Below are 144,179 nucleotides of genomic sequence, written 5' to 3'. Positions count from 1 at the left end.
CTCTCTGGAAACAATTGTAAGTAACCCTCCAAGTTCCCCACAAATGAGACACAAACACACACAGCTTCACGGTCGAATACAACAGCCAAGTAACCCTGCCCCCCCGTTCCCTCTGCCCCATCCCTGAGCCTGGCCCTGTCTTCACATGAGTGCAGCCATATTTGGCCGTTCCATTAACCTACAGCCACCAGCACACACAAAAATATAAAGCTGCTTTCTGTGTGGTGGGAACTGGCCTTTTTCCCAGAAACTGGCCTTTCTCCCACGAAGATAGTTGCAATTTATAAGAATTTCAAGGTCCTACGGGCATCGTAGCGCAGGACGGACTGGCCATCTGTGCCGGGCTGGGACGATAACCAGAGAAAACAACGCACATACACAACTACTGGGCTGGGATGATAGCCAGGAGGCTCAGTGCATGTACGCCACTGATAACCATTTGTGCATGGAAACACTGAATGCTTGCTCTGTAAACTCTGTAACTGCTTATATAAACTGCTGGAAACTGAGGCCTGGTGAGAGTTCCACCTGTGGAAGGGACGCCTTGCCCAGGACGTGTGATCCCTGCCCAGCCATGTTGATTGACAGGACTCTCCCGACAATGGGGCGTGGATGTTGTAAGTAATTAATTTATTGTAAAGTAATTGATCTAATGTGTTCTCTTTTCAGTCAACCTGGTGTTTCTCTTTCCGGTTGATTTGTGTCATTTCCCTTCAGTCGATCTGGAGTTTCCCTTTCCAATCGATCTGATGTTTTTCCCTCTTATTATATGACCTATTTGAATCTGCCACTATCTCAGCAGATCCGGTGTTTCCCTTTCCGATCGAGCTGGTGTTTTTCTCTCTTAATATTTGGCCTATTTGGATCTGTTTACAGACTATTGCCTTTACTATCCTCTATATAATAAAATATACCTTCAGTCCATTTGTTTGGAGTGGAAAGTTTCTTTTACGTCTCCGATCAAATCCCCCAAACCTCTCATAACAGGCCCACACCACCTTCTCCTTTCCCAGACCAGGAGGCTCCTCTCCCAGACTGGGGATTGGCCCTCCCTGCCTTCCTGGGCAGACTCGAGGGAAGAGTGTGTTGGAGGAGCCTGAGGCTTCACAGTTCCAAGCAACTGCTTTACCTGTCAGTCTAGCAGATGCCTGCAAGGTGTCTACACAGGACAGAACAGGGGGTTTCCAGACATCACCTTGGCCAGTGCCCAGGAGATGCTCACTCCCACCCACCAGGGACTCCATTCCAGCCTCAGCTTTGATCCCTCCAGTGACAGAGTAGCCCTGAGTTTCCACCCACGGGGAGCAGCCCTAGCCCAGGATCTCCCCTTCAGGGCCAAACACAGACTGAAGCACTAAGAAGGAACCCACAGGCCATCTTCCTCTCTTTCTCTCTCTCATTAAATTGTGAATAATAATGCATTTACTTATTCTCCCAACTAAAAAGTGGTTTAATTCCTTTGAAGAACCTTGCAAGGTAGCTTGGCTAGACAGCAGGCGGGACAGTCCAGTGGCTCCGGTGGGGGAGCCAGGGTCTTCCACTTGCCTGTCTTTTGGTCCAGCAAGTATGCATTTGGATTGATGGTGTAGTCCCTTTTCTGAACATCACTGGCTCTGGTGACACCCCCACATACAAACACCCTGCCATCTCCAATGGAGCATATAGCATGAGACACATCTAGGGGGCAGTTGTTGGGCAAGAGAGGCACTGACGTGGTCATCTTGTTGGCCTTTATCTTCTGCAGGTTAATTTCCATGCTCTGCCGGTGGCTGTGCACACAGAGGATGTTGTCCTGATGGAAAGACAGCAGGGGCCGGTGGCTGAACTCAATGGGGAAGGTGATACTCTGGACCACCTCCCCAGTGTTGGTGTCAAAACAGTCCACCACCCCGACTCGAGAGATGTAGCCCTTCACCAAGCACCGCCCAGTGACAATGTACAGGTTCTGGTCACCCTTGGTGATCACGGCTGTGGCATCCATAGGGATGCTCATCTTCCCTGCCAGGCACCAGGCCTCCTTGCGCTCATCATAACAATAGATATTAGAGACATACCGCCTTGGGGCAATGCTCCCACCCACTGAGTACACTGTCCCCCCACAGGTCACCATGGTGTGGAAGACAAGCCCAATTGGCAGGTCAGGCAACTTGGTCCAGGAGTTGTCATCCATGTCATACCGCCAAGCGGTCTTCAGCCCTGTAATTTGCTCATTGGTGCCACCAGAGACATAGATGAAGCGACCAGCAGAGGTGGCACTAAGTGCTGCTGCCCGATAGGGCATCTCTGAGAGCTTCAACCACAGGTTCTCCTGGATGATATAGGCAAACACTCCACTGTTGTACTTGCCATGGGCCTTCTGGCCACCTAGGATGACCACCGAATCAAGCAAGGCCCCCTTCCGCTGGTAGCTCAGCAGGCTGGATGGCCTCTCCTGCTTTCGTTCCACAAGGACACTCTCAATCAGGGTTGCGTGGGCCGAGTTGTTCTTCATGCCCATCAACTTGTTGCTGGCAAACATCAGCGTCTTATTGGAGACGGCATTGAGATTGATGTAAGAGAAGAACTTCTTGAAATACTTCTCCCGCTCATCCTTCCGGAAGTACACCCAATTGATAAGTGCGCTGAGAGCCTGGTCCTCATTGAGCAAATGCAAGTTTTCATCTTGAAGCAGGCGGCCAAAGATGACAGGTGGGCAGCACATGAAGCTCTCAGGCTGCATGGAACCCTCAGCACTGGCCCAGTAGTGGAAGTTGTCACGAATGCCATTGTAGGCCAAGTCTGATACCTCTTTGAGCCCAAACAACTCAGCCAAGATGAGATAGTGCAAGCAGTTGGCACGGCGGATGGACTTAATCAGGAAGTCATTGCAGTGGATTTGAAGGCGCGGTGTGTTGAAATACTGGGCCCCACGAAGGAGCTCCTCCACGTTCTGCTCCGAGATCACCACCTTGCCGCTGTAGAAGTAGTCCAGGAGCTGTTCCACGGTGGCCGGACTCAGGTAGTTGGGGTCAAGGGTGATAAAGAGCTCATCGGTGGTCTTCACATCATTTGCAGAGATGATGTTCTTCACTACTGAAGAGACAGCAGCCAGCACAATGCGATGTGCAAAGAAGACATGGTGGTTCACAGTCAGGGCCATGTCCCAGTACTCTTTGCGTTTCCTCTGTTCATTCAGTTTCTGCAGCAGGAAGCTGTCGTAGTTTTTCTCAGTGAATATTAATTTCATGGTGCTTCTTGCAGGCTTTGGCAGAAGATCAGCAGCAGGTACTGGAGAAAAGACTTTCTCAGGCCGTTGGGATTCAGACTGATGGTTGTTTGCAGAGCAGCTGATCAGGGAGGAGTGAAGGGTGGGAGAGAGGATGATGTCATAGTTGATGTGGTCATCACAATGTAGGTCCCCCTAAGGCCTTTCTCAGAGGCTCAGGGCCTTTCTCCCCTCTGATGGTTCCAACCTGACAAGGCCAGATACCCTGTTAGGACCTAGTGCCCAGGGCCCAGAGTTCAGGAGGAAACTCAGAGACGGGTTGTGACTCCCACCCAGGACCTTCAAAGCTGCTTCTGGAGTGTCAGAGCCTGTTGGGCAAGGGGCGGCGTGAAGAGGGATAAGGGCAGGCTGGGGGAAGGAAAGAGATTATTAGACCATCCAGAAGAATGCTCCCATTGTACAGGAGGGAAACTGAGACCCAGACAAGAGAAGGGACTTGCCCAAGATCACACAGCCAGTTGGAAGCAGAGCAGGACCTAGAAGCCAAGCCTTCTGTAACTTAGTACTCTTTCCGCCCTTCCAGAAGCTCCTCACTACTCAGCTTTCCCCAGCCTCTGATTCTCAGGCCTGGAAGTGCCTTTCTCTGCCAAGGTTCTGGCCATCAGAGAAGAAAGGCTCTGTCCTTTGGCTTCTGACCTTTGTGGCCACAGTCACCACTCTTCTTTAACATAGAGGGAGAGGTGGAGGCCACTCTCTGGAGCAGGGATGCTGGAGGTAGCATCCAGTGAGCGGGGATGGGAGGGCCTCTAAAGCCCTGATCATTTCAATTCCATGGCAAACTGGGACATCCTCTGCACATTCCCAAGTTTCTAGCTGTAAAATGTTGGGGGCTGTGGGGGTCAGCTCTCTCCATCAAGTGTGGACTTGGACAAGTTGCTCAGCGTCTCTAAACCTCAGTTTCCTCATGTGCGACATCTGAATAATAGAACCTGCTTCAAAGGTTGTTAAGAGTTTAAGTGAGAAAATGACCAAAGAGTGTTAGCACAGTTTGGCTCGTAGCAAATGTTCAATAAATGCTAGTTATACCATTTTGTTGTTAGTGCTGTCGAGTGGATTCAGACTCCTAGAGGCCGTGTGTACAGCACAGCGGAACCCTCCCCGGTCTTTTTTGCATGATCCTCTCACCTTCCAGCGCTATATCAGACAATACTGTGCTGTTATTCACAGGGTTTTCATGGCCAATTTATTTGGAATTGGGTAGCCATGTCCTTCTTCCTAATCTGTCTTAGTCTGGAAGTTTTGCTGAAACCTGTCCACCATGGTGACCCTGCTGGTATTTGAAATCTCGATGGCATAGCTTTCAGCATCACAGCAACACGCAGCTGGCACAGTATGACAACCGACAGACGGGTGGTGTGGTTCCCTGAGAGGGAAAAGAACCCAGGCTGTGATGATGAAGCACCGAATCTTAACCACTAGACCACTAGGGCTGGCTGCGTCCTATAGAGTATAGTTTGAAAAATATTGCCCTGAGTATCTGATTTGTAGACCTTGCTCTTGGGTGAGAATCCATCCAGTGTTCTTACTACAGCATTAAGATAGCTAATGTCATATTAAAAACAAAAAACAAATAAACATAGTTCAAGACTCACTTTTTCCTTTTCCTCCAACAATACAAGACTTCTGAAGGTCTATACAGTGCATATCCATGCAGTTTTCTAAGAGTCCACTTTGTCCACATGAGCAAATTTTATAACAACCAACATCCCCTGCAGATGATGGCACCTCAATTAGTGTCCCTTAACGGACGATAAAATCAGAGGCTTCTGCCAATTTGCAACTGTACAAACAAAAATTACCTGAGATGATATTGTTTTATGCCCTTAGATATCCCTCACATAAGTCTTACAGGTTCTGTGTGGCTACTAAAGATTATGAAACAGAATTTTCACCGAACTAAGGAGTTGCTTTGGTTCACTGGTCAAAAACATACCCTTTCAAATGAAAATTCCATGTTCTATGAGATGCTGGTGATTATGGACCTATACTCCAAAGTTAGCTCTAGTTCAGTATAAAAATGCTATAAGATATGTAGTTTTTTATTTCTTTGGGCTTAGTGAAGACACTTAAAAATCACAGATATTTTTAAAATGGTGTATTGAAACTGACTTAGTTTTAGAATAATCTTGGCCAGGAAAACTTTTAGTGATAGAATACAAGCATACCTTAAATTCAAAGAAAAGTTGAATACTTGATTGGGCTTAAGGAAAATCCATTCATTTCCGATTTTCTTTTTTCCTCCCCAGAGCCCCAGTGCGTAGTTGTATATTCTAGTTCTTCTGTGTGAGCTGCCACCACAGCATGGCTACTGACAGATGAGTGGCATGGTTCCACGACCAGGAACTGAACCCGGGCTGCCAAAGCAGAGTGCATCGAACTTTAACCACTAGGCCATCAGGGCTGGCTCTCATTTCTGATTTTAACAAGATTTATCATGACTCTATAGCTGATATATTATGTTATTACAGAAATATTATAGAAGATCCTTTGAGATATCGTGCTTATTTAATTTAATCTTTTGTTCCTTTTTACTTCACACATATTTAAAAATGTTGATTCTAACATGATAAAGAAACACTTTCAATTGGGAAACAGATATAAGGAAGCAAAATGTTGCCACGACTATATTCTAAAAGGACCTACAAAGAGATAAAGACTTCGAAATTCTATGGGATAAAAATTTCTCAGCCTTAAAATCATATGCATTTCAGCACAACATTAATCTCTATGGAGATAATTACACTTTGCATTGAGTATGCCATTTCTCCATATACTAAAGGAAAGAAAAGAAAAAACACGAGCAATGTGCAGGATATTTTCTCAAACCTTACACCCCGGAAGACAAAGTACAAAAAGCTGGCCCAGGGTTTTCTTTTCTTTTGTTGTCAAGAGCCCTGTAACTCACTAAGAGAGTCTGAGTTTGGATTGATATTAGTTTATAATCTAAATGACTATCAAAAATTACATTTGTGTTTTTCTGCTTATATAAATAATACATGTTTATTGGGAAAACCTCAAACATTACAGAAAAACATAATTTAGAAAATAAAGTCCCTTGCAATCTCATTCCAAAGATAACCCCTGTAAAGAAACATGAGCAGCACATATCCACACTCATCCCACAGCCACACCCATCCCCCTCTTACCTTGAACACAAGAGTATGGCAGGCAGGGATCTCCGGACGGACACCCTCTCCGGTTTACCACACAGAGCTCACTAGTGGGGCAAGGACTTGGGTTACAGGGATGAGTCACCTCTTCTACAGTGTTACCTAAAGTACTTGGCCCTGCAAAACCAAAACCAAACCAGTTTAACCAACCCAAAAGAGTAACAGAGGCCTGTAAGTGATCTGAATTAATCACGTCTGGAATAAATGGAGAGCTCACGAGCATAAAGCGAGAACTGAGTCTAGCGAGCCATTAAAACACTCAGATTCTCTGATCACTTGTGAATTTAGCATAAACATACATACATTCACTCACTTGTTTATTTATTGGGTACCGACAATACACTGGTCAATGTTCCAGATACTGGAGATACAGTAATGAACAAAACAGACAAATCTCTAACACAGAGTTTACATTCTTGTCAGGAAATGGACAATAAATAGACTGTGTGTGTGTAAATAAAAGTCAGACAATGAAAAGTAGTAAGTAGTATAAAGGGATAGAAAGTGACAGGTATATTTTGGATAGGGTGATCAAAGAGGTGCTTATGTCTAAGAGGGATAATTTAGCACATTTTACCATAAGTGATCATAACTTATTACAGTAAGAAGGATCCTGTCCCATGATTATATTTGTTAACTTGTGAAATAATGACCAAGGAAGAGTCTCACTTAATATAAAGCATATGTGATCTTTAAAGAGAGTATTGAAATTCAAATAAAAGCATTTCTTTCCTTTTTCTCCCGTTGAAGTAGTTTCCTTCTACATATATATTTTACAGCTCTGATAGAGTCTAGGATTGTGAATATATTAGTTTTGCTTACTTGATTTTAGGCCAGACTCAGACTTAAGGCTAATAGAAGTAGGAGGCTTCTTAGAGTTCATCTCATCCAGCCCAGTCATTTTACAAATAGGGAACCTCAGGCTCAAAGAAGCGGTCTGCTCAGAGTCACAGAGCTCTATATTCTAGTCTCACGCTCTCTTTTTCTCTATGCTGGTCACAAAGGCTAAGGGACATGGTCTGTTGGTCTTGATAAAATGCGGCAGATGTTACTAGCTGCAAATCTAGCATCTACTCTTCTCTTCCTGCTTACTACTAGAACTCCAATTTTACTTAGGGTGGCAATGGGCCCACAGCTAACAAGATAATCTTTCCCAGTTTCCCTTACAGCTAGGGGGGTTTTCCCTTACACTAGGATATGGTGGCTAGAATTCCAGCAGCCACGCTGTGATGATAAAGTACACACAGTCACCCTGATGATGAGGAAGCCAAGCACTGAGGATGGTGGAGAAAGAAAAAGGAGCCTGGATTCCTGATGATGGAGCCACCATAACAGCCCTGGACTGTTTATTTCTGGGCTTTCTTTTACTTCTATCTGTTGTCCTGTTATTTGCAGTCAGACTTAACCCTGTCTGACACAGGAAGACAAAGCAAGTAGGAGCTGAATTCACTGTCTGCCTTTCCAGCCAGCTCAGGGCACTAGCACCCCCTGGTGGCAGCCTAAATTCTTCCTTTAGCCTAACTGCTGCATGTGCAGCGGTTCTACTTGTTATCCCCTGGTTTCCACCACACAGTCACCTCGCTGCCAGAAAGCTCAGCTTCAGGATCCCTCAGTGAGATCCCAACGTTTTCTTCTAGCTCTTGGCAGGAGTATTTCACAGACAGAAAAGTTCCATTTCATGTACTAACCCAGACCGTCATTCCTTACTCCCTATTTGGTGGGTGAGTCCAAGCCAGTGCCTCGCTCAGGTCCACTGATGTTCTGATGACAAACAGCTGAAGACTCCCTGAGGAAATTCTACTTCCGGGTCAAATCATGGCGAGGAGACGGCAACGATACGGAGCTGGTCATGAGAAGCCTGGCCCCTGGTTCACTGCTTAGAATTCCTGACTGACAAGAGTTCACTGCCTCCTCAGACTGATACGATAATCACTCCCACTTACATACCTCAGGACGACAATTCTTTCCTGGGCAGAAAAGGCCAAGCAAATAAGAGCCTGCAATTGAGACAGTATCCTTAAACCACATGTTCTCAAGGAGATGCTCAACCAAAGCAAACAAGAAGGGCAGAGATGGAAGGGAGACGTATTTAAAATCTAAACAAACAAAGAACTTACTGAGGTATGTATCCAAAGGTATACAACTCTCCAGGTCATCTGTAGGTGACAGCAGCTCACAAATACTTTCAGCTGTGTGGTCTTCAGGGAATTTGTTCTGGTCCCCACATTTCTCGAGAATCTCCATACAATCTGATCTTGAAAAGAAAAATACAAATTTAGGGTTCGAGAAACCTCCTCACATTGTCTAGTCAATATCCATTCTGTTTCTGAAGCTTTCCAGAAAGTGAGTTCTCAGAACTTAACAATGTTTCACAATTGGTTAGGCCAAGGACAGCACAAGAGAACATGAGTTATGTGGACCTCAGGCTGAACAGTAAGTAACATATTATGTTATCAAAACATCCCTAACCTTCTCTTTCCTGAGATCCAAAGGCCTTGCTCAAATGTTATGCTCATACTTACTGATACTACCATCAAGGTGGCTTTTCACTGTCTTTGAAAGGAAATGAAACCAGGCTAGTCTGATTTGCTCTTTGCAAAATCATACATCCTTTCCTTCAGGACCTTATGCATACTTGCTTCTCCTCCTTCCCTCCCTCCCTTTCTCACTCCCTTCCTTTCTCTTTTTAAGTATCTTTTTAGTTATCAGCACTAAAGTGTTTGGTCTACAACAATCGGAAAGTCCACTACTTTAAAATTTTGTCAGTCTTCAGTAGGGATTTGACTCCTCTTCTGTAAGTCTTCTGAGCTAAGAGTCTATAAATTTCCCACTCGTTGCCTCTTGCTTATCACCCAGTAGTTACCCCTCATCTGTCCCCTACTCAGGTCATCTCCAAGTCATGTCAGAGAATAGATGGGGACCCTGTTTAAGGTGGAACTAATCTGCAATCAGTCATGGAGTGCCCAGCAGCACCGAGCCACACACCAACAACTTAGGGGCTGGATATTAACTTGGTTTTGGAAAAGCTTTGTGGGAAAAAAGATGCCTGAAGAGCAGTTGACATAGATTACTATGGAGTCGACACTTTTGGTTTCACCCACCACAGCGGCTTTCATCTCTCCTTTATCCTAGGTCTCCTGAGCAAACCACTCACAAAATGTTTGCTAGGAACAGGCCCTAAGGACTGTATTCACTACCTCCTTCACTCATCAAACATTTATAGAATACCTCTTGTGTGTCAGGATTACGCTACCCTGCAGAGGAGAAAAAGGAGGATACAAGGAAAAAAGGCACAAAGAAGAATGAGCTCCTCGAGGAGAGCAAAGTCTAACAGAATATAAGACAAATACACAAATTAAAATATAAAAATAGAATTGTGCATTGAGGGTACTCAATAAATGTTTCTTGGACTAAGTTCCGTAAGAGAAGTACAAATAAAGGTCTATAGAAATTCATAGTATGGATAATTACTATCAGCTAGAGCAGTCTGGGAAGATTCCGTAGGAATGACTGCTATCTGAGAGGGCTAAGAAGCACAGGCAGTGGGCAAGTGGAGGTGGGGGGAAGAGTATTTCAAGCAGAGGAGGAAAAAGTGGGAAAGCATTTGACATGTGGGGATGATGAGCAAAGGGAAGTGGTGGGAGGGAAAACTCTAAAGATAGGCTGTGAGTGGAGATCACAGAGGGTCTGACCCAAAACTGGAGAGTCACTATCACGAAAGAAACTTACTTGCAAATAACACTTCCCCGGAATTTACTATGACAAGGTTTAATCTGCAGTGAACAAGCTATTGCTTTCCACATTTCTGGCTGGCACTTTTTAATGTCAAGAACAGGCATGGCATCTTTATGTTTCCTTTTTCCCATAGTTTCATGTCATTCATGGCTCCCTGATCTGACTGAGCATTACAACTCCGGAAAAGTTCTGTTGGCCTAAAGAGAAAAGAGGCCAGAAGGAATCAAGAGGCAATTATTTTCTAGAGAGAAGCAGTGCATAAAATTCTCACACACTAATGCATCAGGAAAATCTGATTTTCTTAAAGAAGAAAGTACTTAACAACCCATCAATGTAGACACTACCAATAAGATTCTGATTGCATGTTTTCTTTTCTTTCTTTTTTTTTTTTTGAGGAAGATTAGCCCTGAGCTAACATCTGTGCCAATCTTCCTCCACTTTATATGTGGGTCACCGCCACAGCATGGCTGATGAGTGGTGGAGGTCCCCTGTGGGATCCAAACCAGTGAACCCAACCTCCTGAAGCGGAGCCCACGAACTCAACCACTACGCCCCTCATGTTTTCTTTTTAACACAGATTTTTGTGAGGCAGTTAAAAACTTCAAAATGCTGTGGACAGGACTATCATCTCCACCCGTACCATTGCTTTCATCTCACAAAATAAATATTGTTAAGTCCAAGTTTTTAAAATTGAGGTACAATTTATAAAAATAAAATGTACACATTTTTTGGGTACAGTTTGATGTGATTTGACAAATGTGTACATCCGTGTAAGCACACCCAAATCAATTAAGGAGCATTTCCATCACCTCAGAAAGTTCTCTTGTGTCCCTGTCCAGTCAATGCCCTCTCTGCTGACTGCACTCCAGAGGCCACCACCATTCGTACTCCTATCACCCTAGATTAATCTTACCTGTTCTAGAACTTCATATAAATGGAATCCTATTGTATGTACCCTTTGGGGTCTGGTGTCTTCAGCTAAACAATCTTTTTGAGATTCACCCATGTTGTGTATATAAATTGTTTGTTCTTTTTTATTGTAGAGTAGTATTCCATTAATAAATGTACCACAAGTTGTTTATCCTAGTGGTTCTCAAACTTATTGATCTCAGGACCCATTTACACTCTTAAAATTATTGGGTTCTCAAAAAACTTTTGTTTATGAGGGTTATATCCACCAATATCTATCACATATAAATCAAAGCTGAGAGATTTTTTAAGTAGTTATTAATTCATTTAAAATGATAATAAACCTATTACATGTTAATATAAATAATATTTTTATGAAAAATAACTATATTTTTCAAAACAAAAATCAGTGAAAAGTGTAGGACTGTGTTATAGTTCTGAAAATCTCTTTAATGTCTGTCTTCGTAGAAGACAGCTAGATTTTCATACCTGCTACTGCATTCAATCTGTTGCTATATCACATCTGGAAAACTCCACCTCTTTTGTGAGAATGAGAGTGAAAAAGGCAAATAACATTTTAGTGTTATTATAAAAATAATTTTGATCTCATGGGGTTTTGGGGACCATGGACCACACTTTGAGAAAGGCCAGTTTAGGGCCAGCCCTGTGGTGCAAGTGGTTAAGTGTGTGCTTTCTGCTGCGGCGGCCCGGGGTTCGCCGGTTCGGATCCCGGGTAAGCACTGATGCATCGCTTGGCAAGCCATGCTGTGGCGGCATCCTGTATAAAGTGGAGGAAGATGGGCATGGATGTTAGCCCAGGGCCAGTCTTCCTCAGCTAAAAAAAAAAAAAAGAGGAGGATTGGCTTTGGATGTTAGCTCAGGGCTGGTCCTCCTCACAAAAAAAAAAAAAAAAAGAGAGAAAGGCCGGTTTATTCACTCACCTGTTTATAGACATTGAGGTTGTTTCCAGTTTTCCTGTCTCTTTTCATGGCTACAAATGGGCATTGCTGTGTCATAACTTTCGAAGAAACTGCCAAACTGTTCTCCAAAGTGGTTATACCATTTTACGCTCTCACCAGCAATGTAAGAAAGTTCCGGTTGCTTTACATGCTGGTCAGTCTTTTTAGTTGTAGCCACTCTATTAGTGTGGGTGGTATCTTTTTGGTTTTAATTTGCATTTTGCTAATAACTAATTATGTTGTGCACTTTTCCGTGCACTTAACTGGATTCAAATATCTTCTTTTGTGAAGAGTCTTTCCAGCCTTTTGACTTTTTTAAAAAAGTTGTCTTTTTACTATTGAGTTGTAAGAATTCTTTATATATTCTGAATATAAGTCCTTCATCAAATATATGTATTACAAATATTTTCTGCCAGTTTGTGGTTTGTCTTTTCATCTTGGTAATAGTCTCTTTTGATGAACAAAATTTTTTAATTTGTAAAACATTTATTTGAAGCATTTTATTGGGGTATAATTTACATACAATATAATCCACAGATCTTGACAGTTCAGTTCAATAAGTCTTGAAAATTGTATTCATCCATGTAATCAAAACTCCAAACAAGACACGGAGTATTTCTATCACTCCATAAAGTTTCCTTATGCCCTCCTGAGTCAATTTGCCCTTCCACCAAAGGCAGTGACTTTCTTTCTTTTTTTTTTTTTTTTGTGAGGAAGATCAGCCCTGAGCTAACATCCATGCTAATCCTCCTCTTTTTGCTGAGGAAGACCGGCTCTGAGCTAACATCCACTGCCAATCCTCCTCCTTTTTTTCCCCAAAGCCCCACTAGATAGTTGTATGTCATAGCTGCACATCCTTCTAGTTGCTGTATGTGGGACGCGGCCTCAGCATGGCTGGAGAAGCAGTGCATTGGTGCACGCCTGGGATCCGAACCCGGGCCGCCAGTAGCGGAGCATGTGCACTTAACCGCTAAGCCACGGGGCCGGCCCGGCAATGACTTTCTGATCTTTACCCTCAACGATTACTTTTGCCTGTTCTTGGACCTCATATATATATGGAATTATAAAGAATGTATTTTGTCAGGCTTCTTTCACTCAACACAAGATTCATCCATGTTTTGGGGATTATCAGTAGATTGGCCTTTTTTTCTTGCTGTGCACTATTCCATTGTTTGGACACACCACAATATGTTTTTCCATTCCCTTCTTGATGGATGTTTTATTTATTTTTCCCCCCAATTTTGGGTTCCTATGAATAAGGCTTTTTTTGGACATATGTTTTCATGTCTCTTGGGTAAATGCTTCAGAATAGAATTGCTGGGTCATAGATAAAACTTTTTGAGAGACTGCAAGAAAACTCTCCACAGTGCTTAAACCATCATATACTCCCAGCAGCAAAGTATGAGAGTTCCACTTGCTTCACATGCTTGTCAGTCTTTTAATTCTAGCCATTCTAGTGGGTGTGACCAGGTATCTCATTGAGGTTTTAATTTGCATTTTGCATGGCTAATGATAATGAACTTTTTCATATATTTAAATGGCTATTTTGAGGTCATCTTTGGTTAGGGTCCTTGAAAGTTTTTTGCCCATTTTTTTACTTGGCTTATTTGACTTTTTATTATAAGGTTGTAGGAATTATTTATATATTCTGGATATAAGTTCTTTGTCAAATGTGCATGTGTGTGCACGTGTGATATATTGAATATTTTCTTTCAGATCATGGCTTGCCTTTTCCAGTTTTAAAGTGTATTTTGGTGAACAAAAGTATTTACTGTTGAACTATAATTCATTAATGTTTTTCTTTTTTAGTTAGTGCATTTTGTGTCCTCTCTACAAAATCTTCCCTACACCAAGTTTGCCAAGACACTCCTATGTTTTCTTCTAGAAGCTTTATATTTTTAGCTTTTATGTTTAGTTCTATGATCCATCTTGAATGAATTTTTGTGTATGATATGATATCTCACAGTTTTTGTGAAATAGAGGTTGAGGTTCTTTGTTTTTCATACAGATATTCAATCATTCCAGCATCATTTGTTGAAAATATGTTTCTTTTTGCATTGAACTGCCTTGCTACCTTGTTGAAAATCATTCTTGCCTCTCTATTTTGCCTATTGATTTATTTGTCTAAACTTATGCCAATATTACATTGTTTTAATTTCTGTTGCTTTATAATAAGTCTTGAAATCAGGTACTGTAAGTTCTCTAAATTTGTTCTTTTTAAAAAATTGCTTTAGCTATTATAGGTCCTTTGTACTTTCACAGAAATTTTGGAATTAGCCTGGCAATGTCTATTTTTTAAAGCCTGTTGGGATTTTGATTGGGATTGTACTGAATCTGGAGATCAGTTTCGGGAGAATTAACGTCTTAACGGTTTTGGGTCCTCTAATCCATGAACATGGTACCTCTCTCCATTGTCACCTCACAACTGATATGACTTGCTTCAATACTGAAGAGTAAAACTCACATTTGAAATAAATATGATTCTGGACTTACGTATTTTTATAAATCAAGGGGGACCATTTAAGGTATCTGGGCAGAGCTAGATGAATGTCTAGGGGTGCAGATGTGGGATTTATAATGGAGAGAGACCCTCACAGGAGAGGCTAAGGGGTCTGCAGGAGGCTGAAGGGAGCCAAGGTAGAGGTATGGCAGGAAAAGGTTAAGAGAAAGGCAGGTAGGAAATCTCTGAAAATTATTAGAGATGGTTGTGGAGGAACCAGAATCAGGTTTCTGGTGAATTCCACAGACCAGGAATGAGCAGGGAATTCAGGCAACTTCCACAAATAATGATAATGATAAAATCTTATACAAATTAACGAAACTAAGACTAAACTGATGCACGACAAACCTCAGTTTCCTGGACCAGGAAACTTTCATACCTACTGTGCCACCTAAGTTTTTGACTTGTAATTACTACCAAACCTACTGTGTGCATTGCTGAATTCTTCATTTTCAGCACAAAGAACAATTATTAATGGCTACATTTATCACTGTCAACCTCACTGAGGATAAACTGGGGGTTGGGGAGGGGATGCTGAGGACAGAAGAGGTACAAGGGAGAACAGGAAGGATGCCTATCTTCTGATTCCCCCATTATGCTGGCTTCTTCACCAGTGTGGGGGGACATAAGATTACATGCCAGAGACTATCTGGGAAATCCTGAACTAAGCCCCAGTTAGAAAGGGTAGAAGACAAAGTACAGACAGCCAATGTTTCTCATCACTTTGATACACCCCACTGCCAAGCTAATCTAAACAACTCCTTGTTCCTTGTTCCTCAGATGTGTTTCCCCATCTCTAACCATTCTCATTATTCCCTTCACCCGGAATGTCCTTCCTCCAATCTCCACTGTTCACATCTTGTCCATCCTTCCTGGCCCAGCTCGGCTACCAAGTCCTCGATGTCACCTTTAGCACCCCTGCAGGGTGTGATCCCTACTTCCTCTGAACCTCCAAAGCACTTTATCAGTGACACTATCCCACATCCACCATGTCCCAGCGTTTTTTGTGCACAGGTTGTGTCCCCCACAGATGTGCGTCTGCCCTGCACAGAGCAGGTAGTCAATGAACGTCTGCTGAATGAACTGAGAGGCAGGCCTCAGCAAGCGCTACGCTGTGTCATGTGGGAGTGCTCACCTCCTGAAAGTGATCCTATTTATTCAAGTGGGGCATGCTCTCCTCTAGCACATCTAGCACTAGTAGCTGCTTTGTAAATCTGCAGTTAGGACATGGGAATTGCTATAATTCAAGAATGAACACTCCAGAGGAAAGAGCCTATCAGAATCCTGCTGTGTACATTACTTCCGATGGCTTACTGACAGCCTAAGTTATATCACCAGGGTCTTGCCAACATTTATAACAGCTAAATCACATTTTTTAAATTGTGTTTTGCTCTTTGGACTGCTTATATAACCATCAACAATATACTTACTTTCATTTCTGCTAATGCAACTGAAAAGAGCATTAGGTAAATTAAAAAAAAACAAATAAACAGAAATTAACAACCACACTGAATTTCTAATTTTATTCCACTTTATTGTTATATGGAAATCAGGATATCAAACTATTTAGTTCTTCTCTAAATCCAAGACTGAAAACGAAGACGCTATGAGATGGCATACTGGTGAAAAGGGATATCATCTTTCAACATATACTGGAGATCACGATTATCTCTCGAGCCATAAGCTGACTACGTTAGAGCAACAAAGTTTATGTAAAGCTGTACCAATGTGTGTATCTGGGGGAATTTACAACGTATTAATCTCAATGATTCCTTGTAGTATATAATAAAGGACATTTAGGGAAATATGTATTTCACATAACCACTGCATTTTAGAGCTGAAGGGACCTTAGAGATCATCTCTATTTGTTCTCAAGCATGCCCATGCACTAGAATCACTTGGGCTTCCTAGGCCTTACCCTAGACTACACAATCAGAACCTGGGAGTGGAGCACAGAAATCTAAATTTTAAACAAGGCTTCAAAGATGATTCTTATGTAGCCACCCTGGGGCCAGAGATGGGGAATCTCTCTACCATTTTACAGATGAAGAAACCATTTCCTCAGCAGGGGAGAGACTGCCCCAGGTCACAGAGCAAGTCAAAAGCAGAGACTGAGACTAGAATTAGTGTTTCTAGTGCTCTTAGATCACTGTTCAGAAAACATCATATTGTGTTCAAGTCATTGTAGGAAAATAAGAAGCAAAACAAGACAAAAACAAAAAATTCCTTGTACAAAGCCATTTGGATATTCAGAGTTTGTTGACTATGATTGATTAATATTACTCACAATTGGAAGAGAATGAATTCTTCAACGAAATACTATGGGCATATATAAAAGGCAGATGGAAATCAAGTGCACCGTTATTGTTGAATACAGATGATTTTGGCTTTTAATTGTAGCTAACCCACAAGCCAGCTATGTGATCTGGATTTGTTAAAGGACCAGCTTCACCGACATTTAAAACCTAGCTTCAAGTATCCCTCTATGTAGTTGTATGAAGCTGTACTGCATTCATTTTCTCCACTAAGTAATATTCCACTGTAGGAATAAACCACACTTGATTTATCTATTTAAAGCAAAACAAAACAAAACAAAAACCCCAGGCCTCATAGATAAGGGCTAGTGTATTCACCCAGTATGAATTCTTTCTGCTAGAGAGCTCCTCAAACAATATACAAGTAGTGAACAGTAAATATTCTTGGTGTTCTCTAACAATGATCTCTCTTCATCCATGTTTGTGACTTTTCAGCTACTGGTATAGATAGCCCTCCATTTCAGTTCAATGGTTTCAGGAACACTTTCCATAAAATGACCTAAATCAATATTATAAAGCAATCTGCGACCAACTTTCCAGCCTCCTCTGATTGGGTGAATACAGTTCTCATTGCCCTTCTCTTTATAATAAGCTGGTTTATTCCTTTGGGTTTTGGCTTTTTTACTTGTACCTGAAGAAATGTGCTTATTATCTTGGCGGCTGTCCTGGGTTGCATTCCTGGTCTGACTTCCATTTTTGGTATTCTTCAATTTACGCTTAAAGTCTCTAGAGCAGTGGTTCTCAACAGGGGTGATTTTGCTTCCCGGGGGACATCTGGCAATGTCTGGAGACATTTTTGGTTGTCATAACTGTGGGGTGGAGTAGGAGGGGGAGTATATGTGCTACTGGCATCTAGTGTGTAAGAGGAGTTCAGAGATGCTGCTCAACAGCCTACAACGCACAGGACAGCTCCCCACAATAAAGGATTATTCAGCCCCAAACGTCAACAGTGCCAAGGCTGAGAAACTCTGCTCTAGAGACTTACAAATTTGTCCAAGCTGGCTTTTTAAAAATTTGACCTTACAAATAAAAGAAGTATCACTCTGGGTCAGCCTTGTGGATCACGTAGCTTCAGAGAGAAGTACTAAAAGACACAAAACCTGAAAAATGTCAGAGCTCATCTAAACCAACTCCTTATTTGACAGGAGCCAGAGACTGAGGCCTAGAAAGGAGAAATACTTAGGGACCCTAGCTTTCACCCACAAACAGGTAGGCAAACTATGGCACACAGGCCAAATCTTGCCTGCTGCCTGTGTTTGTAAATAAAGTTTTATTGGAACACAGTCACACCCATTCATTTACACAGTGTATATGGCTACTTCACACTATGATGGTAGGTTGAGTAGACAGAGACCATATGGCCTGCAAGCTGTCTGACCCTCTACAGAAAAAGTTTGCCAACTCCTGATGTAGAAGAAGGGCACAGCTCTCTCCCTTGATGTCACTTCCAGAGTTCAGAGATATTTTTTAAGCATATCTCATTTCTCTTAATGTTCATTGATAAACCTTTCATGCACAGGTTTACCCTCATTTGTTGAACAAAAACTTTTATATTTCCACATGGCAGCACCTCTAGTGTTAATAAACACTGTTTTTACATCTCTATCTTCATCTTAACCAATTTTAAGGTTTAAAAGAATGGTCCTTCATTCAAGTACACCAGTATTTGATGAATTCATCAACTCTCTGTTGCTTACTCTATACTCATCATGATTTCATAGACTCTAATCATATCCCCCTATTTGATAAAAGATTCCTAACCTTAGGTAAGTATACCTAGGTATAAACTATACCTTAGATAGTGATACCTAAAGTATAACTTATAGGTAACTCTACATTTTCACTGCTTAAATGATTGCTGATTCGTTTGACACGGCTTAAGACATGCATGTAATGAGTTACAGCATTAACTTAAAGTGTCTTCATTTCTTAAGACAGCCAATCTTGTGGTCTTAGTAAAGTCAATTCTTGTCTTTCAAATGTCTGATCACCTTCTGGTGGCAAAAGCGGGACGTAGCCGAGGGTTTATACTCACTTGTATGGAGCCTCTTTGGACCTTCTGCCACCAATACTACCCCCTTGTGCCTCCAATATCAGTTCCCTCACTCCACTCATCTTACTCTAGAAAGATCAAAATTACGGTGTTACTGAGGTCAGGATCTACCACAACCTCAGAGACCCAAAGAACATGTCAGGGTACTGGAGTTGAGAGGGTCCCAAGAGATCTTCCAATCCAAAAGCCTTCACCACACAGCTGGAGAGACAGACGTACACAGAAAGCGGAGGGCAGAGTGGGGCTAGACCCCGGACTGCTTGGCCAGTGCTCTCCCAAGACGCTACACTATAAGACGACTTTGGATTATTCTTCTGAAAGCAGCCAATGCAAGGATGAATTTATGTCCATAGAGTAACTATTTGAACAGTCTCCCCCCTTTTTTTTTTTTGGTGTGGAAAATCAGCCCTGTGCTAACATCTGCCAATCCTCCTCTTTTTTTTGATGAGGAAGACTGGCCCTGGGCTAACATCCATGCCCATCTTCCTCCACTTTATATGGGACGCCTGCCACAGCATGGCCTGACAAGTGGTGCATCAGTGTGCGCCCGGGATCTGAACCGGTGAACGCCGGGCCCCGCAGCGGAGTGCGCACACTTAACCACTTGCACCACTGGGCCGGCCCCACAGTCCCCTATTTTTAAAACCAGCACCTTAAATTGTGAAAAAAAATCATATTCTTGAGATTAATCTTATTTCCCTTTAAAAAATTTGATGGCGAAGTCTTTCCTCAGGCAGCTGCTTTCATTAACCAGTTCCCTGCCCCCCGCCCCTCCCCACTCCTGCTGGTTTCATAGAACTGCACCAAGCCCTTCCACCTCGTGCTGGAAGCAGGTATCTGTGGGCAAACCTGGCAGAAACACTAAGATACAGAGTGACATCGAGGTCAAGGGTACCTATGTGATCCTTCATGCTACACTGATTTTCCTTTCAGGGAAAAGAGCCGTTGGGGTGCATCTGGGCGGTGGACTCCGCTGGTCCAAACTCTTGCTCAGAAGTTGGCTCTGCAGATGTACTTTCTGTCCCGGCCACACACTTTTCCACTCCAGGGATCCCTTTTGAACATTTCTCCATTCGTCCACTTGTCTCAATCCTTTATCTGTCCACTGCCCTTCTACTACTGGCCCCTCCAGCTCCCTTTCCCATTCTCACCAATGATGAGGACGATGAAAACTGAGCAAACACTGATCACATGAATCTTGTAAAAACAACAACAATGACAGGTTTGAATTTTGGATATTTTGTCACTTCTAGACAAAGACCCAAAGGAGCACATTTTATGAACTGTTATTTAATGTTTCCTACCCCTAAGGTCACTACTTAAAAGTAAAGGAGTTGCTTTGTTTCTTAGGCCTCACTAAATAAAATCTGTTTGCTTTTCACAAATGGACTGAAATTTCTCCCAGTTTGAAGTCTTGCATTCATATGAGAAATCTAGCTTATCAAATGGTAAGTCGGAGAGATTAAATAGTTGACCTTTAAAACAGACATGTTTTTAAACCTCTCCAAGATGTTTTCTCCTTCTTGTGGACGCCACGGCTTTTAAGTCAAAAAGTCTAAGTGACTAGAATATGTAAAGGAGTTTAAGATCATGACATGGAGGGGCCGGCCCAGTGGCGCAAGTGGTTGGGTGCGTGTGCTCCGCTGCGGCGGCCAGGGGTTTGCCGGTTTGGATCCCGGGCGCGCACCGACGCACCGCTTGGCAAGCAGTGCTGTGGCGGCGTCCCATATAAAGTGGAGGAAGATGGACACGGATGTTAGCCCAGGGCCGGTCTTCCTCAGCAAAAAGAGGAGGATTGGCAGATGTTAGCTCAGGGCTGATCTTCCTCACACACACACACACACACAAAAATTAAAATCATGACATGGATATCACTAAACAAGTGATTCTTCAATTTCTTCAGCCTCCCAAATAATACATGTTATTTCAATAGTTGGATAAAAATGAATACCCAAAACTGAAATAAGATTAATAGGTCTAGACTGCTCAGAGAAGTTTGTTCATTATCACGACAGAGCATCCAACCAGCTGGAAGCAAATTCCCTGGCAAGTAACATCTGCAGAGTAACACAAGGTCTAGACCAGAGCTTAGCATGGAGGATGTGTTTGTGGTGGAGTGACTGCAGTAATGGACCCAACTGTTCACATTTCCCTGCATGTATTTCTCTCACACTAACTCTGGACTCCGCCATGCGATTTGCTTTGGTCAAGTGGACAGCGGCAGGCTTGAAGCAAGCAGAAACCTGCACACACACTTGCATGTTTCCACTTCCTCTCTTGAGCCCCTGCTACCACCATGGGACACGCGTGAGCTAGCCTGCTAGAGGGCTGGGAGAGACACATGGCGGAGAGCTGAGCTGACCTAGCCAAGGGCATCCTAACCAGCCAGGCCCAGGCTGACCTGCCAAATGATGGCAGATGCATGAGTGAGCCCAGCCAGAATCAGCTAAGCCTGGCCAGATCAGAACTGCCTAGCTGGCCCTTAGATTCGTGGGAAATAATAAATTGTTATTGTTTTAGGCTATGGAGTTTTGGGATGGTTTGCTATACAACATTATAGTGTAACAGAAACAGTAGTCAGTGCTTTCTCTACTTATTCAAAAAATGCCTAATTCATAGACACTTACACAAGGTTTCCACAGAAAACTGCTATTTACTGCGCAACAAAGAACCTTGTGTAATTCAGATGTCCAGAGAGGAAAAAATTTCTATTAAAAAATTCTATTTATAAAAATACTAACTGTAGCACCTATTTACAGGCAACAAGGTTTTGTTCATTCTTTAAGTCTTACCTGCTCTGTGAAGACTTCCCATTACCCTGAGCAGGGTTTTTCCCTCCAGGCTCCAATGTGTCTTGTACAGACTTCTAGCAAAGTACTTGTCTCATTGCATTGTAATGGACTATTTGAATTTCTTTCTTCCCATAGACTAGACTATGAGCTTCCTGCAGACAGTGGCTAAATCCTTTCATCTTTGTACCCTGACAATAGTGCCTGATTCACATTAAATGTATCAGCTCGGTGTATATCAGTTCAATGAATGCTGAGTGAATGAATGAATGACAGCTGCCAAGACAATTGAGACACGGACTCTCCCCCCAGGAACTGAGTTTAGTATTAAAAAGTGACATGTAAACAAAGAGTTACTCTATAAGGGGACAAATGCTATAATAATCATGTGAAATATTTAGAAGTAGCAATCAATTTTATGTGTGTGGAGGGAAGAGGGCTGGGAAGGAAAGGTTTTAAAGAGGAACCATCTAAGCCAGAATTTGGGCCAAGGCTGCCAGTGGGATAGGCGTACTCATGCGCTGGGCCCAGCTTTCGCAGGGGTGGTGATGGGGGTAGCCCTGATTTGTAATATTTGCTGATGTTTGTGGTGTAAATACGCCCATCATGGCTGCTTCCAAGTTAAAAGCTGGTTTGCACAATCCCTGAATATGTAACAGATCGGCTCTCCCCAGCTGGTGGGAGCTGGCTCCAGCACACAACCGGACAGGGTGATCGGGTGGATCCAGGGAGAGGGAATTCCAGGGAGAGGAAACAGGTCGTACAACTACAGCTAATAAATAAAACACATGGCCCATCCGGGAAGTTACGAGTAGCAAGCTGCGAAAGGTAAAGGAGTCGGGCTAGATCGAGACAAGCTTGGTACAGCAGGCTGAGGAACGTGAATGTACCTGCAGGTGAGCCACTGAAGAGTTTAAGGAAGGGAGTGACATGACCACATCTGGTCTCCAAAGAGATCACCCCAGGAGAAGTGGAGACAGTGAATAAGAGGAGAAATAAGAGACAGGAAAGCTAGTCGGGCAGCTATCACAGCAGTCCAGAAAAGGGGGATAAAGGCCTGAGCTAAGGCAGTAAGTGAGGATCTGGAATGGAGACTGACTTAAGACATATTTTGCAGGCAAATTTTTAGGGCTTGATAGCCAGTTATTTGTGGGAGATGGTGAGAAGAGGGAAAAGTAGACAATACCTCTTAGGCTTTTAATTTATGTGCCTGGGAGGACTGTACTGGAACAACTAACCAAGAAATGTAAAAGAAATAAGTTTTTGTTTGGGGATGTGTACGTGTGTGGTGGTATGTAGCAGTAAGGTGGAGGGAAGAGGAGGTAGGGAGGGAACAATCAGCTTGGCTGATTTGAAATGATGGTTGAACATTCAAAGTACACAGATCCAGTAGTGATTCAGGAGCTCAGAAAAAGATGTTAGCAAAGAAGATTCTGGAGTTGTCATCACATAGGGGCAATTAAAGCTATGGGAGTAGATGAGATGGCCTAGGGGGAAACCTGGCCATTTAGATTAGACTGGGTCACGATCCAATCAGACTCGATCAGATTTCCCTTTTGGGATCATCTCATTCAGGTGACTTCTGAGAAGAATAGACTAGAGAGTAAATACACCAGCACAAGGAGACTAAATAGGAGTTATTCCTTTCCCAAATACAACATATGACAAAAGAAAACAACATACAAATGGAACAGAATCAAGGTTTTACACTCTCTTAAGCCAGTACTACAGGACCTAATAGGTTTCGCTCTTTTTGGAGCTCATCAGCTGCAGGTAACGGCTCAAGTCCACTCTGATGCAGCATAACTCTGTAGCATTTTACCATTTGTAAAGCCTCCCATTCACAGTCTTCTATTTATTATATCCTGACAATTTTCAGTTTCCTTAGCATTAACTAAAAGAAGCTTTACGTTTAGGTCCTGAAGGCTTTGCTAGGGCGAAGTATCACAAGATTCTTTTTGCTAAAATCCCCCAAAGCTGACTGTCCACAGCCTAAAAGAGGGTCTACTCTATTCTTGGAACCAGTGCAGCACAGACCCCATCACACTGGGGCATAGGAGGCTCTAGCTGTCCAGAGAATCCTGCTGGTCCTGACACCCCTACTCTCCTCTCTCTGTTTTTAGGGCTATTTTTTCATCCCTTTTCCTTTATGCCTCTGGTAGTAAATGTAGAATTGAAGGTTAATTTGAGAAAAAATGAACAAAATAAAATTAATACATGGAAATCTGTAAAGCAGAACATTTTATCGTGACATTTCCTGAGGATACACTGTACAGCCAGTGTAGGCACACATAAACACGCACCAAACACAGCATCCAGGGCGAGGACCAAGCGCAGGAAAAGCCACCATCTGTGTTACAGGGGGCGGAGGAGGCTATACATACATATTTACACATATTTACTTTTATATGCATAAAATATCTCTGGTGACTTTAAAAACTGGGTGGCTGTAGTACAGAGGTGGGAAAGAGACTTTTTATCGTATACCACTTTTAATTTTGAACATGTGAATATTCAAAAACTAAAGTTTAACACATACCTGCACCTTCTCTTATGCACTTAGCTGTGTGTTGATAGGATGGTGCTGACAGAACCGATCCTGGAACTCACAAAGCCGACATCTTTGTTTTTGTGGTTCTTAGAGCCTATTTTTTAATATCCTCAGAGTCTTAATTTTATCTTAGCATTCTCACAGAACCAGAGCCCCAGGACAGAACCTTATTTTAGTTTTGTCTGGCAACTGTTGAGTTTAAAACTTATAAATGCCTTAAGATTTAAAAAAAAAGTGAGTCCTCACAAAAATATCTCCTACTGACTTTCCTTCATAGTTTCTCACCTCCCTTAATGAAATAACATCAAATAACTGGACTGAAGAAAGCTAGGAAAGAAAGTGTTACCGCACAAAGCGCACAATTTGCTCACTGTGAGACAAAAGCCAATCGTCAAGAGGCAAGATGGTGGCAGAGAGAAAGGGCAGTTTATTACAGCTTGCAAGCAAGGGGGAAGATGGCCGATTAATGTCTGAAAGAACCATCTTACAGAACAAAGACTACAGGCCAGTTATATAGAGGTTTGGTCTCCGGGTGGGGGAAGCATCTGGCCCCAGGGTGGGGGCATCCATCTGATTACTGGGTGGAGGCATCTGGCCCCAGGGTGGAGGCATCCATCTGGTCTCAGTTCCTGGCAGTCTTTTGTTTTACTTGATATGCATCAGAGACCGGAGCAACGCCCTCTACCCTGATCTTTCAGTTGTGTCATTGATGATGGCTATCAGCATAGACTCTCTGCCTGGGAGTCATCACATTCCTAAAGAACTCACGAGAACAAAATTATCAACTTATAGCAGCTGGGAGGGGTCATAAAATCTACAGAGCATGTCTAGGTTAGTTAAACAGAGGTCATTCAAAGTTACAGTATGGTTTCTTCTCTACAACATGGCTTCCCTTACATCAACCTTGTGTTGAGCTGGTATCCTTGGCATAGTATTCTTTTTTTTTTTTCTGAGGAAGATTCACTCTGAGCTAACATCCATTGCCAATCTTCCTCTTTTTTGCTGAGGAAGATTTGCCCTGAGTTAACATCCATGGCCAATCTTCCTCTATTTTGTATGTGGGCTGCTGCCACACGGCCGCTAAGGCATGGTGTAGATCAGCTCCCAGGAACTGAACACGGGCTGCCAAAGTGGAGCGTGCTGAACTTAACCACTAGGCCACCGGGGCTGGCCCTATAGTATTCTTTATTTTCATCAAGGAAAACCTTATGCTCAAATATCTAAAAGTTCCTAAATTACAACGACCAAATTTCATGCAATTAATTTAAAACAAACATCAGCCCCAGAACCTACCCGATTTGCTAGAACTTCACTCTAATGGCTTTAATCTCACATAATAACGCAGTCCTTCTCTTATTTCAGAAACTAGATGACTCTGAAGGAAATCTAAATCAGAGGACTTTTTCTTTTAGCTGAATTCCACTCTGTAGCAAATTTTCTTGTGAAGCTCTGCCAGGGCATTTCTATTTTGCTTTTTCTTTAACCCTCCATATTCTAAATTCTCATACTGACTTTTGAGCCAATTTCCTCAGAAAAAATCCATACATAATGGAGGGGGAAGTCTGGCAGTGATGGGAGGGAAACAGAGAGTAGTAGGTACCGCAGGATGCAGGATCAAGGGAAGATTTTTTCCCCCTTTTTTCAGAGTGGCTTTTGTCCCTGGTTCCTGGGAGGGAGACTCTAAATCCTTGGAATTTCCTCAGTAATAGGAGTGCCTTTGTTATGCTAATGAGGCGACCCATTGTCCCATTCAGATAGTTTCAGGATGGGGACTGGCCATGTCAGAAAGACCGGCCATGTGATCAGAGAGTTGGGGCTTTGAGCCACATGATATCAGCCTGACCCCCACCTCCAGTGGGACAGGGGGACTGGAGATTGAGTTCAACCACATGGCCAATAATTCAATCAATCATGCCTGTGTGATAAATCCCAATAAAAACTCTAGATACTGAAGCTCAGTGGACCTTTCCTGGTTGGTGAAGACACTGATGTGCCAGGAGGGGAATGCACGCTGATTCCATGAGGAGAGGGTGTAACTGCGGGCCCTCCAGGACCAGTTCCACTGACCCCATCTTATCAACAGAGTGATTAAGAATTGCCTTTCAGAAAATTTGTGAAGTCACACAGCCAGAGCATGCACAGAAGAAGAAATCTTGACCTGAAATGACCTCAGAACCAAAGACTTCTCCCCCCAGGGAACCAAAGGACCAGGACATGACCAGAACTTAAAAATCAGACTCTTATCAGAAGTGAGAAGTCCATCATTCCTGAAGAATTTTCTGTTAAAATTCCTTCCCCACCTTACCATAAATGTTTAGAACCCCATCATAAATGTTTAGAACTTTAACATAAATATTTAGAATCTTACCATAAATGCTTGAAGCAAATCAATCAAAACCTGTCCCACCAGCATTTGATGTGCCAGCCTGTTCTCCCCAACCTCTTAAATTTCACCCGGAATCCTGAATCGGGGAGACAGATCTGAGGGCACATGCCCCGTCTCCCTGCAGATCCATCTCACAGAATAAAGCTGGTTTCTTTTCCCAAAGGCTGATGCTGTAATTAATTGTCTTGTTTATGCACATCGAGCAAGAGAACCCCAATTTTGTGCAGTAACAAGGGCACAAAAGCTGTGCATTTCCTCCCAGACCTTGCCCTGTGTGTTTCTTCATTTGGCTGGTCCTCCTGATTTATATCCTTTACAATAAAACTGTAATTATACCCTGAGTGCTAAGTCATTCCAGTGAATTACCAATTCAGGGCGGTCATGCAAAGCCTGGATTTACAGCCAGTTGGTCAGAATTGTGGGTGGCCTAGCGACCCCCACAGGGTGGCTGATGTCTGGAGTAAGAGCAGTCTTGTTGGGGACCATGCTCTTCAACTCAGTTTTAACTCTGGGTGGTTAGTGCCAGAACTGAATTGCCATACACTGAGGTGTAGTTGAAACAAAATTTGGAGAAATGAGGCCATTGCTGGAAAGGGATGTGGGTTCAAGAAGCCGCATTGTGTTTGGATTTTTCTCAGTGAAACAAGGATTAGGTGTGAAAACAAAAAGCATTGAGATGGGGTTGGGGGCTTGAGTTGAAATTGTAGAGTTGTGGAACAGCCGCTTTTGTGAACAGAGAAAGGGGGCAACGATAGATATGTTTCTCACACTTGTGTTCTATGAAACACTGTTTCATGAGTTGTTAACATCTATCCCTCAAGAGAAAATGTTTCCTGTTCAAATAAATTGGGAAGTGAAGGATTAAAAAAAGTTAAAGAGAATTCTTTATTGCAGGATTTCATGAAGACGTCAATATGTTAACATGTATTATTAATCTCCTAAAAAGGGATCCAAGTAGACAAATTTCTCAGAGCACAGAATACTTTCTTCATGCCACTTACTAACATTTCAGAACACCAGGTTGAGAAACATCAAATTATAGAAAAGGAAAAATGTTGCCAAGCAGCATTATGGGCCCAGAGAAATTCATCACTTGCCTATAGAGATAATCAGGAGGGGCATGTTACTATACTAGAGCGTAGCTGACTGGAAAAGATATACAGCTGGATTTATCAGGGGCTGTCTAGACTGGCAAGTCAAAAGAGACAAGGAGATGAAAATATTACATTTCAGGCAGCTAGGTTGATACAATGGTTTAAAATATATATTTGCAACATAATCTTATCTTCAAATAAATTATAGACAATTTCAATATACACATTAGAAGACAACAGAGCTTTTTTCATTGAAGGTAGGATTGGCATTGGGGAGAAATGAATAAATAAATAAATAAAAGAAATCCTCTTTAGATCTCACCAACAAGCCTTCTAAGTTCGAAACTGGAAATTGTTTCTCCAGAAAACAATGACAGGGTTTACGATATTATTGGCATAAAAGTTTGGTTTCATAAAAGACTATTGTGGAGCTGGCTTTCTAATATTATTTCTATGGGAAAAGGTGTCTTGAAGCTCTAAAAATTAGACTTAAAAATTCAGAAGAATATATAAAAATTTCACTAAATTGCAGAAGAAAAAACAAAAGGTCCTTGCTTGTAATGCTGTAGTTACTTTCTGAGAAGCTCTAATCCGAGGGAGGGCCCAATCACTCATGAGGCTTTCTCACGACACTCCCTAGCCCCTGCCATGCCACACCATGTTACCCCCATTTGTAAGATTCTGTTACGTCCCCAGCCTCGTCAGAATGGGGAGAGCAGGTCCCCTTTCACTTCAGTCTTCCTTTTTGACAGTGATCACCACGTGGGCAGGGCGCAATCGCGTCCTGGTCACTGATGAAGCTCAGTGCTGGGCACAGAGCAGGGACAGGTGGACAGATGTATGGATATACGGACGGGTGGAGGGAAGGACGGACGGATGAACAGAGGAGTCCATACGAAATGAGCCTTTACTGGGGTGAGTGGAGGGTGTCACGAGTACAGGCCCTGGACAGTGCGCACGGAGCTCTTCCAGGTGTCCTTCCAGCGCTGAGCCTCCTTCACCTGCGACGTGTGGTCGTCCTGGATCTTCTTCAGCTCCTCTTCAAATAACGCTAAATATTTCTGGGAGCAAGGCAGCAGGAGGAGGCCCCATGAGGAGGGATTTCTGGACTCTGTGCCCTGGAGGAATGCTGTAACCTGCTGGCAGGTAGCCTTTAATCTACTGCAGGCACGGGCAAGAGTTCCACAAGTCATTTCTCACGGAATTTGCCCAAGACCTGATCAGGCAGGTCCGATTGTTTGCTTATTTTATAGATGGAGAAACTGAGGCTCAGAGCCTTGCCTGGGGTCACCCAGCTAGAAAGAGACTGAGCAGGGACTAGGACCCTGGTCTACTGGACTCTGGACTCTGCACTCCTCCCTAATCGCCGTCCCGCATTGTGGGCTCCCGGAGCTCAGAGCTCCTGGCTTGCTGGGAGGCTGAGCCCTCCAGGCCTCGAGCCCTCACTGAACTCAGCAGGCAGAGCCGCCCCCTCTGCCTGGGGCTGGGCATGGTGGCCGGGGAAGGGCTGGCCCTGGGCACTGTGGTTTCTCCTGATACCACGGTCAGCCTACCTCCGGGCAGGACAAGGTTTCTCTCTGGGCACCAGGACCAAAGGTCCACATATCTTCAGAGCTGCGAGGTCCCACAGGCGGCACCTGGGTGCAGGCTTCTCTTCAGGCGGGCCCCATGGGGGTCTAACAGGCACCGGGTTCAAATCTTGCCTCTGCCACTCTGTAGTGGCATAGAGGAGGGCACATTTCTTTAAACCTCAGCGTCCTCATCAGTGACACGGGGACAACTCTATCTTCCTCATGGGGTTGTCAGGAGGATTCAGTGGGATGCCTCATGTTGAGAAGAGAAGCAGCAGTAGGTGCTCATAACTGTCAACTGTTCCACCGACTGCTCCCATGGCCTCTGCCCTCTGACTACTCTGTCCCCTCAGTCTGACTCAGCTATTCCTCCAGAAAGCTTACCTTCACCCCCAGCCTCAGTGGGGTGTCCCTCAGGTGGGTTCCCCCAGCACTGGGGCTCACGCCATCAGCCCCACGCTATCACTGGGACTGGACATGACCCTGGGCTCACGTCCTTGTGCCCGAGAACACTGACTGTCCTGAGTGTGACACTGTGCCCTGGGGCACCCTGACGTGTGTCGTCTGCTCCATGGGCCAAACATCAGGGCACCCTGTGATGGGAAGTCCCTTCCTCCCCAAGGCAGCCAAACCGAGCGGCCCTGCGCTCCCCGGAACGCACCCACCCTGCCTGTCTCTCCACTCACCAGGTAGATAGCGTCTCGGGCTTCCACGGCTGCCTGGTGGCCCAGGGTGGTTCTGATGGTGGTGACCGATGACGTTTCCTGGAGGAGAAGCTTGTTTTGGATGGTGACTTTGGTGGGTTTGACTCCAGGCCACTTCCTACCAACAAACATCTGTGTAAAAGTCCGACAGGCTTGGGACAGCCCCAGTGCTGGCCATGCTCTGCTTGGGCGGCCCGGGTTTGCTTCCTGGGTGCAGACCTACACCATTTGTCTGTCAGTGGCCACGCTGTGGGGACGGCTCACATAGAAAAAGAGGAAAATTGCAATGGATGCAATCTTCGTCACCAAAAAAAAAAAAAAAAGTCCTACAGGCTTGTCCCCATCATTCACAGTCACCCTCCAAGCCTGGTGGAAAAGCTCAGCATTTCTTTAAAAAACAGATCACGCTTTAAGCGTCTTCATTAAAGAGAAACCCTGGTGCGCATTAGCAATAAGCTTCTTCAGGTTCCTTTTCGCGTGTTCACACTGTTCAAACCCACGCGCATACACGGTCTCGGGCTCTGCGTGGGGAGGGGAGGCCACAGCTCTGGTCGCTTCCCTCCTCTGGCCTCAGTTTCCTCATCGGTCGGCCAGTCAGGCGGCAGTCACCGGTCCCGGCCCGTTTTTCCTGCTGTGCCATAAAAGCCACGGCTGAGAACTCAGCCGGGCAAATCCCGGCCTTGCATCTTCCCCCAGTCACACTTGGGGCAGGCACAGGGGACAGGCACTTTGATGGCTCTCCTTACACGTGACGGACGCTGGTGGTTCACAGTGCCACCGGCGACCTGAGAACGTGCCCCCCTTTCTTTGTGGGCCCCTTCATGAGTCCTCACCACGTGCACTGATGCCTGCTGAGTTCTTAGTTTGTGCCAGGGGCACACCAACTACAGTGTCATCTAACTTTCTCTTCATAACACCGTGGAAGGTAAGCAGCCATGCCCATTTCACAGATGAGGAAACTGAGGCTTAGAACATCATGCCTTTCCAAGGCTCCCTCGTCTGTCTGACTTCAGAGCCCGTGCCCCTAACCATTGCACTGCACAGCCCCCAAGCAAATACAGCCATTCATGGTCTTCCTCGCTGCTCCCGGCTCGCACCTGCTCCCCCGTTCAATCAGGGGCGTCTCACTCTCTTCCTCCGGGGAGAGCCCGGAGAGTTTTCTCCGGATGAGGATTGACGTTTTCTGTCTGGGGGGCTCCATCCCTGGCAGGCGAGAGACAGGTTACTGACCGTGGCCTCACCCGCAGCCTGAGATCAAGGGGACCTTCCCCTGACCTTACGTTGAGAGAAATGAGGGCTCGCTCCCCTAATCTCCACTTGGAGTCTCCACTGGGAGGCAGGGCCCCATCCCCCATGTAACTGAAAATCCTCAAGAGGATGATGGACTGGTGTGGCCAACGTCCACCCAGGGGTAAATCAGGTTATAAAAGAGCACACGCCCTATAACTGCCCCCTCAGACACACACACGGCCCTGAGTCCAAAGCGAACAGACTGGGAGGATGGACAGTAAATGCTAAGGGCACTTATTTCTGGGTAGAAGAACTGTGTTCCTCACTTTCTTCATAATTTATATTGAATTTCTTGTTTTACTATAATAAATATTTACTGCCTTGTAATAAAACTTTTAAAAATAAAACTAATATATTTTAATTACTTAATAGATTAGCAACAAATGGATAACATTTAATACATGATTGGAATCTTTGTATAGTTTTAAAAGTAATGTGCACATTATAAAAAGTTTAAACATCACCTACCAGGGGAAAAGAAAAGATTTTAGAATCTCTCACAATCCCACCCGCCAGAGGGGAGCATCGTCAAGTCTGATCCTTGTCTCTCAGGCTCTGTCTCTCTCATTCTCTCTGTCTCTCTCTGTCTGTCTCTCACACAGATTCATTTACATATATGTGAGTACACATGTTTATACATGGGTTTTAAAACAATGCTGTCATGGATAAGCACTGACTATGGACTTGTTTCTTCACGTAGTGGTATTCCCTCACGCCTCTCCATGTTGGCACATGTGGACCTACTTCTCCCACTTCAACAGCTGCGCAGAGTTCACCTGTACCCCTGGATCATAATCTATTTATCCAATCCCCAACACATGGATATTACAGTTGTTTCCAATTCTTTGCAAATTCCAACAGTGCTGTGAATATGCTTGAAAATCGATCTGTGAAAAATGGTGCAGGTATTTCTGTCTGATACACTCTAGGTTAGAACCCAGGTGAGAGGTGCACACACTCAGGATCCTGACAGGTCCTGACAGCGGGGTCTCCAGGAGACGCTATCATGGGCACTTCTCCAAGGGTCTCCGTGGCATTGGGCCTCCTCACCAGTGCTGCTTGTCACTAAACTTAGAAGCCTTGCAAGGCTGTTGGTGAAAAACTACATCTGAGCGTTTACCTTCGCCTTTTCCACCATCAGTGAAGTGGAGCATCTTTGACATCTGCTGGCCACGTGCACGGCTTCTCTTTTGTGTGCGTTTGTCCTCTGTCTCCTTTTACAAATCTGACCTGTTAGAGTTCTCTGTACCACAGGGACCTTAGGCCTTTCTCTGACCTAGAGGTTATTAGGAATATTGTTCCACTTTGTGGTTTGACTCTCCATCTTTTAACACGTTTCCTTGTTTTTGTTTTGGCCACAGAGAAGCGCCAGCTGTTTCCTTTACGGCTTCTGGCTCTCATCTCATAATTGGGAAAGCTGTCCCTCCCCCACGATTATGAAAACATGTAGTAATAAGGTTCATTTTTTACATATAGTCTCTGACCCATTTGGGATTTGCTTTTTCACTAAAAAAAAAAAAAAAAAAAAGTTACTATTAATGAAAACAAGAACTCATCAGTCCTGTCGATGGAGAATTTGTTCTCACTCCGGTGGAGTTGGGCAGTTGGGGAAAAGCAGACCCCCCCAGGCCCATCACCCTGTGCCTCACCAACCCCCTGGGGCCAGGGCACAAGGCCACTGGTGCCACTTACTTGCAGCCTGGACATCGTCGATGGTCAGCACTTCATCCAACTGCAGCAGGAACTTCTCGGTGAAGGTGGCCAGGCTGGCTATGAAATACTGGCTGGACTTCCTGGTGAACTCCTGGAGGAAACAGGAGGAGCCTGGTGCTGGAAGGGGAGGAAGCGGCCTCCGAAGGCAGGCTGAGGGAGGATCTGCGGAGCCAGCGGGGGAGAGAGGACCAAAGCCGTGTGCCAAGTGTGTCCCAGTTAACTGGCATCTGGTGCTCGGCCGGAGGCCTCTCCCAAGAGGTAACTTGGCCTGAAGGAAATGATTCAGAAATGGCCAAGGGATGCACCTAGACAACTCACTCAAGAGGAAATAAAACCACTGTGGATCTTAAAAAAAAAAGCTCTCATTAGTAATTCTGTAATCAATTCATTTAGAAATGAAAAACTGCAAGTTAAGACAGCCAATAATGACCATCTCCACTATAAAGCCTGCCTGCTTTCCTGCCCTGCTTTGGGCAGGGTGCCGGCAGAGGGCGTGCTCAGCGCTGCTGGTGGGCTGTCAATGGGGGCATCTCCCTGGCGGGCAGTGCAGCCCTCAGCACCTGCACGTGGGGGTCAATGGCGCCACTGACCTCCAGCTTCTCCCTGGCTGTTGTGATCACGGTGTCCAAATCTTCCTGCCTTTCCTCTTCCCCCTGACATAGAGACTCCATTTCTTGGACATGTGCAGGGTGTCCGAGATTTGGATGAAGCTTCTGGGCATTTTCATCCTTCAATCAAACAATCCAGAAATCAGTGTGGATTTTGACCTGGTCTTGAATTCAGGACCAGAAAGTCACTGGCCTATGATATCCTCTGCTAATTACGGCCATGGCCAGACTGATGTGTGCTCTGACCTGGGTGTGTGAAGGGCCATGGATGGGCAGAGGAGTGGCAGAGAAGGCAAGAGAGGGGCCTGACTGGAGCCGACTCTGAGGGTTAGGAGAGGGCGAGCTGAGCATCTGCCCCAGCACAATCAGGGCTTTAGTCCAATAAAATCAACAGCACCCACATCGCACGTCTCCAAGGACCAGGTGGAGAATCACTGTTCATCGCAATGACCACGGCCCCACGGAAACCAGCCGACCCACCCATTAAATCCAACGAGGAGTTTACTGAACGCCTTCTATGAAGGAGCAGATGGCTCCGTTCTCATTTCTCCAATGCTTTCTGTCCCTCAGCCCCCATCCAATAACCACAAGCCTGGCCCACCTCCTTCCCTGGGACTCAGTTCTCCCTATGCCCTGCTCCCACTTCTGAACTTCCAAGGCCCCCGGTCCTGGAGAGGAAGGGGGTCTGGGGGCCCCACCTTCCTTTTCTCCAGCTGCTTCTGATGCTCCCAGAACTGTCCCTGGATCTCTTTGGTGGAGTCAAAAAGTCATCTGTAGGGCCGGCCCCGTGGCTTAGCAGTTAAGTGTGCGCGCTCCGCTGCTGGCAGCCCCGGTTCGGACCCCGGGTGCGCACCGTCGCACGGCTTCTCTGGCCATGCTGAGGCCGTGTCCCACATACAGCAACTGAAGGATGTGCAACTGTGATATACAACTGTCTACTGGGGCTTTGGGGGAAAAATAAATAAATTAAAAAAAAAAAAAGTCATCTGTAGTGGTGCTCCTTGAAATTCTCCATCACCAGCCAACACACCTGGGGCAGCAGCTCCTCAAATCTCATCTGGGCTCATAATTCTCTAGGAATTGGGGGTTGGGGCCCAGGGGAGAAGACAGAGCAGAGCCACGTTGTTGAGGTGATCTCTCTAACAAAGGCCCAAAGCAGTTTCCCAAAGAGAAAGACTTGGTCTACAAGGTGCTAATAGCTATTTCATCTAAAGTGGTCCCGTGGTCAAACCAGTATAGGAAATACCAGATTAAACAAGTTCAAAGGACTTCTCTTCTATACTCTGCAGGACTTTTCAGCCCCTTTAAAATGCATGTGTCTTTCAGCAGTTCTGTCTCATCCATTATCTCTTCAAACATTGCCTTGACTCTAGTCTCCTTCCTCTCCCTCTGACCCTCTAAAGAGCTATGTGTTAGACCCACTCTTTCATCCATGTCTCTTCACCTCTCTCCCATGTTTTCATCTCTTTGTTTTTCTGTGTTACATTTTGGATAATTGTTTTGGATCTACCTTCCAGTGCACTGATTTCACCTCCAGCTGTGAATAATCTGGTAGTAAAGCCAGTCATAATTTTTAAATTTCAACTATTTATTTTCCCAATATAGAAGTTCTTTTATTTTTTGTGTGTGTGTGTGAGGAAGATCAGCCCTGAGCTAACATCTGCTGCCAATCCTCCTCTTTTTGCTGAGGAAGAGTGGCCCTGGGCTAACATCTGTGCCCATCTCCTTTATATGGGACGCCACCACAGTATGGCTTGACAAGCGGTGCATCGGTGCATGCCTGGGATTCGAACCTGTGAACCCCAGGCCACTGAAGCGGAGCACATGCACTTAACCTCTATGCCACCAGGCCAACCCCCAACATAGAAGTTCTATTTGGTTCTCTTTCATATCTACTTGGTGATTTTAATAGTCCCTTGCTCCTTACTCATGTTTCCAATTTCCTCTTTTATTTAACTCTAACAAATACAGCATTTTATATTCTGTGTCTCATTCACTCAATATCTGAAGTATTTACTGGTCTCATTCTGCTGCCTCATGCTCAAGGTGCCTTTTTTCCTGGTGTTTGTGTGTGTATTTTGTTTGTTGTTTTGTACCGGAAGCACTTATTCTGGGCATTTGTGGGAATCCTTGGAGGCCTGAATTGAAGGTGGGTTTTTCTAGAAAGAATCTGTACTGTCTCTACTAAACACGCATCTGGGCATAACTAACTCAAGATCATTTTAAGCCAAAGTATCAGCTAGAGGTCTTTTGGAGGATCTGCAAAACCAAAGGTGATTTCAGGTTTATTTAAGCATGACTTCAGGTTTAAAACCCACATAAAGGATGGAGATGTCAGCATCACGGCAGAGTGAGCTCTTCCCTTAGATTCTCTCCCCTAAGATACAATGAAAAGGACATTCACAAACCAAAAGAGGACATTCACACAACACAAAAGATGTCTGAGAGACCCAGGCAGCCATACGTCTGAAGGTGTAGGTGGTGGACCCCCAGGAGGAAGTGTCAGGAGGAAGGGGATCTCCTCTCCCTCTTGGCAGCGACTTAGGGTGTGGGACTGTGCGTGGCTCTGAGAAAAGAGGGGGGAAGGGTGGCTGCCCACGGGAATGCCTTCACTCTCCGAGCTGTCTCCCAGCCATGGTAAACCCCACACAGAGGAGGCTAAGCTATTGCAGGGGTGTCTTCATCAAGTGAGCACCCCAGGAGAGCAGATAGCCCCTGGGATCGCACACGTGAAAGAAGGCGCCTCTCCCCCTCCCCTGGCACTCCAGCTCAATTGGTCGGCCAGAGAGTCCGTGCATATGTTAGAAATGCAGAAGCTGCAAGTGAGTGAGTGAGCTGCCAATCGCATACAGGCCCTGTCAGCATAGATTCCACAGGACAGGCAAAGACACCGGGGATCGTGGTGGGCTCAGAATACACAGCTCGTTACCACCACGACCCCGCCAGTGGCGGCAGGTAGAATCTGTGACCAAATACTATCACTATGCAAAGCCACAAATCCATGCTATAAAATAGTATGAAGGAATATATTAATACTCCAGACCTGAAGGAAAATGACAAGCACCCAGAAATCAGTCCCAAAGGCACAGAAATTACAATCTAAATGACAGAGAATTCAAAATAGATATCATAAAAAAACTCAACAAGTTGTAGGGAAATACAAATAGTTCAATGAAATCAGGAACAAAATTAATGAATAGAGGAAATTCTTCACAAAAGAGATTGAAACTATAAAGAAAAACCAATCAGAAATGTTGGACATGAAAAACACAGTGGATGAGACAAAGAAAAACCTGGAGTTCCTGAATAACTGATATTATGGAGGACAGAATTAGCAATCTGGAGGACAGAAATATAGAAATGCTTCAGATGGAGGAGGAGAGAGAACTAAGACTGAAAAGAAAGGAAGAAATTCTCCAAGAAATAACCAACTCAATTAGGAAATGCAACATATGGATTATAGGTATTCCAGAGGGAGAAGCGAGGGAGAATGCAGCAGAAAGCTTGTTCAAATAAATAACAGCTGAGAACTTCCCAAACCTGGGGAAGGAGCTGGAAATACAAGCAAAAGAAGCTAATAGAATTTCTAATTATATCAATGTAAAAAGACCTTCTCCAAGGCATATAGTAGTATACTTGGAAAAAGCCAATGACAAAGAAAAAATATTAAGGGCAGTAAGGCAGAAGAAAATAACTTACAAAGGAACCCCTATCAGGCTTTTGGTGGATTTCTCAGCAAAAACTTTACAGCTAGGAGAGTGGAATGGTATATTCAAAATTCTGAAAGACCAAAACTTTCAGCCAAGAATACTCTATCCAGCAAAAATATCCTTCAGATATGATGGAGAAATTAAAACTTTCCCAGATAAACAAAAGCAAAGGGAGTTTATCGCCACAAGAGCCCCCCGCACCAGACATGATCAAGAAGGCCCTCATACGTGAAAAAAAAAGAAAGAGATTACAAAGCCTTGAGCAAGGAAATAAAGAGGCAGAAAAAATCAGAAAATTGTAGCTCTCTAGCAGAACAGGTTAGAAAATAGTTAATTATTAAAGATAAAAGGAAGAAAAACATCAAAAATAAATATAATCTTGTCATTTTAACCACAAACTCACAACACAAGATGGAATAAGTTGTGACAACAATATCTTACAAGGGGAAGAGGAAATGGATGGAATCTGCTTAGACTAAGGAACTAAGAGGCTATCAGAAAATGGACTATCTCATTTATGGGATCTTTTATACAAACCTTATGGTAACCACTAAACAAAAAAGCAGAATAGAGACACAAATGATAAATAATGAGAAAACCATCATAGAGAAGTACCAAACTGAATTGGCAGTCTAAAATACATGGGACAAGAAATGAGGAAAAAACAGAACAACTGGAAAACCAGTGATAAAAGGGCAGCATTAACCCTCATATATCAATAATCACTCTGAATGTAAATAGATTGAATACTCCAATCAAAAGACACAGAGTGGCAGGATGGATTAAAAAACAAGACCCAACAATATGCTGTCTCCAGGAAACACATCTCAGCTCTAAAGACAAACATAGGCTTAGAGTGAAGGGATGTAAGACGATACTCCAAGCTAACGGCAAACAAAAGAAAGCAGGTGTTGTCATACTTATACGAGACAAAGTAGACTTCAAGATAAAACAGGCAATGAGAGACAAAGAGGGGCAGTATATAATGATAAAAGGGACACTCCACCAAGAAGACAAATCACTTATAAATATATATGCACCCAACACAGGAGCACCAAAGTACATAAAGCAACTACTAACAAACCTAAAAGCAGATATTAAGAACAACACAATAATAGTAGGGGACCTCAACACCCCTCTTACATCAATGGATAGATCATCCAGACAGAAAGTCAATAAGAAAATAGTGGAATTAAATGAAAAATTATACCAGATGGACTTGATAGATATACACAGAACACTCCATCCAAAAAGGGCAGAATACATTCTTCTCAAGTGCACATGGAACATTATCAAGGAAAGACCACATGTTGGGGAACAAGGCAAGATTCAATAAATTTAAGAAGACTGAAATCATATCAAGCATTTTTTCTGACCATAATGCTATGACAGTAGAAATCAGCTATAAGAAAAAAGCTGAGAAAGTGATAAATATGTGGAGACTAAACAACATGCTACTGAACAACCAACAGATCATTGAAGAAATTAAAGAAGAAATCAAAAAATAGCTGGAGACAGATGAGAATGAAAATATGCCATACCAAATCATATGGGATGCAGCAAAAGCATTCCTAGGAGGGAAATTCATAGCCTTACAGGCCCAGCTCAACAAACAAGAAAAATCTCAAATAAGTAATCTTAAACTACACCTAACAGAATTAGAAAAAGAACAAACAAAGCCCAAAGTTAACAGAAGGAGGAAAAGAATAAAAATTAGAGCAGAAATAAATGAAATTGAAACAAACAAACAAACAAAAAAATAGTAGAAAAGATCAATGAAACTAAGAGCTGGTTCCTTGAGAAGATCAACAAACTGACAAACCCTTAGCCAGACTCACTAAGAAAAAAAGAGAGAAGGCTCAAATAAATAAAATTAGAATAGAAAGAGGAGAAATTACAACAGATACCACAGAAATACAAAGGATTATAAGAGAATACTATGAAAAACTATATGTCAACAAATTGGATAACCCAGAAGAAATGGATAAATTCTTAGATTCATACAACCTCCCAAAACTGAATCAAGAAGAAATAGAGAATCTGAATAGAGCAATCACAAGTGAAGAAATTGAAACGGGAATCAAAAACCTCCCAAAAGATAAAAGTCCAGGACCAGATGGATTCTCTGGAGAATTCTACCAATCATTCAAAGAAGATTTAATACCTATTCTTCTCAAACTATTCCAAAAAATTGAAGAAGATGGAATGCTTCCTAACTCATTCCATGAGGCCAACATCACCCTGATACCCAAACCAGACAAGGACAACACAAAGAAGGAAAATTACAAGCCAATAGCATTGATGATCATAGATACAAAAATCCTCACCAAAATATTGGCAAACTGAATACAGTAATATATTAAAGAGATCATACACCATGATCAAGCGGCATTTATACCAGGGACACAGTGATGGTTCAACATCCTCAAATCAATCAATGTGATACACAACATTAACAAAATGAGGAATAAAAATCATATGATCATCTCAATAGATGCAGAGAAAGCATTTGACAAGATCCAACATCCATTTATTATAAAAACTCTCAATAAAATGTCTATAGAAGGAAAGTACCTCAATAGGGAAAAACTGACAGCCATTCCTCTGAGAATAGGAACAAGACAAGGGTGCCCACTGTCACCACTCTTATCCAACATAGTACTGGAGGTTCTGGCCAGAGCAGTCAGGCAAGAAAAAGAAATAAAGGAAATCCAAATAGGCAATGAAGAAGTGAAACTGTCACTGTTTGTAGATGACATGATTTTATATACAGAAAACCCTAAAGAACCCATTGGAAAACTATTAGAAATAACAAATAATTACAGCAAGTTGTGGGGTACAAAATCAACCTACAAAAATCAGTTGCATCTCTATACTCTAATAATGAACTAACAGAAAGAGAACTCGAGAATACAACCCCATTTACAATTGCAACAAAAAGAATAAAATATCTAGGAATATATTTAACCAAGCAAGTAAAAGACCTATACAATGAAAAGATTAAGACATTGAAAGAAGTCAATGATGATATAAAGAAATGGAAAGATATTCCACGCACATGGATTGGAAGAATACATATAGCTAAAATGTCCATACTACCTAAGCAATCTACAGATTCAATGCAATCCCAATCAGAATCCCGATAACATTCTTTTGTTTTTTGAGGAAGACCAGCTCTGAGCTAACATCCATTGCCAATCCTCCTCCTTTTTTTTTTTTCCCCAAAGCCCCAGTATATAATTGTATGTCATAGTTGCACATCCTTATAGTTGCTGTATGTGGGACACGGCCTCAGCACAGTTGGAGAAGCAGTGCGTTGGTGCGCGCCCAGGATCTGAACCCGGGCCCCCAGCAGCCGAGCGCGAGCACTTAACCACTAAGCCACGGGACCGGCCCCCCGATGACATTCTTCATGGAAATAGAACAAAGAATACTAAAATTTATATGCGGCAACAAAAGACCCTGAATAGATAAAGCAACCCTGAGAGAAAAGAACAAAGCTGGAGGCATCACAATCCCTCACTTCAAAATATACTACAAAGCCACGGTAATCACATCAGCATGGTACTGGTATAAAAACAGACACACAGATCAACGGAATACAATTGAAGGCACAGAAATAAAACCTCTCATCTATGGACAGCTAATCTTCAACAAAGGAGCTCGGAACATACAATGGAGAAAGGAAAGTCTCCAATAATTGGTGCTGGGAAAACTGGACAGCCCCATGCAAAAGAATGAAAGTAGACCATTATCTTCTGCCATACACAGAAATTAACTCAAAATGGATAAAAGACTTGAAGGTAAGACCTGAAACCATAAAACTCCTAGAAGAAAATGTAGGCAGTACACTCTTTGACATCTGTCTGAGAAGGATCTTTTCGAATACCATGTCTACCTGGGCAAAGGAAACAAAAGAAAAAATAAACAAGTGGGACTTCATCAGACTAGAGAGTTTCTGTAAGGCAAAGGAAACCAGGAACAAAACAAAAAGACAACCCACGGACTGGGAGAAAATATTTGCAAATCATATATCCAACAAGGCATTAATCTCCAAAATATATAAAGAACTCACACAACTCATCAAAAAAACAAACAACCTGATCAAAAAATTGGCAGAGGATATGAACAGACATTTTTCTAAAGAAGACATACAGACGGCCAAGAGGCACATGAAAAGATGTTCAACATCACTAATCATCAGGGAAATGCAAATCAAAACTACAATGAGATTTCACCTTACACCTTTTAGAATGGCTATAATCACCAAGACAAAAACCAACAAATGTTGGAGAGGATGTGGAGAAAAGGGAACTCTCATTCACTGCTGGTGGGAATGCAAACTCGTGCAGCCACTATGGAAAACAGTATGCAGATTTCTCAAAAAATTAAAAACAGAAATACCATATGGCACAGCTATCCCACTGCTGGGTCTTTATACAAAGAACTTGAAACCAACAAATCAAAGACACTTATGCCCACCTGTTCATTGCAGCATTATTTACTATAACCAAGATGTGGAAGCAACCCACGTGCCCATCAACTGATGAATGGATAAAGAAGATGTACACACACACACACACACACACACACACACACACACACACACACAATGGAATACTATGCAGCCATAAAAAAGATGAAATCGTCCCATTCGCAACAACATGGATGGATCTTGAGGGTATTACGTTAAGCAAAATAAGCAAGACAGAGAAATATAAATGCCACATGATTTCATTCGTATGTGGAAGATAAACAAACAGACAGACACAGAGGAAAGATAAGTGGTTATCAGAGGGGAGGAGGTTGGGGAGTGGGCATAACGGGTAAAGGGGCACATATATATTTGGCAACTGACAAATAATAATGTACAACAGAAATTTCACAATGTTATAAACTATTATGACCTCAATAAGAAAATAAAAATAAAAAGTCTAAGTTCTTAGGAGAGCACAGAGCATTGGTGAGGAGAAGGCATTTGTGAGAGTGGGCTGAGCCCTGGGGAGGAGGGGGATGCTGGGGCCAGGGCTTTCCCCTCACTCAGCAGACAGAGGCTGGGGACAGAGCAGGATGGCAGGTGCCTGGCAGTGGCAGCCTGGGTCCTGCTTCCTGGTGCCATCGTGGGAGGAGCTGGAAGACCCAGGGCCCTGGAGGGAAACGGCTGCCTGGCCCTGAGGACGCAGGGGCTCAGAGCAGCCTCCTCAAGATGCCCGCGGCCAGTGTCTGGAGGCAGCAGTTGCCCAGCGGCATCTGGGTGGACTAAACACCAACGACCAGACTCCCACCACCAGGCCTGGCGTTGGGTGAGACTCCGTAACTTTCCCTCAACGGATGGGACCCCAAGAAAGGCTGAGTTTTGCCCAGCTTAACGAACAGGGGCTCAGAGTCAGAAATAGGCGGAGTTACAGAAAACAACAAAGCACTTCTCCTGGGGCTGAGGTTTTTATCCACCTTGTTAATTTGACGCCTGCATGAAAATGTGGCTGCACACAGGGCAGGAGGTGCCCGCCCTGGGGGAGACCGTGTGAGGTTCTAATTGTCATTTATATCCTAGGAGAACTCAGGCTCTGTGGTGGGGAGACAAGAGACCCTGCACCCCAGGGTTAGCAGGTGGGAGGGACCACCGAGGGCACAGGAGGAGGAGGATTTCCCAGCACGTGCAATGTCTCCACTTCGCAGGACCACGCAGGCTCCGCCCTGCTGCTCAGAGTGCATGCTACAGGCTCCCCGGGCAGTGGGCTTCCAGGCCTAGAACACTCAGTGTGCCCCCCACCAAACAGCTTATTATGGCATCAGAGCTGGGCGGACCGAGGTCTGAGGGGAGTGTCCAGAGCCTCCAACGGGTCCCCTGTCTGATGGCAGTGGCCTCCTCACTGACCTCCAGCCTCCAGCCTCAGACTCAACTCACCCTCCACACTGCACAGCTGGTGGAGCCCCTCTGTTGCCCTCAGGAAGAAGTCCACCCCCTAACCTGGCCCATCCCTCCCCTCCTCCCCCACCCCACCCCTTGCCATCGCCTCCTTCCCAGCTCTTTGGCACAGTCACACCAAACTTCTTTCTATAGCAAACGTGTCACGTTCTTTGTTGTCACTGGGGCTGGAACATCCCAGAACGTGGGCCCAGGCAGCCAGTCCAGGACCAGAGAGCCAGGAGATGGCCTGGTCGGGGGACACCTCGGGAGAAAGGTCAACGCTGAGGACTGTGCTGCCCCCAGGGGCCCCCAGAGCTGCCCTCCCCAGCGACCCCTCCCGCTGTATCGGATGGTGCAGAGATGCCCCAGCCGCTGTTGCTGCAGGGCTCTCTGCTTCTCCAGCATGCTCTCCAGCTCCTTCTTCACGACTGGCGGAGCCTGGACCCTCTCACTGGCCATGAACTCACTGGGCAGCCAGACACGTTGGCACCATGGAGACGAGAGGAGGGGCAGGGCGGGTGGGAGAGAGGGGATGAGACCCGTGTAGGAGCACTCAGACCCCAGCACTCTCACACCACTCCCAGCCCCCCTCCCCATCCTGGGCCTCTGGGACTCTGAGGAAAGGGGGGAAGAGAGAGAAGGAGGGAGGGGCAGGGAGAGAAGAACGGAGGGACCACCAGTGAGGCTCTGGCGCTAAGAGCATGGGACCTGCAGGCACAGATCCAGGTGTGGGTCCTGACTGCCCCCTGCCAGCTCTGTGACCTTGGGCGAGTCACTCCCTCCTCTGAATCTCAGTTTCCTCTTTTGTAATGGAGCTAAGGATAGTACCTTCCTCACTCAGTACCTGTGAGGACCCAGCAAGATATTACAAGCAAAACCCCGAGCACCGTGCCTGGCTCGTGGGAAACGCCCAGTAAATGCGGCTCCTGCCATCACCGTCGATGATTCCTGACATCTGTGACAACCCCAGGCCCAGGCCCAGACCAGGCACTCTCCATATGGCATCCTGCGGACAATCGCTGAATCCCTATCACGTGTCCATCACGGTGCCTGCTTTGCATTGGGAGAGAAAGGCTCCGAACGTTCAAGCGCTTGATCAGGGTCACAGGGAAAGTACAGGTGGAGCCAGGTCTCCGGACTTTGCCTTCGTCCCCAGTGTCAGTGGGGCTCCCTGTCTGGAAACGCAGATGTACAGGTGGGCCTCCACCCCCAGACCCGCAGCACAGACGGACAGACACTCTTTAGTGTCCTCAGACATCTTGGCCCAAGGCATCCATTTCTTAGCAAAGAAAAGTCTTACTTGGGCCAGCCTGGTGGCGTAGTGGTTAAGTTTGCACACTCTGCTTCGGCGGCCCAGGGTTCGCAGGTTCGGATTCCAGGCGAGGACCTACCCACCACTTATCAAGCCATGGTGTGGCAGCATCCTGCATATAAAGTAGAGGAAGATGGGCACAGATGTTAGCCCAGGGCCAATCTTCCTCTGCAAAAAGAGGAGGATTGGCAACAGATGTTAGCTCAGGGCTAAGCCTCTTCACCAAAAAAAAAAAAAGAAAGAAAGAAAGTCTTGCTTATTGGCCAAAAGCTGCAGGACCCTTGTGTCAGTATTAACAAAAGTGCCCCCGGCCAGGAAGCATGAAGACCGGCATTCCCTTCACCGTCCCTCCTGTGGGTGAAAGTTGCTACCAGAGGGTGGGAAGTATCCACGCCTGAGGGACGGCCATGCTCCTCGGGCCAGCAACACAGGGTTACATGTAATAGTCAAGAGTGGAAAGTGGGCAGGTAATCAGACTAATGTTTTTATACAATTTGCACTGTGCTCAGAAAATGCTTCCAATTCCGCAGCCCTAATGTGAAGATAATGCTGTTTACAGCACAGGGATTTTGTGAAATGAAATGAGATTAATGCACATGGAGCAAGTAGCAAGTGCCAGTTGTCACGACGAGTCAAATAAGCACAGGAATGTCAAACACTGACTCACAACTGGTCACCGACTAACTCTACCCCCCAGAGGGATCAAATGGATAAAAGTTAGCAACTCTCGCTGGTCTCAAAACAAGAGCTCCCACTGCTGAGCCCTCTTATCACCCTCCCAACAAGTCCTGGCATAGGTATCCTTAGCCCCATTTCCTGGATAGGGAGTCCAGGTGCAGGGGCCGAGTTATCTTAGGAGCTGCCTGTCAGGGCAGGGCAGAGGGAGTCTGTGCCCACTCCCCGTCTGTGCTCTGTCCAGGAGCCCCAGGCACACACCGGGGCTGGAGCCCATCTCTGGTTCTGAACGCCGGACTCCTCTCATTCTGTGTGCTGCCGGGGGGCCCGCTGCCTGGCAAGCCCAGCTTTCTGCACAGGACCTGGAAGCCCACGCGAGACAATGCACGTCTGAGGAGCAAAAGAAGCATCCTTTCACATGGCAGAGGCGTCAGGCTTAACTCTGACTTTGGAGACATCATAAATAACCTTGAATTTCTTGCTCTTTATCCCAAAGGAAGCAGCTCGGGGAGGCTAGGGAGGATAGGGAAGCAGTGAGGACAGAGCTAGGGGCAGGCATGGTTCAGCAACACTGACAGCCAGCAGGAGCCGAGACAAGAACCACCAGGAAAACTAGATAAACAGACCAGGCAGGGGTCACTTATGAGGGCACAAACCACCCCGGCTCCACGACAGCTGGCAGACGCCGCCTCCACCGTGTAGCACCTATTGCATTGCACACGGCAGCTGAGACGCGGCCCAGCAGGCGCTCGTAAAACCATCAGTGCTCCAAACAAGGGCGCTGTGTTAGGTTTACTGGGATTAAGAGGGCAGGGAAGCATGGAATGTACTTTAGAAGGATTTCTGTTGAAGATACTTAACCAAGACTCTGGTTCTGAACCTAAGTGGGCAACCTGAGTCACTTGGAAATGTTATGTATGAAGAGCTCATCATTCCTGAGTCGCCAGGCTCCTCCTGTGGGCTGACCCCCTGCACGTGAAAACTGCTCACCATGGCTTCTTTATTTATCAGCCTGTACACGTCGGGCTGCATGAGATAGGAAGTTTTCTCCATGATGTCCACATATTTCTTCAACACGCTTTTTAGCTGGAAACAACAAAGCGCCATAGTTAGTGACTCTCTCTTTTCCTGGAGAACTAAAAGGAAACAGGGGAGGCCTCATAAACCCTACAAGTGACCATCACCAAGAAGCCATCTGCAGGCCAACTCACCTTGTCTGCCCGGGAGGACTCGAGCAAGAGCAGGGTCTCATCCAGCTTCTGAATCTCCTGCTTCTGGAGCAGGAATCTCTCGGCCACCTGATCCCACAGCTGCAGCAGGGTCTGTGCCAGAATCCGGGTCAGGCTGGGAGGACAGATGGCAGGGAGGGAAGGAGCAGGACCCGGGAGGGGCAGGCCCGGCCACGAGGGGTCCCCTACTTGGATGGTGCAGTCTTCGAGGTTGTTGTCATTTTCCGCCTTTCTGAAGAGACTGTCGATGTCTTCGTCAGACTCAGCCAGCTCTTTTAAAAGAAGTTCCCCTGGCTCCAAGACGAGAGGTTCCATTTCCTAAAACAGGACAGGAGGGCGAGGGCTATGGTGTGACAGGCCGGGGCAGGAGGGAGCCCCCCTGTAACGGGGAAGTGCCGGCCGTGGTCCTGTCTCAGAAATAACAACCGTTATTATTTAAGATTTACTAATTAGTTCACAGTTAAGATTTACTAATTAGTTCACAGTTAAGATTCATTAATTAGCTCACAAGCAGAGCACAAAAGCAGCCACCAGTTGGAGCTCGCGCCACATGCTGGCGCTCACTCTCTGCTGAGCCCTCGTCCTGACTGGCTTGGTCCTCATCACAGCCTGTGACGGCGGTGCTGCCATTAGGCCTGGCCCAAGGTTGGGGCTCGACAATATTCATTAAAGAAACGGCCAGTGAAAGAACGCCAAGTTTACTGCAGAAGAGGAGACTGAGGCTCTGTTAGGCCGTGTGGCTGGAGCCCCAGAGCTCACGGGTGAAAGCAGAGCTCACGTCCAGCTGGGACGCGTCAGGAAAGCGATGCGCTGGTAGGGCAGATGCTGTGAGTACAGAGCCAGCTCCAAGAATCTAGAGGAACGATGTGAGTCAGGGAAGACTCCGGAGAAAGTGGCGAGTGCAATCTGGGGCTCAGAGAGGACCCGGAAGGGCAAGAAGGGTCTCATTTAGGGAACATTCCGGCACCAGTGGGGTTAGAGATGAGGTCTCTGGAGAGGAACAGGGAGCCAAGTGAGGGTGATGCCTTAGGGCCGGGCCATTTGGCCCCTCACGAGTCGGACTGAGCAGGGAGATCAAAGGCTGGGCTTTGGCGTCAGACCTGGAGGCCAGTTCCCACTGGGCCCCTTATGTACCAAGTCAGGCAAGACTTTCTGGGTCTCCCCTGTAAGATGGGGGTGATAACAGTACCTGACTTACAGGGCTATGCTCATAACAAGCACTCATAACAAGCCACTCAAACGTGGCTGCTACAGTTCCATCTACACCGTGGTGAGCCACTGGACCTCTGAGCTGGGGGGAAAGGCAGGCTGGATGCAGTGACGAGCCCACCTTCGGAATGGCCCAGAACAGAAGGGGAGAGAGAGGGAGGGTTCTCACCATCCCAATCTGAGCGATCTCCTCCTTAAGGCTCCCCAGAGCGCTCTCGTAGCCCCTCCTCTTGTAGTCTCTTCGCCCCTGAAGGGTGACGGTGCTGGTCCTCTCAGGAACTGGGGGAGAACCACAGAGGTGATGAGGTTGCCCTCAGAGCTCCAAGGCAAGGGGAGGCCCCCGGGGAAGGGCAGCACAGGTGGAAAATGCCAGCAGTGTCAGGGGCTCAAGGAAAAGAAGAGACGAAGGCGATCCATAAATGCTATATGGAAGGAAGTCTTGCACATACAGTTAAATGCCGGGAAAAAGTTCCCATATGGCAATGTATAGAATGGGGCCATTTATGGTTGTTAAAAAGCTTTATAGAAGCAAATCCATACGCAAACAAGAGTAAACAACACTTATATAGCACCAACCACGTACCAGGTGTTGCTCTAACTCGATTACGCCTCAGGACGGGGCCAAGAGGCAGGTTCTGTTCTCAGCCCCATTTTACAGGTGAGGACACGCAGGCATGGGGCTTAAGGAACAAAGGCAGTCAGCTGAGTGGAGCTCTGGACGAGGGCCCTCTGCTCTGGGGTCTGAGATCTCACCTTGTGCACCGCTGTCCCCTAAATCTATGTGAGAAGGTGGACACTGCCTGGTTTCACGGGGCAGAGGGGCGCTCCTGGGAGGAGGGTGCTATCGTGGAGGGGGAGTTTTTACTTTCTGCTTATTGCCTACCTTGGTTTTTTCACAGTGAGCATGTACTACTTTTTTATCATGAAGGAAAAAAGCCTCCATATTGGGACAAAGTCAAACTAGGACAATGTAGCATGAGGGAACAAAACATAGACTGAGAAATCCTCTATCCTTTACCAACTGGTTTTCATCAGTAAATGCCAACTGTTTGGGCAGTCCCCTCCTCTGCCTCCAGCTCCCTGCACTGAGGAGCAGGCCGAGAGGAGAAGGCCCAGGGGAGAAGGCCGAGGGGAAAAAACCGAAGGGAGAAGGCCCAGGAGAGAAGGTGAGGGGAGAGGGCTCAGGGGAGAAGGCCCAGGGGAGAAGGCCGAGAGGAGAAGGCCCAGGGGAGAAAACCGAAGGGAGAAGGCCCAGGAGAGAAGGTGAGGGGAGAGGGCTCAGGGGAGAAGGCCCTCTACGTGGCTGAGCAGAAGAACACAGTGGGAGCTTCAGGTGCTTCTACATTAGAGCTCCCAGGAGATGCCCACAGGGCTCTCCTTCTGGCCCAGGCCAGGCCTGCCCTCATGGACGAATGGAGGCTCACCGATGGTGTCCACGAGGCCCCGGACTTCTCGGGCAGCGATGGTGCTCTCACCCTCTTGGGCTTTTTCCTCCTTGGTTGTTTCCTTTTCCCTGAGGCACAAGCAGAGGAGAACAATAAGCCTCCAGCCCCCTCACCTCCCCAGGACAGCTCTGGCACATCGAGGAGTCTCCAGAGGGACCCTGGGCATTGGCGACAGCCCAGGCCCACCCGATTCTAGAGCCCCAAGGCTGTGCCAGTCTCCCAACAAACACTCCCTGGGTGTCTGCTGCCAACAGACACCACAGTCCCTAGACGAGAAGTCGGGCCTGCCCTCAGGAACCTTGCTTCTGCTCAGGCTGCAAACCAAGTGTGGGGAGTGAGCAGGAGCCATTTTCCACGTGTGGAAACTGAGGACCGGAAAGGGTGTGAGCAGCCTGGGGAAAGCCAGCCTGGCACTAAGCATTCAGTATGCTCCTCATTTGTTCCTTCAGCCACCCATCCTATGAGGCAGTTGGGGTGACCCCATTGTTCAGGACAGGGGAAGGGGGCTTAGAAAAGTCACTGTACAAAGCAAAGCAGGGACTCCCAGACCCACACATGTGACGCCAAGGTGCACGGTCCCGGGGTTTGGGTGTGGGAGGAGAGAGCTGGGACCCCAGATAAACTGTCTCAGCAGGGAGGAACAGGGTGGGTGAGCACGACCCTAACTCTGGAATAAAAGCCCCTGAAAGCACCGTCCACAGAGCAAGCACCACAGAAATGCAGCCGTTCTCAGGGACGCCTGCGATCCCTCGGGGCCCCGACGTGCACAGCACTTTCCAGACATTTCCTTATGTAGTGCTCACTGCAGACCTAGGGCGAGGAAGACTGCAGGGCCTGGGCCGCAGCTGACGGGCCCAGGCTGACCCTCCAGAGGTGGGGCTTTCGGCCTGTCAACCAAATGCCCCTGGACTAAGGCGGCCCCAGGGGAGCCCAGGTGCCCCAACCGCGGGAGCTGCCGGTGGCTCTGGCTGATCGGCCACTTGCTCTGGGGACATGGGGGCTTGGTTTACGCCAGTGGTGATCCATCCCTACCCTGGGCTCCTCTTTCACCACCCAGAGGCCCCGCCCTGCGTGGATGAACGCACAAGTTGACTGGCTTTGGCTGGCCGAATTCAAGAAGGAGATAAGACACCCCAGAGAGACACTGGTGCTGAGTTAGACACCTCAGTCATTTTGAGGGTGGCAGGGCCTGGCAGGTTACAAACACATCTCTGTTCCTGCCACAGGCCATGGGGAGCTGTGCTCTGGATCTGCATCCAAGGCAGAGTGGCCTTGTCTGTCTGTCCCAGGAAGCCAGCACAGTGCCACTGCCCTCCACGAGAAGTGCCTTTCCCAAAACAGTGTCCTGTGGGTGCCAAGAGCTCCTGACTGATGCTATATCCGGTTATCAGATGATGGGTGGTCCTAGGCTAAACCCTGGGAGACAGAGGACTCTTGGGAGGCACAGGGAGATGTCAGGAGACCCGGGGCCTGGATGAGAACAGGTCAGCTGAGAGGGGACTGGGACATGCTCAAGAGTCTCAAATTCAACTTCTGAACTTGGAAGTTCAGAAGGAACTCCTATTCTCCCTGCCCCACTCCATCTGCCCCATCTCAGGTAATGGTGCCTCCACTGTCCATCCAAGCACTCGCGCCAGAGACCTAGGACCCTCAGGAGCCCTCTCCTCACATCCAATCCATCACCTGGTCCTGTGGGTTCTGCCTCTAAAATACACCTGAATACACCTGGGTTCTGCCTCCAAAATACACCTGAAGCCCCTACTCTCCCTCCGCAGCCCCCTCATGCTTACATGGACTGTGGTGGCTCCGCCCTGGCCTCCCTGCGTCTTCTTGCAGCTCCCACATTCTGCACACGGCAGCCGGAAGGCCTTCAACATGCAGATCAGCTGCTCACTTCACTAAAGTCTAAACTACTGACCGTGGCCGGCAAGCCTCTCCTCGCCTCATCTCCCATCCCTCTCCCCAAGCCCGGTGACTCTTCAGCCTTCTGGAGTGGACCAAGCCTGTCCTGCCTCAGAGCCTTCTCTCATCCTCCGATCTCAGCTGAGGCCCCTCCTCAGAGAGCTTCCCAGACTTCTGTCCCACCGCCCCGCCCTTCGTGTCAGAGCCTTCCTACCTCTGGGGGGACCTGCTTACTTATTAACTGTCCAGGCCTCGAGTTCCAGGAGGGTGGGGGCCCCACGCCCAGTGCTGGCCCCAGGCACTCAGTCAGTAATTATGGAGGGTGGGGGACGGGGAGGAAGGGACGGAGAAGCAAACAGGCCTGCACAGGAGGTGTCATGACCTCCCTCTTCCAGGGGAGGCAACTGGGACTTCATTCCTACCTGGCCCTCACCTTGGGTGAGCTCTGTTTGAGCTTCTGAAGACTCTGACACCCCCCAGTGTGTGGGGGTGCGGCCTGGACAGCAGGACCTATCTGTAGAGAACAGGGTTTTCCGTGACCCAGTCATTGGGTAGGCTGTGCACCCACTTCTGCTGCCGCGGAGACATCATCTCCCCCTCAGGAATATCCACCCTCTTCATCAACGGCTTCCTGCCATTCTTCGGGGACAGGGAACACTCCACAGCCCGCTGCCTGGTGGCCGCCAGGGAGCGGACCAGCTGCACCTGAATCCACGGAGGAAGCTCTGGGCTGGGGGTCGGAGCTGCAGACTCCCTGCACCCTCAGGCTGACTGCGCAGTCTCAGAAGGTCATGTGGGACCCTGCCAGCAGGAAGGCGCTACGCAGGGGGCCTTCAACCCCAGGGCACACCCCTCCTGGGCACACACACTCCCCAGAACAGTCATTCAGCCACTCCTAGGAAGGCATCTCAGAAATTTTAATGAGGACCAAGATGCTCATCCCAGCATTTTTTATAATCACAAGGAATTGGAAAAATGGGAACTGTCCAAAACAAGGGATTGTTGAGTAAACATGTATGTCTCTTCAATGGAATGTTAGGCATTTATTAAACATGAGACTTGGAAAGGATTTTTTAGGACAAAGGAAAATGCTTATGATAACGACACATCATCAAGCATATCAACTAAAAGCATAAATTAAAAATTATAACTAAAATTATAAAGTATGATCTCAAAATTTAATGTATAGAAAAATGACTGGGAGAAAATATGCCCAATGTTAAGAACATTGTGTTGCTTCCAGGGAGCAGGATCATGTGAGTAATCAGTTTCTTTTGTCTTTTTACACTTTTGTAATTTCCAAGCCTTCCACAGAGAGCATTACTTAGGACTCGAAGTAGGAATGAAAGTCGCTTTCAAAGAAGCAGTACAGAACTTCAAAGGAAGGGTGTGAGTGTGTCTTTAAGATATCATTTTGTCTGTGCAGTTTTTTATAGGCGACAAGGCAATTCCAACAACATATATGGTTGTCAAGAGGGCGTTACCTTAACACATACGGGAAGCCCCAGGCAGCCACATTCACGAACTACATGAATGCCCGGGGACATGAGACACTGTGAACAGGTAAAGCAGGTTTCAGATGAACACTAGTATAGAATCAAACCCAGTTTTTAAGTAAAAAAATCAGAAATGCCTTAATGCACAGGAAAAACACCCAGGGCATCCAATGGTTAATTCCGTCTATTTCTGAGTAATTTAAATTTAAATTTAAAAATTTTAAATTTTAATTCTCTAACTTTCAAGAATAGACATTCTAATTTTGTATTCCTACATTTTAAGAATCAATAAGAATTATTTTTAAAATCAAAGCAATTTCAAAGCCCTATTTCATTAGATTTCCAGGTAAGGAAGCCTTGAGAGGGAGGGAAGTTTGGGGAGCAGAGGGAAGGGGGAGCAGGAGAAGGGGGGACAGAGGGTCAGGCCTACCTCAGCCTCGAAGATCTGCTGGTAGACATTCCCGCTCGGGACCTGGGTCACCTTCCCCACTGGGGACATCTTGGCCGCAGGCTGGACGCCCCTGCTGGGAAGCCACTGTCCAGGAATCATCTCTGGGGTTTGGCCTCTATTCCCATCCGGAGGTTGAGAAACCAGGCCGAGACTCCTCTGCTCTGGGACAAAGCATCGGGGCCTCTCTCTGGCCTCAGGGTTTTTATTTTAAACAAAAAGAAGAACAACGGAGGGGGCGAAGAAGCAGAAAGGAAACAAACCTCAAGCAAGAACCGAAGTCGCGGAGAAGGCGGGCTCTCAGCCGCGCAGGGCGCAAACCCGAGAGGGACTTTGGAGGTGAAGAATAATAAATGGTTATTGTTTTGTGCTTCACTCTCCCAGGCTCTTCTGGGAAAAGTCCACCCGCCCAAGGTGTCAGCTGGGATTTTAACCCCGGGGATTTTGGACCCCCGACCTGGCGCTGAACACAGTTCAAGGACCCCCGACGCCCTCCCCGCCCCAGCGGACACAAGGAGAGGGAAGTGGAGGGAGGGACCAGACTGACTTTGGCCACGCTAATTAGGCACCTACTGTGTGCTGAGAAGACCTGCAGGTTCCTCTCATGCACCCCCTCCCCCAGCCCACCAAGGAGGAGGCAGCGCCTGGACATCCCCTCTAAGCCCCGCCAAGTGGAGGGAGGGCCTGCGCGCAGGGGCCCGGCCGCGCCCCCACCTGCAGAAAGCACCACGCAAGTCAGCCAGGGCCTGTCCAGTCTCAACTGCAACAGGACACGCTTGGTCTCCAAGGCGACGCGGAGGGGAGGGAGCCCCGCGGGCCCCGCCCCCACCTCCTTTACGCGGAGGGAGGGTCGTTGCCCTTAGCAACCGGAGCGCCCCAAGTGGAGCAGCGAAACTCTTACTAGTCAACCCCTTCCCTGGATGGCAGTGTCTCCTCTCTGCAGGGGGAGGCCTCAGGGCTGTCAGGAGCGTCCAGAGCAGCGCAGTAAATGTTCCGAAAACTAGTAGGAGGCAGGAGACGTAGCTCTAAGCCAGTGTGGTCAAGAAAATCCACCCTATCTTTGCCTTGGTTAAAACCAACCTCTGCTGGGGAGTAGCAGAGAGCAGCGCCTGGCTGTAAGAAGCGGAAAGCATCTCTAGAAGAGACCACCTCTTTCTCAGATTAAAAGAGGCTGAAGGGCTCAGAATTCAGCTTCAAGGCTCGAATGGAATTATAATCAAAAGGCTAATTTATGTGACTCTTTGAGTTCCAATCATCCAACCCACCACCGCCACATGACCCTCCCAAAATACAACTCTGACCTACCCACTCTCCTGCTCACAAGCCCCTCCCCAACTCTGCGGCCCCTACCAAGTCCAACCCACAGTCCCCTCCCCACATGACCCCAGAGGCCCCGCATCTGGTTCCCTCCTGACTCGCCCTGCTTCAGCCAACTCTCCACTCTTCTCGCATATGCCTCCTGGCCCCCTGCCCTTCCTCATCCTGCTGCTCTGCTGGGACCCTTCTGTCTCCACACATCCCACACTTGCCCATACCTCCAGTCCCTACCAGTGACAAGGGTCCCATTCACCCAGCCTGACCCCTCATCTCACCCTGCTCACCCCGTCAGCTCTCCTCTCTGAACGTGCTTGTACATTGGTTGCTGTCAAATGCAGGAGTTCAGAGCACCCACAGAAGGTGTTTCCAGAAGGCCAAGTACGCCTTACTAACTTTTATTCAACTCCGCTTGCCCTTAGCACAGTGTCTTGCACAACATTCAGACACAGTGAGTGCTCCCTGGGCAAATGCGTGACAACCTGGAGTCTCCTGGTCTGACTCTCCCAGAGTTTGGCTCTTTCCCACACACCCAGCCAGAGTCCCCATGGCCAGAGCTGAAAATGCTTGTGGTTGACACTGAACCTGGCTGAGCGTTTCCTGTATATGTGGGGTACCCGACTCCTCAGAGAATCCCTGCCCTCGGCAAGGATCCCTGTTCCAATTGCTAGTAAATGCTCCCTATGACAACTTCCTCCAGGAAGTGATCATTCTGTCCAGACTACATTCAGAAATTAGGAAGAACCCTTTTATTCTCCTTCTTTGGTCCTGGGTTTTATTAACAAAGTGAAATATTGTAACAAAAGATTGGACTAATTTTATCTGCAAAAAGAGAAAGTGTAGATAACTGAGGGAAAATACAATAAAAAATAGGAAATGTCCAGGAATTATTTGCAGTCATTGATATGTCTGTCTTGTCCCAGGATGCCATGCTGGCTTGGCCCTTGTGCATCAGAAACAGTGTTTTCCCTGCCCAGATGCTTGGTGGGTTCTAGTTTCTGGCACATCTATAATTTTGGAGTTTTTATTTTTTAAATATATGCATATAAATATGTAGGCATGGATATATCATGTATGGTGTTTTGTTCTCAGTAAGCAACACACTTATTATATAAAATAGAAAGAAAATTCAATGGAGAAAATGAAAATAACCCATAATCTCACCACTGAGAATTTCCCTTGCTTAGCTCCCAAGTTTCTGAGTCTTTGTGTTTGAGTTTTAATCAAATGTGGAAATTTGTGTTTGGCTTTTGCATGACATTTGCATTGCCCTCCCGACTCCAGAGTGTTATAGCTGGAAAGACGAAGCAGCTAGAGGTCACCTGGTCCGTCCCCCTCTCCTGTTAGAGATGGGCAGCGAGCAGGAGACAGGGAATGGAAGGAGTGAAGCCAAGCCTTTGAACGCTTTTTCCTGCACCTCAACATCATATCTTCCCCCTCAGTCTTCACCTTGAAAATGTCTCTTAACTTGAACCTCATCCTTCTCCTTCCCCTTCCACAGGCCATCGTCCATCTCCTCCATGTTAAGGACCGACCCAAGAGCTAATACATGAGAGAGGTACCGTAATTGGTCCATTTTCCAGATGAAGAAACTGAAGCTCAGAGAGTTAGTAACTTGGCCAAGACCTCTGAGATAAGAAGTGATTAGATCGAGGATATGAATTTAGACCCTGTAATTCCAGACTCTTGAACCAAACGCTATGCCATCTGGCCTTGGGACTAACTAGGAAAAAAGTTCTGGATCCAAGTGATTGGATTTGCATGTTGAAGCATATATACCAAAAGGTATGGAAATCATGAGTGTATCACTCAATGAATTATCCAAAGGGAACACACCTGGTAACCAGTACCCACAGAAATAGAACATCACCAACTCTGCAGGAGCCCCCCCTTATGTACCCATCCCATGTCACTGCCCTCTCTTCCCCAAGGATAACAAATATTCTAACTTATGAATTAGTTTTGCTTAATTTGTATTTTATTTAAATGGGATCATACAGAATATACTCTTTTATGTCAGCCTTCTTTCATTATATTTGTAAGTTTCAAACATATTTTTGAATGTGGCTGTAGTTCATTTTTATTTCTGTATAGCATCACATTATAAAAAATATAACCCATTTTATTTATCCTTTCTATTACTAATGCACATTTGGGTTGTTCCCAGTTAGAGAATTACCAAATAATGCTGCTCTGAACATTCATTTGTGTGGTGAACACATGTAGCCATTTCTATTGGATATTTACCTAAGAGTGGAATTTTTGCATCATAGAGTATGTGTAAGTCCATCTTTAGGAGATGCTATCAAAGAGTTTTTGAAAGTGGCTGTAGGAGTTTACACTCACAGCAGTGTATGAGAGTTTCCTTTGCTCGACATCCTCATCAACACTTGGTATTGTCAGTGGTTTTTATTTTAGCCATTCTGGTGTATGTGTAGTGGCGTTTCATTGTGGTTTTAATTTTTATTTTCCTGATGAGTAATGATTTTTGTGCACCTTTTCATACACTTGTTGGCCATTTGGTTATCTGTGAAATGCCTAGTCAAATTTTTTGCTGTTTTTTCTGGTAGATTGTCTCTTTTCTCTTATTACTTCATGCGAATTAGTTACATATCCTATATGAAGCTTTTTCCAGGTAAATATATGACAAGTGTTTATTCCTATTCTACTCTTGCCTTCTTACTTTCTTGAAAATGCCTTTTGATGAAGAGAAGTTCTTAATTTTAATAAGGTCCAGTTTATTAATTTTTGTCTTTATGGTTAGTATAAGTTGTGTCCTATGTAAGAAATCTTTGCCTGCCCCAAGTCATGAAAATATTCTCCTATGTTGTCTACCTCAAATTTTATTGTTTTAAACATCTACATTTAGATTTAAAATCCACCTGCCATTGATTTTTGTTTATGGTGTGAGGTAGGAGTCGAGATTAATTTCTTTCCCATATGGATAACCAGTGTCCCCGGGCCGTTTACTGAGCAGACTATCTTCTCACCATTGCTCTGCCATGCCTCTTTGTCATGACCAAGTGTTCATGTGTGTGGGTCTGAGTTGGACTCTATTTCTCCTTGTGTCTATCCTTGCACTATGACAGCACACTGCCCTGATGACTGTAGCTATATCCTAAGGCTTAATATCTGGTAGTGTAAGCCCTCCAAGTTTGTTCTTCTTGAAGATGGTCTTAACTATTCTTATTTCCACATGACTGTAAGCGTAAAACTGCTCTCTCTCCCTTTGCCCTTGATCCAATCAGTTATCAACTTGTTCCTAAATATCTCTAATTCTATTTCCATGGTATCAAATAGACTCAGTGTCATTCCTGCTGCCATCATTTCAGTTTAAACCCTCTACCTCTCGCCTGGAATACTACAGTAGCAATTGGCCCTCACCTCTCCTCCTACCCTCTGTCACCTTTTCCCCCAAACAAACTAAGGATGACTTCCTTCCCGTCCTTCAAGGTCCACTTTGACTCCAGTAGCGTGGTCTCACCTCCCTTCAGGCACCTCCAGCACCTTGTCCTACTCTTCTTTGAGTTCTGACTTAAGTACTTAAGTAGCTTGAGTGGTGAGACTCCGTTCTCCTGGCTTCTGTTTCCTATGACGAGTAGTCAGTGCCTTGCACAGAGTGCTGTTCAATAAGCCTTGATTATGATGGCGTGAGAGCAAAGCTAAAACGGACTCTCTGCTCCACTTCATTAGACAAGCACTCCTCAGCTAAACTCCACTAAGACTCTTCAGCTAGGAAATGGCAGACCAGCTCTGCAATGTGCCGTGTCCTTTCAGGCTATTTAGATCCTGAAGAAGTTTTTCTGTTTTTTTTGATGCTTATGACTTTCTCTCTCAAATTTGAATTGTAAATGCAGACATCTTATCTTCTTTATGAAATTACAGACCGCTTGAGAGCAGAATCATCATCTAATTCTACTTTGCACCTTTAGAATTTCTGGAACTGAGATGATAAAAGAATAGACTTGACATGTAAATGGAGAAGAATTTCAAGGAATGTGGACGGAAGGGAAGAAGGAATCAATAAGAAATTGGCCAGGTAAATACGTCTTAATAGGTTTTAAGTAGACATTTAGTATCATTCAGATATTAGTTATTCCTCGGGGCTGGCCCTGTGGCCTAGTGGTTAAGTTCGGCATGCTCCACTCCGGCGGCCCGGGTTCAATTCCTGGACACAGACCTATACCACTCATTGGCGGTCATGCGTGGCAGTGACCCACATACAAAATAGAGGAAGACTGGCAGAGATGTTAGCTCAGGGTGAATCTTCCTCAGCAAAAAAAAAGATATTAGTTATTCCTAAGTTAATTTATAGAGACGATCCCAATTAAAATACCAGCAGTTTTGGGTTTTCATTTTTGTTTTGGCGAGTGGTGCAGTGCTTAAGTCAAGCCAGTTCTAAAGTTCACATGGAAAAATAAACAAAAAAAACTTAGTAAAACTCTGAATGAAAGAGGAACAGAGACAACTCCTACCAGGTAGTAAACCTTCACATCCTTCCCACGTGCAAAATTCATTCATCCCATCCCAACATCCTCAACAGTCTAAACCTATTCTAGCATCAACTCTCAACTCCAAAATCTTGTCTAAATATCATCAACTCAAAAAGTCCCAAATCTCATCATCTAAATCATCTAAATCAGGCATGGGTGAGACTCTGGGTATGGCCCATACCCAGGAAAACTTTCTTTCCATCTGTGCACCTGTGAAGCTAAAAAACAACCTGTCTCCTTCCAGAATGGAATGGTGGGACAGGCACAAGATAGACATTCCCACTTCCGTAGAAGGAAATTGGAAGGAATAAAGGGGTCACCAAGCAAGTCTAAACACAGTAGGGCAAATCCCGTTGGGTTTCCAGGCTAGGAAGATCTTCTGAGGCTTGATGCCCCGTCCTCTGGACTCTGGGTGGTTGGTCCTGTTGGCCCTTGGCTATGAGCCTGTCTCTCTGGCCTCTGCCTCTATGTCCACAGCTCTGTCTTTGGAGATGTTCTTTCTTTTTCTTGAACGGCAGCTCATGTTTGTAGCTGAATAGTTCTATCAGCCCACTTCCTGCTTGGAGAATCCCAGAAGTTTGATGGCCTTCCTTCATTTCTTCCTGTCTCTGTCCCTTCCATCCAAGCTGGCAGTGCTTTTCCTCTGATGTAACATTCTCAAAAAGCTCATTGGTCTTTGGTGTATGTCAAGGGAACCTACACGTTTAGACAAAGTGTTCTTCACAGATCCTTCCTGCAAAACCCCATCTCTATTCCTGGCTTCTGCTGAGATGGTTGAGTGGATCCATGAGTCACCTACCTAATATTTTCAGGAGAAAGGTTGTCCAGGCGCATCCTTGGCCCTCTCTCCCAAGCACACTTTCCCAACAGTGTATTTCCTCATTTTTTCATCCCTTGTATCTGGATTGGCTCGGAACCTTCCAAATAATCAAGTGCTGGTCCCTTTTTGCCTAGCAATTTGTTCCTCAATTTATGTCTTTCCTCATACATTTTACTATAAGCAGAAAGGAGCTTTGCTTGGAAATCTCCTCAGCTAAATATCCAAGTTCATCGTTTCTAAGTTCTGTTTTCCACCGAACAAAAGAACACAATTCAGCCAAGTTTTCTGCCACTTTATAATGAAGACTACCTTCTCTCCAATTTCCAGGAATATGTTCCTCATTTCCTCTTAAGGCCTCACCAGAAGCACCTTTAACATGTACATTTATACCAAGATTCTGTGCATGAATAACAGGATGATCATGATGAGAAACTTTCTCTACAGCGCTTCTCACTTCTTTCTGAGCTCTCACCAGAATCACCTTTAACATCCATATTTCTACCTTCTCATCAAGACACTCTGGGCCTTTCCTATCACCAGCCTCAAAACTCTTCCAGCCTTGACTCATGACTCAGCTCCAAAGCCACGTGCACATTTTTAGGCATCTGGTATAGTGGCACCCCAGTTCCCAGGACCAGAATCTGCATTAGTTTCCTAGGGCTGCCGTAAGAAATTATCAGAAGCTCGGTGGCTTAAAACCATAGAAATGTATTCTCTCCACAATTTTGGAGGCCAGAAGTCCAAAATCAAGGTTTTGGCAGGGCTAGGGCAGGGTTAGTTCCTTCTGGAAGCTCTGAGGTAATCATCTCTTCACCTCTCTCCTGGTTTCTGGTGGTTGCCAGCAGTCCGTGGCATTTCTTGGATCGTAGATGCGTCGCTCCAATCTCTGCCTCCGTCTTCACCTGGCGTTCTCCTGTGTGTCCTCTTCTGCTTCTTAGAAGGACAGTCTCATTTGACTTAGAGCCCATGTTAATCCAGTAGGATCTCATCTCGATCCTCACGTTAATTACATCTTCAAAGACCCTGCTGTCAAATAAGGTCACATTCTGAGGTTCTGGGAGGACATGAATTTCGGGGGGACACTATTCAACCCACTACAGTTAGTTATACTTCAGGAAAACTACTACTAAAAACAAACAAACAAACAGAACTTGCCCCGAGCTTGCCCATACAAGATAACATTAAGGCATCTTTCTCCTGCTGAAATTTTTGATTGAGCTCATCTAGCCTGTTTTGGCCTGTTTTAAAGTCGTGTTATCCACACAGTGATGTAAACTAATCTTTCTTTCTGTCAAGTAAATTAGAATTTTTGTCTCCTTATGCTCCCAGCATTGAATTTTCTTTTTGATTTGGTTGACTTCTAAAGTAACCTCACAGTTTGTTTTGGTACTTTGAACATATAGATGTTGTTTCATACATCAGGGCTTATGGCCCCTGAGGGGTTTCTATGATTTTCCCAGGAATCTTAGCAGCAACTTTCATTCATATTTTCACACCATATTTACTATTATTTCCTAGACTCTGGCTCATTTGACCAATTTGTTGCATTTTCATTGATGTATAAACGCTAATTTCTCCTCTCTCAGTCTTCAGTCTCTCTGTGGAGCACAGCATGACCGTACCCCGCTTCTCACTTTCACAGGGCTGATGCGACTGGACCGGTCCCTACAGCAGACTTCCGGCCTTTCCTGCCTGTTTCCCCTCAGATTCGTCAATTATAAAAATGTTCACCTTATGGTAGACTTGATGATGAAGTCTAACATAACACTTGTAGCCTCAATAAAGCTGTTTAAAAAATCCCTGTAATTTCCCAACATTTCATGAAATAAGCAGCTAAACAGTTTTTAAAAATGCTTTCAGTATCATAGGTTGCATCTTGCTTTATTGTGCTACCTGACCATTACCAGTGTTAGTGTTGTTGTGGTTGTTGTTTTCTGATACAAGATCAGTTTCAAGAGACTTTTTATGATCAAGAGTATGTAAGCAACTTATGGGACCAAGTTCTTTCACTCTCCCTTTTAGCATTTAATCTGGCCATGTACATACACGTAAGAAAATGCAGTCACAAATGTTATATAACACACTGATCTGCTTCGAAATTCACAGAGCTCTGTTCTTTTATCCCATAACAGGGCTGTTACCGTCTTGTCCAGAACCAAGTGTTACTTGATAATACACATTACTATCAACGCAGCATCTACGTGGAAATCCCTGAGGATGAAGGCTGGTATAAACCTTCCCAATCCCATGAAAGCAGTATCCACGGTGTTTGATTCATGAACAGAGAGTGTGTGCGGTCGATTGTGATGGAAGCTAGGAGAAGATGTGAAACAGAGTGCAATGGATGGAGCAGCAAATGAAACAAAATGTGACAGTTTAATGTAACTACTAGTAGGATCCCGATCTGTGACAGCTGTAGATCAAGGATATCCGAGAATTATAACAAAAATGAGTGGTTGTGTTAAGTTCTGTCTTTGAGCCGGTGCAGGAGTTGTCAGGAAGACTCCTGTAATTCCATCATGGAGGCGCCATCCCCACCATGTGGCGCCCACCTCTGTCTTTTCATGTGAGAGAAAAAATAAACCTCTAATAAAAAACACCCTAATTGTTTTGAGGCTAATATTTCTTGCAGTTGAATGCAGTTTCTAATTAATTCACTCCCATTCTTGCTTCCCTTCCAAGAATAGTTCTTAAGCTTACATAGCAGTTACCGAAAATCTCAATGTAATTTCGCTATTATTCTTCTTGAGAAATGTATAGATAAAACCAATCAGCATTACATTGTATAACTGTGTGGCGATGAAATGCAATTTTACTTAAAATAGTCATGTGAAGTCATATATTCTATATTCTCACATAAAACATCAATAAAACAAGTTCCACGTAGTTAAAAGTAAAAATATATATATATAAAAACTAAATATTCATTGGGGGGTGGGAAGGTGGAAGAAATGGGTAAACGTTTTTTTCTTACTTTAAATAAATTGAACAAAAAAAAGAAAGAGGAAAATTTTTTATTCCTATAACTTTTAAATAGCTTTAGTTGTGCTAAATTAGAATATTTTAAAAACTTGGGAATGTCTTGATTAAAGTGTTTTGTTGTTTGATTGTAAATAAGTATCCATTTGCTTGTGATTTCCATATCGTGGCAGGTGTGAATTCATTAACTGCAAAAATGCTATTGACTGGGTGTAACCTGAAAATGTTCAAGGAAGAAACACAGCACCTAAGAAAAAGGACTTTTCCAAGCAATAGGCTTCATTTTGACCCTTCAAAAGACAATCACTGTGTTGGAGTTTTTTCCCATTATGTGTGGTGATATAATATCAGTTGGGAAGATATTTTGCAATAAAGATGACAATCTACTCCAATATGCATGACTGAAATAGCAACACACAATGTGGGAAATACGTTTCACAATGGAAAAGCTAAGCTTGTTTTACTTTTTTTTTTTTGTTTTTATTGTCACTGCATGGAGTAGAAGGACATTTCAGCACATCTGGCCAAATTCTTTACAATGGAAACGCGAATTAAATTATTTTCAGAATAGTCAGATCACTTAAAATATGGACTGTATACATATTACAGCTTGCAGAAAGAACATGCATCACCTTTAACAATTATACCAATTAGTGTAAGTGAAGGAGCATGGGGCAGAATTACAGCGGATGAAAGATCAGATTTCTTTTTTCTGCCTTTCTCATCCCGCCCTCTCCCCCCCAATAGACTTTAATGCACAAAAATCTTTCTATGGATAAAGGGGATTACTACATAACGACAAAGGTTCAATGCACCAGGAAGATCCAACAAGGAACACGTATGCACCTAATATTGTCTCAATATATGCAAGGCAAAAATTAACAGAAGTACAGGACAAACGGACAAACAAGGATACCCCCTCCTCCCCCCCAAAATGGACAGAGGGTAAACTCCGAATTCTGACAACTCTAAATGAAATACTGTGGGAAAGAAACGCTCTCAGAGAAGAAAAGATTTTTGAAAGCCACAAAGGAAAACCTGTAAAAGGACGCAGAGAAGGTGGCAGAGCAGAGGGGAAGGCCAAGGAATGGTTATAGGAAGAACAGAGTATTAGCAGGGAAACCTTCCTGAGAAGAGGGTGCACTTCAGGATGTGCACAAAGAAAACACCTTAGAGGGGCTGCGGGGAGTTGATCCGGGAGGAGGTGGGCGTGTCCTGCAGGGCGTCTCGCCTAAACGCGCTCAATAAAGGTCACGCTCAAACTCCAGGGCAGGAGGGGCGGCGCTTCCCAGGAGAGCGCCACCAGCAGGAGAAACTCAGCAACACACTCTGAAGGATTCAAAACCAAACAGAGCTGGAATTGGTTGACTAGGATTATGGAGGACAAAGACGGAGTGGGGAGAGTTAAGAAGAGGCTTGTGACCCTGAGAATTATAAGAATGAGGACGAGCAAATTCTATCTTGGGAATTAAGACTCTCTGGAAGAGAGGAAACATGAAAGTCTACAAATATGTAAAGAAAAATAAAATACACAGCTGGAAAAAAATACATAGAAAATATAACAGTGAACTGAGTGAAGTGAGAACAATGACAACTTGAGTATTTTATAAGAAATGGATGTTCAATATGTGTGGAAATTTAGTTGGCATCAGATTCTTAAGAAATTCTGAAAATGTTAGGGGAAAACACTCCCTGAGAAATTTATTTCATTCAACAAACATTTATTAAGGTTCTACTGTGTAGTCTGACTTAGTTTTGAGTATAAACCAACGAATAAGGCTGCCTCTCTGTCCAAGGTGGAAGTCAGATATGTAAACATTTCAGGACAATAAAATATTTCACACTCTGTGGAAAAAAAACATTTATGCCACTGAAGAGAGGTAAGGTCGTGCTGCGGTACGAAAACTCCAAAAATCTTAGCAGTTAAACAACAAAAGTTATTTCTTATTCACATTGTATGTCAAATGCAGGTTGGCAAGTGTAGGAGGCAAGACTTCATTCAACTGAGAAGAAAAAAAAAAGATTTGATGTCCAGTGATTTTTTTTATGTTATCTGTCATTGAGAAGGGTGGCATTTGTCTACAAATAATTCTCTGAGAGCTTTGCCCTTCAATATATGAAGTCGTGTAACATCGAATAGGAGTAAAGAAAAGTGCGAGCCTCAACATGAAATTGGCTTGAATATTGAAATAAAGAGGGCACAGCTGAAGCTTTAAACCTCAAGTGAACACTTCTATCTACAAGAAGAGGAGCGAGCCCCATGGACATTTACTACAGTTATCATCTTGGTGTTAGAAATGTGTCAGGTAATAATCTTTTCAAAAAAAGTTGTAGAAACCCAACTTGAATGTGCTGAAACAAACAAATAAAAAGAGATTGTTTTCTCTTTTCTCTGCTTCCCTCTGTGAGTGTGCCTTATTCTTATCCCTCTGGGTGGCTTTCTTGTTCCTTCAGTGAAGGTGGCCACCTAATTTTATATTTTTTGTTCAGGAGATGAATCAGATGGGAACGGGGAAGTGAGGCATTTTAGTCCCATTTCGAATTCCTAGGGAATAATTGTGATCAGCCCACCTTGTGTCAGACACTCATCCCTGGATTAATCAAGCCAGGGATGTGTCAGCTAAGAACATGTCACCTTCAGTGGAGATCATGTGGATGGAAGGGGCTGCAGAGAGTGAACAGGAAATTCAGAGATGGACGGGGTGGGAAGTTTCTCCCCAAAAGGAAACACTGAACAGACAGAACAATAAATGTCCAGGAAAAACAAAAAACGAATAAACAAGACAGCACCACCCCCAGAAGAGACGGTGAGTTACATGTCCTTACAGAGTCAGCCAGCAGGACAGTTCCTTGGAAGCTTCCTTGCAATAGGCCTGTGGGTGGAGAGCAGCAGTCGAAGGATGTTGTTAGACCCAGGGTCTCCTCTTCTCTCCCAGAAGAGCTTTAGACCTAACTCACGAGTGCTCCTGGTGTCAGCAGGAAGTGGACACCACTTCCCCCATACCCACTCTCCTCTTCCTCCTGCTCCTAAATGGCCAGATTGGTCTAAATTTTGCCCAGTGCCTCCCACTGTGTAGTGTATGTTCTTGTTGCTTTAACTTTCTTAATTTGTTATATTTGGAGTATATTTTCTTGTCTCTTAAAATCACAGATTATCTCAGAGTTTATCTAAGTAAAACAGAAAGAAGATTTTCAGCAACTTGAGGATTTTCTTGTCTACACCCAACACCATCATGGCTTATTCTGAAATCTGAAGAACATGATGATTTCCAGCCTTCGTCTAACAAGGAGCTAAGTAAATCTGCAATAAAACAAAATTCTAGCTGTTTAGCATTACTTTTCTTGTTAAAATTGTTTTCAAAAATTTGGTTTTCTTGGGGCTGGCCCGATGGAGTGGTGGTTAAGTTTGCGTGCTCTGCTTTGGCGACCTGGGGTTCTTGGGTTCGGATCCCGGGTACGGACTGACACGCTGCTTGTCAAGCCATGCTGTGGCGGTGTCCCATATAAAGTAGAGGAAGATGGGCACACTGTTAACCAAGGGCCAATCTTCCTCAGCAAAAAGAGGAGAACTGGCAACAGATGTTAGCTCAGGGCTAATCTTCCTCACACACACAAAATTGGGGTTTCTTGGTGTTTTCTTACTGCTTTCCTCCACTGTAGCAGAGAGTGGCCCACTAACAATGACAAGAAGCAGGCAGAAAGCTTGGAAGAGGCGCTCGAGAACACATAAAGCAAAGCAAAATATTTGCATTATTGGTGGAATTTTTCCCATTTTGGTTTTTATATTCACTATTTATTTATTTCCTTTGCTGAGGAAGATTCACCCTGAGCTAACATCTGTGGCCAATCTTCCCCTATTGTGTATGTGGGTCACCACCACAGCATGGCTGACGAGTGGTGTAGGTCCACACCAGTGAACTGAACCTGGACTGCCAAAGCAGAGCACGACAAACTTAACTACTATACCACTGGATGGCCCTACATTCACCATTTAAAGTATGCTTCTTACAGATAGAAGGGCAGCAAAATGCAATCGTTTTAACAGCTAATTTGCAAACGTAAAGTGTTAATTAAAATTTGAGGCTCTCAAAGTTTCTTTTTTTTTTTATATATAATTTTATTTATTTATTTTTCCCCCAAAGCCCCAGTAGATAGTTGTATGTCACAGCTGCACATCCTTCTAGTTGCTGTATGTGGGACACGGCCTCAGCATGGCCGGAGAAGCAGTGCGTCAGTGCGCTCCCGGGATCCGAACCCGGGCCGCCAGCAGTGGAGCGCACGCACTTAACCACTAAGCCACGGGGCCGGCCCTCAAAGTTTCTAATTAGCCTGTAAAATTCATCCTGCCATTGGGATTTCAGTTCTTATTCTCTTTTCCTGGTTGTATCTCTAATTATAGACTGTAAGCTAAAAGGATTTTTTAACATATATATATTTCATGAGAGCATTATAAAATAAAACTACCAAGGTTTTAAAAATATAAACGGCTTCCTAAGATTCAGTTGGTGCAAATACTGTTAAATAACTTGGTTTCACTGTGATGCGAAAACTTCTAATAGAAATTATTGAGCTTTTACCTTCTGGATTAGAATTCAGGGAGAATAACTTCAAATGTTGATAAGGCCTAGCTAAATCATGGACATAATTCCATCTGTATGATGATTTCATATCTTCTTCATATTCATTTTTTATCTAAATGGCACAAGAATATGGGAAAAAAAGAAGCGTTATTACTCCACTTTTTTAGTATACATACAAGATTGGTCTCCTAGGATAATAATCTTGCATAGTAGTTAAGAAGTTGAAATGATGACGAAGAAGAATCAGAAATCAAGTCAACAGCAGTACTGACGGCTGCCATTCCTTGACCAGCTCCCGTACACTACACTCAAACTCCACTTCTTCCAGCAACCCCGAAAGTTACTATTTTACTTTATTTATCTAAATACATATATACATCTCAATAAATCTGGTTTATTATATGTATTTATATACCACAAAGCCACCCAATTTTAAGTGTACAATTCAATGATTTCTAGTAAATATGTAGTATTGTGCCACTATTTCCACAACCCTATTTTAGAACATTTCCATCACCATGTAAAGATCCCTCAGTTCATACGCAGTCACTCTTCATTCCCACTCCAGCCCTAAGTGATGACTGATGTACTTTCTGACTCTATAGATTTGCCTTTTATGGGCATTTCGTTTAAATGGGATTTAACAATCTGTGCTTTTTTTAACTACTTAGCATAATCTAGTTGAGGTTCCTCTATGTTGTAGCATGGATGGGCATCTGGATTATTTCTATCTTTTGGCTATTATAAATCATGCTGCTACAAACACTCATGTACAAGACACATATTTTCATTTCTCTTGGGTGGATACTTAAGAGAGTAATTACTGGATCAAATAATAAATTTGTTTTAATTTTCAAATGTGACAGATTGTTTTCCACAGTGGTTGCCTCATTTTATATTCCCATGAGCGTGAATGATTCCAATTTCCCCGCATCCTCTCCAGCTCTTGTCATTGTCCATCTATTTATTATAGTCATCCTCGGGATTGTGAGGTGGCATCTCATTGTGATTTTGATTTGCTTTTCTCTGATGGCTAATAATATTGAGACTCATGTCATGTGCTTATTGGCCATTCCTATATATATTTTCTTTGATGAAATGTCTACTCAAAATTTTTGCTTATTTTTTGTTGCATTTGTGTCTTCTGGTAATTGAGTTGTAAGCTTTTAAAATATATTTTGGATACAAATCATTTATCATATATATGCTTTGAAAATTCTTTCTCCCAGTGTATGCCTTGTGTTTTCATTTATTAACAGTGTCTTTTGAAGTTCAATATGTTTGAATTTTGGTGAAGACCAACTGATCTTTATTTATCCACTTGTGCCTTGGGTGTTGCATCTGAGACTTTGCCTTACTCAAGGTCACTATTTGACTTCATTTTTACTAAAGACGAGACTGAGGCTTGGAGAGGCCGAGGAGACCCTTGAGTGCGGGCATGTTCACACGCAGGATATCGTCCCTACACCACCTCCTCTCCCCTCACTGCTACCTGTGTAGAGCTCAAGTGAGCTCAGAGAGTGAAGTCTGACACAGGCCGAGTTTTCCCGAGCTCAAAGGTTTTTATAGACAGCAGAGCCACCTGAGTGAAGTACACGCAGAAGGAACAGATGTGTCTTCCCGGAAAACTCTCTGCAAGCTTCTGCATACCTTTGGGATGAAGGTAAGAAGCAAAAATACCTAAAATATAGCTCTTTGCTAGGGAGTTCGAATGAGATAAGGCAGCTGCACTTTTAGAGCAGGAACTCGTGGGCCAGCCCCATCTGCAGCCACGGAGCCGCGGTCCCCCTGGGAGGGAGAAACACCCTCTTGACTCCCCAGTCTCAGGTGGGCCCTGCGGGTTTATGAAGTGTGAGGTCCATGCCAGGTACCGATGAGATGGTATTCTATGTGAATTTGTCCAAATTAACCATTTCACTTCTGCCAAATTAGTATTTGAAAGTTCAACTGCGTACTCAAACTTGAAAGAAAGGTTTCATAAGCAAACACATGGTATGAATAAGTTTCTGATGATCATTTAAACATCCTAAAATAGAAAATGCTTTTTCAAAATTTTAAGATCTATAAAAGTATACATTTAAGTACAAATTTGGCCTCTAAACTTTTAAAAATCTTCTATAGAAAAAACTTCTATAGGAAAAAGAGGGGACAAATGATTAAATTTGGAGTGATCAAAAATTTCAACTGCATTACCCAACTTAGAAAAATTGACTATTGTGTTAGGCCAGTAATGAAGGCTCATCACAGTGTACGCTGGTTTAACGTTAAAACTAACCAGAGACATTTTATGAAGAATAAATTGTGGATACTGGCTCATCTTTTGAATTTAGAAAGCATTTCAAAAATGCTTATAGCAGGCAGCCTCTAAAATGACCCCCGATGACCCCTATCTGCTTGTATTCCCGCCCTTGTGTAATCCCCCTCTCCTTAAAGGGGGCTAGACTTACTGGCTTGCTTCTAGCAAACAGCATATAACAGAAGCATGTTTAGAGATATCACTTCCAAAATTAGATGACAAAGTGACTGTGGCATCACCTTGCTCTCCCTCTCTTCCTCACTTGTGGAAGAAGCCGGCTGCCATGTTGCAAGCTGCCTTATGGACAGGCCCACGTGGTAAGGCACTGGTGTCCCTTGCGAACAGCTGGCAAGGACCTGGGGCTGGGGAATGTCACACTGGCCCTGGGAGCGGTCATATCTCTCAAGGGATCCTCACCGATGAGAATTTTCAAAGCTTGGAAAAGCATAAATATCTTTTAAATCAACGTGACGTTTGGATAAACTAAATACTCAAATTAAACAGAGATTGGTCACACCAGGAGAGGGTGAGCTCATCTTTGGTATCCCTCTGTTGTCCGAGCCTGTTACAGGTAAGGGCTAATGAGAGAAAGGCTACCAGCAGCCAGCGTTGCTGCACTGACCTCTGTGGGGGTGAGGGCGCTGACTCTGCCGTGACAACATCACCATCAACACAGTCCCTGCATTTTCTTTACTTGAGGGCTGCACTGAAGTACCAAGACTATCTTGTTCATTCAAACTGCCCATTCTTAATTCTTGATGTTCTATTAGAATTAAGGGGTTTATTTTCTATTCTTGTGACCAGGAGTAGTTTAGCCAAGGATGTAATTCAAAAGCAATTAAAGGGAGAAAAATTTCTTACAACTTACCTCTCTTTAGTTATATCTTCATGAGTGATTCTGATGACCAGGTATGGAAGGCATAACAGTAAGGAAGGTGGAAATAAACAGGGATCTTAGAAAGCAGCGCTGCTCCAAGTGTAGTCTGACGGACTGCAGCATCCACAGCATCTTTTGTTAGAAAAGCAAATTCTCGGCCCCTGCCCCAAACCACCAGACCAGAATCTCTTGGGCTGAGGGCCCCCACTGATTCTCATGTCCTCGAAAGTTTGAGAAATACTGCTCTAAAGCTTTTGTTTTTATTTTTTTCATTTTTATTTATTTTATTTTATTTATTTATTTTTTTCCCCCAAAGCCCCAGTGGACAGTTGTATGTCATAGCTGCACATCCTTCCAGCTGCTACATGTGGGACGCGGCCCCAGCATGGCTGGAGAAGCGGTGCATCGGTGTGCGCCCGGGATCCGAACCTCAGGCCGGCAGCAACGGAGCGCGCGCACCCAATGGCCAAGCCACGGGGCCGGCCCAGCTTTTGTTTTTAAAATGTGGCCTTGTCCTAGAACCAAGACAGTCTTCAAGACTGGCTAAAAATTGATACCAAAATGTAATATGCAATTCTGTATTCTTAGTTTTTACATACTGCTGAGGATTAGATATTAGTAAACTAAACTGGACTAATTAATGGCTATTCGTAATTTGATTTCATAACCCAAGATCAATTATTAGAGTTTACTGATGAAACCAATTTCACCACGTATTTTAGAAATCTGGTTGCAAAACTCCGGTGCTAGAAAATAATTGAAAATCTACATTTTTTCGAGAATGACCCTTGGTTGTCAGTGCATCACCAGGATGCATCACGGGGCTGGTGAAATGTGTTGCTGACTGAGAGGCCGGATGTGGAGGGAAGAATTCAGCCTTAGTAGGAATAGCTCAACAATGAGGTCATGCAGAGAAAACAATAAATCAGGTTTTTAAAATGTATTCTTTTCACATCATTAAGAAAGATTTTCTGAAAGAAGAAATTGAAGGAGTTTGGATGGGAGGTTTACAACTCATATACTTTTCTTTTCATTTTTTTTTTTAACAGTGGGTTCAATACCATTTATAACAACCCATTGCTCTATGATTAGGTGTGACCAAAAATAAACTTCTTTGCCCCTGTTGAGAGAAGTGGTACTGTCTGGGAGTTTTCCTGGTCCCCAGGTTTTAGAGGATTTGAGGTGGGAGGGAATGAGAAGGAGGGTTGGTACCTCCCCAGCCTGAGTTCAAGGACCTGGAGCCTTGTATGGGGCAGGGCGGGGGCACGAGGGGAGTTCTGATGGTTCAGGACTCCGAGAAGACTGTGTGAGGAATTCCTGGAAAGAAAGGGGAAAGACTGAAAGAAATTTTCCCATCTGCCCCCAATGAGGTTGTGAATCGCTCTGAAATATTCTTCACATTACTGAAAACATTTTGTGTTGTTTTTTGTTTGTTTTTAATCTGTGCGGTGACGGTGCTCAGGGCAAGCTACCCCAGGAGGCACCACTCTGGTATGCGGATTATTTCGAGCTGAAGACAATAAGGACTCAGAGAACTCAGGAAGAATATTTGAGTTTCCCCTCCCAAACTGCCTAAAGAATTTAAAACAAAAGATCTGTTTCAGGAAGGAGTTATTATCATGATGGCTGTAAAGATAATGTAGGATAGAGGTTACAATAGGAAAGACACCAAGCCCCTTTTATCAAAAACTCTATCTCTCCCTGACCACGTTATCTATAGATGACCCTGAAAAGAATTGTCAGACAAACATTTGCATTTCTATCTCCACGTGAGTTGTCTTCTTGCCCTCTGAAGTCCCAGACCACTACCCACCCCCAACACCTTCCTCACCTTTAGCTGCAATACTTAAGCAAGCAGCTTAGACAGAGGGACGAGTTGTTCATTTCTGAGTTTCTCCCATGTATACATGTTGTTAAACTTGGTATTATTTTGTCCTGCTAACCTGTCTTGTTGATTATTTGGCCAGCCAGAAGAACCTTAAGGGAAAGGGCAGAGGGAGTTCTCCCTCTCTCCCGACAGCAGCAAGAGCAACTTTTTTCGTCAAATACAAATGTGAAATGAAAAAACAAATAAAGGAGGAAGGGTTAGGTGGGCAGGGGATTTGCCCAGATTGATCTGCCTGGGGTCCGCCCTACCTGCCCATCTTAACATCTTTCAGTTCAGTCACGAGGAGTTTCCGTGGCTTCTGAGGTGGAGGCTCCATATGCTCTACCCTGGGCGTTTTACTCTCCCCTCCAACTCGAGACATCTCTAATCCATCTCTCTCTTCTCCTCATGTTTCAATCCTCCCTGTGTTATGGTCAGAGACGGTCCCTTTCCCCTGGGTTTCTAGGATAGAAACATCTGGCTCCTTCCTCAGTCTCATCCCCTTTATTCAAATGTCCTAAAGATGATGGCTGTGTTTATCCTTAACTCGCCATTCCCGGCTCACCACAGAAGCAGAGGCCGTGGGGGAGGATGTGAGGAGGAGCTCTGTGAGGACAGGCCTGAGGAAGGAGGATTGAGGAAGGAGGCTTCAGGTAACATTTCAGAGAAGAACCTCTGGAAAGGGCCTGCTTCCTGCCTCCTCCTCAGCTTCATTTCCAGGTGCCATCTGTCTCCTCCTTCGAGAGTCTTCTACTGAACTTAAATCTCATCTACCGCTTTTCTAGTATCTGGATTCACTTTTATTTCCAATACTGATCTCTTGCCTTTTCCCCATTTCAATAGTTAGAACAGCTTCCTTCACCTTTAGAATCCCCTTGAAATGCTGATGTCTGGCTCCTGAAACCTGCCCTGTTCTTGCCTACCTCCATTTATTCAAATGTTTGCCTCCTGCTCCCACACACACCATTTCCACCACAGACGGGGAGGCCCCATCCCTCGCTCATGCCACGCTCTTTGCCTCCTTCACATCTGCTCATGTTATTCTCCAATGTGGAATGTCGTCCCTCCTTCTCTACATTTATGTAATTCCTACACGTGCTTAAAAGCTAGTGATTTATTTTCTAGTCTTTCAAGTCTCTCCAGTGACTTCTGCCCAGTTGAATCCTTCTTTTTCCCAAATACTTTCTGCATTTCTAGTGAATTACAAATGGTTTGAGATACGTGAGGTTGTAGCCATGATTTGTGTACATTTGCTGTTGGTCACTGGGCTGTCAACAAATGACATATTGCTGATTGAGATAGCAACACTTGGAAGATATACTGTATAATGGTTTTTAGTATCTGATAAATAGAAATTGCCCCCAAAATATGTGTTAAGTGGTGAAAAATAGGTGGTGGGCATGCAGAATAAACCTGCTTTACTCAGAGTAAATATTTCTGTGTTAAAAATCATTGCCAAGGGGCCGGCCTGGTGGCATAGCAGTTAAGTTCGCACGCTCCGCTTCGGCGGCCCGGGGTTTGCAGGTTTGGATCCTGGGTGCTGACCGATGCACACTGATTGTCAAGCCTGCTGTGGCATCCCATATAAAGCAGAGGAAGACGGGCATGTATGTTAGCCCAGGGCCAATCTTCCTCAACAAAAAGAGGAGGATTGGCATCAGATGTTAGCTCAGGGTTAATCTTCCTCACAAAATAAAAGAAAAAAAAAAATCATTGTGAAAAGCAAGTACTATTTGGGTCACATTCTCTTGGGATTGGTAAAGTGCCAGAATTTTATAGGGACAGTGAGTTCCCTGGGTTTTCTCTTTTTCCCTCTAATATTCTAGACTTGGTGCTATAGAAGTCAGCACCCATAAATGCCAATTGGTGCAGGAAAAAAAATCCCAATAAAAGCCTGATCTCTCTGCCAAAGGACCAGAAAAGGGGAGGCCTAAAGAGACAGAAAACTTTTAGACAATAACTGCTCTACTCTAGGCAAATACCACAGAAAAACTGCAGCCCCATACCCAAGCCCATCAGCAAAAGCCAAGTGGGAGCCTAGACTTCCACCCGCACCAGACTGTAATGAGGCAGCCCAACACGGACCGCCCCCCTAGCCCCTGGGTGGCAGAGAAGGCTTGAGGAGGAGCCAGGATGTTCATCCTCAGCAGGTGGTAAGGCAGGTGGAAATGAGTGACCCTCCTGGCAGTGTCCCTGAAGACCACAGAGACCCTGGACTTCTACACCCACCCAGCAGGAACAGAGCACCCAGACCCCTCCCTACTGAGGTGGTTTCAGAGTAAGGACTCTCACGCCATCCAGAGGTAATGAGGCTTCCCGGTGGTGTCAGGGTAGGCCACATGGGGAGCAGGAACAAGGCACTCCTGCCCTTCCCTTCAGGGTGGAATCAATGAAGGCCTAGGGGGCCAGGACTCTCAACCCCACAGGGCACTAACAAGGAGCCCCCAGCCCCCAGGTGTCAACAGAAACAAAACCAAGACCCAGAGACCAAGACCTGGACTCCTTCTTCCACCAGACAGTAATGAGGTGGCTTGCTCGTCCCCTGCTGGAGTGGTGTCAGAAGAGGCCAGTTAAACAGAAGGTTTAAATAAGATCCAGAGTCTCATAAAGTAATACCCCAAACATCCAGGTTTTTATTGAAAATCACTCATCATAGTAAGAACCAAGACAATCACAACATATATGAGAAAAGACATTCAGTGGATGCTAACACCAAGATGTCAGAGACACTGGAATTATCTGATTCCAACACTCTTGCATAGCTTCGATATTTCACAGCAAAATGAAGGGATCTGATTTATTTGCAGCAAGAGCAATCAATAAGTAGCAAATGGGAGGACACGAAAGCACGCACTGCAGATCTTGCTAAGCCGTCTTAATTTACTGAAATCTTTACGTTGTTTTCTAAACTGCTGTGCAGACCCTTGCATTAAGAATATGAAATTTAAGGCTGTAGGGAATCCAACAGGGCCACTGCAGTCCAATACCAATAAATAATACCAAATACAATACCAATACTAAAATACCAATACCGATAAATCGTAAGAATTTCTTTGTTCCGGAACACGTCACACTGCCTGGGATGTCTACCTCTACAGTCCAGGGTTTGGGGAAGATTCTTAGTTTACCCTCCTGTGGGTTTGGGCAAGTGACATAGAGGCATGCAACGACTGCGGGAAATTGCGTCCTGGACCCTTGAGTAAGCTTCATAAGTAGGAGTGTTGATCACAAAGGACAAGGCAATGACACACAGTGTGTGGTACTGTCGTGGGTCCTGAACCTCTGCAGACAGGCCGTACAGTGAAGAGGAGGGAACAGCACTGAGTCAGAAGGATCCGGGTTCTGGTCCTGGCTCAGTGTCCGACTGACAGGAAATTACCTGATCTCTCTGACCATGTTTCTCCATCCAGTGTGTGAGGTGGGGAGTGTGAATGCCAGCTGTAAAATGCAATCATTCTGTTTATTCTATATAAACACCTGCGATCTTCATAGTTTTTTACAAAAAGGAACACGTTATACATATGTATATTCAGGATTATTTTATTACAACTACACTATCAAAACAACCTGTATGTACAAAAATCACATTTAAATTTCTATGAGGATAGTTATGCATTTTAGTTTTTATTCTTTTCAGTAATGTGTATTTTCTCTCTTAAAAGTGTCTTTTCTGGCCACTGCATAGATGCCCCCCAGGTTGGTTAACCTAGGGAGCCGCTGGCCTGAAGTCACACACATTTGATCAGACGTGTCATTGCCTCTCAGCTACGGTGGATTCAGTGTTGTGTCTTTGTGAGGGTCACCTGATCCCAAGAGGCCCCGCAGTGGCACACCAGGGACCAGGTGTGGTCACGTCATGGCATGAGACCATATCTATAGAAACAAGCACAGTCCCACTCCAAAACAAAGAAGCAAGAGGCATGTGTCAAAGAAGAAACAGAATTCCGTATTGTGTTTTAGGTTTAGAAACTGTCAGAAGTACCTTTATTTGTATCTAGCTTGTTGTAAACAGGGCAGCAGGGAGGCAACAGAGAACCACTGCTTCAAAAGCTAGACATCTCACTGAAATCGTGAAGATGTTGTGAAACAAAGCTTTGGCTCTGGTGCACAAAGTGGCCATTTGAATGTGTTGTCTGTATCCTATGTAATACTTTCTAGCAGATAGGGCTCACTTCTTGTTGAGCAAACAAATATTTGCTATATTCTGTTTTCCCAATTCTTTGTTGACATTGTTATTTTGCTTTTTTTTTGTGAGGAAGACTGGCTCTGAGCTAACATCCACTGCCAATCCTCCTCCTTTTTTTCCCCAAAGCCCCAGCTGATAGTTGTATGTCATAGTTGCACATCCTTCTAGTTGCTGTATGTGGGACGCCGCCTCAGCATGGCCGGAGAGGCGGTGCGTGGGTGCGCGCCCAGGATCGGAATCCAGGCCGCCAGCACGGAGCTCGCGCACTTAACCGCTAAGCCACGGGCCGGCCCTATTTTGCTTTATCTTTTAAAACTTGCAAAATAATGTGAGTTACACAGAAAATGTAAGGAATAAAAGCAAATCAACACCCATGTGTAACCACTCAGCCTAAGAAAGAAAACTAACCCATATCTTTGAAGGCCTCTGTTGTTCCTTCTCTAATCCTATCCTGTTTATTATTTCCATTGTTTTTCTTTACAGTTTCATCAATATGAATATACTGCCAAATAAGATATTGCTTTGATTTGCATACTTTTCAACTTCAAATAAATGAATTATACTGTTTATGTTCTGCAATTTGGCTTTTTGCTTAATATTGTTTGTTATATTCATTCTTATGAAAGTTTCACTGTGGCCTATTGTCATTGCTCTATTTTAAAATCCCATCATAAAATTATATTAAGCAAATGTATTCATTCTGGTTGATTGGATTGTGTTTTTTCCCCATTTTTGATATTACAATAAAAACAGCTATGAATATTCTGAGATAGGTTTTCTGGTACAGGGGCTGGAATTTCTCTAGAGCATATACAGTGGAATTGCTGTGTCAAAAGGTTCACACATCTTCACATCTACTAGGTTCTGACAAACTGTTTACTAAAGTAGTTGTATCCGTTTACATCCTCTGAGCCATTAAAAGATTCAGGAGCTCCATGTCATCACGTAGTTAACAGTGTCACCCTTTTTAAATGTGTCCACTTTGGTGGTTGGGAAATGGTATCTCACTGTGTTTTAGTTTGCATTTCCATAATTACTAAGGCAGCAAACAAAGAAACGGGATTTTATTTTTTTTATTATTTTTTATTATTTTTTTTTGTGTGAGGAAGATCAGCCCTGAGCTAACATCCGTGCTAATCCTCCTCTTTTTGCTGAGGAAGACCGGCTCTGAGCTAACATCTATTGCCAATGTTCCTCCTTTTTTTCCCTTTTTCTCCCGAAAGCCCCAGTAGATAGTTGTATGTCATAGTTGCACATCCTTCTAGTTGCTGTATGTGGGAGGCGGCCTCAGCATGGCGGGAGAAGCGGTGCGTAGGTGCGCGCCTGGGATCAGAACCCGGGCCGCCAGTAGTGGAGCCTCGCACTTAACCGCTAAGCTGTGGGGCGCAAAAAGGGATTTTAGTTAGTAATAAATGCCATGAAAAATAAACAGGCCAAGGAGGAAAAGATGGGAAGGGGCTACTTCAGACAAAGGATCAGGAGAGGCTCCCTGTGGAGAAACGTTTGTGCTGAGACACGAGGGACAAGACGGGGTGAGACAGGCAGTGAGCTGGGGAGGGGTTGCAGGCAGAGGAGTGGTTTCTGGTTCCAGGAAGAGGCAAAATAATTTCCTTATAAGTGGTAAAACTAAGTATTTTCAGTTGATGATTTAGAGAGCAGGCCAGAAGGTCCTCAGCTAGACTGGGAGATGTCAACAGATGGTGTTGGAGAGGAAACAGTGCTTGGGTATGAAAGGGGGGTGTGTAGGGAGCCATAGATGGCGCCTGTTCATTCTCTCAATTAGGATCTGAATTACTTTGCATTATAAAAAAAATCACATGTAAAAAAAAATTTTAAATCCTTGAGAAGAATTACCCTGGCATGAATCATGCAAATATTTTAAGCTAAAAAGAACAATTAAGATTTTTCTAGATCTGTGGAATTTAAACAATTTTGATCTACTGAATTTAAGATCTATGTGGTTTTGCAGAACAACGCCTGCCTGTGTTAAATCAATATGAAGCGTTTGCAGCCTTTGGCGATGCCTCCTATTATCCCCAAGTTTTATTACATGTAGCCACCATGGGTCATTCATTTTCTGGAGTGAAAAAGAATCCTTGCTTTTCTGCCTTGTATGTTAAGCTGACTTGAATGTCACCATTCATTCCAGAAAAATGACCCACTTGCTATAGATCAATGGAGTCTAGAGGAGCCCAAGGGGAAGCTTTCTTGTTTTTCTTAGTGGGTCATTTTGAGTTCTCTGGGAAGCAGATGCCAAGATGAAATCAGACACGCAACTGATTTGTCAGGAAAATGCCTGTGGAGAATAAGGAAGCACCAAGCAGGAGAAGGAGCTGAAAGCATTTGAACTGTGAAGCAGGTCTGACATCTAAGAAAGGAGACAGGGAAGGAGAGACAACTGTGGAGGAAAGCTTTAGCCTTCAGTGCAGCTCTGAGAACATCTCAGCCAGGCGATGGGGAGCCCCAGAGCAGAGGCTGCCAGCTACGGCAATCCCACATGGGGCAGGGTGGGCCATGCTCCATCATCCAGGCATTGGCTGGGAGTAGCCTGGAGAGAGCATGGCCTTAGCAGGAAGGCTGCAGAGGGTCCCCAAGGTCCCAGAGGCGGTACAGCTGGAGGCTGTCACCTCCCCACAGCCCTCACAATAGGTTCTTTTGAACAGAGAGCTGAAAAATGTACCTCCCTAGCTGCCTCACTTAGAAATATAAATCTATTAAACTTGCTATGTCAAGATGCAATGTCTGCATAAGGATGAAATATGATGAATACATCTTGGCTTCTAATCAATCTGCTGACCCATCAATTATGATGTATAAAAATATCTCACTGGTTTTCCTAATGATATTGAAAGGAAATAAAAAATTATTTGTCTGGCTCAAGGAATAATTTTAAAGGACTTTGCTTTGTCTCTAAACAAATTAAAAACTTCACAACAGTTTGTAAAATTTACAAATGAAACCAATGGAGGCGTATATAGTATTGTAGTCTCCTTTTTCTATTTCTGTCTAAGTCCAGTGATTCTCTTTTGTGTTTCTATCCTCAGGCACTGTTAATTGGTTTACTGTGACTAGGGTTTCTTCTGCATGAAAACATACTAATTATTTGGACACTTCACACACAATGATTGCTATTCCTGACCCAGTAGTCCCCAACCACTCATGTGTCTCTAGAATGGTCTGTGCCTAGTGATGGTGACACACAATTGTGGAAACCAGTCCTTCTTCAACGTTTCTTATGTGATGTTCAGACCTCTCAGACTTGTTTGCCTCATTGACTTTATGCCTATTAACACCACATCCCATTAAAGCAGAAACATAGCCACTGGATCCAGATAGAAGAAGCCAAGTTTAACTAAGAGCCTGGTTGTTTATCCCTCCCTTTGTTTCTAATGTTCAGTTTATCTAACTTACAAAAGGAAAAGGGGTGACCACAGTGAAGCTTCTGGGAGGAGAGTAACTTTCCATTTGGACATCAGTATTCTTTGCCCTCCTGACAGCCTCACCCTCCAGGCCACTGACTCCTGCCTACGCGCCTTTGGCCTTGAGTGGCTCTCACTGACCACCTGACTTTTCTTGCTCCTGTCAAGACCCCTGACCCCCTTAATGGGAACAAACAGCATTCAATGACAGCTGCAGAAATGCCCAGCAAAAATGAAACCCAATTCACTAACCTAGTAGAAGACTTACTACAAACCAAAGAATCAACTATTCTCAAAATCAAAACTCGCACTAAAAGCCAGACCTCCTGAAGCCAAGGAAACTCCCCAACGGACAAAGATGCTGAGAGCCACTTCCCAAGAAAACTCTCCCCCTACCACCCACATACTTCCCCTTGCTCCACCTCCTTTAGAGACAGAAACCCTGCTTAACTAACCTGAGGCACAAGGACGGCTAGCACCTGAGCCTGAAAACGCTCACTGGAAACCAGCTGGATGTTTTGCCACACCCAGATGGGTGTGGTTTTGGAGACACCCAGATGGCCAGTTGGTCTCTCCTCGCCCAAAACTTAGTCCACAGCCTCCATAAGATGACACATCAGGGCAAGGAAACCCTGAAGATCTCCTCCACAAGTATCCGTGGGGCAAGGATGAGAACTGGCTCTTCTATATGACCCGGGGAATTTGTATCTCTGTGCTTCTGTCTGAACCATGGCTGAAGTTTTACAACTGAAGTGTCTGTCTGTATGTCTTTGTGTCAGTGAGTGTGTAATATCTTCCTACTTTTGGATGACATTATGAAATCAGACCATAAAATTTCTTAAAGGGACTTCTATTCTGATTGGCTTAAAGATAAGTAAAGGCTTATATAAACTGAATAGTTCTAAAATTCCCAGAAATTACAGAAACTGAACTTCCAATATTTTCAAATGCTTAAAAAAGGTATTCTTATAGAAACTAACTCAAAGGTTTTAAAAATTCAGGTTTACATACTTTAGGTAAATCTGTGGCAAACAAGACTAGTTTAATATTGTTGGTTTAATAAAAACAGCTATGTTTTCTGTGGCAAGTACGATACAGGAATACAGTCTTACTCTACTTGGGTATGTTCTTTCTAAACGTACAAAGGTTTTCTGATGGAATAAACTAGCATTGTATCTACCAGATGTTTCAGATTATGAAAAATGTAAATCTGTGTTCAACCAAATGGAATCATTATTCAGACCAACCTTATTTCAACAGTACTTATGATTTATAGTATGAAGATAGTTTCCAAGTTCTTTAGGTAACTTAAAACCTTAGACTTATGCTAAATTGACTTAATTAATAGATGTTCATTAGGTACCTAGATCATTATAAATAAGACAAAATACTGAAAATTAATTACAAAGCATAATTTTAAGTTTATATGCTTTTTGCCTCTAATTTTTACATGGTACAGAGGCTACAGTCTCTTTAATTACTACAACATTTTATATTAATATTTCTCTTTTTCATTTCTGACATCCCTCTTTTAAGATGCCTGATTTCCAGGATTCTAAAACAACTGATCTTTTTCAGTGCCTCTCAACAGAAAGTTCAAATGATTTTGCAGGAACAACATTAAACTAGAGTCCTCAAGAGACCATTCCTTAGACCCCACTTTGCCGCCCTCAGGTTTATAGTCGCCTCTGAGTTGTTCAGCAATGAATGATATTACGTGGTCTTCACCAAAACTGGGGCCTGACAACGTTGAATTTTACCTGTGTCCTGTGATCCCAGAACACAGCAACAGTTAAGAAATCACCCCATCCCTCTGTTTTCTGAAATTCCTCCACCCTTTGTGTTCCCAGGAACAGCCCACCACAGAGGACCACCCTCTCCGTGTGGCTTAGAGCAGACTTGCTGTCCCTGCTTTCTCAGGACTCCCTGAAGACCCTGTTTACCTGTGACCAGGAAAAACACCTGCCTTTCCCATTCTGCCTAAACCTGCTAAGAAGGCCAGGCACTGACCTCTCAACTTCCCTTTCTTTGTCTCATGAATAGTTGGCCGAGCTTAGAACTGTGTGTCCTTCTGAAACTAGCCAGACACAGAGCTAAACATTTCTGTTCATCTAACTGAGACTTCCCCCAACTGCAGGACAATCCCAACTGTAAATCAGACCACCTGTGACTTTTCTCCTGCTCCCTGTGAGAGCCTAAGGCAAAGCCACCAGGCTGAGATGCTCGGATCTTTGGGTCTGGGGTGCTCTTCTTATTGCAAAAGCTTGAATAAAATCCGTCTCCTTACTTGTGTCCGGGGGTACGTGATAGCAACATGACTTACCATCGAGGATGTTATCTTGATCACCTGGTTTGGGGTGCCTGCCAGGTTTCTCTACTGTAAAGTTACTGTTTTTCTCTCTCAGACCTCTATTAGTTAGAAGCCAATCACCGAGTCCGGGACACTCAAGGGGAAGGGCATTAAACTCCACCTCTTGGAGGCAGGAATATCCATATCTATATATATTATTTATAGTTTTTCTGTAATTTATTTTTAGGGTCAATAATTTATTTATATTAGTATGGACTCATGGATATTCATGTTATTCTTTGGGTTATAATCCAGTACTTGGCGGTTTGTTTTGTTGTTCAATTTGTTAAAATTTTCTAGTTTAATCTTTTTGGGGGCTCATAACTTATTCAGAGTGTCTGTTCTAAGTAAGCAAATGCTGAGTTCCTGTTTCCCCCTGTGGAGGCCTGTCTCTCTCTAGAGTTCATGTTGGTTGTTCGTCCTCTAGCCTCAGTTCTCTGACAGGTTCAAGACAAGTCATTAATTTCCAGGATGCTCTTTCCAGCTCTGTACATCTCTGAAGTCAATTGTTAAACTTTTGATATCTGTCAGAAACACCTTTCCATTTATTCATAAAAATGTCTCAGAAAAATTCCTGGTAAAACATGATCTAACAGCTCACATGAGAATAATGGATGTATAACTACAATATAATTTCTGACTCATTGGTTCTGTGTCCTTTGAAGTCTTCTGATCCAGGCTGGTGCCATTAAAGAAAACAAAAACAGATTATTTCTTAGCGCCATCTCCATTCTCTCTCTTTGCCTCACTTCTACGTGTCCCTCACTTGAGGGAACCCATAACACATACGAGGACCACGACTCTCGGCTTGTTCTGCATCCCCCCTCTCTATCATGCTTGTTTGCCTTGCAGCAATACGCTCACTCTCTGCTTTGTCCTCAGTGAAGAACAGAGTCAATTACTTAAAAAAGAAAACTCAAATTACTCCCATAAAGTGTAGAAAACAAGCAGGGGGAATGTTCATCTAACACCCCCATCAACCAGCCCCACACAGAGATATAACGGTCAATATCAATGGCAATGAAAAACGAAGGTTTATCAAGTGGGCACACCTCCCAGGATCTTAGAAAGAAATGCAACATGCATTTAGGACTTGAAGATGTTTAAAGGTTGAAACAGGTCAGAGAGAGTAAACCTAATACCATATTGTAGATTTGAGCAATTACCTGAGGAAAAATCCATTACCTAATGCACCTGACAGATGCTGAGGAAGTGGTATGGAAATGTACCACCACATATGATAAAACACTATCCAACTGGATTCTGACAGGAGATAAATGACATTTAAACTGTAGAAAGCTCTTTTCCTCTTCCTCTCCAGAGAACATTAATTACAAAGAGATCCACACCTATGGAGCGTATCACCTGAATGAACCAGTGACCTATTGGCCACTGGAATTAATAAGAAACTTACGGTTGCTGAGGACTCAAACTATCTGATAAAGAACAGAGAACTTAAGTTTTTCAATTGAATATTAGCACAACATTAAATGATGATATCAGAAACACTAGACTTGGAAAAGGAAGCAATAAAATCTGCTATATATTTATGGCCTTCCTATGGCTTCTCCAGATCCTACTGAAATAAGTAATAATTCAATAAGAGAGAAAAGAGACTCTTTCTGAAACTTGCCTTAATATCTGAGCGGCAGGCACATTCCATATTTATGTTTTCTTTTATTATAGAGACAGAAATCGTCATATAAGTCAGGGAAATAATCCAATGTAATATGGCTAATTTGGGGGGGGGGCTTTTATTTAATACCAGACATTTCTCTCCACTTTACACACTATTCTAGTTGGATTAGGCTTTCTGGAAGAGTTTTCTTATTGATTTACGTTTTAAAACACATGCCTCACCAAACTTTTTCTGATGTAGGCCAGCCAATTCAGCAAACGTGCATGTGGACTGAGTCATGTCAGTGCCTGCCTGAGAAGCGGGCTGTGAGGGCCTGGCAGTCCCAGAACTCTGGTGGGGGAGAGCCTGAAGCCAGGACTCCCTGATCACAGTCATCGCTCCTACCCTAGGGTCCCCATTCGGAGGAAAGTCTCCCCCGCTGGCCTGCAAACCCCCAAAGGCAGCTGCTTCTTTGTATGCAGCTCCAGGCCTGGGGGACGAGCCCACAGGGCAGTCAGGAGAGCTGACCCTGCCTCTGAGCAGCTGCCAGCTACCAGAGTGGTGTTCCTTTAGTTTCTGCTTTCCTTAGTGGTAACGTGAGGCCCCATGCCGCGTCTGAGAGAAATACCAACAGCTGGCATCCCTGGTAATGCCCTGACTTGAGGACCCATGTCCTTAAACCCTCCCCTGGAAAACGGTGACTTACCTGGAGTCACCACTAGACTCTGCAGGGAGTCAGTCTCTCATGGGGTGTCTTTAAAAAGAGGCCCAACGTCTTCACAGGAAATGGACATGTAGGCCTAGAACAAGTACCGAACAGGATTAGGTTATCAAGTTTGTTAAATATAAGAAAGCCAAATTAGGATTGTCAAGAATATGATGGCAATAGGAAAATAAGTCATTTAACATATTGAATTGTACCAAATTCTTTTTCTGCGCCTACTAAGGTGATCATTGGATTTTTCTCCTTTATTCTGTTAAAGTGATGTGTAATAATGATTGATTTTTTTGAATGTGAAAACATTGCCTTCATGAAATAAACTCTTTTAATAGTTTTTGTGTCCATTCCCATTTCCCCAAGACTTTTCATTTCTTTATTTGTAGCAGTGGTGGATTTCTCTCATCCTTTCATTCCTTCCACTTTGGTGGAATTTACCATGTGTTACAATCTAGACATCAGCGTTGCACTTCACAGCAGAGAATGCTGAGACCAAAGAAATGTGCAACATGGAAGACTGGGGTGGAGGTCATAGCACAGCTGTTAATGAGACCAGGAAACTTTCAGTCTCCCTCATGAATATAGATGCACAATTCGTAAACAAACCATAAGCAAAATACAGCACAGTGAAGATGAGAAGATCTGTGATACTACAATGAACACATACGTTGTTTTCAGACCCAGTGACAATCCATATCATTTGCAGTTCATAAACGAGAAAAGGTAGTAGGATATGTCCTCAAAATGGTCCTCTATTATATGGATAAAGGGTAATTTGTCTATTTGTTGGCATATTAATAAATACATGATGGTTCTTTTTAGTTTTCCCTTATTTCCTCCTTAGTCCCATGTTGCTATGCGAGGCATATTTTAGTACCCAATATCTACTTATTGGCTTTTTGGAAGGCCACCTTTATGATATAAAGACAATCAGGTTAAAATTGTGTTGAGCTGTGTGGTGTAAAGAATGGAGAACTAACGGTCATGGGACTGTATCATAGGCCTACCGCTGCCAGAGACTAGACATGTGAACTTGGGCAAGTCACCTGGCTCAAACCTTACCTAGGCCTTGCCTAGAAGAGGTATGACTGGGCCCCCAGAATCTCAAGGTTCCTCCATGTTGCTTGAACCTGTCCTAAATAGTTCCTGCTGTCCAGAAATTTGCTATCTAGGAGAAAAGCCAGACATATCCATACACAATTCTGCTACCAAGCAAATGCTAAGAAGTGGTTTAATGGAAGTAGAACGATGCATGTGGGGAAATTTACTTTGCAAGCTTCTCTGAGATTTTTTTCTTTTTGCTGAGGAAGATTCTCCGTGAGCTAACATCTGTTGCCAATCTTCCTCCATTTTGTACGTGGGTCACCACTACAGTATGGCTTCTGACCAGTGGTGTAGGTCTGCATCCAGGAACTGAACCCGGGCCACCAAAGCAGAGTACACCAAAGTTAACCACTACACCACCAGGCCAGCCCCTGAGATTCTCTTAAAGGTTTTTATGGAACTGGACTTTGAATCATGGTCAAGATGTTATAGAACTGTCGGGAAGGTGCAGAGAGAAGGAAAACCTTGATCAAAACAGCAAAGCAGGGTCAAGATGCATAGCATCTTCAGAAGTAGTGAACCCACAAACTGTTTTGGTGAGAAGTGATGCACTGGGAATTCGCTAGTAAGGATGCCTGGACAAAATGCAGAACTATGGGTTGACCCACTGCTAATAGTAATTCTACTTTCAGACATGTTCGAGATGCTCTTTTTTGCACCAGATCCCACAGATACACATTATTTATGCCACACTTGAACTACTAAACTATGTGATGGTCACTATTTTAAATGGAGCCAAGCCTGACACTTCATAAATAAAGTGCTATATGAGTGTTTTTAAATATAAAGTAAACAAAGTAACTACCCAGTGTGCCCAATACCTTTCTTAATATGCTTCTATGTGCTTCTTAATTTGTCCCTACATCATTTGATCATATGAGGCAACAGAGTGGCAGACGTGAACTTCAGTCCCAGCTCCAGGAAAAAGTCCTTGTTTGAATTATTAAGAATAAAGTTGTTTTATCTGTTGAGAAAGACATTAAACATGATTCTGGTGACTGCTAAAAGAGTTAACTATGCAGCAAATTACACTGTGATCAAAAATATGCATAAATTGAAGTCAATTTACCAGCTGAAGGTAATAAGAACAACTATTACAAAACCTCTTTTGAAATCAACAAGATTATCTTTTAATCAAGTACAAGATTATCTTTCCATAATTTACAAGTTAGTGTATGTATAATAGTGTAATAGCTATAAAATTGGATATCTAAGCACTTATGTGTACGAAAGGGTTCACAGAATCAATTTGTACTCAGGAGATGGTACCTCTGTTCTCCTGGTGGATTTCTAGAATATTAAATCCAAAGGAGGCTTCTTGCCCACTGAATCCATGCTGCCAGCATTCTCCTACCAGCCCACATTCCCCCACTTACCTTCCTTTGATAGGAATTAGGAAAGGAGGATGAGCAGGGGCTTCACAAAGGCTGATGATCAACATGTGCTGTGAAATGAACTGAGCTCTCTAATGACACAGACACACATTTACCATGAGAAGGCTGTGCTGCCGAGGGTGTGTGAATTTCTTGTGTATGCAATGTGAGGGTCATTTGCAGGAACTCAAACTTCATAATGTGAAATGTCTGTGTGGGTATATCTGTTTGTTTTATATACTGAAGGATGATCAAAGAATACAGAAAAAAAGTGCTATACTGCCAAATGGAAATTCACTCTCCTTTTCTGAGGCTGTGTTTCTTTCCTCTCCTTCTCAGCAATGGAAACATGTGGGAGAGCAAAGCTGTGACTCAAGCCCACACCAGAGACCAGGAAAATTTCCAAGACCCTAGGGATGCCCAAGGACCAGTTAAAGGGCTTGTTAAACGCAGGAAGAAGGGTCTTACCTGCACTATGAGTGTTAGCAATGAACTATAGTAAAATCCCGACTGTCAAGAGCAAGGAAGCCAAAAGAAGGCCCCCAGGTCTGCCCGCCTAGGATGAGATGCACAGCTCTCCCAGAGAGGGTGTCACAGCCTGCAACAGCCCCCGGGGATCTATTATGGGCCCAGCAGTGTGGGGAAGTGTGGGGGGCTCAGGAAAGGCCTTAAGTCCATCTCATCTGCAGCAGCAAGGTGATGGAGGAGGGGCTCACACAGGATAGAGTCACTGTCTGTGTAGCAGACACACGAGATGAGCTGTTGGATGGACAGCAGTTAAGACTTGTGTCAGCAAAGTAAAGACTGTGGTGGAGACATACACTGATGAAACCATGCACACGTAAACCATGCGGTTCTCTTGTTTATCCAGGAAAGGGAGCACAGGTTTTGAAGAGGCATGGGTCCTGAGATAAATCTTTTACCTAAATGTGGAGCTAATGTGGCAAGCTCTCTCTGCTCTCCAGCTCCTGTTCCCTCACACACAGCTCACCCGCTGGCATAGCAGTGGCCTGGCGGGAGTCGGTCTTAGAAAACCCAGTCTTTCCCTCTTGACTTGGGAAACCCCAGTTCTCCACCTGCTGTGGGTCTCCTTTACTTTTACACAGAAGACTTCACCTCTGACACTTCCAGCCACCAAATGTATGGTTTTTTCCCCTACACCAAGCAATTCTCCACGACACCAGCTGGGTATCCTACAATTTAACTCAATTCTGACACAATCTACCTGGAGATAGTGTCGGATCCCACAGGTTAAGGGCTCGGTCCCACAAGACTGCTCCCACCCCACTTCAGGCACCAATCACAAGAAGTAGGTCCCCAGGTTACCTACAACTTCTGTCTGACTTGGCTACAAATTGGAGGTTCACATGACCCCCTCCTCAGGTTCCTTTAATTTGCTAGAGTGGCTCACAGAATTCAGGGAAACACTTACGTTTACCAGTTTATTAAGGATATGATAAAGGATACAGATGAACATCCAGATGAAGAGATACGTAGGGTGAAGTCTGGGAAGGTCCCAAGCACAGGAGCTTCTATCCCCATAGTGTAGGGTGTGTCACCCTCGTGGAATGTCACTGTGTTCACCCGCCTGGAAGCTCCCCGAACCCCGTACTTGTCAGATTTTTATGGAGGCTTCCTCACGTGGGCATGATCAACCATTAACTCCATTTTCAGCCCTTCTTTCTTCTCAAGAGGATGAGGAACAGGTCTGAAAATTCCAAGCTTCTATCATGGCTTGGTCTTTCCAGTGACCAGGTCTCATCCAGGAGTTCACCTAGAGTCATTAGAACAAATTCATTAGAACAGGAGACACTGCTATCACCCAGGAAATTCCAAGGGTTTCAGGAGCCCTCTGTCAGGAATTGGGGTCAAAAAACAAATATTAGAACAAAAGATGCTCCTAGTGCTGTTATCACTGAGGAAATTACAAGAGTTTCAGGAGTTGTGTGCCAGGAACTGGGGGCAGAGACCGATATACATTTTCTCTTCTCTTTCTCTTATCTCATAGAAGGTGATTCCTTGCGTACCCAAGCCTGATTTTCTAGGTCAAGACGAGACCCACATCTCAGCCACAAGTCTCCCTGCAAATGAAGCAGAAGTCAGGACCCCCCCATGCTCCCCACTGACCCTAGGTGTCCAGATTGGGACCCTCCATGCTCCCAAGGTACCCTCGTTGTTCACACTTGGGACTGCCATGCCCCAGTGACAAGATCATAAAGGGTGAAGAGACTGCAGGCAGATCAAAGCAACAGTAGATGTCACAGACGTGCTCTTGAACACGTGCTTTCACGACAGTCCAGGCAAATGAACTCAAATGCTCTCGTTCCCATGAAAGCTGTATGAGACTCTATGACCAACGCAGAATGTACATTATTTTCAAGCCTGTATTTCAAGTATTATGAAAAATTAACCATGCAGTGATCAAAAAATACAATCCCTAAGGGAATCCCCAGTTCCCACTGCCAGAAGGGATGTCCAATGATGTCACGAGGGAATTTCCTACAGGACTCAAAGTGCCCTCTCTATAGGGCACAGGCACAACGTGAGGCTCCAGAGGTCTGGAAGGAGCAGGAGGGGGAAGGCAAAGCGGAAGCCAAGAGAGAGAAGACGTGTAGAACACACTCGGGATATCAGAAGGGCTGCTTAAGACTAGACTCAAACCCAGGCCTTGCCCCGCCAGTCCCAGTGTCCTCTCTACAGACCGGGACTTTAGCTCACCTAACCCACGCCTGGCTTCTGGGTGTGCCACACATGTTCTCAATTCTGGAGAATGAGACTGTCTATTTTGGGCAGAGTAAGAAGAAATGGGGTCAAGACAACATATAATAGATATAAAGAAAATGAAGAAATGCTTAATTCTTGGATTTCAAAATAATAAATGGGTCTGTCAAAACAAGTATGTATATGTGTGTATATGTGTGTGTGTGTGTGTGTGCGCATGTGTATCTGTGTATGTGTAGGTATGCATGTATGTATGTAAGTGTTTTTTTGTATCTGTGTATGCGTGTGTGTACGTGTGTGTCTGTGTGTGTGTACATGTCCCATAAATCTTTGTGAAGCTTTTCTAACTTCATAAATATAAATGCTACTAACATAAAATATACTATCTGGAGGTTAATTATTTATATTCTTATTATACTTAGTTATTTTTGTGAATTTTAAATAATAAATCATTAGTTTGAATTTTTGCATCAGTCGTTCTGAGTAAAACAGCAAAAGTTGATGGAAATAGTAACAACTTAAATATTCAAAATTAAACAAGTATATAAAATTCTACTTCTGGGATAAAAGTGAAAAACATATGTGGGAAAAATGGAGTTGAGATTTGCGACAACATAGACGAACCTGGAGGGCGTTACACTAAGTGAAATAAGCCACAAAGGGAAAGACAAATACTGCATGGTATCACTTATGTGTGGAATCTAAAAAAAAAAAAAAACATGAACTCTAGAAACAGAGAAGAAAAGTGACTGCCAGAGGCTGGGGTTGGGGGAAGTAGGGAGAGGCTGGTAAGAGGGTACAAACTTCCAGCTGTAAGATGAAGAAGGTCTGAGGATCTAATGTGTAACATACTGACTATAGTTGATAACACTGCATCGTACAACTGAAATGTGCTAAAAAATGGAATTGAGGACAGAAGAGATTCTGAAAGTCCCATGAAATACCCAAAATTGTTGGGAAAACTTCAGACTTTCAAAGAATATGAAATTGGTGGGTTCAAGCCAAGCTCTCCAAGAGATACAAGGAACCAAGTATTAATCTGAGTTCCAGGTGGAACGAATAGAAAATTGACTAAGGTTTGTCTCTAACAGGGTGAGATGTGCTATTGGATGGCTCAGAGAAGGGTGGAGGGATCTGCGGGGCTGGATGGTTGGGGAGGGGCTATGGTCCAGCCCCCTCCTCTTATGGCCCCCTCCCTGCCCTCAGGACCCTTTGTGACCAGACCTCAGCCCTGTGATGTGGGCCTGGGGCTCTAGTCCCCAAGTACACTCCCAGTGCTCAGTTGCCTGGTGGCAGCAGTGCGATTCAGATGATGGAGAATCCTCTCCTTAATCTGAAAAGTGTAACTGATACCTGGCTGAGCTCCAGTTCCACTTGCTGGGCAATTGATACCATCCTCGCCGTCCTGTGTGCACTGGGATTCTTCCTTGTGCTACGTCCCTACCTCCAGAGTAATCCATCCTTACCACCACCTAGGAAACATGGAAGCATCAGGAAGGTAAGGAATCCTTGGTGCAGACCCAACAGAATATGATTCTCTCTTCCTTTCTATTGTTATTTCCACTTTCATGAATCAACTAGAGAGACTCCTGGGATGGGAAAGAAGAGAACACCTATTCTCAGGAAAGAAGAGAACACCATCCTTCTAGGGACAAGCCAGGCTGGGCGGGGGTTAGAGTGGGCACTAGGATTTCCATCTGAAGATCTCAGACCAGGAGTCCAGGTGTGCTCCAGGGCTCCAGGACAAAGTCCCAAACTCAGTGACCAGTGGCCGAGGACTGCATTACTAAGAGCTGGATCTCTGCGGGAGGACAGACCCCTGAGCACTGGGTCACCAGCCGCCTTCCCGGGGCAGGTGTCTCGGGCTGGTCTGAGGGCAGTGCTGAGCCCGAGAGACTCTGGGCTGGGGCTGGAGTGGGGCTCTGGCCTCGGGCAGCAGAGTCCTCTCTGATGGGGCTCAGATACGCACCTGTAGGTCTGAGAGTGTGTGTTTCTGGAGCAGAGGAACAGTGAGGGAAGAGATCCATGGTGGGTCTCACACAGAAACACCTTCTTTGCGTTCTTGAAAAAAGGAAAACAGAATATTTCTATTCACTTTAAAAATGAGTAAAAGGAAAGAAACCCCACAGCGCTCCAGCAGTTACGTGTAGAAAGTCACATGGTTCATGGACACTGAGCGTCCCCAGCTTGTCCAGAGAGAGGACGGTGAGAACTGGCTCCCAGCCCCTTGTTTTGTCTCCTCTCGTCTCAGCGTCACGGGGAGCCGCGGGGGAGGAGCAGCAGAACGAGGAAGAAAAGTGGAGCTGTGAGAGGTAAGTGGCTGCCATTCAGCCCTGCCCCCGAGCTAGCCTCCATCCCACCCGTCCCTGAGGGCTCCACGGTCTCCAGGACGACAGTGGTAGAAAGAGATTCCTGTTTCCCTCAGGAAACAGAGCCCTCGAGGAGGCTCCTGGGAAGGAGATCAGAACCCAGATACTTCCCAGATTCTGTGCCCGGAACGAAGCCATGAGGGGCCTGGAGTGGGCGTTGCCCAGCAGGGGCCAGTGGGCTGTAGTGGATCAATAGTGCCTGGATTGGGAGGTGGGACCTCCAGGTCCAACTGTGGACAAGTTGTTTAACTTGGCTCAGATTCCACTGTGAGGTGACTCCTGCCCTTTCTCCCCCACAGGGCGGTGGCGAGGGCTGTAGGGGGTAATGGATGTGGAAGTACTTTGTACGCGACAAAGTGCTCCCTAGTATGAGCCTTGCCATCCCCGTCAGGGGTCACGTGGCCTTGGACACCATCTTGGGCTCCAGAGTCTCATCTCCCCACTGTCTCCCCTAGAGGGACTTTGCCCTCAGCCTCCTGTAACACCCCTAGGCCCTTGCCTTCACCACCCTGACCCATCTCCTCATTTCCAGCTTGCAGAGATTGCCTGAAGGAACCAGAGAAGGCTCGGGGCCTGGTTTTACTTGTGCAGAGGTAAAGAATCTTCCCCTTCTCTCTCGGGTCCTTCCTCCTCCCAGAGCCTATGACGTGACCCCTGCAGCCTGGGGCTGATCTGGGAGGGGGAGCCACAGGGACAGGGTGTGGCTAAAGCCCTGGGGAGACAGACAGCAGGAGCACTGTGAAGTTGATGTGGGGGCTGTGGGGGGTCGCGGGTGCCCACCCCTGCCCGACCTGCCTGGCCCTCCTGGCCCATCTGCTCCTGGCAGCAGCCTGTGCCTCCTGTCTCCTGCAGCCACCTGGGGAGGCTCCCTGACAAGGGCAGTTTCCATCAGCTCTCACGTCAGGACCCCCCCGGTGAGGTGTGCGAGGCAGCGCCTGCTGGGGCCCAGCAGCCACACGGGGAGTGGATGGAGGATGCTGCTCCCGCCACATCCCTGTCGGCTTCCTCGGCTCTGCTGACCAAGCGCCCTCCACCTCTGGCCTGCACCCTGTCAGCAGACCCTCAAGAAGACCGACCTGACTTGCAGAGAATCCCTCCGGGCACGGTTGCCGGGAGCTCACCTCCAGGTAACTCCGGTTTGGCATCCCCCATCTCAGGCCTTGTCCGCACAAGTTGTCCCATTTCGTTCCTCTGCCAGTGGTGGAAGATTACCAAGGCCTTGTTCTTCCCCACCTCATCACAGCACGAGTCCCACCACGAGCACCTGTCCCACCACCCACCGGAGGCCTCCTTCTCGGGAGCCCCCCCAGACAGGGAGGTAGAGGCTGGTAGCCCCTCATTTGTCAACGCTGAGGTCCAGAAGATGCTGAACATACAGATCACCCAAAGAGTAGAACTGATGATTGGGAAGAAGAAAGAAAAGGATGTGTCATTTTTGAAACAGCTGAGCTCAGACTACCACCTGAACTCTTCAGGGAATATGTGGAAATCACTGGGTGCTGAGCGGGACACCACAACCTCCCAATCCCTCTGGACCCTGAAAGACAAACCAGAGCAGCTGCCCGGTTCTCAGCAGCTCTCCTATCCCAAGGCCTTGGGGGACCATTTACAGCAGAAATGCAGCCAGCTCTACTGGGGTCTCCCCTCTCTGCACAGCGAGTCCCTGGTGGCTACTGCCTTGGTCTCTAGGAGCTCTTCTCAACTACAGGCCCCCTCCGTTTTATTCAATGGCATCTCTAATCGCTTTCCAGTTCCCATCTGGCCTGAAATACCTTCACGGCTTTCCCAGGCCCCACCCTTGCCCTATCCTGGGGCCCAACCTCAACCTTTGACTCCAAACTTGCCCCAGTTCCAGCCCCTACCTCTGCCCCAGACCCAGACCCAGGCCCATCTGGCATCCTCTCCCCCAACCCAAACACCTTCTTCTCCACTTCTGATGAGGACCTGTGGGGTATCTTGCCCGACACACCAGAATAAGACACAATCTTTCATCCCAACTAAAATACACCTGGAATTGTTCTTGCTGCAGAAGCAACTGAAAAGGGAGAGGGCTTTACCCTCTGTGGTAAAAAGATCTGAAGAAGTCTTTAGCCAGCTGATTCCCAATCTTCCCCAAGACAGTGGGGCCTCCCATGCCCACAAGTCAGTTTCCACCCTTCATGGGGACTTGATCAGCCCTAATCTCCAAAAGCAACATCTTCAAAAGAGGCTCATCAAAGATGAACACCAGGATGTCCTGCCCCACAGGATCCAAGTGTCTCTGGAACTGATGCAGCCTCAGAATGAATTCCCAGAGGCTTATCAGGCACAGGGCAAGCAGGAGCCCTCACAGCCCTCTGCATTTGTAGACGAAAGCAGCCAGGACACACAGAAAATGGGGTCCAGGTGCCCTAGAAAGTCCCCTGGGAGGGGTGAAGTAAAGTTCCAGCTAGGGAAGGCCATTAGCAGGGGTCTGGGGCAATGTCTGAAGGGGATCCCAGATCTCTCCAGGGGCTCAGCCAGCTTCCCAGCGAAGGTTCCAGGAACGAACTCTGAGGAGTCTGCAAGACACTTGATGAGGCCCTTAAAGACAGAGTCAGGAAATTGCTTACCCAGGGGCCCAGATAAGAAACATCTAGAAAAAATCTTGAAAGTCCATTTGGGCATGAAGTCAGTGCAGATCAAGGAGGGTTTGATCCCTGTGAGAGTGCGTCAGTCCTGGCTTGCTGCCAATTATGTTGGTCCCAAGTCCCACACTCACATGGAAACAGGAAATCTGGCATCCTCGAAGGGTCCGGAACCCCGTGTGAACACCTCCTGTGAGCATTCCATCCTCAGTCCACGCACCCGACAGGTGCTGGTAGCACATATTATAAAGCTTCAAGTGAAACATCGGTGGGGCCTACCCCTCAAGGTCCTCAAGTCCATCAAAGTCTTTAAGTTGAAAAAGATTCAACCCTCACCCCTTCTACGGTCTGCCTTTTCCCCCTCAGCCACTTGTGTATCTGGGGCCCACTCAAAATCCAACTTCACCAAGGTCTTAGGAAAACCTCTTCAGCCCCGCCCAACAGAGAAACTTATAACAAAAGAGTCCATTCCCACCCTGGCGAGTCCCCTCCCTGCCCCCTCACCTGTGTGTGAAGAAATCCAGAAGGCCCTAGGAGGGACACCACCTGGTGATGGGCCCTCAGAGGCCCCTCTTACTGGACAACCGGACAGGCCACCTTCTCAGTCCCTCACATGCAGCCTTGTGGGCAGAAACTGGCACAGTGAGATTGTCATGGGGGCCGAGAAAGGCAGCCTGGAGCCACGTCCAAGTTCAGCAACGGCCAGGAATGAGCCAAGGTTGGAAAGTGGGGATCAGGCCTCACGAGACCCCTGCCGTAGTTCCAGTCCCCAGAAGGAATGCACCAGTGGGGACACCCCAGCTTCCCAGGTGCCATATGACTTCACATCGAGTGCACAGACAAGCCAGGGGCAGCAGGAGCTCAGGACACCAAAAGTTAAGGACTCATGTGAGAGCCAGAGCAAGATATTTGCCCAAACTGACGAGAGGGATGACTGTAGGAGGCCCAAACCAGGAGAGTATGAAGACACGTTTGCAGGACCGAGGGCTTCCCAAGCCAGTGAGATGAGCCACCCTTCCCAAGTCAGGGGAATAGGAGACACTGTTGGGAGCAAATGCCTCCAGCTCCTGCTAGAGAAGGCACACTCTAGCCACTTCAGAAAACAGATGAAGCACTCTCTGCAGCATCTTGACCCCAGTAAAAAAGATGAAGGACTAGAAGATCTCCCTCAAAAAGGCAAGCCTGCATCAGCCACTGCCCAGAGCCCTGGACCAGTCAAAAGCAGATCTCTTACGGATGGCAGGGCTGTTGAAGCTCAGATGATTGTGACATCTGTTGGACAGATCCTGGCAGAGAAATTGGGGCTTCACCAAGGACTCTGTGCCTCAAGAAAAGTCAGCACAAAGAGCAATTCCAGGCCCCAGGAGGTGGGCATTCCTGCTACCAGGAGGTTCTCTCCTCCCCAGAGCAGAGAAGACTGATAACAGATACGGTCTATAGTCACCAAGCCACCCCCAGGGGCCCCAGCTGTCCAAACAAGAGCAGGTGGGCCAGAGAACGGGATGGCAAGTGGGCCTTCCCACCCAGGGAGCCAGGGTCCCCAGGCAGACCCTGCCAGCAGGGGCCGAGGGTGGCAGGTGCCTCAGCCCACCATCACCCAACACGCTGTCTTTGAGAGTGCGTCTCCCGTCGTCAGCTAGAGTGTGCTTCTCACACCTTTCCTGGAAGGGAAACTTTCCACCAATAAAAAATATAGTTTATGTGGAGAAAACCTGGTTTTTCTCATGTTAGCACATCTTCTATATGCTAATGGCTTCTTCCTACCACAATTTTTATTGTTTCACAAAATATGTCTTCTCACAAGAGGTGGTGGCCTCTGTCTGTGTCCTGCTAGGGGGAAGGGAAGGACTCAGGGTCCGTGCTTCCCGAGTGCCTGCTTTGGCTTCCAGAAGGGATGGGGCCATGGAGGAAGGGTAACCACAGCGTGGTATACCCACCCTCACCGCCATTCCCTCACTGCACCTTAAGTTTCCATAATTCCATCACTAAAACAACAAACGAAAGCATTCAGGACTTGCCAAGATGAGCAAAACCTGTAAGACCCCACCCCAGGATCGGGCTCAGCCTGTCCTCTCCCGCTTTCTCTCTACCTTGAACTTGTGCAGCTGTAGGGAGGAGGCTGCAGAGGCTGAAATTCCCCTCAGGCTCCAGGAAGTACTGGAGACAAGTTCTCGTGTCACAGAGTGGGGAGGGGAGTTTGGGGGCAGTGCTGGCCCGGAGTCCAGAGGTGGGAAAATCTTGCCTCCCAGACCTCTTGGTGGGAACAGATGGTGCCTGCCCTGGGAGCCCTTCCCTCCCTGATGAAGCCGGGATGGAGATGGGCCGGCGAACCCCCTTAGCTCAGCATCACCCTCCCTCTGCCCTTCTCACACTCTGGAGCAGCAGCAAGGATGAGGAGGATGTGCAGGATGTGCAGTGCGGGGCACGGAGGCTGCCGAGGGCCAATCCACCTCCGCCCGAGAGGAGAGAATGGCCCTGCTCATGGGTGTCCACCTTCCCTTTCTGCAGGACGGAGGAGAGCTATGACTGTGCAGTGCTCACCATCTGACAGTGGGACACTGTGCACCTAGAGCAGGATGTGGGGGAAGGAGGCACACTGGCAGGGGTGCCCATGAATGGTGCGGTGACCGAGGAGGCCCTGGCGTCCCACCGCCACCTGCAGGCCCAGCAGGGAGGAGAAGTTAGGGGCCCGGGGGCTCCACCCAGCGTCTCCAGCCCACGTCAGCTCCCAGAGCCCAGACCCAGAGCAGCCGCCAGTAGCTCCTCCACAGAGGGCCAGGCTCACAGAGGCGGCACGGCCTTCAAGCAGAGGGTTAACTTCTTCACAGTACATTTAATAAGCTCGCACAGGACTGGGGACCTCAGGACTCACGGTCTGTGACCTTTACTTACACATGTGGTCCTAGGATGGCTCCCCAGGACAAGTGGTACTTCAAGGGCTGAAGGACTGGCCTGGGGTCACATAGCAAGTCTCGCCTGGCTGCCATTCTCGCTTACCCCAGAGCCCAGAGTGAGGAGAGGCCATCAGACAGGATCTGTCACACAACCGGCCGGGAGTGACCCGCTCAGAATGAGGGTGTGGTCCAGGAGGTCCCGCTGAGTGCTCTGCTCTGAGCCCAGCTTTCCTCCTCCCCAGACCCCCGTCCACACAGGAAAGCTGGGAGACAGGAGCAATTTCTCTAGAGTGATTCCAAGCTCTGTGCCACACGCAGGGCGCACACTGGGCCCAGCTCCAGGGGGCGTCACTCCTGTGGTGGAAAGTTCTGCTCTAGGAGGTGCCCCTGATCCAGGTGACAGCAGGAATGGGCCCTGCCCCCTTGCCTGTCAGATGCCACCATGTGGGACCGGGACCCGGGGTGGAGGGGTGGAGTGGGCACAGGCCTGCTTGTGCTGTGGTTTATCCCTGGAGCAAGGTCCTGCCTCTGGGCCCTCCCCATCGGCACAGCAGGGAACATCCTGCTGAAAATGCAGTGATTCTTGATCTACAGATAAAAGGCTCTCTACATGATATTCAGGATATAGTACACGTTCAGTTTTGACATCTGTTTATGTTTAAAATGGTTCTCACAATAAACAAGCATTCTGTAACAAAATGCAGAGGGCGGCAATTATGTGATGACTTCTTAACACTCCAAGGGATAAAGACCTTTCCCAAATAGGAAAAAGAAAAAAAAATAGTAGTCAGTGCACAATGTTAACCCTGAGAGTGATTCCCCTTTTAACTTACAATATTATTTTCAGTTTCATATACTTTATATCGAACTCCCACAGGAATAAACTTCTGGAAGTGTTTCCACATATACCCAGCTACACTTTCTGTGGTGCTCACACACGGGCACAGTAGGGAACACCCAGATCCGGATGATCCAGGGGCTGCATAACTGCCGCAGCCTCTCTGAGGTCGGTCAGATTCACAATCATTCCTGGAGCAGGGTCGGTCTTGATAACTGCGCCCCAGCCATGTGGATGGTCGCACTTCCAGACAGGCGCCAGTCCCCTAGCTCACGGGTGGCGCCCTCCCTGGCCTGTGTCAGGCTGGCGTCCACGCGCTCTGGGCACCAGAAGAGCTCTTTCCCCAGGGACATGCACTCTGTGCTCTCCACAGCAACGAACCACCACAGAGCCACACGTGGCGCCAATGCAGCTAAACTCCAGGTGGCTGTAAACCAGCGCTGTGCCAGACCCAGTAGAGGAGGATGCAGAACACGCTCACACCCTTCGTAGCCAACGTGGCTGACACAGCTCTCCGGTTCTGAGTGCTTTTGTGCACTCGAGTTTCACCCCCTCGGTCACTGTAATGACGTCCGCAGTTCTCCCTCCCTCCTGAGTCCAGAAGCTGGACTCGCCACCACCTGCCCCCTGTGGCTTCACAATCTGCCACTAGTTTCCAGGGACCACTTCAACCAGACAGACCTCTCTCAGCTCACACACCACCCTGAAACTTCAGAAGCAAGACCACCATCCTTCCTGTTTACCCCCGCCATAATTTTACACTGGCAACACTTCCCCTGCCTATTTCAACGTCAGTAAGTATTTTGTAGAGTGTGTAGATTTGTTTTGCAGAGTGTGGTCCCCTGACTGAGATAAACTTTCCACCTACCAGGGCTGAGACTTGGGCAAGTCACCCAGTGCCTCCAAACTTCATTTCCTTGACCTGGAAAACGAGGGTTAAAGTTAGTAGTGTTGCAGTGAAGGGGAAATGAGTTAAAGGGTAAACACTTTGCATAGCAAGTAATGAGCGACTTTGCTATTGTCATTGCTTTCATTTTTCATTTTATTAGTATCAAGGTAGTTTTTATTTGTTAAATAAAGTACACACTGCTTATTTTGTACAGAATTAAGCAAAATTTTCTAGGACAAAAGCTAGTATTTTGTATGTATTAAAAATTAAAAATCTCTGAGAAAATAAACTGAATATTCTTTCAAGTAATTTTCAAACCATTTTTCGCCACACAGTGTTTAGTAGGTCTCTACTAGCTTACTTCGATTTTAAAGGATTCTTTTTGCCATCCCAAAGCTACTATTTCTTTGCCTTTGAACAAGCTGGACTCGTGGAACTTCAAAACCAACTCTGTTCTCTCCACCTGCCTGTTCACACCTGCTTCCCGGTGCCGCCCCCCAAGCCCTTGGGTAGCATCGGGGTCCTCTGGTTATCTCCAGTAACCAGAGGTCTGACTTCAGTAATGAGTTGTGCAGTCCAGAGTAACAGTCAAACGCCACATTGCATTTCAACGCAACGCTTCTCTCCTCCAAGAGAACAGCCCGCTTTAGATGGGAACGCTGCCCTGGGAGCCGGGGAGGAACACGTGGACTCCTCCACTGGCACTTGGTGCTGCTTCCTCTTCTTCCAAGCCCTGTCCACTACCCTCACCTGCCCACCCAGCTTACTGACCTTGAGTTCTGACCTCTCATCGCCCAGCAGGGGACTGGAGCGATGGGGATTAAAAAAGCAAGAAATGCTCACGCGACTGGCTGCACTGCTGCGAGCCCACAGTGGTGCCACCTGAACTTGGTGGGTTCGGAGTGGACTTTCTCTCGTGGGCATCTGCTGCCATTTCCAGGGGCCTCGCACCTGCAGTTCCTTGTCATGGGCAAGCACCTCCTCTGGCGGTCCCCACAGTCCCCCCATCACGGGGCAGTACTCTTGCTGTACCATCTCCTCCCCTCTCAGTGCAGCTCCCTCTCAAGCTGGGCCACATTCTGTCAGCGTGGACACCTTCAACTGGCGGCTGGGAGAGCACTTCTCCCAAATGCAGCCCCTCCTATCCTGTTCCAGCATCTCAGCCCACCCCTTCCCCCGATGTCTCCGGGATGGTCAGACAGTCTGCCCTGGGTTCCCCAGAAGCCAAGGAGGCACAGGCAGGTTCTTAAAGTTGGTTCCTGGATGCCCCCTGTGGGGACAGGTGTGAGGGTATACTCACATCCCTGAAAACTCTCTCTAAAAAATCCTACTCCATCTCCACCTCTCTCAGCCTTCCCCCAGTCCCTGGAGGGCTGCAGGGGTGAGCTAAGGCCTCCTTCTTCATCCAGGAGCCCTCACCTCCTAGGGCTGGTGTTAGGCCTTTGAGCGGCTGTAAAGGGATCTTAATTTATAAGAGTTTTCTGTACATTTTCAAACAACTTTGTTACCAACTTTTACCAGTTCATTTAAAAGAGCATTTCTCATCTCACGAAAAAGAATTAAGATATAAGTGTCTAAAATTTTGATACTGAGCCTCTTAATCTCAAGTTCGTGTGCCCGATGTGCACTAAGACAAACACTGAGGCATCAGTACTTGGAGATGGAGAAAGGTTTATTCAAATTGGCCAAAATGAGAAGGTGGGAGCTTGGGTTCACCCAAATCTGCCTTAACAAGAGCAGAAAGCACGGGTTTTATAGCTCTAAGGGGTTTGGCAGGAGGAGCTTCAGAGAAACAAGGGGGTCGCTCCGATAAGCTCCTGGGCAATATGACTTCTAGGTGTCAAGGGTAGCTGGGGGCCGGCCATCCAGTGACGGCAACCTCCCCAAAGGCGTTCTCTTCCTTCTGCAAACCAAGCTCACAAAGCTTCTGCAAAACTAGCTCGCATATCCTCCAGACCCCTGAGTCACCCCTCAAGTTAAACAGGAAAACAGCAAATTGCTTACTGAATGTCTACAGTAACCTCCCTCTACCCAGCTTCAATTTTATATAATCTGGAAATTTGGGGATTTGGGCTTGGCTATTATTATTTATTTATGTAATATTACCTATAAAGATATTTACCAATTTTTCTTCTTTCTTTACAAAAAACAGAAAATATGTTAAGAATTAGCTGTGAAAACGCCAATATGGGGTTGGGGGGGATTCACTTGTGTATTTCTTTTTGTGCTAAAATCTCTATTTTGCCTAGCAAGGAAGAGAGTGAGTTCCGTGGGGGGAAAAAATGAGCCTTAAGGACAGACCAGGTTGAAGCCTTTAGATTTGAAGGTTACCTGACCTTTCCAAGATGTTTCTCATGGGTTGGTGAAAAGCTCTAAAAGCTTAGGAACAGAAAGAAATTGAGAATTAGAAGCCAAGTCATTGAAATGAAGAGCCATCTGACAAGTGTGTGAGGCTCCCACACCTCGGTGAGTGGGAAAGATTCCTGTGTGAAGAGCACTGCTCGAGGGGCTTCAGAGAAACCAGCAGGAGGACAGCGCATCCCCAGAAGTGAGGCTGGCCCGCCCCCAGGGCTTCTCACCAAGAGGCTTTACTGCTGAGAGGTGACGACTTCACAGGGAGGCCACGGAGAAAAGGCAGAGCCCCCAGTGCCTGTCATCAGGCACTTTGCCGTATTTCCCTTCAGATAATAAATGTGACCAAGTGTGGTCACATGGGAATTAAATCACATTCAAGCACCTGTTTACCTGCTGGTGAGTTCCTCAATATTGTGGGCCAGATGACATTTGGGGGACACAGGTCCAGGGGCGGTGTTGGCAGGATGAACTCTTTTCTGAGTGACTTTGCCATGGTGAAAGTTCATCCAAAGGAGATGGTAGGAAAATGAATTTTCTACTAATTTCCTAGTAGGGAAAGCATCCAGCACTATATTTATTTGGGGATAAAAATATGTATGTGTTTAAAAATTTTCACAAAAGAGCAGTGACTGGAGGAAATGATGCATCTGGGCCTGTCTAATAATATTCCTCCTTCACAATTTTCTTGTGGGCTCCCAGGCATTGCGTGGCTGCTGCCGTCCTGGTCTGCAGGCCATGGGTCTCTTTGTGAGGCTCGAGGCAACCCAGGGAGCCCAGATGGACACATGAGATCATCCCCAGCTGAGAGTATTTATTTTATTAACTAGCTCTGTTTCATAGGACACAGTACACACACCCTGTAGCCATGTTTATCACTGCCTTTTACAATCTCCAGGTAGGAGTAGATAACCAATGTTAAAATCATCCTATTTGAATAACAAAGTAGGTGAAATTTTTTTTCTGAAACAGTGGTCTTAGTTTTTTAGACAACTGAGTCTGATCAGAGGTCACAGGGGCCCAAGGATGACGCAATGACAGCCGGTGGCTAACGTTTCACCAAAGCCCCTAAGCTCGGTAAGGTGCACAGGTGGCCCCTCATAGATTCAAGCCGTCTCACAGAACCACAGAATTTAAGACCATTTTTCCAGTCTGAGGGAGCCCCGAAAGGAAAGTGAGCTGAGAGCAGAGAGCTGGCAATAATGCACTAATGTCATTGATGTCCTTTAACTGCATCTGCTTGCTGACAAATGTCTCATCCAAAAATGACTTAAAAGTACAATCGTTTTTTTGAAAGCAGAAAGGGGGTTTGATATGCTTATTCAGCTCTAATATAACTTGGAAACTGTCTCTAATGCAAAAAATAAACCTTCTAATATTTTCATTCATTCTGTTTGCTCTGAATCTTCCATTTTATGACCACCTTCTAGTGGGCCAGCCACACTAACTCAGTGATGCCATGCCATGCATTGTAGAGCAATATCTCTCAAAGCAGATAATAAAGAATACTGTTTTATAAAAAGATTCTGTGGCCAAAGCAGCTGGAAGTTTGGGTTAAAGAAAGCAGAGTTTGTGGCCATTCTTTCACTGTATGCGTGTGTGTGTGTGTACGTGTGTGTGTCTGTGCGCGCGTGTCTGTGCATGTGCATGTGTATGTGCGCGCACATCTGTGGTTATGTGTGGATATTCTCAGAGACGTGACTATGCTGCAAGGAGGACACATGAGTCAGAATATTTCCCAAATCCATGGAAGTTTCAAAACTTGTCTTTCTTTGGTTTTTCATGGAAATATTTCAGGAACTTTGAGGTCACTGTTTAAGAAAGGTTTGAAAGTTTCTAAGGAAGACAACCAATACTAACTATATACACTAAACTGAACGAGGTTTAAGTCAAAATTAAATGGAAGGACCTTCCAGTGTTTTTTGGTGACATTAATTAGACCCAAGTAAATTTAGATTTTAATGAGTGTAAAATCCTTTTCTCCTCAGTAACAAGATGTAAGTGATCGATCTCCATTTGGGGAAACTCAGAAAGAAGTCATTTCCATGCCCAGTGTCAGCCTCAACTTTTTGGTGAAGGAGAAAGTACCTAGTATGTTCTTGGGAATAAAGTGAAATTGAAAAAAATTTATCTTTATTTTTTTGGAGCAGTTTAAGATTCACAGCAAAATAGAGGAGAAAGTACCCATACACTCTCTGCCCCCTCACACACACAGCCTGCCCCACTGTCAACACCCCTCCACCAGGTTGGTATGTTTGTTACAGTTGATGAAGCTCCATGGACATGTCACCACCCAAAGTGCACAGGTCACGTTACAGTTCTGGGTGTGGACATTCTGTGGTTTGGACAAATGTATAGTAACATGTGTCCCTCACTGTGGTATCACACAGAGTATTTTCACTGCCCCAAAAATCCTCTGTGCTCCACCCATTTATCCCTCCCTTCCCCGCAACCCTGGCAACCACTGATCTCTTTACTGTCTCCATAGTTTTGCCTTCTCCAGAATGTCATACAGGTGGAATCATATAGTACGTAGCCTTTCAGATTGGCTTCCTTCACTTAGTAAATACGCACTTAAGGTTCTTCCATGTCTTTTTTGTCTTGATAGCTCATTTCTTTTTAGGAATGAATAATATTCCACTGTCTGGATGTACCACAGCTGATTTACCATTCCCCTACTGAAGGATATCTCGGTTGCTTCCAATTTTTGGCGATTATGAATAAAGCTACTATAAACATCTGTGTGTAGGTTTTGGTATGGATCTAAGTTTTCAACTCCTCTGTGTACACATCAAGGAAAGACATTGCTGGACGGTAAGGTAAGAGTATGTTTACATTTCTAAGAAACTGCCAAATGGTTTCCCAAGTCAATGTGCCATTTTGCCTTCCCACCAGCAATGAAGCAGAGTTCCTGCCGCTCCACCATCACCACCATCTGCTGTTGTCAGTGTTCTGGACTTTGGCCATTCTAATAGGTGTGTAGTGGTACCCCATGTTGTTTTAATCTGCAGTTCTCTAATGACGCACGATGGTGAGAATCTTTTCATACGCTTATTTGCCATTTGTATACCTTCACTGGTGCAGTATCTGTTCAGATCTTTTGCTCATTTTTAAATTTGGTTGCCTGTTTTCTTATTGTTAAGTTCTTTGTATATTTTGGTTAACAGACCTTTATCAGATGTGTCTTTTGCAAATATTTTCTAACAGTCTGTGGCTCGTCTTCTCATTCTCTTCACATTTTCTTTTGTAGAGCAGAGGTTTTTAATTTTAATGAAGTCCAGCTTATCAATTATTTATTTTGTGGATTGTGCCTTTGATGTTGTATCTAACAAGTCATCACCATACTCACGGTCATTTAGGTTTTCTCCTATGTTATCTTCCAGGACTTTTATAGCTTGCATTTTACATTTAGGTCTGTGATCCACTCTGAGTTAATTTTTGCGAAGGGGTAAGGTCTGTGCCCGGGTTCATTTGTTTGCCTGTGTATGTCCAGTTGTTCCAGCACCATTTGTTGACAAGACAAGCTTTGTTCATTGTATTGCTTTTGCTCATCTGTCAAAGATCAACTGACTACATTCATGTGTGTCTATTTCTGAACTCTCTGTTCTGTTCCATCGATCTACTTGTCAATTCTTTTACCAATACCACCCTGTCTTGACTACCATAGCTTTATAGTAAAACCTGAAGTAAGGTAATGTCAGTCCTCAAACTTTGTTTTCCTGCCTCAATATTGTGTTGACTATTCTGGGTCTTTTGTCTCTCCATCTAAACTTTCAAATCAGTTGTTGATATCCACAAAATAACTTGAGATTTGGATTGGGATTGGGATGAATCTACAGGTAAAGTTGAGAAAAACTGACATTGACAATACTGAGTCTTCCTATCCATGAATATGAAATATTTCTCCATTTATTTAGTTCTTGTTTGATTTCATTCAACAGAGTTTTGTAGTTTTCTTCATATACATCTTATACATATTTTGTTAGATTTATACCTATGTATTTCTTTTTTTTTTGGTGCTAATGTAAATAGTATTGGGTTTTAATTTCAAATTCTACTTGTTCTTTGCTGGTATATAGGAAAACAATTAACTTCTGTAATAAACTGTAATTTTAAAAGTACTGAAATTCTTTTAGAGAAATTCTCACTTTCTGTGGATTAAGTTAAACAGCTTAACTTAAGAGAAGCTGAGTCCCTGTGTCAGCAGTGACGTGCCCCCATTGTCATCATTACTCCATCGCCAAAATGCCATTGGGCTGAATGCTTGAGAGACAGAACCATGAAAAGTGGCTTCTGCCCTTATAATTCATAGTCCCAAAGTGTCAAACTACTAATTTTTATTTATTGTCCACTTTGCATAAGTAATAAGTTCTGATGCTTTTCCAAAATATAGAAAGAATAAGAAAATTATTTACTAACTATAGTACTAGAATTGATGGTAAGACACTTACATTTTTCCTGAAAAGAATTCTCATTCTTTATGGTTGTAAGGAAAAGATCATTACAGAGAAGATAAAAGAGGAGAAGTTACAGAGGTAAAAGTCTAAAGTAAGAAAATAGGCAGGAACACAGAAAAAGCACCCAATCTCTTTCTATCTGCAGTGTTCTCTCTCTCTCTCTCTCACTAATACACAGACATGAACACACCACAATTTGAGGAACTGCTATGTGTCAGGCATTGTGGTAAAACTGAGGATATAGCGGTGATTTAAAACAAATAATTTTCTCCTTCCATGAAGCATATAGTTCAGCGTAAAAAGCAGATACAGAGTAAATAACCCCACAGCCATAAAACTGCAACTACAACTAACGACCATAACCATGAGGTTAAGTGAAGCTATTTCAGATTCTTTTGTGCTGAGACATCAACTTGTTCTCTCTCAACACTCAGAAAAGTGTGTTGCAGGTAAAGGCCTGGATTAATCCTAGTCTGTTGGGGAGATGGAGGAAATTGCTCAATCTCCCACATCTGAAGTTGTGCAGTTTGGAAGGCCAAGAACAAAAGTGAGGAAAAGAGCCCATCCAGAACCTCAACTCAGCATCTCTCTCTCTTGGCAGCTGCAATAATCTCGTAATCAACCACTCTGTGTCCACTCTTGTTCCCCTGGCCTGTTCACAGAGTCGTCAAAGTGACGCCCTCAAACGTGAGCCTGACTGTGCCATCACTACTCATAGCATCCAAGGGTGATCCATCTGATTAGAATAAACCCAGAGTTCTGGCCTGTGCCTCCGAGTCCTGCTTGGTCGGGCCCCAGGCCTCTTGTGGCCTCACCCTCATCTTCCTCCCTTCACTCACTCATTGCATCATAGCCATCCTAGGCTCTGCGCTTTTCCTCAAACACCCTGGATACTCCCCTTGCCCTGAAACGCTGCACTTGGAATGTTCTTCCTACCCACAGCACATGCCTCCATTGCCCACCTCAGTGGGTCTCTTGAGTACCCATCCAAAACAGCTTCCTGTCTCTGTTGTCCTCGCTAGCACGCATTCCTGCCTGATACAACATTATACACAGTATTTATGTCTTCATAGTGCGCCCTTCTTCATGAATCCCAGCTGCTCTGCACTGACACGCCCCCACCCACAGGCCCTCCCCTGTCTTCATTGCCTTTTTCCCATGTCTGGGTCCTTGGAGATTGCTGGCACCATCTGTTGATTGTGTGTGCCCAGGGAACCCACAGCAGAGCCCAGAGCCTCCCACAGGGCCCTGGCATCTGGACAGGGGATCTCTGTCATGGCCGTCCATGTGCAGCACGGAGTGGCTGGCCAGGCAAGCACCTGGGACATGGGTGGGATGCGGGACCATGGTTGGCGGAACAGGAATGGGGGGTGGGGAGACTTGGGGAGGTCCAGGGTCTGGCAGAGTCCAGGTCATCCCAGTTGGATCAGCCCCTGCCCTGAAGCCTTAGACACATCCCTGAGAGCACATGGTCTTGATGCCCTTGGGCTGGGGCCCAGAAGGTCCAGGCACACCATGCCCAGACTCCTTCCTGCATGCCCTGGCACCTGCTCCACCTGGGGTCAGCAAATGGGACAGCAGACTCCCTGACAAAGATCCTCTCCTTGAATAAATTTTGGTCAGCGTCTCCTCAGCAATCGTTTTTACTAAGCCCAGGCTTTGACTCCCATGTCCTTCCTTGTAGAGTCCAGTTCTGGCAAGAATCCTGCTAAGTCAGTTTAGCCAGAATCCCCCATCCCCCGATCACCCTCAACATCTGATCAGGTTCCTCATCCTCCATCATCCCCCAGGTGATGTCTCATCACTCCAGCCTGCCTTCAGCAGGAATCCTGTTAGGTTGCTTTACCCAGAATCTCCCTTATCACTGATGTTTCGTCCTAGTGATTTTCCATTCACTAATGCTCACCCTGTGCCTTACCCATAAATCTCACCTTTCCTTACTGTATTCAAAGTGGAGCCCGATCTCTCTCCCCCACTACAAAACCCCATTGTAGTAGCCCCCATGAATAAAGTCAGCCTCACAAGCGTCATGAATAACTTTTTCTTCAATACCTTAGGGTCCCAGCACAGGCTTTCTGCCCTTGTCACAAGGCCTGCTCAGGCCTAAGGTCGAGTCCATGCGTGTGTGGCACTGTTTCTGGCTGCACTGTTCTTTCTACAGGCTCTAGGATCACTTTATTATTCAGCTGGGGAGCTAGCCACACAGGGAGTATGAGTGCAGGGCCAGCCCCAAGAGAGGGGCGCTCCTGCCGCATCATTTGCACCTGGCCACGGCCAAGCGCTTGTTCAGAATCCTCCTGTGGGCGAGGGTTTGGTTTCATTGGTTTTTTTCCTAGTTCACTCTACAGAGCTCCTGGTTTCTTAAGGGGTTTTTGATACACTCCTGAAACCTATGCAGTGAATAGAGTGTTTCTTCATCTTACTCATTAACATCATTTCACGTTGCACTTTGGTTCCCAATTACTGTTTATCATTACAGAAGCCCAGTGTCTTCAAAGATTCATTCTCAAGGACTCTTGTTAACACTTCTCTAGAGAAATGCTGATCTCTTCCAATCATTGTTTTCTCCATCGTTTTCTCAGTGTCCTCCCCAGACTCTGTCCTTGCCTCCTGGGTCACGGTCAGTGATGTCTCTGCGCATATGTCATGAGTGTGTGACTCTGGCTTAAGGGTTCTGCTGGCCCAGGCCCACCACCGGGCTGAGCCGAGCCTCTGAGTTAGGAGCACCTGAGGCCCCAGAAGCAGAGGCCTCTTATCATTTGCCTGGGTTGCAGAACTCAGAGGCCTCAAGTAGATCAGCATGACATAGTAAAATTAAATAACTACCATCAGCAACCTGTGCTCCATTAAACGTGTGTTTCCTATTATCTTTCCCATTAAAATAAGTATTCTCTGAGGAAAGAATTTCAAAGTCATAGCACAACATATGCCGACGTTCAGTGCAAAGGAAACATCAAACGAAGGTACTGGGCATCGAGGTTAGTTCTGAAGTAGATTAACTGCACAGATACTTTAAAAAATCAGTACAACTGCTTACTGATATTGAGTACACCTATCATGTGATTGGAATTCTATTTTGCAGGTTATTCTTTTGGTTTTTAGCAATCAAACTATATGCATGGTTTAACATCTATACTTAATTGAAAACATCCAAAGGCATGTACAGTATCTTTGCATTTAATGTCAAAAGATAAATATGGTACCCATTCTTATTTCCTCCTCACCATCATTTCTACTATAAAGGAGGGTAAAGTCAATTTCCAAGGAATTACTAACAATTATAAGGAAGTTTAAACAATTAGTCAAGAAGTGACTTAACACAATGATGTCAGCATCATGCCGCGTGAGATGGTCACTTTGTCTCTCCTCTTCAGTCTATAATGAGTAAAACCTCCATAACTCAGCAAAGGTTCCTTTGCCCAACACACCAGAGAGATCCACACATCAGTACAGACAAAGTGGGTGGACTGGAGCACACAGAGGAGGCGAAGAAGAGGAACAGTGGAGGCAGTGCGCATGACCCAGGACCCAAGCCATGGTGGCTAAGCCAGCCACCTGTAGCCCCAGAGAACCTGGTGTGCACACAACTCCGGTCTCCTCACCACAGCAGCACCTGCAGCCACAGGGGAGAGGACAACAACAGAGGCAGAGCCCCACAATCCCAACCCCTGACTGTGGCTCAGACCCCAGTATCAGCATCAGAGGTGCATACACAACCCCAATCTTCCAACCACAGCAGTGCCTGCAGTCACAGGGAACAGGACAACAGCAGAAGTGAAGCCCCACAATCCTGACCCGCTAGCTATGGCTCAGAACCTAGTAGCAGCAGTAGAGGCACACACACGACCCTGACCTCCCAACCACAGCATCACCTGTGGCCACAGGGAACCAGGAAATAGCAAAATCAGTGCCCTGCAATCCCCTGGCTGTGGCTCAGAACCCAGTAGCAGCAGCTGAAGTGGTGCACATGACATCAGACTCCCGACCTCAGTGGTACCTGGAGCCACAAGGAATGAGGCAACAATGGTGGCAGTGCCCCACAAACCCTACTCTCTCCTCCTCCTCCCCCTCCCCTCACCATTGCGGTGGTGCTTGCAACCTGGGACCCTGGACCCTGGACAAGGTGGAGGTGCCCACCATCCCTGTGCGCCTGGTGGCAAAGACAGAAATTGCAGCAACAATGGCAACAGCAAGGCATTGGTGACCCCTGGAGGTGCAGGTGGCAACAGCAAGGGCATTGAAATTCCAATTCTCAAAGAGGGCCAGAGGCAGCTCAGGAGAGAAAAACTAAAAACTGGTGTTACAGCCCCACCATCTTAAAACAAAAGAAAGGCCTCAAATTACACACTGATTGAATAGTTAGAATCACAGCAAACAAAACTGTACCTAAATAACAAAAGTATTGCTACAGCAAATGCACCAACAGAGGAATAACTAATCAAGCCCTGCAAAAATACATGGTAACATGGCATCACAAAATGAAAATGATGAATCTCCAAAAATTAGACTTAAAGTCATGGAAGATTATGATCTAATTGATAAAGAATTCAAAATAGCTGCCATGAACAAACTCAATGAGCTACAAGAAAACTCAGAAAAACAGTTCGATGAGCTCAGGAATAAAATCAATGAAGAGACAAAACACTTTACCAAAACGATTGAAACTCTAAAAAAGAACCAAACAGAAATTTTGGAGCTGAAAACTCAATAAATGAGATGAAGAATGCATTAGAAAGCATTGGAAATAGAGCTGACCACGTGGAAGAGAGAATCAGTGAACTGGAAGACAGAAACATAGAAATGATTCAGCTAGAAGAGAGGAGAACTAACATTTAAAAAGAACAAAAAATTCTACAGGAACTATTCAACTCCCTTAGAAATGGCAACATAAGAATAATGGGTAGCTCAGAAAGAGATAACGAGAGAGAGAAAGCAGTAAGTGATTATTTAAAGAAATAATAAGTTAGAATTCCCCTACCTGGGGAAGGAACTGGATATACAAATCCATGAAGTTAATAAAACACACAGTTATCTCAATGCAAAAAAACCTTCTCCAAGAAACATGATGATAAAATTGTCAAAAATAAATGACAAGAAAGAATACTAAAGACAGTCAGTGGAAAAAAATTAACCTGTAAGGGAACCCCCTTTGGCTATCAGCACATTTCTCAGCAGAAACTCTACAGGCCAGGAGACACTGGAATGATACATTCAAAATATTCAAAGACAAAAACCGTCACCCAAGAATACTCTACCCAGCAAAGCTATCCTTCAGATATGAAGGAGAAATACAGGCTTTCCCAGACAAACGAAAACCGAGGGAGGTTCACTGCCACTACACCTGCCTAACAAGAAATGTTGAAAGGAGCTCTTCTACCTGAAACAAAAAGGCAAAGGTATACAAAACTTTGAGCAAGGTGATAAATTGACAGACAGAATCAGAAAATTGCAACTCTACATCAGAATAGGTTGGTAGTAAACACTTACCTATAACATAAAGGTTAAAGGGAAAGAAAGCCACTCCAATTTCATAATGAATTCACAACATAAAATGGGATAATTTGCAACAACAAAAACATAGAAAAGGAATAGGAAAAGGGACAGAACTTGTATAGATAAACAAAGATAAGATGCTATCAGCAGAAAAAGGACTATTTCACCTATGATACCTTATATACAAACCTCACGGAAACCAGAAGAGAAAAATTCAGAGCTGAGACAAGAAACATGAAAAAAGAATAAACTGGCGGCCAGCCCAGTCGTGTAGTGGTTAAGTTCGCGAGCTCCACTTCAGTGGCCCGGGGTTCGAAGGTTCAGATCCTGGGCATAGAACGACACACCGCTTATGAAGCCATGCTGTGGCAGGCGTCCCACATACAAAGTAGACGAAGATGGGCAGGAATGATAGCCCAGGGCCAATCTTGCTCACCAACGAAGGAAAAAAAAGAGGAAACTGAGAAAAACATCACAAAAAAACAACAAACTGAAATGGCGGACAGAAGCACATGGCAGAAGAAACAACAGAGACATAGAACAATCAGAAAACAAAACATAAATTGGCAGTACTAATTGCTCATGTATCAATAATAATCCTAAATGAAAATGAGTGGAATTTACCAATCAAGACACAGAGTGGCTGGATGGACTAAAAAGGAAGACCCATCGATATGCTGCCTCGAGGAGATTCATCTCATCTTTAAAAACAAACATAGGCTCAAAGTGAAGGGATGGAAAATGATACTCCAAGCAAACAGCAAACAAAAGAAAGGGGGTTTAGTCATACTTATATCAGACAAATTACACTTCAAGCCAAAACGATAACAAGAGATGACAAAGATGGACATTATAGAATGATAAATGGGACAACCCATCAAAAAGATTTAACATTTATTAATATATATGCACCTACCACAGAATCACCAAAATATATAAACCAACTATTAACAGACCGAGGGGAAAACTGATAGCAACACAATAATAGTAGGGGAGTTTAATGCCCTGCTTACATCAATGGATAGATCATCCAGACAGAAAGTCAACAAGGAAACATCAGCCTTAAATGAAACATTAGACCGGATGGAATTAATAGATATATATAGAACATTCCATCCAAAAGCAGCAGAATAAACATTCTTCTCAAGTGCACATGCAACATTCTAAAGAACAGACCATATGTTGGGACACAAAACAGTCTCAACAAATTTAAGAAGACTGAAATAATACCACACATCTTTCAAATCACAATGGTATGAAACTAGAAATCAACTAAGAGAAGAAAGCTGGGAATTTCACAAACACGTAGAGACTAAACAACATGCTACTGAACAACTACTGGATCAAAGAAGAAATCAAAGGAGAAATAAAAAATACCCGGAGACAAACGAAAATGAAAAAATAAACACACCAAATCTATGGGATGCAGCAAAAGCAGTACTAAGAGGGAAGTTTAGAGTAATACAGGCCTGTCTCAAAAAAACAAGAAAAATATCAAGTAACCAATTTAACACTACAACTAAAGGAACTAGAAAAAGAAGAACAAACAAAGTCACAAATCCATAGAAAAGAGGAAATACTAAAAATCAGAGTAAAAATAAATGAAATAGACAAAAAGACAATAGAAAGGATCAATGGAACTCAGAGCTGGTTCTTCGAACAGATAAACAAAATGGACAAACCTTTAGCTAGATTCACTAAGAAAAAAAAGAAAAGGTTCAAATAAAATCAGAAACAAAAGAGGAGAAATTAAGATGGATAACAAAGGATTAAGAGACTACTACAAAAAGCTATATGCCAACAAACTGGATAATATACAAGAAATGGATAAATCCTTAGAATCATACAACCTTCCAAAACTGAATCAAGAAGAAAGAGAATCTGAATAGACTGGTCACTGGTAAAGAGATCAAAACAGTAATCAAAAACCTCCCAAAAGACAAAAGTCCAGGACCAGTTGGCTTCCCTGGTGAATTCTACCAAACATTCAAAGAAGGCTTAATTCCTATCCTTCTCAAACTCTTCTGAAAAGCTGAAGAGGAGAGGATGCTTCCTAACTCATTCTACAAGGCCAACATAACCCTGATACCAAAACAAAAAGAAAATTACAGGCCAATGTCACTGACGAAAATAGATGAAAAAATCTTCAACAAAATACCAGCAAACTGAATACAACAATACATAAAAAAGATGATACACCATGATCAAGTGGGATTTATTCCAGGGATGCAAGGATGGTTCCACATCCGCAAATCAATCAATGTGATGCCTCACATTAACAAAATGAAGAACAAAAATCACATGATAATCTCAATAGAAGCAAAAAAGCATCAACAAGATGCAGCATCCACTTATGATAAAAACTTTGACTAAAATAGGGTATAGAAGGAAAGTATCTCAGCATAATAAAGGCCATATATGACAAACCCACAGCAAACATACTCAATGGTGAAAAACTGAAAGCTTTCCCTTTAAGAACAGGAACAAGACAAAGATGCCCATTTTCACCACTCTTATTTAACACAGCATTGGAAGTCCTAGCCAGAGCAATCAGGCAAGAAAAAGAAATAAAAGGGATCCAAATTGGAAAGGAAGAAATAAAACTGTCACTATTTGCAGATGACATTATTTTATATAGAGAAAACCCTAAGGAATCCACCAAAAACTACTAGAAATAATAAATGAATACAATAAAGTTGCAGAGTACAAAATCAACATACAAAAATCAGTTGTGTTTCTATACACTAACAAAGAAATAGCAGAAAGAGAAATTAAGAATACAATCCCATTTAAATTCACAACAAAAACAACAAAATGCCTAGGAATAAATTTAACGAAAGACTTGAAAGACTTGTACACTGAAAACTATAAAACATTGTCGAAAGAAATCAAAGAAGACACAAAGAAATAGAAAGATACTCTGTGCTCATGGATTGGAAGAATTAACATAGTTAAATGTCTATACTCCCTAAAAAAATGTACGGATTCAATGCAATTCCTATCAAAGTATCAATGACATTTTTCACAGAAATAGAACAAAGAATCCTAAAATTTATACACAACAACAAAAGACCCTGAGTAGCCAAAACAATCCTGAGAAAAAACAACAAAGCTGGAGGTATCACACTCCCTGATTTCAAAATATGCTACAAGCTACAATAATCAAAACGGCACAGTACTGGCACAAAAACAGACACAGATCAATGGAACAGAATCAAGAGCCCAGAAATAAACCCACACATCTGTGGACAGCTAATTTTCAACAAAGGAGCCAAGAACATACAATGGAGAAAGGAAAGTCTCTTCAATAAACAGTGTCGGGAAAACTGTACAACTACACACAATAGAATCAAAGTAGACTATTATCTTACACCACACACAAACGTTAACTCAAAATGGATTAACGACTTGAATGTAAGACCTGAAACAATAAAACTACTAGAAGAAAACAGAGGTAGTATGCTCCTCGACATTGGTCTTAGCAGCATCTTTCTGAATACCATGTCCCCTCAGGCAAGGGAAACAAACAAACAAAAAAATAAACAAATGGGACTACCTCAAACTAAGAAGCTTCTGAACAGGAAAGGAAACCACTAACAAAATGAAAAGACAATCTACCCACTGGGAGAAGATATCTGCAAATCATATACCTGATAAGGGATTAATTTCCAAAATATATAAAGAACTCATACAACTCAACAACAAAAAAAACAAAAAAAATGGGCAATGGATATAAACAGACATTTTTCCAAAGAAGCTATACAGATGGCCAACAGGCACATGAAAGATGTTCAACATCACTAATTATTAGGGAAATGCAAACCAAAAACACAATGAGATATCACCTCATGCCCGTCAGAATGACTGTAATTAACAAGACAAGAAATAACAAGTGTTGGAGAGGATGAACAGAAAAGGGAACCCTCATACACTACTGGTGGCAATGTAAACTGGTGCAGCCATTATGGAAAAGAGTGTAAAGATTCCTCAAAAAATTAAGAATAGAACTACCATACGATCCAGCCATTCCACTTCTGAGTATTTATCCGAAGATCACGAAAACACGAATGTGAAAAGATGCCTGCACCCCTATGGTCACTGCAGCATTATTCACAATAGCCAAGACTCTGAAACAACCTAAGTGCCCATCGCTGGATGAACGGATAAAGAAGATGTGATAAGGCCAGCCCTGTGGCTTAGCAGTTAAGTGCACGTGCTCTGCTACTGGCGGCCTGGGTTCGGATCCCGGGCACGCACCGACGCACTGCTTCTCCAGCCATGCTGAGGCCGTGTCCCACGTACAGCAACTAGAAGGATGTGCAGCTATAACACACAACAATCTACTGGGGCTTTGGGGGAAAAATTAATTTAAAAAAAAATTAAAAGAAGATGTGGTATATACACAACGGAATACTACTCAGCCATGAAAGAGATGAAATCTTGACATCTGCCACAGCATGGATGGACCTTGAGGCTATTATGCTAAGCAAAATAAGTCAGACGGAGAAAGTCAACTACCATATGCTTCCACTCACAATGGAAAGATAACAAGAACAAACAAACACATAAAGAAAGAACATCTACAAAAAAACTACTACTAACACCATACTTAATGGTGAGAAACTTGAAGCTTTCCCATTAAGGTCAGGAACCAGATAAGGATATCCTTTCTCACCATTCCTTTTCACATCATAGTGCAAGTCCTAGCTAATGTAATAAGAAAAGGAAATAAAAGGTATACAGATCAGGAAGGAGGAAATAAAACTGGCTTTCTTTGTAGATGACATGATTTTCTATGTAGAAAACTGAAAGAATTGGCAAAACAACTCCTGGAACTAATAAGAAATTATAGCAAGTTTGCAGGATACAAGGTTAATATATACAAGTCAATCACTTTTCTGTGCACTAGCAATGAACAAGTAGAATTTGAAATTAAAACACAATACTATTTACATCAGTACTAAAAAAAGAAATATAATGTAACAAAATATGTATAAGATCTACACGAGGAAAACTACAATACTCTGATGAAAAAAATTAAAAAGAATAAATGGAGAGATAGTTCATGCTCATGGACAGGAAGATTCAATATTGTCAAGACGTCAATTCTTCTCAAATTGATCTACAGATTCAACACAATCCCAAGGTATTTTGTGGATGTCAACAAACTGATTTTAAAGTTTATATGGAGAGAAAAAAGATCCAGAATAGCCAACTCAATATGGAAAAAGAAGAACGAAGTTGGAGGACTGACACTTCCTGACTACAAGACTTACTATAAAGCTACAGAAATCAAGACAGGGTGGTATTGGTGAAAAATAGACAGATCAATGGAACAGAATAGAAAGCCCTAAAATAGACACACATAAAGACAACTGATCTTTGACAAAAGAGCAAAAGGCAATACAATGAAGCAAAGATATTTCCTTTCAACAAATGGTGCTGAAACAACAGAACATCCATATCTAAGAAAAATGAATCCAGACACAGACATTACACTCTACACAAAAATTAGCTCAAAATGGATCACAGACCTAAATGTAAAACACAGAACCGTAAAACTCCAGAACATAAAAGATAACTCCTAGATAGGAGATAATCTAGGAGATAGAAGATAACATAGGAGAATCATAGAATCAAGAATCATAGAAGATAACATAGGAGAAAACCTAAATGACCTTGGGTATTGTGATGACTTTTTGTATACAACACCAAAAGTACGATCCATGAAAGAAAGAATTGATAAGCTGGACTTGATTAAAATTAAAAACTTCTGCTCTGTGAAGGACACAGTCAAGAGAACTAGAAGACAAGCCACACACTTGGAGAAAATACTTGCACAAAACATACCTGATAAAGGATTTTTATCCAAAATATACAAAGAACTCCTAAAACTCACAATAAGAAAATGAACAACCTAATCAAAAAATGGGGGAAATATAGGAACAGACACCTTACCAAAAAATATATACAGATGGCAGATAAGGAGAAGAAAAGATGCTCAACATCATAATGTCATCAGGGAAATGCAAATTAAAACAACTGTGAGATGCCACTACACATCTATTAGAATGGCCAAAATCTGGAACACTGACAACTCCAAATGCTGGTGAGGATGTGGAGCAACAGGAACTCTCATTCACTGCTGGTGGGAATTCAAAATGATACAGCCACTTTGGAAGCCAATTGGCTGGTTTCTTACCAAACTAAACACACACACTCCTTGCAATCCAGCAATTGCACCCCTCGGTATTTATAGAAATTAACTGAAAACTTATGTCCACATAAAAATCTGAACACAGATCTATAGTAGCTTTATTAATAATTGTCAAAACTTGGAAGCATCCAAGATGTCCTTCAGCAGGTGAATGGTAAGTAAACTGTAGTACATCCAGATAGTGAATATTATTCATCACTAAAAATAAATGAGCTATGAAGCCATGAAAAGACATGGAAGAACCTTAAATGCATATTACTAAGGGAAAGAAGCCAATCTGAAAAGGCTATATACCATATGATTCCAACTATGTGACACTCTGGAAATGCAAACCTATAGAGATAGTAAAAGACTAGTGATTGCCAGAGGTTAGGGGACACGGAAAGGTATATAGGGAGAGCACAGAGGATTTTTAGGTCAGTGAAACTATTCTTTATACTACAATGGTGGATACATGTGATTATATTGTTGTCCAAACCCACAGAATGTACAACACCAAGAGTGTCCTATAACGTAAATTACACACTTGGGTGATGATGTGTCGATATAGATTTATCGATTGTAACAAATGTACCATTTGTAGGAGACGTTCACAATGTGGGAGGTTGTATAACTAGGAGGTATATGGGAATTCTCTGTACTTTCCACTCAATTTTGCTGTGAACCTGAAAGTCTCTAAAAATAAAATCACAAAAATAAAAAACACAAGATGTGGTACCCCTAGAGACCACTAGTCTTGAATAACAGGTGAAGAATTCAAGAAATCCTCTCCCTAAAGAGCAATTATAAAGCTGGGCAAAATTGTCAAAAACAATAATTTCAGCCCTGTAATAAATGACGAAAAAAACATGATAAATTGAGAAGTGATTATTCATGAAAAATGCTGAACTGTAGGTAAGAACAATTCAATCTGCGGCATTCTTCCCAGGGGCTACTAACAATCCCCCAATCCCAAATTCTATCATTAGGATACTTCAACCAGGCTGGAGCAAGCAATGAAAACCAGCCACTGTGCTGTCACTAGCAAAGGGACTCACGTTATTTGGAGCATTTTTCAGTCAAAGTAGTGATATTTGATGGCAAACGAACAGAATGGAGCAGCAGCTCTGCTAGTCTCAGCAGAAACCAGAGCATGTCCAAACCACCTACACATCCCTGACTAACGAAAGAGCCCATCATTAGTTCATGTGCAGAAGAGACACGGAAAGTGGAGGCACCTGGCAGAAAGTAAATACCAGAGAAGTATCGAAAATGATCTGAACTTTGAAGCATGCCCCAGCGCACACATAGATCCATCAGCAAACAGTGGACACCTCGCTGGCTCAAGGTGTTTCTCAAGGCATTTGTGTACAACCTCAGACAGCTGGTGGCTGAATACCAAGCATGCAGAAAAAGGGGTGACTCCTGAGAAGCTATGCATAAAAATTTAGAAAAATAAAAAATTAAGCAGAGACATCTATGGCCACACATTGCTGACAGAATTCACAGATTTAGTCCAGGAAAGTTACTAAACAAACAAAATAATAACAACAACAACTCTCAGGAGGGAAAAATAAGAATCTAGAGTTGCTACAACATATTATCTGAAATGTCCAGTGTTCAATAAGAAGTTACAAGACATGAAAAGAAATAAGAAAGTGTGATGCATACTCAAGTAGAAAAAGACAGTCAGTAGAAACTGTCTTTAAGCATCCCCAGATATTGTGTTTAGCAAACAAAGATTTCAAAGCAGCTCTTTTAAGTATGATTAAAGCACTAAAAGTGGCCTCCTCCACCTTATCCCTCTAACCCCCTCCAAATCACCAGCGTCTCCCTGGAAGAAGCTTGTACACATCTGTGCCCTAGCTTTAGTGGCTGCTGCCTGAAAGATGGGTCCCCAGATCATCTGGCTCTGATAGCCAACAGGGTTTGCATTCACAAATCCCACAGAACAATAGCAAACAAAGAGCCGGTTCTTAATCAGCTATCCTCCCAGGGCTCTGAGCAGAGGGAGCAAACAGAAACACCCATCTCTTAGTCTTTCCCTGAAAGGAGTCCATATACTTTAAAACCCAGTGCCCAAGGGTCAGGCTTTTAATTTACCATGAATCTAGGGGCTGACTGAGATCCTCCCCAGAGATCAGAGAAACCTGTGGACACCTCCCCTACCCTCTTCCTCTAGCTCACTCCAAGTTGCTAGTATCTCCCTAGAAGAAGCTTGTCCATATATCTGGTGCCCCAGCTTTTGTGGCTGTCACCAAGGGATGGGTCCCTGGATCACCTGGCTCTGACAACCAGTGGGGTTTGTATTCATGAGTCCCACAGAGCTATAGCAAATATAGAAGCAGTTCTTAAAGGTGCAGGAACAACCCCCCTCACAGCTATACAACCACAAAGGGAACAAGCAAAAATGCCCATCTCTAAGTTTAGCCCTGGAGGGGGCCTAACTACATACTTTCCCACCTGTTGACTGAGGGTCCAGTTTTCAACCAACCTGTATCTAGGTGCTGACTGCGATCCTCCCTTTTGGGACACCGATGGGTCTTCGAACGCACCCAACTACTGAGAGGCACCAAGAACAAAGAAGGTGGCTTGGACTATCACAAAGGTTTGAGAGACAATGCAGAGCTGAGGCCTGGCTGATTGATAAGGTTCATCTCCTACATCAGACCACTCTGTCAAGACTTGGAGAGGTAGCTGTTTTGTCCGATGTGCAGAAACTAAGAAAGAGAGTCAAAGAAAATGAAGAAACAAAGGACTAAGTTCCAAACAAAAGAATAATATAAAACGCCAGCAAGAGACTTTAATGAAACAGAGATAAGTGATTTACCTGATAGAGGCTTTAAAATAATGGTTATAAAGATATTCATCAAGGTCACAATGCATGAACAAAGCAAGAATTTCACTGCAGAGACAGAAAATATAAAAAAGCACCAAACAGAAATCACAGACCTGAAGAATACAGTAATTGAACTGAAAAATTCAATACAGCGGTTTAACATCAGAATAGATCAAACAGAAGAAAAGATTAGCAAACTCAAAGACAGAACAGTGAAGTTCATGCAATCAGAGAAAAAGGAAAAAAAAATTAATGAAAAAAAGTGAAGACATTTAAAGACCTTATGGGACACCATCAAGTGGACCAATATATGCATTACACAGGTCCCAGCAGGAGATGAGAGAGAGAAAGTGGCAGAAAGCTTATTCAAAGAAATAATGGCTGGAAACTTCCCTAACTTGGGGAAACAGAATTCCGGATTTAGGAAGCCTAACAAGTTCCCAACAAGATGAATCCAAAGACACCAACACTAAGACCTATTATAATACAGTCAAAAGTTAAAGACAAGGAAGAATCTCAAAAGCAGCAAGAGTAAGCAACCTACTACATTCAAGGGAACCCCCATAAGATTATCAGCAGATTTTTCAGCAGAAACTTTGCAGGCCAGAAAAAAGTGGCAAGATATATTAAAATTACTGAAATAAAAATACTACCAACCAAGAATTCTGTACCCAGCAAAGTTGTCTTCCAGAATTGAAGGAGTGATAGAGTTTTCCAGACAAGCAAATGTTGAAGGATCTCATTACCACTAGACCTTACAAGAAACGTTAAAAGGAGTTCTTCAAATTGAAATTAAAAGATGCTAATTAGTAACAGGAAAACATATCAAAGTACAAAACTCATTGGAATAGGTCAATAAATAGTTAAAATTCAGCATACTCTAATGTTGTAATGGTGGTGGGTAAATCACTTATAACTCCAGTATGAGGGTTAAAAGATAAAAGTATTAAAAATAGCCTTAAGTACAAAAAAAGAACTAAAAGAAACCATGTTTAAAAAATTAAATGAAAGTAAGATGATGAAAAGTCAACAAATAGAGAAACCCAATAAAGAACTACAAATTATAAAAATGGAACTAAACAGAAATTCTGGGATTGAAAACTACGATAATTGAAATGAAAAACTGATTAGAGGGGCTTAATAGCACATTTGAGATGGCAGAAGAAAAGCAGTAAACTTGAAAATGGAATAATAGAAACTATGCAATCTGAAAAACAAAGAGAAAAGACTCTGAGGAAAATGACCTATGAGACATCATTTAGCACACCAACGTATGTGGAGAGTCTCAGAAAGAAAGGAGAGAAAAAGTGAAAAAAAAAAAAATACTTGTAGAAATAATGGCTGAAAACTTACCAAATCTGATGGAAAATGTTAAACTACAGATTCAGTGTTTACCTCTAGCAAAATAAAAACCAACAGATCCACTCTTAGACACCTTATAGCCAAACTGTGAAAACATAAAGGGAAAATCTTGAAAGTAGCAGGAGAAAAACTGCTTTTCATATACAAGGGGACCATGGTAAGATTAACCACTGACTTCCAATCAGAAACAATGGAGGAAAGGCTGTGGAATGACATTCAAAGAGCTGAAAGAAAAAAACTGTCAACCAAGGATTCCACATATAGCAAATCTATTCTTCAAAAGTAAAGGAAAAATAAAGATATTCTCAGATCAGCAAAGACAGAGAGACTTTCCTGCTAGCAGTCCTACTTACAAGAATCACTGAAGGAAGCCTTTTGAACTGAAAGAAGTGCTTGATTCTTAGATTTGAAAATGCTGGCCTGATGTGTTAAAGGATGTGTGTGTGTGTTTGCCTGGTTGTGCACGTGTCTGGACAGAATGTTCCAAGTTTCTGTGCGCTTTAACCTTTACTGATTTCAAAAGCAACAATGCTAGAAACTTAAGAAAACTGAACTTTGAGGGTTTAACTATTTCAATTTGTTTTATACTTATTTAGCTTTTTGAATTTTGAATAATTATTAATTTAATTTTTTAAGTCTCTCTAACTGAGGATAGTGAAGATTAATGGAAATAAATTTTTTTTAAATGTTTTCAAAATTCAAACAGCTAAGCAAATATAAAAGAAATTTAAGCTCTATGCCTGGGTTGATGCAAGGCAAAAATATATTACATGGGAAAGTTGGAGTTGCAGACAGAGGGCACCCTGAGAATAAAAATCCCTGGGAAATAACCAAAATTCCAGGAAGAACTCCAAATTTTTAAAAGCTATGAAACTGATGGAGTTCAAAGGATCTCAAAGGAACCAGGTACTATCTGAGGTCTAGGTGGAACAAATAGAAAATTGACTAAGGTTTGTCTCTAACAAGGTGAGAGGTGCTATTGGATGGCTCAGAGAAGGGTGGAGGGATCTGCAGGTCTGGATGGTTGGGGAGCGGCTGTGGTCCAGCCCCCTCCTCTTATGGCCCCCTCCCCGCCCTCAGGACCCTTTGTGACCAGACCACAGCCCTGTGATGTGGGCCTGGGGCTCTAGTCCCCAAGTACACTCCCAGTGCTCAGTTGCCTGAGGGCAGCAGTATGATTCACATGATGAAGCAGCTCCTCTTTTCTCTGAAAAGCATAATTGATACCTGGCTGAGCTCCAGTTCCACTTCCTGGGTGATTCATACCATCCTCGCCATCCTGTGTGCACTGGGGTTCTTCGTCCTACGTCCCTACCTCCAGAGTAATCCATCCTTACCACCACCTAGAAAACATGGAAGCATCAGGAAGGTAAGGAACTTTTGGCGCAGACCCAACAGAATATGATTCTCTCTTCCTTTCTATTGTTATTTCCACTTTCATGAATCAACTAGAGAGACTCCTGGGATGGGAAAGAAGAGAACACCATCCTTCTAGGGACAAGCCAGGCTGGGCGGGGGTTAGAGTTAGGGCACTAGGATTTCCATCTGAAGATCTCAGACCAGGAGTCCAGGTGTGCTCCAGGACAAAGTCCCAAACTCAGTGACCAGTAGCCGAGGACTGCATTACTAAGAGCCGGATCTCTGCGGGAGGACAGACCCCTGAGCACTGGTTCACCAGCCGCCTTCCCGGGGCAGGTGTCTTGGGCTGGTCTGAGGGCAGTGCTGAGCTCCTGAGAGACTCTGGGCAGGGGCTGGAGTGGGGCTCTGGCCTTGGGCAGCAGAGTCCTCCCTGATGGGGCTCAGATACGCCCCCGTAGGTCTGAGAGTGTGTGTTTCTGGAGCAGAGGAACAGTGAGGGAAGAGATCCGTGGTGGGTCTCACACAGAAACACCTTTGCGCTCTTCAAAGAAGGAAAACAGAATATTTCTATTCACTTTAAAAACGAGTAAAAGGGGCCGGCCCATGGCTTAGAGGTTAAGTGCGCGCACTCTGCTGCTGGCGGCCAGGGTTTGGATCCCGGGCGCGCACCGACGCACCGCTTCTCCTGCCATGCTGAGGCCGCATCCCACATACAGCAACTAGAAGGATGTGCAACTATGACATACAACTATCTACCGGGGCTTTGGGGAAAAAAGAGGAGGAGGATTGGCAATAGATGTTAGCTCAGAGCCGGTCTTCCTCAGCAAAAAGAGAAGGATTAGCATGGATGTTAGCTCAGGGCTGATCTTCCTCACACACACACACACAAACGAGTAAAAGGAAAGAAAACCCACAGCGCTCCAGCAGTTAAGTGTAGAAAGTCATATGGTTCATGGATACTGAGCGTCCCCAACTTGTCCAGAGAGAGGACGGTGAGAACTGGCTCCCAGCCCCTTGTTTTGTCTCCTCTCGTCTCAGCGTCACGGGGAGCCGCGGGGGAGGAGCAGCAGAACGAGGAAGAAAAGTGGAGCTGTGAGAGGTAAGTGGCTGCCATTCAGCCCTGCCCCCGAGCTAGCCTCCATCCCACCCGTCCCTGAGGGCTCCACGGTCTCCAGGACGACAGTGGTAGAAAGAGATTCCTGTTTCCCTCAGGAAACAGAGCCCTCGAGGAGGCTCCTGGGAAGGAGATCAGAACCCAGATACTTCCCAGATTCTGTGCCCGGAACGAAGCCATGAGGGGCCTGGAGTGGGCGTTGCCCAGCAGGGGCCAGTGGGCTGTAGTGGATCAATAGTGCCTGGATTGGGAGGTGGGACCTCCAGGTCCGACTGTAGACAAGTTGTTTAACTTGGCTCAGATTCCACTGTGAGGTGACTCCTGCCCTTTCTCCCCCACAGGGCAGTGGCGAGGGCTGTAGGGGGTAATGGATGTGGAAGTACTTTGTAAACGACAAACTGCTCCCCAGTCTGAGCCTTGCCATCCCTGTCAGGGGTCACGTGACCTTGGACACTGATCTTAGGCTCAAGTCTAATCTCCCCACGGTCTCCCCTAAAGGGACTTTGCAGTCAGCCTCCTGTAAGACCCCTAGGCCCCTGCCTTCACCAGCATGACCCAGTCTCCTGATTTCTAGCTTGCAGAGATTGCCTCAAAGAACTAGAAGAGGTTCGGGGCCTGGTTTTACTTATGCAAAGGTAAAGAATCTTCCCCGTGTCTCCTGGGTTCTTCTTCTTCCCAGAGCCTAAGATGCGACCTAAGTTGTCTCCACTGCGCTTCAGCCAAAGGGACGGGCAACAACTGGGAAACGGGTCCTAGAGTGAACACGTCAGCTCAGTTTCCTTCTTTAGATGTCTGACTATTGCCCCATGAAATGACTTCCCAGACAGGGCTCTGGTATAGGCTAGTGCCAGGGCCACTCTGTGGGAAGAAGGCCACTTAGGCTAGCCATCCAGTCACTCTTCCATCTGACAAGTGCTTAGTGAGCATCTCTGCACAAGGCACTTGCCCATCAAGGAGTCAACTACGGGGCGGGGGAGATGATCTCCGATCATGGCTAATGAACACCCATCGGGACTGAGAATGTGACTGTGCATTACAGGCTGCTCCCTTGTGACACAACAAGATCTCTGATTCATAGAGAACCTCAGATGGACAGACTAGTTCTTTCTCATGATGGAAGTGGAAAGCAGAAAGGAGGGCAAAGTTCAGGCTGCAGTCCACAGAGAGAAAGAAGTATATGGGAAGAAGCTCTGGGAGTGCTGGGACCAGCTTGTGAGAGGTACTCCTTGGTTATCTACACTGTGCCCAGGGGTACAAAAGTGAATCAAAAACACATAGTCCTGGTAGTGCAGGAGAAGACAAGGCCACCCTAGGCTTGCAGAGGACAGAGGCAGGCCTTGGCCTGGGTGCACACATGTCTACTAGGTCAAGGAATGGGCTAGAAAACACACTAAATATTTTTCCAAAAGGTGACACACTGAAGGATATGAAAGGCAAATTGTTAAGTAGATGTAAATACACTGAGGTGTTAAGACACCAAAAAGAAAAGTCACAGGAAGCACACACCGTAACAGAGTATAAACAGGGCTGGATTAATACAATTTTGATGGGATGCATTCCCCAGTTTGGGAATTTATTTACCTAGTGATTTTCACTTGGAAGATAGAAATTATTATCAATTTGTTTATTATCAAAGATTTTTTATTTTGCAATGACAATTTGTTTATTACCAAAATTTTTAAATTTTTCAACGACAATCAATTTGGTGCCATTATTTAAATCAGGTTCTGGGCAGAGTCGCCTAGGACTATAACATGGGGCACACAGGCACGGAGGATTTAATCTGTGAAGACATGTGTACCTGGCCCCTAGAGGACAATGAAACTCACCACGGTCTAATGACAGAACTGTCGCTGTACAAAGTTGCCAGAGCACCAGAACCGTCATGGGGTCACTATCTAGGGAGAGAGTGATTTTTCAAGCTGGGCTTACTTGACATTTTGGGATCTGATTCTTAGAAATCCAAGCAACACTGTGAGGACCTAGAGGAGGCAGAGTCCTGAGGTCTGGAATGGCCACTCCCAGGAATGGGACGTCTGTGAGTGCCAAGAGCCCAGGTGACAACCATAAATGTGCAGTGGCACCAGCTCGTGTGCTTCGTCCTCTTTGTCCGGCAGCCCCCAGCCACCCAGGTTGAGTAATGGGGAGGAAGGCAGGCTGTGGTGCTGCTCCCGGGAGGGAAGGGCAGGGGTATGGGGGAGCTGTTAAGAAAGCATTTCAGGTGGGCAACTGTGGGACTCCCACTGGGAAGACCAGGAGTGGAAGGAAGTGGCAGGCTTGGGGGCCTGGAGGTCCTCATGGGGCTGAGAAGGAGGGTGATGGAAGTAAAGGCCCCCAGAGACCCCCACAGAACCACCTGGTGAGAGCGGCCACCCTGCACAGGCGAGCACACAGCTCCACATCACTGACAGTGGGGCCGCTTTCATTATTCACAACGAGGATGTTGCTTTCTTTCCCCCTCATCTAATATTTTAAGTTGACAAGGTTTACCTGCTGATATTCCCTAGGTAGGTAGGATGTGACAAATATTCTATGGAAAGGAACTGAGGAACACAGGCACAAAAACAGGGAGAGGTGGTGTGAGGAGGGAGAAAGGAAGGAAGGGAGGGGCAAAGGGCTACATGAAGTAAGAGATTTTCTAGTACTTCAGGGTCAGTGGTGATCTGGCCCCCAATCATGTCTCTGACCTCATCTCCTCCTATTCTCTTCCTCCCTCACTCCGCTACAGCCACACTGGCCTTCTCACTACTCCTCAAACACATCAGCCATGTTCCCGGCTCAGGGCTTTGTACTTGCTTCCCTCTGCCTGTAAGATTCTTCCCACACCTGGCTCACTCTCCTCTTTCAGCTCAAATGTTACCTTCTCAGAGAGGCCTTCAGCAAGCCCTCTGTTTAAAACTGCCACAACCTCTGTCCTGCTTTATTTTTCCATATAACATTTATCACCATCTGGCATGTGATTTACTTAATTCTGGCTCCCTCCCCTTTCCCTACCACGACCACCATGACAGCAGATTTTTTTATCTGCTTTGTTCACTCCTTCATCCCCAGTGCCTAGCACATAGGAGGTACCCAGCAAATACCTACTGAATGAATGGGAGGAAGAAGAGTGGAGGGGCAGATGGAATTGGAGTCAGATTTAAACTAACCCTGGATCCTCAACAGTCTGAAAGAAACCTGTTATTACTGATCTGATTGAAGGTGTGGGGCAAGTTCCAAAAGCAAGGATCAGACACCATCTGAGGCCTTCTCTTTTGCTCCCAAGAACTCCCTGAAAGGTTCCCCCAGAGAGCATACTGTCTCAAATATTAGTCTGGAAAAAGGCTAGACCTAGAATCTCCAACTGCCATGAAAGGGATGCTCTAAGACTTTCTTAAAATAAGAACAAGGATGAGCCAAGTCACCACCTGTGCTTGGAGGTGGCTGAGCCCTGTAGGAATTTCCTGCTGCCACTGTAACAAATTACCACAAACTTAGTGGCTTAAAACAACACATATTTGGGCCAGCCCCGGTGGCCTAGTGGTCAAGTTTGGTGCACTCTGCTTCAGCAGCCTGGGCTCAGTTCCTGGGGGCGGACCTACACCACCGGTCTGTCAGAGGCCCTGATGCAGCGGCAGCTCACCTATAAAAAGAGGAAGATTGGCAACAGATGTTAGCTGAGGGCGAATCTTCCTCAGCAAAAAAAAAAAAAACCCATATTTATTCTCTTACAGTTCCGGAGGCAAAAAAAAAAAAAACCCATATTTATTCTCTTACAGTTCCGGAGGTCAAAAGTCCAAAATTAGTTTCAGTGGGCCATAACCAAAGTATTGGCAGGGCCGTGCTTCTTCCAGAGGTTCTAGGGGAGCATTTGTTTCCTTGTCTTTTCCAGCTCCTAGAGCTGCATTCCTTGAATCCCTTGGCCTCTTCCTCCCACTTCAGAGCCAGCAATGTAGCATCTTGCTGCAGTAGTCACACCACCTTCTTCTGTATCACATCTCCCTTCCCCTTCTTCTTAAAAGGACACTTGTGATCGCACTTAGGGCCCACCTGGACAATCCACAATAACCTCCTCATTCCAAGATCCTTAACTTAATCATATCTGCAAAGTCCATTTTGCCACATAAGGTAGCACCCACAGGTCCCAGTGGTTACAGCCTGGATATCTTTGGGGGCCACTACCCACTCTAACAAAGACAGACTCCAAGAGTTTGGAAGAAACCTAATTCAGACCTCTGGTCCCCATGAAAGAGGAGTCAGATTGGGAGTCTTGGCAGCATCCTGGACCAGAGTCTTTCTTTTGCTGTAATTGCTTGCTAATTAACTAGGGCGTGCGGAATTAATGTCATGAAACTGAGCATTTTAGCCCTTGAAGGTCCTCCTTAAAAGAGAAGGATAGTTTTGTCTTCTCCAACCTGAAGTCCCCAATGGACCACTCAGGAGTCCATCCCAGGACGTGCATGCTGAGGGTCAACGGGAACCCATCAGGTTCTCTAGACTGTTCCAAAGGCTTTTATAGGAGGGGAAGCTGCAAAGAAACCGTCTGAGACAGATGAACAAGCTTGAGATCAGGGAAGGCAGGTAAGCTTTCTCTCATGAGAAGCCTGGGATGGAGGGTTCCAAGAATCCATCTGGGTTTGGAGAGGAAGACTGCTGTGATTAGAGTGCCAGATCAGCTGGCAATGTCTGACTCCAGGAACAGACAGGTTAATGACAGTCCACATGCTACATGTTACCAACTCTGCTCTACATGGTACCTCTGGGAGCTACAAGAAAGTAGCTTCTGCCCAGACACTAAAAAACTTGAAGAAGAAAAGCAAGAGAAACACAACCACTCCAGGAGATGGCTTTATACCTTAGACATTGTCCCTCTGCTGTGTAGACATCATACGGTTTCTTACTTAGTTGGAACATGCTGCTCATTGTGAACCATTTCACTCCTCAAAGCCCTCAAGGGCCCAGTGAGGTGACTGAGGAGGGTAAATTTCCAACATAAGAACTACATGCTTATCTTATTGGTTTTATTGATGTGATCTTTACCAGTGGACCTAGCTGGCAAGAAATATTTAACAGGGAAATGATAGAGCAGTGGTTTTCAACCAGAGGTGATTTTGCCCCTAGGGGACATGTGGCAATGTCTGAAGACATTCTTGGTTTTCACAACTAGGGGTGGGGGTGCTATTGGCATCTAGTGGGTAGAAGCCAGGATGATGTTAAACATCCTACAATACACAGACAGCCCACATAACAAAGGTTTATCCAGCCCAAAATGTCGATAGAGGCACCCTATGTAGAGAAAATGGAACTGGAGGCAAAGAAAGTAAAGTGTGAGTTGTGAACAAGGAAATGTTTTAGGCAATTAAGGGAAACTGAGGAAAGGCATACCTTGCTTGCTTGTTTGGAAACAGGGATGATCAGTAGAGCTCTGGGTTCCAGCAAATTCAAGGATGGCCTGTTTGTGAGGAGACAGTGGGCCCGCAGACTGCTGTGTATGCAGGGCAGCCTGCTTGGCTAATGCTGCTGTTGGGAGAGCAAAGCTGACCTGCACTTCCATCGGAGTGGTAGCCAAGGAACTCTGTGCCTCTGAGGTCACAACTCTTAGATGAGGGAAGTGCCAAAAGCAGTGATAAGGATCAAGGAGTGACAGCAGATTACAAATGAAAGCAATGGAAATCTGTTTTTAAATACCTATTAGTATAATAATATAGACACGAACTGAAGGATGAGGTGGTTTTCCAGTAACACCTGGGAGTCTCTCCCTCGGTCTCCTCCTCATGTGAGAGCCCTTTCAAAGCTGTGTCACTATTAGCTGTGGAGAATTTGGTAATGGTCTCAGGAGAGCTGCTGAGATGACAACAAGGCTGAGTAGAAGTTAGGCTTTGAAGACTGGGCTCGAAAGAAAAAGAAGGGGTGCTGCCATGCACTGCCCAGAACGCCAAAACTGTTTACCAGAAGATGAAGACTCCCCATTCTGAGGCTGGGCTCCTGGTGCCATGACCTGTAAATCAGGGAAAGATCTGGTTCAGAAAGGCATTTCTCCCCAGCTCACCACCTCAGAACCTAGCTCAGTAGAAAGGGGACAAACCAGCACTTACTGAGGCTCATTTTAATGATTTAGGCATGAACCCATACATTAGAGCTAAGAGTCACAAGCAGGTTTGCCCAACACTCCAGCTCTTCCCATGGTCTCTTCACAGACAGAAAGAGCTCCAGAGACAGGGCCAGGACACAAGGTGCTAAAACCCAGAAGCCAGGGCCCCAGGGAACCACAGAAGGAGCCAGCTCTTTGCTAACACTGTAGTCCATGTAGAGTCTGCTCTCAGTCTCAAGCAGTTCCTCCAATCTTGACCTCCTGCAAATTCTTTTTGCTGTTTTCACCTCTTGACCCCTTCTTTCCCTCTCTTTCTCTCTCTCTCTACCATTCTCTAATTTGTCCCCCTCTTTCTTCTTTTCACTCTTCTCGCTTCCTAATCGTCTATGATACTGAAACTGAAGTGTATCTGAAACACTGTTAGTGGTGTTACATGAAGCTTTAGCTTTCCTGCTTTTTCTTTTTGAATAAATTATGATTAACTTTTTAATGTGCCTTGACAATAAAACATAAATTTAGTTCTGTTTTAACTTTTGTGAACCCTTTAATCTCTCCTGAGTATCAGCATTCCTAAATAAAGGGGGGATGGGGCGTTGTAATCCACCCATGCTCTCTGGGTACTTAATCTGTGTGGCTGACAGATCAAAATTAATAATTTTAACAGCAACCAGAAGAACTCAGATTTAATATGAGGAAGAATTTCCTTACATTTAGACTACTGCAGTAGTCTCCTACTTAATCTATCTCCATTCTTTCTCCATTCAATCAACCTTTTTGCAATATTAACACAATCACTCCTTACTCCAAAACCAACAATGACTACCCACTGCCCAAAGAACAGAGTGAAAATTCCTCACCTGGAGGCCGGCCCAGTGGTGTAGTGGTTAAGTTCACGCGCTCTGCTTCGGCTGCCTGGGGTTCGCAGGTTCGGATCCCGTGTGCAGACCTACACACCGCTTGTCAAACCATGCTGTGGCAGCATTCCTCATACAAAATGGAGGAGGATTGGCACAGATGTTAGCTCAGGAACAATCTTTCTCAAGCAAAAAGAGGAAGAGTAACAACAGACGTTAGCTCAGAGCCAGTCTTCCTCAACAAGAACAACAAAAAAGTTCCCTCACCTGGCATCCAATGGCCTCTGTCAAACTACTAGGAATTTCCTAAATAACAGTGGTTTTCCAGCATGGAAATTGTGAAAAGATGCACTTTTCTCCTGGAAGTATTCATATTCAGGCCAGGTTACCTCACATAAGGGATGCTAAAAAGAAGTAGCTAGTCTCCAAGGAGGCCTCTTTCCCTCCCAATGAACTATGCTTCTTGGCATTCACACCCTTGTGTAGTCCTCTCCCTGAATCTGAACTGGTCCTGTGACCAACAGGAAATACAAACAAAATACAAACAAAGTGACACTGTGTGATTCCCAAGGCTAGGTCATAAGCAATCTTGCCATTTATGCCTGGTTCTCTCAGTATACTCACTCTTGGGACGTTTCTGCTCAGAATCCAGCCATCATGCTGTGAGAAACCCAAGGCACATGGAGAGGCCACATGCAGGCACCCAAGTCAATAGCCAGCATCAAGGGCCAGCCACGTGAGTGAGCCAGAGTGGATGTCCAGCCCAGCTGAGCCTTCAGATGACTCCTGCCCTGGGTTCCATTGGACTGTAGCAACATGAGACACCCCAAGTGAGAACTGCCCAGCTGAGCCCAGTCAACCCACAGAACCACGACAGATAATAAAGTACCAATTTCACTTAAGAATATCCTAGATGAACCAATAAAAACTAACTTTATTAAATCTTGACCCCTGAGTACACATCTTTTAAATATTCTGTTTAACAAAATAGGAGTTACATGATTGTCTCAAGAAGCATCTGTGCGATTGTTTGAGTTGCAAGCTAAATTAGCTACTTTTTTACACGAAACATCATTTTTACTTGAAAGAAAAGACTAACAGACAAATTATAACTATTTAGACTTGGTTATCTGACAGACTTTTTCTTGAAAATGAATGAAGTGAAACTGTTACTTCAAGAAAAAAACCTGACAGTATGTTACCAATGATAAAAATCAAACTTTTAAGAGAAAATTCAAATGATGGAAAACTTGTATCCACCACTGTGAGCTTGACAGTTTCCCAGTACTTGAAGAATTTTCTGATGAGAGCAGTGGTGATATTAATATCATTTATTGATGTCGTAAAATGAAATGTCAACGTTTAGATCTATGTAACTCAGTGAACCAATATTTCCCAATGACCAATTCAAAGCGTAAGATGGAACAATGCATTTTAATGTCACAAAGTATGAAAAGTTTGTTGATAAAATTTCAGACTCCACATCCCAACTAACCTTTAAGATGAAACTACAACTTGTTGAGTTTTAGTATAGTATCAGAGAAGAATATCCACAATTATCTGCAAAAGCTACTAAAATGCCCCTCTCTTTCTCAATTACATAGCTGTGTGAAGCCAGATTTTCTTCATATCCTTCACATAAAACAATATATTTCAAGAGATTGAACACAGAAGTAGCTATGAGAATCCAGTTGTCTTCTATTAAACCAGACATTAAAAGAGATTAGCAAAAATGTAAAATGTCACTCCTCTCACCTTTTTTCTTTGAAAAACAGTTATTTTTCATTAAAAATGTCATTTATGATATATGTAGTGGGTTTATTATTACTACATTAAATGAATTAACAAATTAGTGATTTTTAAAAATTCCTCAGTTTTAATTTCTTATATGGTAAACAAAAGTTCTTGGGGTCCTTAATAATTTTTAAGAGTGTAAAGGGGTCATGAAGACAAAAAGTTTGAGAATCACTGTTTTACAATATGCTCAAGTTGACTTCAAAATTAACCAATTTTCAAGGCCCAATCTGAAACCCAGTTTCTTTAGGGACAAAGCCAATCCTCAGTGATGACTTGCTTCCCTAAGTGATTACCCTTGTATAGCACCATGTTCTTAGTACCCACCAGCTCTCTAATATTTTAAAAATCTTTTTGTGCATCTATCTTCTCTCCCCAACTAAGCTCCACACACTCGGGGCAGGGGGGCAGCCAAGGACCACATCTGAAACATCTGTCACAGCACCTGGCCCACACAAGCGCCTCAAATGGAACGACTAAGATGACAACACCACAGTTTTTGAGATTAACACTGCAAAATCTGACAAAGCTAAGAAAGAAAACTTCTGCTGGGACTGGGAGCTCAAAGCTCAGGGATATTGACCCCTGGACACACACCACTGCTGCCACTGTAGCTAGCTGCCACTGACACAAACGACAAAGCAAATCAACTTAACTCAGCAGCTCTCCTGCTCAGCAGGAACTTCTACCTCATGCACTCTCAGGGAACCTCAGAAGCCTCCCAAACCCCTCTTCTTCCTCCTTCACATTTCCTTCAGAGGAAAGGACTTGATATTGGTTTGAGAACAGGAGGGGCCCCCACCTGAGGCCTTCCTGCAAGATCCACAAACACCTAACTTCCACAGACTGACAGACATACGGGCTCAGCACCCTGTTTGGCAACAGCAAAACTGCAGAGTGCTAAAGGCAGAGAAAGGGAAGCGAAGCTCATAACCAGCTACTGGAAACACTGAATTTCAGAGATTAAAACAAATGAGACAGGAGTCCCATGTTTCCCCTGCCCTCCAGCAGGGACCCCACCATAGCCCAGCCTCCCAAATAGTTGGGACAATGAACATCGAATTCCCAGAGCTCCCCTTCTGAGAGTTTACAAAACCTACCAGGCATCCTGAGAACAAATAGCGAAACAGCAACGGGAAGCCCCGAGCATCGTTCACACTCTGGTGACGACCCACTACCCCAGCAGAGATGGAAGGAATAATTCTGTGTATTATGCCCAGCTCTCATATGTCAGTAAACTATAGACATGTGACAGGGACTGAATCCAGTTTTTTACCATCACTTCCCAAGTGCCTAGTACTGTGCCTGGCACATAATAGGCACTCAAAAATGTCTGTTGCATACATCAAAGAGAATGACGGACACCATCTTTGTGGCTTGGCACGCATATGGGCAAAGAAGTCTGTTCATTTGTTCATTCAATAAATATTTATTTAGCATCTCCTCTGTGCCAAGTACTGTCCTAGACACAACAGGAAACAAAATAAGTCCTTGCCCTTTTGGAGTTTATGCTTTAGTGGGTGTAAAGGTAAAAATCTCAATGTTCCCAAAAAAACTATGTTAAGTCACTGACATTCAATAATTATTTAATAAGTGCCCACTACATGTGTGATGAGTACCAGGTGCTATGACAGGCACCTGGGATCTGGGACTCGGCCCTAGTGAAATTATTTTATCTTCTAGGCCAGGATCCTAAATCTGAGACATGTCAGTCAGTTGTCAGAGGCCTCTCGGTAAGGAAAATGGGATTACCTCTTTGGTGCATCTGTTCTCCTCTGCTGGTGAGCAGAAGGCACTGCATGAGTACCATGGGCATGCCCAAAACACCAGGCAATACTGCAGGACAGAAAGAAACCCAACATCTTTAGCTGAGAGGCACTGGGGGGTCAGAAAAGCAGCTCTAATAAGTTACAATTAAACAAAACTCAAAGAGTACTCCTAAGGCAAGCTGGCTCCTCCACTGTCCCTCACGCACACACCTTGAGATGTTGTTATTCTGAGCCTGAATCAGCAAATACTTTCCAATTCGAGAAGTACTCTGCTCATTTCCAAGGAAGCAGACATCGGCTTTGCTGATTTTCCCAGGGTGGGGCAGAAGGAGCTGGCAAGGTGAAGGACCTGGAGCCCAACACCCCGCCATGGGTGGCAACTCATAAACGCAGACGTCCTGACCCGTGCTTGATTCCTTGACCAAAGTCCCAAGGAGACAGCACTGGAGTCACACGCTAATCACCAGTCTATGAGTTATGAAGGCCAGGAATCATCTGCCAAGGAAGAAGACCTACATGTCTGAAACCTGACATGTCTGAAATGGCAAGGGGCCATTTCCTCCCTGCCAAGCTCAAGCAAGTGCCCAGCTCTCTTCTAACACTGTGGTAGCCAGTTGCTGCAAGTAGCTCCTCCTCTTGGATCGAAAGGCACAGAAAAATGCTCAGGGGCATCAAAACATCTACAAGAAGCAGCCACTGGGCAATCTGGGACAACATGGCACAGGCAAGGGCGTCACACACAGAACTTCTGACACGACACAAGCAAGAGCCTGGCAGTACAGACAAAGTCCATGGAGATGCTGGGTAGGGAGGAAGAAGAGAGTGTTCCCAGTGTGGACAACGCTGGGCAGTGGGGCGGCTCTTGGCACTTCCAGGCCCTACAAAGGCACTGGAGGAGGGCCCCAGTTTAGCTTCCCAGCCTGGCAGGGAACACCCAAGGAGGTGGTTCTCGGTGACAGGATACAGCTGAAGCCTTTAGAAGGAATAGGTCCAACTCCTCCTCAGAGAGAGGAGCTGCACTGTCCCAGGACGTGCCAGGATCCGCAGGCCCTGAGGACAGCTTCCACAACGGCCAGGACAGCTGCATTCTATCCAAACAGAGGCCTACCAGCTTCCCAGGCCAGTGCCCAACACTGGCTGTCCTCTCACCAGGCCCTTGGGGAAGGGACCTGAGGAACCACAGGTGGGCTGGAAGGCTGAGTAAGGGCAGTTGTCCCTGAGTGGGTTGAGGCATACTCCAAAGGAGGAAGCAGTGGTGGAGAGGCAAGGAGAAAGGCAGCCAAACAACAGAGCGGTTCGTTCAACTACGGAGTTGATGGGCTACGCCATCTGTAGAATAACGTCCGGGGCCTCGCTGCCCACACCTTTGAAAAAGAGAACGGGCTGAGCAGGCGCTGCAAAAAGCACTGAACGGGACCTTGGTAATTGATAATCACGACTACCCACGCAGAAGACAACAGTGTGGACAAACTGCAAGAAGCTATCTGGCCAGGGCTGCTGGTGGCCAAGCTGCTCCACAAGGGCTGGGCTTGATCGCTCCTCCAGCCCTTCTCACCTGCCGCCTCGGTGCAGAGCACTCCTAATGGGTAAGCAAAGACAGAGGAACAGTGAACTGCTCAAGAGAGTCAGGTAAAGTCCTTGGGAGCCAGAGACTGACCTAAATTACCACCAAACACACACCCTCAACTTCGTCAGAATGACCCATTAAAACTACAGAGGGATGTTTCTTTCTTTCTTTTTTTTATGAGGAAGATCAGCCCTGAGCTAACATCCATTGCCAATCCTCCTCTTTTCTTTGCTGAGGAAGATTGGCCCTGGGCTAACATCTGTGCCCATCGTCCTCTACTTTATACAGGACACTGCCATAGCATGGCCTGAGAAGCAGTGTGTCGGGGTGCGCCCGGGATGCGAACCTGCAAGCCCCACGTTGCTGAAGCAGAGAGCACGCATTTAACCGCTACGCCACCGGGCCGGCCCCAGAGGGATGTTTCTCATAGAAACAAGGGACCCCTTTTGGTCCTTTCTGCCCAAGTCTCCCACAAGTGCCGCTTAGGAGGGGGCTCAGGGGTCAGTGCAGAGAGGACTGGCTCAGCCATCCACGATCCTATTCCTTTCACACAAAAGGGTCAGTGCACAAGAGGAAACCTTTAAAGTCTGGTCCAGCTGGTTCAGTTGGCTCTCCAACACAGCTCTTGAAGGTTACCAATTCTGTGTCCAATTCTGGCTCAAAGACAGAGAGCACGATCCTCAAAAGAGGAGACCTAGAAACCCAGAGCCAGGTGAAACAACAGGCCTTCATTTCTAAACTTCAGAGTGGGTCATGCTTTCAGAATCCTCCAAGCTCATATGGGGCAGAAACAGAGGCTATGTTATTTCCTGAAGCTCTCTCTAGGGGACCGGCACCAAATAAAGGAGCTCAAATTGAAGGCACCGGAAAAGAACTTTCTGCCTGGCAAGAAGGTGTTATGAGAGGTTCGGGGATTCGATCGGAGACGTAAAAGACACTCTCCACTCCAAACAAATGAACTGAAGGTATATTTTATTATATAGAGGATAGTAAAGGTGATAGTCTGCAAACAGATCCAAATAGGTCAAATATTAAGAGGGAAAAAACATCAGCTCGACTGGAAAGAGAAAACATCCACATCGACTGAAGGGAAATGATACAAATCAACCAGAAAGAGAAACACCAGGTTGACCAAAAAGAGAACCATCAAATCAATTACTTCACATCAAATCAGTTACTCACAACATCCATGCCCCACTGCCAGGAGAGTCCTGTCAATCGACGCGGCTGGGCAAGGATCACACGTCCTGGGCAAGGTGTCCCTTCCACAGGTGAAACTCTCATTAGGTCTCAGTTTCCAGCAGTTTTTATACCATCAATAATTTTCAGAGTAAGCAATTACAGACTTTGCAGAGCAAGCATTTAGAGTTTCCATGCACAAATGGTTATCAGTGGCATACGTGCACTGAGCCCCCTGGCTAACGTCCCAGCCCAGTAATTGTGTATGTGCATTGTTCTCTCTGGTTATCGTCCTAGCCCGGCACAGATGGCCAGTCCATCCCGTGCTACGACGCTCCAAGACCCTTGAAATGTTACAACTTGCAACTCTCTCCGTGGGAGAAAGGCCAGTTCCCGGGAAAAGGCCAGTTCCCACCATACAGAAAGCAGCTTTATATTTCTTTGTGCGCTGGTGGCCATAGGTCAATGGAGCGGCCAAACATGGCTGTACTCATGTTAAGACAGAAGGTTAAACACCCAGACACATCACAAAGGTGGTGGGCTCTCTAGCCCCAGAAAGGATGATCTCTGTGACTGGAAGCAACTCAAGTTCCTCACACGGACTAACTAATGCAGCCCGCAACCTGCCCAGGCAGATACTGACCTGACACCCTACGCCTGGGCAAAGGGACAACAGAACTTCAGTGTCAGCCTCCCTCTTGGATCCACAGGAAATTAAGCTCCCAAGGAAAACAGAGGGAGAAGAACCTTCAAGAGAACCTGCTCAATGACTGATATCAGAGGCCCTGACACATTCAGTGGGTCAGAGATGCGCAAGGGAAGATCAGCAGCTGGTTCAAGCCACCAATAATAAAAGGCACAGATGCCTGCCAGCCCCAGGGCTATTGGCTGGCAATCCATTTCAAAACTCAAACAGGAAAAAACTGTTCTGGAGCCAGTACAGAGGAAAAAGGTTGAGGACCAAAGGCATTCTCTGGGGCACAGCTTCTGGAGACTTAGCTCTTTGGGATGGGGCATAGGGTGGAGGGTGGGAATGAGGGCTGAGATGGACTAGGGCATCAGGGTTTAAAAGTGTTCAAAACATCCAGAGTGGAAAGACACAGAGCCCTGCTTCCTGGAAGGGGACAAGAGTTGGATGAGGCCTCCAGCTACGCCCGGCACACACCCAACTCAGCCGACAGTCTCTCCCTAAGAGTTCCTGGAAGTCAACAGACCCATAAAAGTTCCGTATTAAAGCTGTGATTAGACGAATGGTCTACAAATCTGACATCATCCCTGATGCAACACTCCAGTAAACTTTCCCAGAGACATACCTGCTCTTTACCTCAGACATTCAGCCCCTTACTTCAGTCAGAAGCTGAACATCCCCACCCCACGGGCACCTCAACTACAGGCCAAGGGAAAGCAGAGAAGTGTGTGGAGCTAATGCTTCTGCCTGAAGCAGAGGCAAGGAACGGGAGGGAAGGGGAGGCGGGTGACAGGGATGCAGGGGACGGGGCTGATAAGAAGGTAATCAGAGAGGGGCAAAAACACGACCTCTGGGAGGAGCCAGGACAGGAGGGGCTTAGGTAGACAGGGACTGCAGGCACGGGGCTGAAAAAGCCCAACACCGCCGCGAGGAAGATGATGGGCAGCCGTAACGCCGAGAGGGGCCAGGCAACTGGGGGGAGGCGGGGAGAGGGATGGAAAGAGAGCCAAGACTGACAGGGCAAGGATGGGAGGACGAAGGCAGGAGACAAGGACAACGAGGGGGCCAGAGAAGATCCCCAAGGAGACCCTGGGTAGAGAGGGCAATAGATTTGGGGACACCAGAGAAGGGGTGAAGGAAGAGGTCCGAGACAAGCGGCGTGGGAGAGGACCCCGAGCCTGAGACCGGCTCTCAGAACACAGAAGTGGGAGGAGACGGAGCCCCGAGGCCCAAGAGGGGGCACAGGGTCGCGTGGGGGAGCCCCGCGCTTCGGGCTCAAAAGCGATGGGGGTCCAAACGGCTGTGGGCGCGGGGGCGGCAGGGCGGGGCGCCAGGGGAGCAACGGCCGAGCGCCGACCGGCTCCTGCGGCCGGAGCGCCGGGAAGCGGCAGCGGCTCGGCCCGCGGCCCCCGCTGCTCCCCACCCCACTCCCCGCCGGGCCCTGCGCCCCAGCCCTGGTGGCCGCCTCAGCCCGGGCCCGCCGCTTCCCCCGACCCGGACCGACCTGTCCCGGCCACCTCCCGCGCCACCGCCGCCGTCCCGCAGGCTCCACAGGACCCTCGGGGGCCGGACACAACGTCTCTGCTAACCCCAGGGGCGCGTCCCGGCCCCGCCCCCGCCAGCGCGCCGCCGCCGCGCAGTCCGCCCCGCCCGGCCGCGGCCAATCACCGCGCCCGCTGGAGACCCCTGATTCTGCCACTCCGCCCACCGCACGCTGCCCGGGGCCCGCCTGCAGCGCCCTCTGGTGTGGGACGCGGGCGCGGCGGCTGAGGGAGGCGCGGGACGGAGCGCGGGGCCAGTAAACAAGGCAGGCAGGTATCGCAAAAGCGAATTTAAAGCTGGAAGGGAACTTAGAGGTCATCTGGTACAGCCTCCTCATCCTTCCAGCGAAGGAACAGTCCCAGAGGAGGTGCGTGACGTGCAGTGAGAAGCAATGTCGCAGCTAGAGCCCGGGTCTCCAGACTCCGCTGGAGGAGACCGTGCTGCCTGTAATTATAATAAAAGGGCTTTCCTCTCTCAAGAGGCTTCTGCAACTAGAAATTTATGGTTCTGGACTTCTTACCTATCTTCCCATGTGCTTATCTAATACGATTGCCCACCTAAAGGGGAAGCATCCTCCCTACTTTTGCAGACAATTCGGTTCTCGCTTCTTAACCCGGGTCTTTAGGACCTGGAAGGGACCTGTTATTCCAACCTGTCCCTTCAGATATATCACAAAAAGGTACTTAGCAGCTGGGAGGCAGTCTGCTGGAAGAAGTCGGGTCTGTCATCCTGATCCCGGCCCTGATATCTGTTCCCCTACGTTGAACCCAGCATATATGGGGTTAAAAACCAAAAAGCACTCGTTACCCCTTACCTGCTTCTCTAAGGTCCGTTCACATGTAGATATTGGTTGTTTTAGCCTTTGTGTCCCTGAATTCTACACGGCAAATAGAAGTAATAAATTGTTCCACACTGAAGTTCTGGCAGTTACCAGTTCTTGAAGTTTGGAAACTGATATCTAAAAGTTATCAAGAAGCTGAAACTCCCCAACTCCTGGTTCCTGGCACCGAATCCACCATTCATGTGGAGACAGACAAATGGAGGACACCTGCAGCTTCCCTTATCTCTGCCAAACGCCTGTTGATGGGAGGACTCCAGACTGCAAATCCACAGGTCCCCCTCCCCTAGCTAAAATCTTGTAAAGTTTGTAATCATTAATTGGTGGCAGTTTCCTTCCTCTCCCCAGGGCCCAGTTTCGGGTGGCACGGGAACATTGATCTATGGGGCCTTAAACCTGCTGTAGGTAGATAACAGCTGGCCCAGTGCCAGAGGGCTGGGACCGCTGCAGTACTTCCCCAACAAATGGTTGGACAGTACGTTCTTTCCCACAGATTTTCCTTTAAAAACCCCAACTCCTATTGCCTCGGGAGGACTGTGGGTCTTGGGGCACCAGCCCACCACAGCCTCATTTTGCTGGAAAAATTAAACCATTTTTCTTTTCCTCAATCCCTGGTCATTCTGTTCATTGATTCAGCTCTGGTGACAGGGTCCCAGGTTTTTCCAGCTACAATCCGGCGATGAACAAAACTTGACTCAGGTGTGTATGGTCAATAGGTAACTCCCTCCTTTCCGCTGTCTGTAAAGTAAAGATTACCTCTCATCTCTCTAACGCATAACACGCCTCAGGCCACACCGTCAGATATCTGGATGGTAGAACTAGAGTGATTTTTTTTTTTTTCTGCTTCTCTTTTTTTTCCCTACTATTTGAAATGAATTTGCATTACTTTTGTAATTCAGACATCAAGCTCCTTGCCCTTTGAGATTGAAATAAGAATGGATTGTGGAAGTCAAAGCTTTCTCGCAAATTTCTGGGGATTTTTATTCTCCCACATATCTCTGCCTCTGGGCTCCTGCTTCTGCCAGGCTGGGCTGTTGCAGTTCCACAGTTCAGAAATGTGGAGATGAAACTCAGCCCTTCCTGAGGACTGCTCATGCCTCTTCCCACACGAAATATCCATGGGTATAGAAGACATGATGATCCTCTGGGCACTGGGGCAGAGTCACATGATGCATTGCAAACAGTTTAAACTCACACATCAGACGTTCTTGCAAGTACTTTCCACATCCCCCACTGAAGTTTTCTAATTGGCCCTTCACCCCTCAGGGTCTGGCTTTTTCCCAAATCACTACCTCTCCTCCCTGTCCCACCATTCTCTCTTTTATCCCACCCTCTCTGGAGAAAAAGCAAATTCCTCTGGCTTTCCAGGCAGAAAGAGACATCTTAACCATCTCTCTTGGTTGCTAGGGTTCCTGCCAGCACTCGTGCCCTGAAGAGTTCACTTTCAACCCCAAAGGGGCTTAACAGCTCCCTCCCTAAAAGAAATTCTGGGAGCGCTGTTAGATATTACATTTTTCACTTCATTTCATTTTTATGTTAAAAAGGATATATATAATATTTAATATAACATTTAATAAGTATATTTAATGTTTAGACCCCATAATTCCATTGCTCATTGCAATATTACTTAAAACAAAAAACCGGAGATAACCTAATTGTCCAACAACAGAGAAACGTTTAGGTAAATTATGCCGCATGCTCCTGACAGAATATTATGCAGCCATTAAAAATGATGCCTACAGGGGCCAGCCCAGTGGCCTAGTGGTTAAATTCATGCACTCCGCCTCGGTGGCCCAGGGTTCACAGGTTTGGACCCTGGGCGCAGACCTACACACCACCTGTCAAATCATGCTATGGTGGTGTTCCACAAACAAAATAAAGGAAGATTGACACAGATGTTAGCTCAGGGACAATCTTCCTCAAGCAAAAAGAGGAAGATTGGCAACAGATGTTAGCTCAGGGCCAATCTTCCTCACCAAAGAAAAAAAAAGATGCCTACAAAGAGTTGGTAAAAAAGTGGAAAAATGTTATGATCTGATATTCAGTGGAAAAAGGCAGAATCTGACAGTATGTATAGAATATATCGATATGTATACTGTTTGGAAAACAAAAAATTAGCATAGAAAAAACTGGAAGGAAACACACTAAAATGTTATCAGCAGTTATCTTTGGGTTGTGGTTCTGTGAGAAATTATCTTTCTATATTTTTATTCTGAGTATTTCTTTTTTCATAATGAAAACATGGGTTTTCTTTCTTCCTATATTTGTTTTTTAAGAATAGAAAAGAAAAATCTTCCTCATATTGAGGAAAAATTTACATCTTCTGGTGCTCCTACTCAATAGTCTTAGCTCTATCCTTTGGAGGTAAACTAACTCACATTGTTTTCCATATAGAAGCCCTTCTGACGTTTCACCCCAGTCCCATATGTTTTTTCTTCTTCAAGCTACAACATCCCTAGTTCCTCACATAAAATGATCATAGTTCCCATTACCACCCAGATTGCTGGCCTCAGAATGTGCTGTTTTCTGTATACCCATCTTCGTCCAGGCTTTCCACGTTTTGGGCCACTTAACTTCAGAATCCCCTTCCTACATTTGGGGAATCTCCCACTTTAGACTCTTCCTCTGCTGTGGAAGCTGAAAATGTCAGGCATTTGCTCCCAGCCTCCTTTGCAGCTAGGGTGCAGCCACGCGACCGCCTGGCTCCACCAATCAGATGCTGGGAAGAGGAAAACTGGAGAGCACACATAATCCATTCAGGTAAGTGGCAGAGCAGCAGCTCCACCTAATTTCCAGCTGTAAGAAGCAACAGTAGTAGGAGCAGAGTCCAGCCCTGGCAATATTAGCCATAGAAGCAGGGATGTCTATACCCAGAGGTGGCAGCTGGGGTGTCATCATAAGAACCATTGTGTGCCATGATTTGGGGTGGTGTTCCTGACTATACAGCCTCCAAGCTTGCTCTCTTATCCTCCCAATTATTTAAGGGGCTCCTCTATACTCTATTAATAAATTCCTTTTTTACTTAAATCAGTCAGTTTCTGCTACTTGAATCAAAAATCCAGACTAATACAGTTTCCCCGAATCCTCATTTTGACCAGACTTGCCCCCAGGCACAGCTCAAAGTGGGAAAAGTTGGTCCCTCCCAAGCCTCTGCAACCGTTTCCAGAGCAGCCAGTGATCTCAGCTCCCAAAACCTGCTCTGATGCCCAATTACATTATAACTGGACGATAACTTACAGTGTGGAACAAGGCTGCACCTGCTTTGAATTAGATTCCAACCTCCTCCACAGCCATTTCAGGCTCCAGCCAGCAGGTGGGGGCCTCTTTCCTTCCCCTCTCACCTACTACAGCAGGAGCCAGAGAGGTAACATGCAGCTGGTACCTCTTCTGCCTGGGCAGACACTGTGCGTGAGGAGGAGGCACCTTGTATATCCTGGCAACAATGT

General features: G+C 45.0%; 3 protein-coding genes and 1 long non-coding RNA gene across 8 annotated transcripts; all 4 read right to left on the bottom strand.

The window, feature by feature from the left end:
* Positions 1–1,450: 1,450 nt before the first annotated feature.
* LOC131393129 (calicin) lies at positions 1,451–3,226 on the bottom strand. Its single transcript, XM_058523587.1, has one exon. The coding sequence runs from the start codon at positions 3,224–3,226 to the stop codon at positions 1,451–1,453; it is 1,776 nt and encodes a 591-aa protein (XP_058379570.1).
* Positions 3,227–44,412: 41,186 nt separating this feature from the next.
* On the bottom strand, positions 44,413–47,001 carry LOC131393778 (coiled-coil domain-containing protein 180-like). Its single transcript, XM_058524813.1, has 4 exons — positions 46,981–47,001; positions 46,432–46,767; positions 46,211–46,306; positions 44,413–44,657 (listed from the first exon to the last, which is right to left on the bottom strand). Exons 1-4 carry the CDS (start codon positions 46,999–47,001, stop codon positions 44,559–44,561), a joined length of 552 nt encoding a protein of 183 aa, XP_058380796.1. The 3' UTR covers positions 44,413–44,558.
* A 4,514-nt stretch (positions 47,002–51,515) lies between these two features.
* LOC131393777 (coiled-coil domain-containing protein 180-like) lies at positions 51,516–53,600 on the bottom strand. Its single transcript, XM_058524812.1, has 4 exons — positions 53,523–53,600; positions 53,213–53,280; positions 52,932–53,022; positions 51,516–51,710 (listed from the first exon to the last, which is right to left on the bottom strand). Exons 1-4 carry the CDS (start codon positions 53,553–53,555, stop codon positions 51,516–51,518), a joined length of 387 nt encoding a protein of 128 aa, XP_058380795.1. The 5' UTR covers positions 53,556–53,600.
* Positions 53,601–82,653: 29,053 nt separating this feature from the next.
* LOC131393127 (uncharacterized) lies at positions 82,654–137,613 on the bottom strand. Of its 5 annotated transcripts, XR_009215874.1 has the most exons (7): positions 131,360–137,613; positions 130,100–130,409; positions 129,797–130,008; positions 123,187–123,302; positions 86,392–86,534; positions 84,455–84,548; positions 82,654–82,809 (listed from the first exon to the last, which is right to left on the bottom strand). It is a non-coding gene; the product is annotated as an uncharacterized LOC131393127 (long non-coding RNA). The 5 variants fall into 5 exon arrangements; XR_009215872.1 differs by lacking the exons at positions 82,654–82,809; positions 84,455–84,548; positions 86,392–86,534 and adding an exon at positions 88,382–88,717 and having other exon boundaries at positions 131,360–131,535; positions 134,903–137,613; XR_009215870.1 differs by lacking the exons at positions 82,654–82,809; positions 84,455–84,548; positions 86,392–86,534 and adding an exon at positions 88,382–88,717.
* Positions 137,614–144,179: the final 6,566 nt, after the last annotated feature.

This window comes from Diceros bicornis, chromosome 28 (assembly GCF_020826845.1).
Source record: "Diceros bicornis minor isolate mBicDic1 chromosome 28, mDicBic1.mat.cur, whole genome shotgun sequence".
NCBI lineage: Eukaryota > Metazoa > Chordata > Mammalia > Perissodactyla > Rhinocerotidae > Diceros > Diceros bicornis.
Note: the sequence above shows the minus strand (reverse complement) of the source record. Positions and strands in the feature narration are given on the sequence as shown.

Excerpts from the sequence above, each read along its gene's own strand:
- LOC131393777 (XM_058524812.1), bottom strand. The coding sequence starts at position 53,555 with ATGAGAGGAACCTGCAGGTCTTCTCAGCACACA. Across the intron at positions 53,281-53,522 it reads GCAGGTCTTCTCAGCACACA|TCCCTCTCGGGTTTGCGCCC; the intron begins GTAGGTGCCTAA and ends TCACCTCCAAAG. Across the intron at positions 51,711-52,931 it reads AGCAGATCTTCGAGGCTGAG|GTGCAGCTGGTCCGCTCCCT; the intron begins GTAGGCCTGACC and ends CCGTGGATTCAG.
- LOC131393129 (XM_058523587.1), bottom strand. The coding sequence starts at position 3,226 with ATGAAATTAATATTCACTGAGAAAAACTACGACAGCTTCCTGCTGCAG.
- LOC131393778 (XM_058524813.1), bottom strand. The coding sequence starts at position 47,001 with ATGTGGCGCGAGCTCCAACTG. Across the intron at positions 46,307-46,431 it reads AGTCCTCCCGGGCAGACAAG|CTAAAAAGCGTGTTGAAGAA; the intron begins GTGAGTTGGCCT and ends TGTTGTTTCCAG. Across the intron at positions 44,658-46,210 it reads TGATAAATAAAGAAGCCATG|GATGCTGCCACACCATGGCT; the intron begins GTGAGCAGTTTT and ends CTTTATATGCAG.